Source organism: Meles meles, chromosome 12 (assembly GCF_922984935.1).
Source record: "Meles meles chromosome 12, mMelMel3.1 paternal haplotype, whole genome shotgun sequence".
Lineage (NCBI taxonomy): Eukaryota > Metazoa > Chordata > Mammalia > Carnivora > Mustelidae > Meles > Meles meles.
The window spans coordinates 20,563,447-20,693,307 of NC_060077.1; the positions used below are offsets into that span (position 1 = coordinate 20,563,447).

Consider the following 129,861-nt stretch of genomic DNA (forward strand, 5'->3'; position numbering starts at 1 on the left):
GCTCCAAACCACGGGCAGCCTTGTGTCACCCTTGACCTTTGGGATGTGATGGGGAAATGCCACATGGGCCTCAGGCCCAGAGCAACCCCCTTGTCCTTGGGGAGCCCCTCAACAGCCACCCCAGCCGCCCCAGCCACAGACGGTGAGCAGGCACGTGGCTGGGGCAGCTCCCTTCCTGGTCCCCGGCGAGAGGGCAGGGCCGGTGAGGTGGCTGCCGGGCCGACCAGCAAGCACTCGCCTCACGGTGTGCCACGCACTCATCTAAGGGCTTGTCGGGGGTTAAACTGCCCCCAAAACCATGTGGCCAAACACTAACCCCCAGTACCTGTGAACGTCACCGTTTTGGGAAGAAGTCTTTGCTGATGTAATCAAGTTAAAGTGAGGCCTTATGGCCACAGTAATCCCCAGAACCTATGAATATATTAGGTTTCACGGTGGGGGGGGATTAAGGCTGCAGATGGAATTAAAGCCGCTAATCAGCTGACCTTAAAACAGGATTATCCCGGATGATCGGGTGGGCCCGGTCTCCCCGAGAGCCTTGTCCTGGGGGAGGCAGAGGAGCCCAGAGACGTGGGAAAAGATACCCAAAGTGTGTCCAGATGTTGCCCGCTGTCCCCTGAGGGCAAAATCACCCCCAGAGAGACCCCTGCCCTGGTCTGACATGTTGACGGATGCCCACGCCGTCCAAAAGCACAGTGCCACACGGGGTTTTGTTGCAGGAACACAGAGGGGTGCACGGTGAGGCACCCTGAAGGCCCGGGGCTGCAGGAAGCACTCCTCCCCTCCCTCTGAGGGCCCCCGAAGGCAGGGGCCCCGGGAGAGCAGACCGTCGCGGAACGGGACACCACGCCTCCCCCAGGCCCCAAGACACTCTTAGGAAAAGCTGGGCGCTGGGAAACAGGGTCCCTGCAAAACCTCCTAGCAGTTCTTAGACCAGAAGTGGGTCTCGGCACCCAGAGCCCCAGTTCCAGGCCCCCCAGGATGCGGGTGCAGGCAGGAGCTCGCTCCAGCCTCCACAAAGGGCTGTCTGGTGTCACGTGGCTCCTGGCCAAAGGCGTTCCCTCGGGTGCAGGAACTCAGCGTCAATAACGCACCTGCTGTGTTTTCGGGTCCACACGATCCCAACAGTGGGGACGACACCAATCCTAAGGACAAGAACTGACGTTTCGAGCACGTACCGTGCGCTCACTCCATGCCCAGGGCTTCACGAGGCACGTGGGTTTTCTGTCCCGGCATGACAAGCCACCCCCAGGCTCAGTGGCTTAGTCCACCGCACACATTTCTTCTGCTTGCAAACTTGCCGCCACCATGCGCATCTCTGCTCCAGACACAGTCCCCGGGGCAGCTCGGCTAGGCTGAGGGTCCACTTTCAAGGTGAGTGGCTGGGGGCTGAGGGCCTTGGTTCCTCCGCCATCTCCCCGTGGCCTGTCCCCACGTGGGCTGCACGATGGTTGGCCCCGGTGTCACCGGCTGTGTTGACCGAGGCCAAAGCCTGTGGGTTCTGGGGAAGGGGCAGGCCCCATGTGGATGGGAGGAGCACACACGGGTGGGGCTCTCTGCTGGCATCCTAGAGTCACGCTGTGCCACGCCGGGAACTTCGTGCAGGGACCCTCACACCCCTCTGACACAGACTGTGCTCCGGGCAAGGAAACAGGGATGCGTCGAGGTCAGTCCCTCCTCTGAGGCCATGTGCAATATGGAGCCAGAATTGGCACCCAGACCACCTGCCCCGCACAGTGGGATGGCACACGGTTGGCCCTGCCCTTGGATCTCTCTCCTGGGACCCTCGTCCAGCTGCGTGATGCATGAAGTGGGGGGCCCGCGAGCTGGCGGCCACCCGTCCCTCAGCATCCGACTTCACCCGCTGTACTCACCCCAGAACACGTCAAAAGTGCCAAACACCCCGCTAGAACCCACAGGTTTCGGTGTCACTCAGGTGTGGTGGGCAGGACAGCCCCAAGGACGGTGGGTCTTGCTCACCAAGACCTGTGAAGACCCACAGTAAAAGGTGAGAAAGACTTTGAAGAGATTGTTTAATGAAGGCTCTTCAGTGGGGACTGTCCCCAACGACGGGGCGGGGGTTGTGTCCCTACGAGGGTCCTCACAAGAGGGCGGTGGGAGGGTCAGTCCGGGAAGGGGACGGAGCAGCAGAAGCAGAGGGTGGGGTGGGGGAGCAGAGCCCAGGACCAGGGCAGAGGCCAGAGCCAGGGGGCGGGGGTGTCTGTCCCCGGAGCCTCCAGAGGGAGCCAGCCCACACGTGGACTTCAGACATCCGACCCAGAACCGGGAGAAGCAGGGGTGCTGCTCTGACGTGAAGCTCGTGCTGATCCGCTAGCCAGCGGGGAACAGGCTATAGGGACTGCTTCCAATCCGGATGCCCTCGAGCATCATTTTAGGTGCCTGAGAACGTCACCCGAGGCCGTGTGTCCCAAAGGTCCGTGGGCTCCATGATCCGTGTCCTTGCAGAAGTGGGAGGTTGCCTTGGTCCTCCCTTTTCCTCTGGGTCCCCAGCTTCGTCTCCCTGCCGAGCCCTGGCAGCGCTGCTGGGGTGGGTGATGTGTGGACCCCCGGGGGGCCGGAGGCGCGCCCTTCCTGCCTCAGGGCACATAGGGCCGTGTCTGTTCAGAGGAGCTGGGAGCCAGGCTTGCATCTCCCCGCCTGAGGGGAGCAGCTGGGATGGGAAAAGCCCCCAAAAGAGGCGTCCGTCAGGGACATGGACCTTCTCCGGAAAAAGGGCCTTTGTGATGTAATTCTGTCGTGACCCTAGATCAGGGTGGGCCCCAAATCCAGGGACAGGTATCCTTACAGGAGACACACAGAGGGGACGGCACGGGCTGGCCAGGCAGACATGGGCCACAGCCACGTGCCGAGGACACCAGGGGCCGCCAGAGGCAACAATGGCCTGCAGCCCCCCATCTCAGACTTCTGGCCCCAGAACAGGGAGGACAGGCTTCCGGAGTCTTCAGCCCCTGGGACATGGGGACTGGTTTCGGGTTCCCGCCCCAGCTGCCCAGAGAGACAGGGAGGTGGGTGGGAGGCGCTGGCTGAGTCCTGGGCAGTGGGGACGCAGGTCTGCCCCGGATGGGATGGTCCTGCAACTTCTCTGTGTGTTTGAAAGTTTTGATCAAAAAATATTGTGGGGGGCACCTGGCGGGCTCAGTCGGTGAAGCCTCTGCCTTCAGCTCGGGTCATGATCTCGGGGTCCTGGGATCAAACCCGGCATTGGGCTCCTGCTCCTCAGGGAGCCTGCTTCTCCCTCTCCCTCTGCTGCTTCCCTTGTTCGTGCTCTCTCTCTCAGATAGATAAATAAATAAATCTTTTTTTAAATAAAATAAAAACAAAAAATAAACATGCTGGGGAAAACCTGAAATGTTAAAGGAAATGGAAATATCTCTCCCTACCCCCACTCACTGAACTCTGAATGGATGTTTAAAGTCTGAGGCAGAAGGGCCGCTGGGCTCAGGTCTGGCTGCACCCTCCCCCCCCCTCCACTCCGCCGGCCTGTCTCCCCCCCGCCTGTCCCCCTCACTCCCTAGGCAGAGGGCACCTCGCTGCTCCCCAGGTGGGGGCTGGGGACCCCTGCCTCCTGTCCACTCTCAGTGACGCCTTCCTCTCTTGCTCCCAGACCCCAGGGTGCCCAGGCCTAGGCTTGCTCCCCAGCCCCGCCTGGCCCCCACTGTGTCACTCCCAGAGGCTCCAGCGTCCCTGGGCTTTTGAGGCCTTCCCAGGAGGACTCCGTCTTCCTCCGGTGTGTCTGGTTCTTGGAGACAGGTGTCAGGGCCACTTCCTGTCCCAGAGGTGCCCCCAGGAAAGTCCCAAGTGGGGAGGGCTCTTGGCACCTTGGTCTCTGCTGCTGCCAGATCCCAGGACAGGGCCTGACCCTCAGCACGCCCTCCGTCCCACCTGGGGCGAGTGAGTGAGTGCCGACTCCGCCGTGGCCCACGTGGTCAGTCGTCCCCCCCCACCTCCCCCAGCCTTCCAGACCAGTCCCCACCTGGGGGAGGGGCGCAAATACACCCCCCAGGTCACAGCTGGTGCTATCCTGGCAAAAGGGATGTGACCAAGCCACAGCAGGAGGCTGGCCTCCCGCCGCCGCCCCCCACCCCCCACCCGGGGGCCCTGGGCCTCTGCCAAGGGCCTCTCTGTCTTCTGTTCTGTTTTCTCATAGGAGGTGCTGAGGCCACTGAGTGAGCTTGGCCTCTCCCCGCACTTCCACAGGGACGCCCGGCTCGGTGACCCCCAGCCACCACCGCAGGAGGGAGATAGTGGCTCACAGCCTGAGTTTCATTCACCCCTGCCCCCGGCCTCTCGCTGGGCTCATCCTGGCCCCCCTGCTGCGCTCTTGTTACTCTCGTGACCACCTGGTGTTACATGCTTCCTCCGGAGCAAAGTCCACCCCGGGCCTCGGGCGCCCCAGGGAGGTGGAGGGGCTGGGGACTGGGTGGCGCTGGGACCAGAACCTGCACGAGGCCGGAAGGACCTTCCCCAGACCCAGGGGGAGCCAGGCCCTGCAGACATCTTGATCTCAGACTGTGCCCCCCGCCCCCCATGGAGAGGGAATGGCTTCTGTTGTTCGAAGCCTCGGGGGTGTGGCACTTTGTTACTGCAGCCCCAGGAAACAAACACAGCACCCCAGTGGCCAATGCCAGCGGTTAGAGGCACTGGTCTCCACCCCGTGGAAGGATGTTGCTGGGGCAGATAATGACGCTGGCCACAGCCGCAGCGACCCCCCAGTCTGCTCCCCACTCAGACCAAGAGAGACGCCTGGGAAAGCAGGATGGCATTGTGGAGGGTGTTATGGAGGGTCCGCTCCCAAGCTGAGCCTGGCCTCTGCCGGCTCCTGGGAGGGATGCAGGCCCAGAACGCGCTGTCCAGCAGGAGTGCTAGCTGCCTGGACCCGGCCATTCAGAGTCTGTGTGCAGGTCACGCTGGGGCTTTGGGCCACACGGTGTCCACCCTGAGAGGAGCTGGACACCAGCAGCCCCCACAGCCCCGTAAAGACTGGGCACCAGGCTGGGGGCCCCTGGTTGGCAGGGTCCAGTGCGTGCTGTCACATGTCAGAGCTGGGGAGTCCGCTCTGTCCATGGCCCTACGGGGACCATCCCAGAGACGCGTGTTTGGGGACCCCCTGCTCCTGCCCCGTGCCCTTCCCCTGGCTGATGTTAACCTGTGTCCCTTCCCTGCAGTAAACCCCAGCAGTGAGCACAACAGCTCTCAGGGAGTTCAGGGGTCCTCCTAGGGGGTTGAGGGTTCTCAGGGACCTCAGATTAGCCGAGGGGGTCAGACGTCGGTGGGGGTCTCAGGGACCCCAGACTGGCCTGGGGTCAGAAGCAGGGGTCCTTGTGCACTGGGCTCCCTCAACATCACAGCTGGCTGCCTCTCACAGAACAACCAACACCAACCACCCCCAGACTCACCCCTGGGCACTCTCCCTGCGCAGTCTCTCTGCATTCCAACGGGGAGGATGGCACCCAGCCCAGAGCAGACGCGTGAATGAGCGGCCTGCATGGACGTGAAGGTAGGGGAGACGCTGGGGGTGCCTTCCAGATTCCAGGAGCACCGTCAGGCCACCGTGACAGACACAGGGCTGGGGGTCAGCTGAAGCCCCTCTGAACCAGCCTCCCTGCTGCCCCCCTGGAAAAGCTTTCATCGTGGGCTTGAGCCATAGGTCACCTCGGGTCACGTCTGTGCGGATGGCAGGTCTTCCCCAGGCTGCAGGCGCCTCCTGTCCCTGCTCTTTTGGGATCCCAGGTACCTGTCAGGGCCACCTCAGCCCAAAGGTCTGTCCTTGATTCACTCCCCAGATCACACGGGATGCTGGACCGCCCACACATACCCCCCACGTCCAGCCAAGGGCCTCCCATGCCACAGCGTCCCCACAGACTCTCCTCACCCCACACGGTCCCTTCCCTCACTTCCTGATGCTGTGCCTTGCACTCTGGACCTCTGCCTACTCCGGTCCAGCCTGCTCCCGCCCCCGTGCCCATCACCCGGTGGCCACTCCCACCGGCTCCTCTCTGCCTTGGCCCATGCTCTCGACCCCTGTCAGGGGGCCCTGGGCCCCTGTTTACACTGTAGCCTCAGCCTCTGAGCCCCAACGGTCAGATCTCTGACCCAGTATTCTGTCTGACACCATGTGAGGCCGTGCAGGGCTCCTTGGGCCCCTCCGAGGGCTGGCTGGCTGGAATGGACGCCCCCATCTCTCCCAGCTCAGCCTCCTCCGGCTCTGGCCACAGCAGCCCCCATGGAGCTCCCCGAAGAACACAGGGGACACACCCTACCCAGAAGCACCTGCACCCAGAGGAAACCCGGACGGCTTTGCTGCAGCCACTCCTGCTCCAACGACAACACACAGGCTGTCACCCGAATCCCCCTCTGACAGAGCCCCCAGGGGTACCCCCACAGCAGGAGTTGCCAGGAGCCAGCCCCGGAGTCCCGCAGACCCCAGCAAGGTCCGGAGCACCCGCCTGTGTTCCCATCACCGCAAAGCTGTCACGAGGGAAGGACTAGATTTCTCAGGTAAGTAACCCTGGTTATTAAATTCGGCAGGTGGGCTGTTTGATGAGGACCTGCCTCTGCCGAGGCTGTCACACCCCAGGGGCTAGACTCAGCGGCCAGAGCACCGCCTCCAAGGCCAAACCCCAGGACCCGCCTCACGGAGGCCACGGGCTGCGGGTTCCAGCCGCCCAGGACCAAGAGTCTGAAGGACGAAGGACGGGCGCGGGCCCCCATCTGGCTTCTCCCAGACTCCTGTCTGGTCATCAGCGCCTCTGGCCTCACCACCATCCTGCTCTGGCCCTGGAGGTGCCAGATCAAGGGCTTCCCACCCCGCCGCCAGCAGGAGAGAGGTCAAGGCATTCCTTCTGTGGCACCTCCGAGCCCTTGACTGGCCTCAGCTCCTGCCGCCCGCCCCCTCCCTGCATCTCTGCTCCCGCACCTGCCCTCCTCCACCCTGCAGGCCCCAGAGCTGCACCAGCTGTGGCTCCCACACCCCACAACCCTGTCTCTGCCCAGCGTATCAATGACACTTCTTGGGAAACCTGTTAGCGGGCACCCTAGTTTGCAGTGAGCATTTACAATGACTCCAGCTCTGCTCCCCGTAACCCTGGGGGGCTCCCCCGCAGGGCCACACCACATCACCAGCCCCTCCTCGCTCCCCATGGGACGCCGCCCCTGTTCTAGTTGCTTGCTCATTCCCAGACCCGCGTATCTGACCTCAGTCGTCCCTCTGCCCCACAGACATCCGCTGGCGCTTTCTCCTCCTCCCACCCCCAGGTGCCCCGTGCAGGAGGTCCGGTGGATTCCATGTCACTAACCCGTGACTGTCCCCAGCCGTAGGACATGCGCACGATTATTTGTGTCCTGCTGGTGAGGAAACTGAAACCCAGACTGTTAGTGTTTGAAGTCATTCAACCAGAAAACGTCAGGTCTGGCCTCAAAACTGCTCCGAGCCACCACACCTGTTGCCCTGGGGAACCCAAGCCCCGGCCCGGCCCTGCGTACCACTCCCTGGAGTCCCTTCCAGATGTCCCCCACCCCATGCCCATCCTCATCAGGACGCGGGGTGTGGCCTCACCATCCCACAGAGGCTCCCCAGTGGCTGCTGAGATGAGCAGGCAGCTGGTCCAGCTGTTGCCATGGAAAAGCTCGGTGCACACACGGGCTGCCTGGCAGGCTGACCACCCACTCCCCCAGGACCCCTGTCCAGGCTGCTGGCCTGGCACCCAGGCGGCAGGTGTGCAGGCGGCAGGGAGCTGCTCGCGGCCAGGAGGGCCAGACAGCATTACCCCCCACTCCCTGCGCTTGTGGGGGCCACCGTAGCCTCTTTGGGGGGTACAGGAGCTCTCTCTCTGTCTGCTGCCTCCCAGCCCTTTTGCTAATGGCACCTCGGCCAGCTTTAATGAGCATCTTACCCTATGAACACAGTCTCGGGGGCCCCAATCTCCCCTTGGCCAAACCCAGGCCTGGCCAGTCAGCGTGTGCCATTCCCCAGCACCCCCCTCCTCCCCAGAGAGGTTGGTCCAGGTACAGGCAGGTAAACTTAGTGAAACCAGTGATGCTCCTGGGTCCGGCCAGGAAATCAGGCCAATAATCAGGAAAGGTGATCGGGGTTGGCTTCTAGATTAAAGCACACCGAAGTCAGCCCCCGCAGCTCCATGTGCCGTGCCAACTCACACAGTCCCATGTTTACTCATGCTGGACTGGCTTGGGGTTTTCACTGACGGTCCTAACTAACGTCCTTTGGCTCCTAATGTCCCTGGATCCACTCAATCTACCTGGTGTGACTTCAGACAAGTCAGCCCCCTGGGCGCCTTGGTCTCTGTGTCCATGGCAACGAATGCCCAAGCTGCCCCCACTCTGAGTGTCCTCCATTTCTGTACCATTGGGACCCCCAAAGTCTTTCCTGGTAACATCAGCCTTTTTCCAGCTGTAGAAAAGTGTCGGGACACACAAGAGATCCCGGAGGGCAAAACATTGGCCTCTTTAGCAGAAGTCTGAGCCTTTGGCCCCACTGGGGCGGGGGCGGGGTTCTGTCTGTGTGCTCAGCCAGCCGAGAAGCACTCTGCATGTCCACCCTGGTGCTCCGTCTCGGGGCCAGCCGTGTGCCCCGGAACACATGCCTTGCCTCTTCCTGACCCCGCAGGGCTGCCTTCTACCAGCCGAGAAGCCTGAGGCAGGAGACTGGGCATCTGTCAGCCTGGCTGGGAGCTCTTCCCCACCTCAGTACTCCCACCCCTGTGTGGACATCCAGAGCGGGGCTACCCCACATCTAATTCTGCCTTCCTGGAGGAAAACTCAACAAATTCACCCCAACTGCCCTCATGTCTCCACACCATGCTCAGTGGTACTCTAGAGAAGGTGAGCCTGGAGCCAACATACTGATCCTGCAGCAAAGGCTTGTCCTAGCTCTGATGTTTCCAGTGCACTGCTCTGACTCTCTTCAGGCAGTGATTACTCTTGCCTGACATCTGCTCTGGAGACCCCGTGGCCAAGAAATCTTCCCTGCAAACTCACTCTTCAGCACCTTTCTCTCTTTCTCTCTGCTTTCTCTCTCAGGATGGCGATGATGGTGGTGATGGAGATGATGGAGGCGATGGTGATGCTGGTGGTGCTGGTGGTGATGGTGATGATGGTGGTGATGGTGGTGATGCCGGTGATGGGAATGATGGTGGTTATAGTGATGCTGGTGATGCTGGTGATGGTGATGATGGTGATGATGATGATGATGATGATGATGATGATGATGGTGATGATGATGATGATGGTGGTGGTGATCGTGGTGATGATGCTAATGGTTGTGGAGTTGATAGTGATGGTGACAGTGGTGACGTAGGAGCCATATGTCTAGGTTCAAATTTTGGTTTGTGAATAAAAGTTAGGTGACTGGCCAAGTTATTCAACTTCATGTACTTCAGTGCCCTCATTTATGAAAAGAGGATTAAAAAAGAATTGATGGGGATGCCTGGGTCATGGTCGCTGAAACGTCTGCCTTCAGCTCAGGTCATGATCCCAGGGTCCTGGGATTGAGTCCCATGTTGGGCTCTCTGTTCAGTGGGGAATCTGCTTCTCTTTCTCCCTCTGCTCCTCCCCACTGTTAATGTTCTCTCCCAAATAAATAAATAAAATCTTAAGAAAAATAAAAGTAAGAAAGAGTTGATGTCATTGGGTCGTTAGTGAATTGTCCAGATGGAAATCTAATACCTTTGCAGGCGACAAGCACCAGTAACTCCTCACTGTTCCTGTCGTTGTTATCCACCCTGGGTCAGTGTTTGATCAAGCATGGGCAAACAGCCCACGCACGTCCAGTGAGAGTGAGCCCTGGGATTTTGGAGGGACTGTCTTGCTGGGGTCACTGCCCTGGGAGAGTGTGGTCCTGGAGATTCAGTCAAGGGACATGTTGCCACCACAAGTATGACCCTGGCTAAGAACAAGGCCAACACAGAGGACGGCAGGATGGACGGAGGGAGACAGGGCCCTGGGTCAAGCTGTGTTCACCGTCCTCAGCTACACCAGTGATGTCATGTCCTGTTACCCAAGCCAAGTGAGTCGAGTTTGGATCCTTTACCATAGGAAGGGCCCTGCTCGACGGCCCAGAGCTGGTGATATATGAAAGATGCGCCAGGTGAGCTCTGAAGATGGTGAGTGGGGTGAGGAGGAAAAGGAAGACCTGGTTTCAGGGGCAGCTTGACCATCCTCACAGCACAGTGTCCCGCCAGCCCAGGGCCACCACATACACTCACACCAGGGTCCCCTGCAGGAGTCCAGCAGCACGAGCACTCGGGCTCTCCAGCCTGTTTGGAGTAACAGTTTTCAGCCTGAATCTCTACAGGTCATCTCGGATCAGGCTGTCACTGTTTGGGGAACTCTCTGGAAGTACCTGGAACAAGGACTAAAGGGCAACCCGAGCAGACAGACAGGGACATCCCGGGCAGCAGACGCCCGTGCGGATAGGCAGGAGACAGAGAGGGGAGCACACGGCGGCAAGAGATGAGGGAGGGTGGGGACCACGGCAGAGGAGAGGTCTTGTCTGCCTGCACGTGTCCCAGCAACCGGGCGTGTGACCCCCTCCAGCCAAACAAGAGAACAGCAGCCGAACTCAGATCGGGTTTGGAATCTGAAATAGAGACTCTGGAGCTTAGACAGGGATGGTGTCCTATGTCTCCCATGGAGGGCTCAGCACAGAGTGGGTGCTCGGGGTAACACTGACCTGAGTTAACCCGAGACTCAGCCCTGCGTGTTCTCCAAGGGGCCGGCAAACAGGGCTCCTGTGCAGGGGTCTGGAGAGTCACGTCCCGAGGACAGGAAGCCCGTGTGCGTCAGGTCCCGTCCACACACTGCTGTGGAGATATCCGCCGCTGACAAATACTCGTGTGCCCTCCCTTTCCAGCCCCGGTCTCGTACCTATGGGCCCCCTAACGCCACTCTACCACGTGTCACCTCGGGGAGTATGCATTACAAGTCGGGGTGTTCCCTCTGGGGCGCTATGTCTCAGCTGGGGCGATGAGAGACCCTCCACGTGCCAGGAACCCTAAGTGACTATGTGGGGAAGAGCCCCACTCTCTTCCCAGCATGTGGGCAAGAAATAAACCGTACTGAGGGGCTGGTGACCAGAGCAGGTCACCACAGCGTCCCCTGGTGCATTATGGCCGGGGTGTGAGTGAGCAGTGGAGCAGTAACGGCGACCAAGTGGGAATGGCACCTGGCCGCCAAGTCCCGCCCCTGCAGTGCGCTCGTACCTGCTTCCTTCAGCAGGTGCTCACCCCGCAACTTCCCAGGACACCCTCCTTTTGCCTTCACCCACCTGGAGGCTGAGTATCTGGGAAAGAAGCTGACAAGTACAGATGCTGTTCTGCTTCTCTCCAGGTTTCGCATAACCTTAGGTACTCTCTTGAAAGCTTATGCTCTCAGAAAGCTCAAAAGCCGGGTACACCAAGAGCCGCAGGATGTGCCTGACGGCTGCCAGGGCTGCACCCCCGGGGGCCACTGCCCTGGGCAGGTGGTTGGTGGCATCAGCCCTGACCGAGGGCAGCCAGGAGCCTGTGGAGGAGTACCAAGCCTCAATGCACACGTCCCATCCGGCTCTGGGCTCTGCATGGACTTTTCACCATAGTAGGGTCATCTCAAACAGCATTCTTTCAGGAAGATGTGCTTGTGGCAGAAAACTCAACAGACTGGCTTAAGCAAGAAGGGAATGTATTGAATCATGTGTCTGTAAAGTCCATGGGAAGCTCTGGCATCAGGTACAGTGGGATCCAGGAGTTAAATATGTCTTCAGGACACAGTTCCCCCTGCCTCCTTCCTCAGCTGCCCTCCACGTGGGATCCATTCCCTAGTAGGTACTCCCTCCCCTGTGATGGCGAGGGGCAGCCAGAAGTCCCCACCCCCAACACCTGCCTGTCCCCAAAACCTGAGGGAAAGAGTGACCTTCCCTTCCAAGCGTGACCACCCATCCCTGGACCAATCACTGGGGACAGGGAAATGGGATTTTTCCATTGGCAAAACTTAGGTGATGTGCTCACACCCGGAGCCAGAGATGGAGTCAACACCTCCCTAATTTTGCCTAATGAGTTTGGGAAAATCAGAGTCCCGTTACCAAAGTCAGCATGACAGCGCAGGGCTCACTGTCCAGCAAATAGCCACATACACCCTCCTCTCCTGCCCACAGAGCTGCATGCTGTTCCATATGCGGCAGAAAGCCCTTGACCCAGCAGACGGACCCACTTCCCCAGGCCTTATGATGAATCCCATCTGGTTTAAGGCAATCATAGTATACCCGGCCCCACCACCAGATTTTCATTTTCCCAGAGACCTTTACAACAATTAATGGCCGTGAGACTCTGTTCTGGTCAATGAGCACTCCCAGGACTGGCACCCAGTCTGCTGTCCTCCGTGTGGGCCTTCGGAGTGACCCCTGATGACCGGAGCTGCAGCAGCCACGTTGTGTCTCTGAAGTACCAGGTAAGAAGAGCAAAAGCCGACGCTGAGAGCCTGTTCTGTTTCTCGACTGTCGCATGGGTAGCACGCAAGTTTCCCTGCAGGGACAGCTCGGAGTAGCTCTTACGACCTGGTAACACCACTGCCTACCAATGAAGAGCCTCGTGAAGATTAGGTGAGTTTGCTTGGGGAAATGTTTGGAACCCTATGTGGTAACAATGAGCTCCCAACGACGGACAGCCGTTAGTGTCATCGCTGGCACACCACACCGCGCTTCCTCTGTAGGAAACTGCTCTTGGCCCCATGTTCCCCTCCAGCTACCGTCCACATCGTGTTCCCCTTCTTGGATGCACTCGCTGGCCTCACGTCCACAGCCCCTCAGCAGTGGCCTCGAACCCCTTCTATGCTGCGGAAACTGACAAATATGAGTGGGTGACCTGGAGGGCAATGACCTGCGAAGTACTCGCCCCCACTGGCCGACTGCAGGCCCTGGGGGGCCGGTCTGCGCCTCTGGAGATCACCACCCCCTTGCTGCACATCACAGATGTTCTGAAAGTCGCCAACGCCTTGTTCCTGCAGCCTGGCCCGGCAGAGCGGAAAGGTTTCAGTCCCTGTGGGGCAGGCTCCTCGCCGTCCATGCCTGAAGGCACCCAGCCCCCTCAGAGCCACGATGCGAGGTCCCTCCCTCTGCGTCACCCATGTCCCCACCTGCACCTGTCCACTAGTTCACAAAAGTGCTGAGTAACAAACAGCTGGGATCCTCGCAGCTTTGGACAAAATGTTTGTATGGTTCGCATGTCTGAAGGTCGCCCATTCGTCTCAGCCAGACTCACGCTGGGGTGGGTATGCCTGGGCACTGCAGCCACGGCACGGGTCTCTGGAGTCTGGGACCAGCAGGGTCACGCCCTCCTCGAGGCCACGGCAGAGACCCAGGACAGCAGGCAGAGACACACAGCATCTCTTGAGTCTGGGCTCAGAACGGGCACATGGCTGCTTCTGACCCTCTCACAGACCCCAGCACAGCAATACCAGGCCCAGGTCGGGGTGCCGAGTAGGGTATGGGCCTGGCGGTTACTTCTTGTGGCCACAGACTATGCAGCTTGAAACAACACACACCTATTCTCTCCCGGTCCTGCAGGCCACAGGTCCCGGATCTCAGTGTAGCCAGGCTGAGCTCCCTTGGGAGGCTCTCACGGTGTTCTTCCCGCTGCCCTTGACTGCGGCCAGCTGCCACTGCTGCTGCCCTCACCTCCCCTGATAAAGCCAGTCTCACGAGTCTAGTCCTACCCAAGGCCCCAATATACTTCTTCTTTTTTTTTTTTTTTAAGATTTTTCTTTATTTATTCAACAGACAGAGATCACAAGTAGGCAGAGAGGCAGGCAGAGAGAGGGGGAAGCAGGCTCGCTGCTGTGCAGAGAGCCCAATGCGGGGCTTGATCCCAGGACCCTGAGATCATGACCTGAGCCAAAGGCAGAGGTTTAACCCACTAAGCTACCCAGGCGCGCCCCCCCCCCCCCCCGCCCCGCCAATATACTTCTGAATTTCCAGGGGAGAGTAAGCAGGCTCAGGTTTGGGTTTCTGGCACCTTCAAGGAGAAGAGCCCTGTGAGTCCAGGCCTGTGCTTTGTCCAGAGGCCTCTCCTCCCTCCTGGAGGCCTGCCCTGCTGTCAGCACAGCTCAGACCAGGTCCCACATGGGGACCTCCCTGCCGTGAAAATGCCCAGCAGATCGGGCCTTCTCACAGGCCGCCCCCCTCCTCCCAGGATAGCCAGGAGGCTGGGATGCCCGCGGCCCACCCGGGAGGAGCCCTCAAACCACGTCTTGCTTACATACACCACTGCCCTGTGCCAGCCCTGAGTTGGGCCCAAGGCCACCCTTCTGGGGCTGGCAGATGTGCTCATGAACCAGAGCGTGCACCAAGATGGTGGGAGAGGGCGCCATGGTGGGGAGGCCCCAGGTCGCCGGGGCATCATTTGAGGGCTGGGGCCCCGGAGCTGGCCTTCCACCACAGAGGGACCGGGTGGTAGGGACAGCTCGCTGGGCGTGGGCACGTCTCTGGGGAGCAGAGCGGCAGCTGCGAACACGGTCGAGACAAACCCAGGCTCCTGAGCCAGCCTCTCACCCCCTCCACCCACACGGCACAGCTATCCTGCTTCATCGGGACCAAGTGGTGGAAGGAGAAGGGCAGGAGCCCCTGGGCTGCAGGCCTGGAGGTGCCCACGCTGGCATGGGGTCAGGGGACCATGTGTCCTAACTCCATGTGCAACAGCGGCAGAGCCGGGTGCCTTGCAGACCTTCCAGAGAAACCTGGTCCTGCACCCACTCCTGCCTGCCTGAGTACGCACCAGCCCCCACACGTGCACCCTCTCAGCGTGAGGCCACCAACCGGCCTCTGGGAAGACGTGACATCAGAGCCGGCGCTGATGAAGAGGGAGGGTGTGGACAGATGGGGGCAGGACGTGGGTAGCCCCCAGGGCAGGTGTAGGCTCAGGAACCGAGGAGCAGGAATCAGGGGAAGGGGCACATCTGGGATGGGAGCCCCCCGACTATCAATGTCACGGACACTGTCCCGAAGACAGATTGTAATTCTAGGAACAGGGTGTGCCCACTGGGAATATAGTCCGCAAATGCTCACTTCCTATCGGTCCAGAATCCCCCCCCTTCTCCTGCTGTGGGACCCGTAGGGCCAGCCCCCCCCACCCGCCCCAGGGTCAGGCATCAGCTTCCTACCCTACCTACAATGGTCTTGGCCACCTGACTTGCCTCACGCTGCATGTGAACAGACGAGATGCAAAGGCCTACAGCATAGACTACGAGCGTGCCCGTGTGGTTCGACTTGGCCCTCTGAGTCTTGTATGGAGAATGCCCCAGGGAGCTCACCTTTTGCCACCTGGGTCCCAGAAAGAGACCTGAACCTGACCCACAGTCTGGAGCAGAGCCCCTCAGGTCAACCTACAGCCCTGGGAGCCAGAAAAACAAAGTTGGCGTTGTAAGTCACAGAGATTCTGTGGAAGGCTGCTTAGGCAGCATTAGCCCAGCAGGAGCTGACATCCCTGCCTGTTCCTTGGCTGGGGTAGGGGGGTGTCCACAGAAGTAGTCTAAGTATCCAGAAGGCCCTGAACGCTCTTACTAGAAGGAGGTGGGATGGACGGCAGAGTGCACGGACGAGCTGACCTCTGGCTCCTAGATGCGGCCCCAGGGCTGGCCTGCTGGCCAGCACTCTTCTCCTGGCTTTCGCAAGCAAAAAGCAAGTCTGAATCCCAAAGGAGCAGCCGGCCCCGCTGATTTATAGGGCCTGAATTGGATCTGTGAGAACAAATTGAATTTTGAATAGAATTTCATGTCAATTAACTTTGCTCAGAGTCTTAGAGAAGAACAGTGACTCTCTAAAGGAAAACCAAGCGGTGAGGATTGATGGGGCCGACCGGCCATCCTGGAAGCGACTAATTATCGGCCAGGCAGGGGAAGGCCCTGTGCTGGGCAAGGCGACCAGGTGAGGGCCAGGCTTCCAGCCTCAGCGAGGGCCCAGGGTAGGCTGGGGGTGGAGAGAGGTTTTCTCTCTGGTGGGCTTCCCATCTGCAGGCAGGGACCCTCTGCCCTTACTGCACCTGGTGGTCCCACCTGGTGGGAAGGATGGTCCTCAGCGACGGGATGAAGGGGCAGGATAGACCTGGGCTGGCCACAGGCGCAGAGCCAAGTCTCAGGGGCCTGGGAGAGAGCTAGTGAGGCGCCCAGAACTAGGGCAACAAGAAGAGGGAGGATTTTATTGTCCACAAGAGGCAGGCCCTGAAGAGGGGAAAGCACATGGGGGAGGGACACTGGTGGCCACAGAGGGAGCACGCATCTCTAAGCCCTACTGTGTGCCATGTGCCGTCGTGGTTCCGAACACCGTGGTCCCCAAAGTGCAGTCCCCAGACCTGCAGCCCCTTCGTTGGACATGAAAATTTTCAGGCCCCAGATGAATGGGAAACTCTGGGGCAGGCCCAGAGATGCGCGCCAAGGAAACTCCCAGTCCCACGTGACCAACAGTTTCAGAGCTGGAGAACTCACCGAACCTTCAGACCACCCACTGTGGGGAGCAGAGACAGCCCTGTTTTGGAGCAGGGACCCCGAGGCAGAGAAGCGGGATCCATGGCCCTAATCTTGTGGGAGGAAGCTGGGGACGTACAGTCTGGCTCTGTGACTGCCCTGCCCAGCAGGCATTGTTCTAGGTGGTAGGGGGGAGGGGCGACAGGAAAGGGCCCATAGGAAGCCCCAGGCTGGGTGTAGGGTGGGTCTCTGCACCCTACAGAGCAGGTATGCAGCCTGGAAGCTGCCCTCAGAACAGGCCTTGGACCCAAGGGCCTGTACCCAAATGAAATCTTGAAATATTATCCTGGGACATCCTCCAATGTCCACATTTTCTGGCCTCCTGTCCTCAGGTGGGAACGAGGGTAGCGGGAATACAGAGGGACCAGTCAGGATCCGTTTTTGTCTTCCTAACGAGGTTCTTACAGCTCACAAGGGATGATGCTGAAGGAGTCAGTTTTCCTAACAAACCCTGGAATGGGAAGAGGCAGAGGGGAACACTGGCCCCACCCTGGGAAGGCTAGGAGAGGGTTGGGGAGGGCCGGAACAGAGGGAGCCTCATGGGGCCGGGATGGACTGAAGGCTAACAGTTCTGGGGCCTGAGAGCCCCAACCTTGTGTCTGAAAGCTTGTAGAGTTGTCTTTCCAATGACCATCAGCAGCAGCCCTGGCAACGGGCACCCAGACTAGCCACCTCCCCCGCCACACACACACTGGGGCCCTAGGCCCTCCAAGGGGCAGAGTGATACAAACTGAAAGCCCAAGTCCCTATATGGGGGGGTACTGTGGACCATTCTCCCAGCATTGCCCAGGGCAGCTCTTCCCAAGTGAGCAAGGGGGCACCTTCCAGAGCTCATCAATTGTGTTCCCTTCAGTTGCCACATAGTCCAGCAAATGTTACCCTGCCTCAGTGCCTTTGCATGGGCTGTGCTCTCTGCAGGGAAACATGGTTCCCCAGTCCTGTGCACTGCCAGCTCCTTCTCATCCTGCCGCTTTCAGCTCAGATCTGCACTCAGAGGCATTCTGGGACCCCTCCCTTCAGTTAGCTTTGTGTTATCGCTAGATACTATGTTATCTGGCTCCACGGTCACCATCACGTTCTCTCCCACTTCCAAAAGGGCTGTGTCTTCACTACAGCCTCACAAACAGTGCCTGGACCTAGTGCACTTGCTAAGTATGTGTTGAGGGAAGAAAACAGCTTCTCCCCACCTGAGTGTCCTTCCTTCCCCCAGGCGGTCCCCTGTTGACGAAAGAGAAAGTTCACCATTATACGGAGCTTCCCATCAGTTCCTGCTTGGGGAGTAACCCCTTCAGCAGAACCTGCTGTCTCAATGCGAACCAGGCAGCCCTGGGGGCAGTTCCTCCCACGTGAAGGAGGCCTCGGTGAGGGTGCATTCTGGGGTCTGGAGCTCTGGTCTCAGGAGGGCTGCCCTACTCTAAAATCTGAGCAACCTGATCTAGGAGAGGGACAGGGGAGCGCTGCGCCTGGAACTGCAGCGGGGAGCGGCAGCGGAGAGCTCCCGGAACTGAGAGCCTGCAGCCAAGCAGCTGCCAGAGAGGGGCAGGGGGCCACGCGGAGACAGTGGGTGCCCTGATGGTTTTGGGTAGTGGGAAGCCGGGAAACTTGCCCCGGCCTTCACTCGCTCCCTCTCGGGCAAGGGGCAGTCCGTCCCCCTTCTGCACACATCCCACGTGGGCAGGACTTGCAGTGCCTGGGAGAACTCCCCCAGTAAGCCCCCACCCCCTCCCCAGCCCCCAGCTCGGGTGGGACGGTGAGCTTGCCCCTCGGCCCACGTGTCGGGTTTGGCTGGAGCAGCCCACCACCACTTTTCCGTGGTGAGGCCGAGGTTGGAGAAGGGCAGAGATCCCCGTACCCTGTGCCTCCCACGTGAAGGAGTCCGGGATCAGGTGCGGGCAGAGAGGGGGGAAGAGGCGCGGTCTTCCAGTCCCTCCTTTGGGGGGCGGAGCCTGTAGGAATTGGGGCGGAGCTCGGCGGAGGACAGAGCTCACGGGGCGGGGCCCGAGGCGGGGTCTCGTCAGCCGGAGGCGGGGCGGGGCCGGCCGGGGCGGGGCCAGGGCGCGGTCGGGGCGGGGCATGGGCGGGGCTGGCGCCGGACTCGGCTGGAGGGCCCACTTCCTCTGGCGCTGGCTGCCGGGCGGAAGTACGTCAGTTGTTATCTGCTCCGAGCGCCGCCGCCGCCGCCTCAGCCTTAGCCTCAGCCTCAGCGTCAGCCTGAACCTCAGCCTCACGAGCCGCGGCGCCTCAGCCCGGGACCCGCCCCGCCCGCGCTCCGCCCGCCGCCGCCGCCCGCCGCGCATGAGGCGCGCCCCCGGGGCCGCGGCCCGGGGCCGCTAAGCGCCGGCCGCCCCGCCGATGCGCGCGGCCGCCCGCGCCGGGGCTCCCAGGCCGCGCCGGGCCCGGGGCTGAGGGACCCCACGCGGCATGCCCGGCCCGGCCTGCCGCCCGCCGCCGCCCAGGGCCCGAGCCCGAGCGGCCCGCACCGAACCCGGCGGCGCCGCGTAGCGAAGCGGCAGCGGCAGCGGCAGCGCGGGAGCCCGACGGCGCGGCCGCAAGGTCACCGCGCACCATGGAGGCCAAGGTCCGCCAGAGCCGGCGCTCGCGCGCGCAGCGGGACCGCGGTCGGCGCCGGGAGGCGGCCCGCGACGCCCGCGACCAGAGCGCGTCGTCGGGCGACGAGACCGAGCCCGGGCCTGGCAAGGAGAACGCGGGCCTGCCCCGCGCGCCCCCGCCCCGCGCCGCCGCCGTGCGCCCCCCGCGCCGCCGCCGCCGCGAGTCCAGCTCGCAGGAGGAGGAGGTCATCGACGGCTTCGCCATCGCCAGCTTCAGCACGCTCGAGGCCTTGGAGGTAGGTGGGGCGGCGGGCGGGGCGCTCCTGGGGCGGCGGCACACCCACCCCTTAGGGCTGCCGGGCCGCGTGGGCCCCGCGCGCGGCGCAGGTCGCTGCTGGGGGGCCGGGCAGGCTGCGGGCGGCGCCGGCGGGTGCGTCTGGAGCGGCTGGGGAGGAAAGGTTCGGAATGGCACTGTCCGGCAGAACGCCGCCGGGTCGCACGCGCGCCTCTTTTTCAGCTGTTTTCCTTTTTCAAAATACCACTTGGCTGGGCTCAGGACGTGCCGGGGAGTGAGCACTGCCGGTCCTGGTGACGGCGGTGGCGGAGGGGGTACTTTGAGATTCTCCCGTTCCTCTCCTGCTCGAGGTTTCTGTTCAGTCGGAGACGGGCAGGGAGACCGTCTGAGACCCCTCTCCTGATTGTTGCTTCACTGGCTGGTCAGTAGGACGGCAAAAAAACAAAAAACCCAAAAACGCTTGTCTGGCTGAGTTATCCGGGGTAATATTTGCTCAGCGAACAAATAAAAAAGAACAAATAAAAAAGAAAAGCGAATTTTTGTACGAACCCAGGTGAGTTGAGAAGGGAATGAGTACTGACTGTCAGATTTGGCCAGTGGGGTCTCCTAGAACTGGGTAGGAGTCGGACCCCACAGTCCTGGCAGCCTAGCCAGCCAGTCCCCCACCCCCGCACCCTCCAGAGGCCCCTTGCAGCACTTAGGGGCCACCGGCTTCCGCTGATTTGGGGGTCCCGGAGATTGCCCAGTTAACAGCCCCCCTTCCTTTTTCTGGGGCTCGGGAGCCAGTAGCCTGGGATCCCCAGTCAGAGGCTGAGCTTTGGGGAGAGGTCCCTGCAGTGAGCCCTCTCCCTGAGGTGGGCCAGGTCTGTGGAGAGCCTCAGTGTCAGGTGCTGGCAGTCAGGGGGACATGGCTCCGGGACAGGTGTGCTGCTTTCTGTCTGGGCACGTGGATCATGCATGGAGGTGGGGCACTTATGTCAACCACATAGCCCCCACCCCCACCCTGGTCCTCTTTGTGTACAGCTGGGGGGGCCCTAGATGGCTCCCGGATCAAGGGGTCCCCAGCTACGACACTCCGGCAGGGGTGGCACGTGCCACAGCTCTGAATGGGAAGGGGTGGCCAAGTTCAGCGCCGCAGCTTTGGAGAGTGGTTCCTCCAGTCACCTTCCAGGTGTGAGCCTGCCCTGCCAGGTGGGCACGAGACAGTGCTGACTGTGGTCTCCAGGGCCCTACATGTTGGCCTCTCACGCAGGCCCCTCGGAGGTTCTGCTACCTCGGGCCCTTTGGTCCCAGGTTGTTTGGACCCTCGAGTCTCAGCACAGACATTACTCACGCCCTCCCCAGTGACCCCACCGGCACCCTGCCCATCTCCCACTTTCTTTCCTGTCAGTAACACTCTGAAGCCATCTAGGGAGTGACTCTATTTTGACTCTCTCCCCACCCGAACTTGTAAGCTGGAAGAGAGCAGGCACCACGTCTGTCTAGTGTGTTCTCTGTGACGGTCCCCATGCCCCATACTTGTTTGTGGAGGGAACACGTGGGAGGAGGACGGCTGTTGAGGAAGGTTGTGCCAGAAGTCCATCTGCACCCCCGCTAAAATGAGCCCACAGCAGCCTTGACCGCACCCTCCGGCATCGGGGACCCTCAGTGCAGCCTTGGGCGTGGGGGCTTCTGCAGGTCTGGCCATAGACTGAGTTTGCCCGCTGCTTGGTGTTCACCCAGCCGCGGCACCCTTGTACCTTTTCCTGCCCCGCCGAGCCAGGGAGGACCCGCCTGCCTTGGAAAGTACGGGACTTCTGCACAAGTCATAACTTCCAGTTTGGTTCTCTTGTTCGGGCTCACTTCTTGCTGAAGCGTAATAGTTTTCCCCAGAGTTCAGATAATTCATCAGTACACTGAGCGGCAGCACACAGTGAACATGTACCTGACCAGGCACAGTTCTGAGTCTGCGTGTCCTCAAACTGCACCGTACAGATGGGGACACCGAGGCCCAGTGCTGCGAATGTCAAGCCCCCCACCCAGTGTTAGAGCTCTGCCAGGGCTGCGTGGCACAGGGATGTGCGCCGCTGTCACCCCCAGGGCATAAACACCCAAATGTCAGGTGTAGACTTGCTCAGGAGGTTTGAGAGTGAGGGTGTCTAAGAGTTCTTCTTATCTTTATCCTGAGGATGCAGCCTCCCCCGCCCCCCATGCCCCAGGCAGGTCCCTGACCCCACCCTTCCAGCACCTCTCTGTGCACCTGTGTTTGCCGGGAAGAGAGGGTGAGTCCCTGCCTTTGGTGTCTGAGAGGATCACAGGCCACTTATGTGAAATGCTGGGGACACACACATGTGACATGGTGGTGTCAGCTGAGGAGAGGGCTCCCGGTCTGGCTGGGCTCACAGTGTGTCCAAGGCCTGGGCGTGGAGGTGGATGGCGGGAGCTTGCCGTCTGAGCTGAGGGCGTGCAGAGGCTATGGGCTGGGCAGGGGTTGCCCATCTTGGCCCTGGTCCTCCGTCAGCATTCTGATTCTGTTCAGTAGGGTGGGAGCAGGTGGCAGCGGGGCAGGGGTCTTATGGTTTGGTGGGGACAGGGGCTGTCTTTCTCTCTATGACCAGGAATGTTGGGGACAGGTGGATCTTTCTTGCTGTCCTGGTTCCTGTGACATCTCTGCCTGCAGAGGTGATGAGAAGGCCCTTGGGGGACAGGCCAGGGCAGAACTGAGGTCCTCCCGACCCACCCTCCCTAATGGCAAAGGGAACCATTAGTCCACAGTGTGAGCCCCTGAGTCTCCTGGGATATCCAGGTAGACCTACTGTGTGCCCCCCAGCTTTTCCGTCAGGGCTGGCCGCACGCCTGGGCACAAGCGCTTCCCTTTCAGGCTCTGTCTGTGCACTCCCCAGTTCTTGCGAGCACGTGTGCTGCACATACCCGCTGGAAACCACCCTTCTGGTTTGGCATTTGTGTGGTTCTTCACTGATTTGTTTCAAAACAGCAAAATACCTTCAGCTGGTTCGAAGATCAACATCAGTGAACACGTATAGTCTGAAACAGTTTTCAGTTCCATCCGTGACCTCCTGCGGTAACTACCCTGGCCAGCTTCTGGCCTTTTCACAGTATGTTGTGCGGGTAGAACCACACGGGCCCTAGTGGCGTATCTCGCCCTTTTTTGCTAGCAAGAAAGGGTTACCCACCATGTCTGTACATGGGTCTAGGAGACATGTATCCAGGAGTAAAAAACGAAAAGGAAAAAACCCCAGGTTTTAGCTCTGGTAACCAGTGACTTCGTGTCTGTAATTCTGTTTCCCGTGCCGATCGCTACATGTTAACTTGGATAATCCATAAAATGGACACCTAAACCCCGACACGACCTGCTGCACACAGCTGTGCTTGAGACACCCGGCCGGGCCTCCCTGGGGCCACATCAGCAGGTGAATGGCTATGTGGGCTCGTGCTCTGGGCCTGCCTGCCCAGCTCCCCGCTTCCGGTGATGTCGGGGCCATGCTCTGCATCTCTGCTGGAAGTAACTCAGTTCTCCCCAGGCTTAGGAGGCTGGGGCTGGGGCTGTGCATCTCAAGGCAGGCGCTGGAGGCTGTTTGCATTCTGATGGGTGGTGGCCCTGCAGGGGGGCAGAACTCCCTTGGGCCTGTGCAGAGGGCTCAGTGGTAGTGGTTCTTTTTTTTTTTTTTTTTTTTTTTTAAGATTTTATTTATTTATTTGACAGACAGAGATCACAAGTAGGCAGAAGAGAGAGAGGAAGGGAAGCAGGCTCCCCGCTGAGCAGAGAGCCCAATGCGGGGCTGGATCCCAGTACCCTGGGATCATTACCTAAGCCGAAGGCAGAGGCTTTAACCCACTGAGCCACCCAGGCGCCCCAGTGGTAGTGGTTCTGAAGCTGGTGTTCAGTGTCCCCCCGGGCAAGGGGCACACGATCATGCTAGGTCTGCTTGCTAAGGGCCAGGAGTGGGGGGGCCCAGGATGTGGCTCCACCGTCCATTGCTGAAGCCTTCACCATGGGTCCCGCCTGTGGGGGCCTTGATCTGGGGGGCTGTATGCATGCCCGTCCCAGCCCTCCAAGGAGGGGGACAGGAGAGTCGGTGCTAAGAGGAGCTGTCAGCTGGGAGCGACCATGCCCACTGGCCAGAGCACCTCCAGGCTGCCCCCTACTCTCCACTTGGGATACTGAGGCCGGGAGAGCAGGAACACTTTGCCTGCAGTCATGGAACAGAGGTAGGTCACCGAAGCTGGAATCTGCCTAGGCCAGCATTAGTCTGCTCCCCTCTTCCTCCTCAGGGCTGCCATGGGGGAGGGGCTGCTCCCTCCAAGGGGGACCCCGTGTGCCGGCTGGTGAGCACAAGGCCATTGCATAGCCTCCCCCGCACGTGTGGATGTGGGCTCCCTGGCCTGTGCAGACAGGTGGGGGTGGGGTGGGAGCCTGGCCTGGGCTCTCCAGTTGTGTGGGTCAGTGTCTGCTGTGAGAAGGCATGTGGTGGGAGCAGTGGTGACATTGACAGCCGCTGAGGGCACCGTCCTCACGCACCCACTTGGTAGATGAGGAAACTGAAGGGGGGGCAAAGTTCTCATCTAGAATCTGCCCACCACGGTGCCAGACAACAGGAATCTGGTGAGTCTTCACCCAGACTTGGGTCGCATCTTTGGGAAATGTCTGATCTTGAGTAGAGTGGACAGCGGTCTCCCTAGCATCTAAATGGACGGCCTTTCCTGGGCGGCCCTGGGCCAGCTGCCTGACCTCTGGGGAAGGGCTGCCCCTCTGAGCCTGGCCGGCATCGCAGATGGTCTGCAGGGCCTGCGGCTATGCACAGGCTGCTCTGTCACTGCCCGCCTGTCACGGGCAGCGGGGCCATGGCGTGAAGGCTGACACACTATGGCACAGCGCAGTGGAGGTGGCCCTGGGCCTCCTGGCCAGCCTGTTGTCCCTACCCAGCCATGGGTACAGCTGAGGGTCTGGAGCCCCTGGCCAGTGCTGTTTCCTGGCCTCTGTCACCCCAGCCCACTGCCCTGCTCTCTGGCTGGGACTCACATACATAGCACTTGTAGGCCTCAGTTTCTCTGTCCTGCCCACATTGAGCCCCAGCATCTGTGAGCGTGGCATGGGACTGATGGCAGCAAAGGTGGGGGCCCCGTGTCTCCCTGCGTGCACCCTGCTAAGCCCATACAGGCTGCCTGCACCTCACTGTGGGTGCCGTGGGCCTCATCTGCCAGAGGGTTGGCTTTACCCAGAATGGGCAGCGGGGGTCATGGGGGCACCCCTGTGGCACGCCACAGCCCTCCGTCCCCCTGCCCCACTTGGAGTTTCTAGCCAGAGTCTCAGGTCCACTGCAAGTCCAGGTGTGTGTGCACATGGGTTCACATGTGTGTGCTGTGTCCTTGCTGGCGTATGTGTGTAACTGTGTCTGTGCTCCAGACCCCATCTGGGGCAGCAACTCTGTGACCTGGACAGAGCAGAGGACAGGCCTCCATGTGACCCCTTGGTCACATATGGTGAAACCGCATTCCTGGAGCTTGAGCATAGGGCCTCATGTCCTCTATCCGTTGTTCTGGGCCTGCTACAGGACAGTCACCCTGTCCCCCCACACACACCAGAGCAGACAGCAAACACTCATGAGTTCATAAGACCCGTCCCGTCGCCACCACCCCCTTAGCTCTTTGGGCCTGTCTCTGCCATAGTCCCCTTCATGCCCCACCACAGTCCCTCACTCCTGCGGCTCCTGCCACATTGAGCCCCCGAACTGTCCCCCTGCCGGAGAATCCTCAGACATACACGGGGCACACTTCTGGCCCTGGCTAACTGCTCTGTCCCCTGCCTGGAAGATCCTTTCCCCAAGTGTCAGGTGACTCAACTGTCTGGTCATAAACTCCCCCTTCCCCGGCAGGGAGCCTTCAGCCTTGTGTCTGAGCCACCTCTGACCCATTCCAGCTTATTTTCTGTTCCTTGTCCCTCCCACGAGGACTCAGGCGGTGTCGTTCCCTCATGGACGTCTCCCCACTAGAACCTCCTTGTGCACATGCTTGTTCCCAGGGAGCAGCTCCCAGACCTGGGGCTGGGGCAGGGGGTCTGCCGTGCTGCACTGCTCATTTGATACCTGGAGAGGCAGCTGTCCTCAGCTGTGACACCAGGTGGAGGATCTGCGCGGTTGTCTCACGTGCCTCGGTCACTCTGCTTTCTGATTGGCTGCCGCCGCGCTCCTACCTGGGCACCAGCAGGTTCCCTTGTCCGTTCCAACGCTTACCCAGTGGAGTGTCCAAGGTTTCCCCTTGGCCACTGTGGGGTCCGCTGGGAACATAGTACCATCGCCGCTCATCTCCTTTTCTGTCCTGTGGCCTCTCAGCACCTCCATGGCATCCTTTCCGGTGGGCTTCTCCTGCTTCCCCCGACTCAGCACGGCTGTGTGCCACCTTCCATGCGGCCATGGTGTCTTGCTTGGGAAGTGTCTGGACTAGCACAGAAGTGAGCAGTGGGCCTGACGCGCCGCGCCCTCTTTGATGGTTGTCATTGTTCTCTGGAGCCGGAGAGGTCAGGCTGTCCCTGAATGCCAGGCAATGGAGCCAGTCTGGTGTGAGCTTGTAGCTGGGTTTTTAGCACCATGTTCTCAGATACATTGGCCTGAGACTGTCTTGTATCTGCGGCATCTTCTCTTGCGTTCTGGAGCAGTCTGAACGGCTCGGGAATGAGCAGCTCCTCTCCACATTTGCAGCCCCAGTGTTCCAGCCGCATTTGCTGATGGCCAGTTAGAGACCCGAGTCAGCCCAGGGTGTGGTGGGCGGGGGGGGGGGGGCAGATACTGAGTAAAGGATCCAGGGACCCAGCTTGCTGGAAATGGGGTCAGCAGGGCGCCCCTCACCCCTTCCCCCCACCCCAGAGCAGGCCAGCCTGGGGCACTTGCTGCCGAGCAGGACTGCCTATGAGCTGGCAGGTGGTGAGGCCTTAGGCCCTGTCCCCCTGTGTTCTGTTCAGGTGGTCAGTGGCTGCTGTCTGGAGGAAGGACACTGGAGGCCGGACCTCACCCTCACTGTGGGCTTGGCTGTGTCATGTTCTCGGGGCAGCCCGAGTGCCAGCAATTGCACAGTGACCTGGCAGGGCGCCTGCTGGGAGCCACTGTCATCCTGGCCTTGACCCCTGTGGTTCACGTGCTCTGCGTGGAGCTTCCAGAGGTGGGGGCCATGGTCAGCCCCATTAGGGAAACTGGAGAGGCGGCCGAGGCACCAGGCTTTTGCTAATTGCCGAGCGTGGAAGAGTGGTTGGTCGGCCCGGCCACAGCCACACCACCCAGGCTGTAGTCACCCACCCATGCGCTCTGCCAAGAGCCCCTCAGTGCAGCCTCCATGAGGCCTCCCGGAAGTCTGGGAAGTCAGACCATGTCCCAGTCAGAGCTCTCCAACACTGGGTTAGATAAACTGAGCCATGGCTTTCTTCACTCAGCCCGCGGCAGCCCCCTATCACCTGGACCCTTGGTCCGGATGGTTTCTTATTATCTCTTGTTCACTGGGGCCCAGGCCGTGGTTGCCGCGGGCCAGGCCAGGCTCACATGTGGGGCTGTAGGCCTCTGGAGGGGACCACTGGCCAGCAGGGGGTGTTTGGATCCATTCTTCCCATCCTGATTCTCTGAGCCTTTATTGAGCACCTACTGTATGTCAGACTCTGTGCCAGCTACTGGGTCGGCTCCAGACAGGACCCAGATAGGTAACCAGAGTGGTGAGTGAGTGCCTGCAAAGAAATTGGGGGCTTGGGAGGAGGCTGCGTAGGCCTGGCAGGTGCTAGCAAGGCGCCCGGCAGGGCTGGGTGGGACATCCACTTGGGATGCCTGGAGAGGGTAGGTGAGGCGGCCAGGCTGGGGCCTCGAGGTCACCCGAGGTGCTTTCTCCCTTGGGAGCCAGAATCTGAAACCCACATGGAATTGAGTGCTTTTGGACAAATGTGGTGTCTGGTTCCAGTTCCATGTGGAGACTGTTCTGGTGCCCTGATTTGCCCGAGTTGCTAAAGAAAGAAAACTCGCCAACGAGTTACCAGCCTTATTCAGCTCCCCAGGACTGTGTGTACCAGGCTTCTGTTTGAAGCTGCGTGTGGGGGAGAGCTGATTCCGGAACCTGGTACCCAGCCCAGCATGTAGACCACCCCTGCCTGTCTTTCCAGTGGCAGTCAGTGTGTGTGCGCACGTGTGGGGTCGGAGGGGACCAGGCTGGCCTGGTAGGGCACGTCCATGACCTTCCCCCGCCCACCCCCCCACCTGTCTGCCCAGCTCATGCTCTGCTTAGCAAGGCATCTGCGTGCCTCCAGCTCTGCTTCTGCCTGGGAGCAGCTGTTTGGGTGGGTGCTGCTCCCTGGATGCCCCACAGGTGGCAGGCTGGGAGCCACGTACGTGCCTAGGCAATTGCAGGCGCCTCTGGGGCCCAGCCGAGGGAGGGTTCTTCGCTGAGAGCAGGGAGTGAGCAGCGGGTCCGGAGGGCCAAGCCCCCGTCCATGCCGGGCACATGAGTGGCTCTGCTAGAGGGCCACCACGCATACCCCTCTGCCAGGGATGAGCGAGAGGCCACAGCCCAGTCTAATGCGCAGCGATGCTGAAAGTCAGACTTAGAGCCCCCACGGGGACCTTCGGGATTGGCCATGACCCCCATCAGCTCTCTGACCTTACCTGTTGCAGCCGTCTCCTAATCGCTCGCCCCAGCCCCACTTGCTGGTCCTCAGACGTCGGCGGGCTGCTGGCTGGTCCTCAGCCCACACTGCCCCACATGCTGCCGGGCCCATGTCCAGTACCAGGAGCCCAGGGCGGATTTGTCAGGAATTCATGTAGACCTGTCTCCCGGGTAAAGCCGGGGCCCCTGTCTGTCACCCGTGGAATGAACCCACATTCTCCATGAGGCCTGGCCTGCCCACTCCCTCACCTGGGGTCCTGGGCACTCCTGTCTTGGGGCCTTTGCACCTGCTGTGCTGGTCCCATCTTCAGGAGCGAGTCTGGGATGCTTCCTCTGAGCCTCCCCTGCTCCCAGACAGCTGAGGTGGACAGTGAAGGGAGCGAGCTCAGTCCGAACACCTGGCCTAAAGTCCCTTCTCTTCCTCACTGCATGGCCCCAGCTAGCCCTCTACCCACTCTGGGCCTCGATTTCCTCATCTGGGAAGTGGGGGTGATGAGCTGAAAGTGCCTGCCACCACCCCACCCCACCCCCCGCTCCGGTCCCTGTCCCCTCTCCAGTGTTCCTCTCTGAGCTAAATCCTGAGGTTGGTTCTCACCTAGGACAAAATAGGCCCGGATGTTTCAGCAGCAGCGGCCCTGGCTTCTGACCTCCTGGGCAGCCCCTCTGAGTGTGACAGCTGAGCGGCAGCTGAGCAGGTCGCAGAGAGTGACGGGGGCTTGCACAGGAGTGCGGGCGGTGAGCTGGAGGCCAGCTCTGGCGGTCATGGGCGGGCACATGGTGCCGTCCGCACATGGAGGGGCCTTGGGCAGAGGCTGACCTCCACACCCAGCTGCCAGGACAGTGGCCATGAGCAGGAGGGTCCTAGTTGAGTGCGGATGAGAGCGCAGCCTGGCCGGTCAGCACGGGGTCACAGTGTGGGGTCGCAGTGGGGTGTGCGTGCACGAACGTGGGACGAGGGTGTGTCCACGGTGTGCAGGCCTGGGCAGGGGGCCCAGAGCAGGGCCTGCCCGCTTCTCACTCGCTGCCTCTTCACCTCAGGCTCTGCGCCCACTGTCCTCCTCCACCTTCGTGCTTTTGTCCAGAGCACCTGTCGCCATCATCATTTGTCTAGCTCGTCCTAGGCCATAGGGTGGGCGGGTCTCTTCCCGTTTCCAGGTGGCCTCCCCTGTCCCAGCAGCCGCTCAACACGTGGCAGCGGCTGGACAGCCATGGGAAGGAGTGAGTGTCTTCACAGAGCTTGGGGGTGGGTCCCCACTAGTGTGCTGAGCACTGGGTGCGGCAGAGGCTATGGTGGCACTTCTCCTGGCCCGGCTCCCCCACTCCCAGGTCTTTGGCCGTCTGCCCTCCAACCCTCCTGCTCAGCCAGTGTTCCAGTGCATGGAGCACACTGTGGGTGGGCGCCCGGGAGACTGACCTAGAGGGACCGAGGGGCACGAGCGAGGCAGGTTCCAGAGGGTTCTGCAACAGCTGGGGTGTCAGTGAGCCCTTCGGGGTCTGGTCCTTGAGGGCCGTGTTACCCTCAGGGACCCTGTTGTCATCCTGTGGGATTGAGGGACCTCTCCGGCAGGCTGCCTCACGTGGAGGGACAGCGGGTGGGCTGTGGGGGTGGGAAGGTGATGGGGAGCAGTACCCATCCAGTGTGCATGTGAGCTAAGGAGGGAACAGGTCAGGGAGGATGCCTGTCCTGGCATGGTAGCTGGAGGACGCGGCTGGATGTGCTCATGGCCAGGCTGGGGCAGCTGGGTGGGGGCTGCCTGCGGGCACTGTCCGGGCCAGCTCTCCGTCTGTCTGCGACTCCCAACCTCCTCAGCTGCGGGTGTCGGGGGGCCCCAGACCTTGCCGTACCTTGATGCACCTTGATGCGGCGGCCCAGGCTGGGAAGTTCGGCCTGGTGGAGGGACCCTGGCACCCCCACCCCACTGCTGTCCTGTCCTCCAGCTCTCTGTGACTCAGGTGCAGATGGTCTGTGGTAGGGCAGTGTTGCCGTTACGGTTCACCGGATGTCCTGTTTCCCACGTCCAGGAAACCTTCTCAGTCCCAAACATACAGGGACAGTCGGTCAACTCTGGGGGGCTGGTGGGTGTACCGGTTGCTGGTGGGTGGTGAACACACGGGCTGCCTCCTTCCTAGCGGCGGGGGGGGGGGGTTACTCCTCCTGGGGAGAGACCCCTTGACCACCTGGAAGAAGATGCCTGTATACGTGGTCTCTGTGCCTGGGGGCCGGAGGGGGTAGGTCACAACACAGAAGGTAGGTGGGGTGTGGGCTGGGCCTATACTTGGCGTGGGTGTAGGGGGCGAAGTTTGCGTTAAGAACTTGCAGGTGAAGGAGAGTGAGCTGCACAGATAGCAGGGTGGGGGCAGCTATGCCGAGGGCCCGGGGCAGGTGTGCGCTGGAGGGCTTCTGGGTTGGGGAGGACAGCCTGCCGGGTGAGCAGTGGCTGTTGCCTGATCCGTGAGCCCGCGAGGTCTTCTGGGGGCCCCTGAGTCCTGGAGGTTTTGGGAGATGGGCAGCCTCAGCCAAGCAGGGTGGGAAAGTGGGGAGGTGGGCTGGTTGGGGGTAAGGTCGGGTGGGTCAGGCCACCAGGAGCGTGCCAGTGCTTGGCAGTGAGGGGTGGGTTCTGTGTGACCCTGGGGGTGAGGCTGTTCTGCAGCCCCAGGAGCAGAGGGTGCACCCACCTGGCTGGAGGGGTGTGGCCGTGCCTTTGCCCGCAGGATCTGGGAGCCGGGAAAGGCCGGTGCACATCAGCGCTAGCAGCCTCAGCCCTCAGTGAGAGAATCTGGGTCTGGGTCTGCCAATTCTAACTCCTCCTATCTCTGCACAGTTGGCTTACTGAAGTGTGGTTAGAGAGCTTCTTGGTACTGCATAGTAATGACGTTTAGGGGAGCTAAAAATAGCCCCATAAAATTGCTATAGGAAAATGTAATCATCGATTTCACGGTGGGACTGTTGCCTCGGGCCTCAAGGTTTGTGGGCCTCAGCGCTTGGCCATGCCCCTTTTTTAGGGTCCCTCTGTGTGTGGGTGCTGGGGTGCGCCGGGGCGCATCTGCTGCCCGGTCTCTGGGCTCACAGATGAGTCTGTGGGCAGACGGCAGCTCAGGGGTACAGGCCGGTCCTGGATTCACCCCAGCCCGTCGCTGCAGCCTTGGCAGGACCTGCTTCCTAGTTGGCACGCCCCGGTTCTGTAGGCTCCTAGCATGGATCCCTCAGCAGCCCACCGAGCGTCCCCCCAGTCCGACGCCAGCCCACCGCTGCCCCCCTCCATGGGGGTCTGCTCCAAGTCTCTCTACTTGCTGTCCTGCCCTGGCCTGCGGGGGGGCAGGCACTGCTCTTGCGGTCCTGTCGCACCCAGAGCGTCCAGCTCGGTCTGGGCATGGCTGCTGCCCCAGTCTACAGATGAGACCACGCCTACCCAGAGGCCCCCTGGTCCAGGCAGAGCTGTGCCTGGGACCCGGGGCCAGCGCCCCACCTTGCCGGCTCAGTGGGGGCGGAGCTGGGGCAGAGTGTGCCTGAGCTAGGGTGAGCCCCCAGAACGGGCCTGGGCTCCCACGGGGTCAGCATCACAAGGGAAGGCCAGCCCCAGCCTTGGCGTGCTGGGAGAGGGCCAGCCAGCAACGTCCCAGCGATGCCCCTATGGCAGGAACTGTTGAATCCTGTGACCAAGAGCCCCTTAGGGGCCCAGCCTTGGGGCTGCTCCATGAAGCCCCCGTCATTCTCAGGGCAGTGGCTGGGCGGAGGCGGCTGCCTCTGGGTCCCGATGCACAAGGCCTTTTGCCCACCTGAGCCAGGAGAGAGCCCGTGGAGGTGGCCGTGCACACAGGGCCCAGGCCTCTCACCTGCTGGCTCATGCTGTGCTGGGCTGGGGGCAACTGGCTTCCCAGCTCCCCCACTCTTCCAGATGCGGGAGCTCTTGCCCTGGGGCCAGGATGCCGCTGGGCTGAGTCCAGGGCAGGAGACAGCCCAATCACTGGTATTTCAAGGGTTCAAACAGTCTAGGTTTTTTGTTTGTTTAAAAAAAAAAACACAAAAAACAGATATAACAGGTTTACAGAAAATGTGCTGCCTTGGACGATTTGTGGTTGACTCATGCATACTTTGCGTGAAAGATGTGACTGGAGGTGTCTGGAAAAGTGGCCTGGGGCTGCCCAGAGGCCCTTCCAGAACCCTCAAAGGGGCTGGGGCAGGGCCTAGAGGGAGGCCTTTGTGGAGCCCAGTGCCTGGCCTGGCCTGGTCTGCCACTGGAGGTTCACCATGCTTGCTGTGCGGCGTGTCTGGCCTGCTGTCTGTCCCCTCTGTTCTGTCTGTCATGATTACAAGCGCTCCTTAGAAAGATCGCTCTGGCTCAGCCAGGTGTCCCGAGGGCCGGGCTATTCCCACGGTTCCTGGTTAGTACCTGCTGGCGCTTCTGATCACATACACCACCGGCCAAGCCTGTTCTCGCTCCAGGGCTCAACACGTGGGACTTCAGAGCCTGTCCCCCAGGCTAGAAACCATTTCTGTGATTTCTGGAGGGCCTCAGAGCCAGTGGCTCTCTCTCAGAGAGTGGGGCTCACCCCGCAGTGAGTCAGGAGGTCTGTGTTGTGGAATCCTGGAGTGCAGGATGCTCGCTCATTGCAGAGGGAGGGGGCCTGTGGCCATCTGGGGAGAGGACAGGCAGCCTTCTGTGGCAGTATGTGGGTCTAGGTGTCCCTGGCTGGGTACTTGGTGTGTATGCCCCAGGGCATGGAGAAGCTGCTGTTAGGGCTGGGGTGGCCTGGGGCCTGGGAGTCCATACAGTGTGGCGGCAGCACTGAGATGCCAGTCCTGCTCTGGGACTCTAACCCTGCCTCCTACCCAGGATGCCGAGGGTAGGGTTGGTGCACGCTGGGGTGGGGGGTGGGGTTGCGCATGTGTATGTCCGTGCTCGGCAGGGTACCTCAGCCTCCCACCTCCTGACCACGCCCACGTGGCAGGGCCAGTGTCCCCCAGGGGCCCATATGGGTACCCATGAGCATGTTTCTGGAGGACGTTAGCATGTAAGTCTGTGAAGTGAGGGAGGCCGGTGGGGGGCCTTCTCTGGTCCCCTGGAGGCCTGAGTAGAAGGAAAAGCCACACCCTCCCCAGGGCAGAGAGCGCTCCTCCTGCTGGCCCCTGGAGCAGGTACCGGGTTTTGTCCAGCCCCCAGAAGAACTGTACCCACAGCAGGTCGGGGGCCTCCGGGCTCCACACTTGGCAACTGCTTCCTCGGAGGGAGGCTCTCTGTGTGTGGGCGTCCTCCTGGGTTGTCTGTGCAAACCCCTGGCTGGCCTGCCCTTGACAGCGTGTCGCTCTGGTTCGTCTTTGCAGGCTGCTGACCACCTTCTGCCCGGACGACCCTGTGTGCCGTGGGGGGCTGGGCTGCACCCTGCAGTCGGGTGGCAGCTTCCTGGCGGAGAGCTAGGGACCGTGGGGGGCCTATGTGGGAGGGAACAGCCTGTGAGCAGCCAGCCCTGCCCTATAGGCAGGGCAGGGAACCTGAAAGCCGAGACTGACTGTGTGAGGGGCGGGGCCCTCATGTATCCTGTGGAGTGCCCGCATGTGCAGAGTGAGCTGCGGTCCTGGGGACTTGCTCGTCACTGGAGGGACTGCCTCGTCTTTCTGCCCTGGGGAGGCCTGTGGCCATGTGCTGACCAGTGGAGCCCGGGAGGCAGGTGCAAGAGAGGGAGGGAGCGGGAGCTCCTCCCCGTCTCAGGGCATTTGCACTTGCTGCTCCTCCGAGGTTCCAGCCCTGCCCAGGAGTCCTCCCTGAGACGTTCAGCATCTCAGCTGGGGCTGCCCTGCTGTCCAGCTGAGTTTATGCAGGGGGTGGGGGGTGCACCCCAGAGTGTGGAATCAACCTGATGCCCATAGGCAGGGCAGGAGCTGGGAGGTCTAGTGAGCAGGGTTTCCATTGTCAGGGTGGGGGGAGAGCGGCCCCTTTGGGCTGAGACGAGCTGGGGCTCTGAGGAGTTCAGCAGGGGCATGAAGGCCTCTGACTGGGACTACAGGAGAGGACGAAGAAATGCCACAGCTGGATGTCCCTGGGGTCTGCTGTCCCAGACAGCGGGTATGGGAAAGGGTCTCTCCCAGGTCTGAGGAGTCAGGAGCCACTTGCTGCCCTGGCACAAGCCTGTGGAGCTTTGGGCAGAGCCACATGGCACCAGCCAAGCTGGTCACCAGACTTAAGGAGGGCTCCCAGCCTTGCAGATGCCCCAGGACAGGCGCCACTACCAGCCCCGCTCCCTTCCCCCTGCTCCTCAGTGCGCTGTGGGAGGGGGTGGGGATGCAGGTTGAACCCCTCCTCGTGTACCCCGTCCCACTTTACTGTTCCCTCAGAGGGGAGAGGCTCTGATGGGGCCGGCCTGCATCTGTGTGACTGGGGCTGTGGGCCCCTCGGGAGAACCTGGGGGTGTGGAACGTCCCACGCTAAGCATGGCGTCCGCTGCTGCCTCTGCCCCCAGTGCAGCCTGCAGCCGCACCTGCTTGCTCCCAGCCCAGGCTGTGGGGTCACACACAGCAGGACAGTCCCGGGGGCTGCCAAGCATGGAAGGGCAGCTCTAGTCCGGCCAGCTGGGCTGGTGCCCCTCACTAGTTCTGGGGAATGTGGGCCCCTCTCACCAACCAGGAGGCGGCGTGTGGTTCGAAGTTGGAGGACCTCCCCTGCCACGCACAGCATGTCCCCGTCTAGACTGGAGCTTTGATTCTCCCCGCCACCCGCCCAGGTGGCATGAGGCCTGGCTAGGGCCACATACCCACCTGAGCACAGAGGCCAGCCTTGAAGAGGCTGCCACAGTCACCCCGCAGGTTCTCAGGAAGCACTGCCTGTGGGGCCGTGAGGATATCACCTGGGATATGGAGGGAGCATGTCAGCCAGGGGCATCACCTTCATTCAGGCCTTCCTCCCCTCCTCGGGTGAATGCTTTCAGAATCTTCTGGGTCCCTTCCAGTGAGTTCTTGCCTCTTCCTCGGCAGCCAGGTGGAGATGGCAGCTCTTACCGACCCCATGGACCCAGATGTGAGGCTGGTGGGTGACACTGCGCCTGCTCAGCACCGTGAAAGCAGGCTGTCCTGGGCCTTGGGCTCGCTGGCAGGACCAGCTCTGTGCTCGGGGCGGTGGGGAACCCACTGCTGCGGTTGGCATCGGCACAGCAGCCCCTGCTCAGTAAATCCCCGCTGAGTGTCATTCCCTGTTCTAGGGCAGGGCTCCAGGGTCCCTGAGCTCTGTGTATCTGGCCGAGTCAGGGGCTGGTTTCCCAGCACAGGCTTCCACAGTATCAGCATGCCTGGCTGCATGCAGTTGGGCAGATAGACCCCTGGGAGGCTCCGGACCCAGGGACCGTGGTCAACTGCTGTGGTAGCAGCCATCAGCTCAGGAGTCCAAGCAGCACCCCTAGGAGGGCCAGTGCAGCACCTGTTCCATTTTGGGCCACAGATTGGGGGCCCTTTGGAAGCTTAACCCCTGGTCTAGCTTTGTTTCTACGTCACCCTCTGAGACTCCCAGTCCTGACAGTCCACTGGCGGGGTGAGCACCTCAGGTAGACGCTGTCACATGCCTAGGGACCCGCCATCGGAGCACAGCAGTCTTGCATGGTGTCACCGAGGTCACTGCCAGTTAACCAGCTTTGTCCTTCTTCCCTCACAGAAGGACATGGCCCTGAAGCCACATGAGCGGAAGGAGAAATGGGAACGTCGCCTTGCCAAGAAGCCCCGTGAGTCCGAAAACTGCCCGTCTGCAGAACCAAGCGAGAATGGGCGTCCCCTGGAGATTGGCAGCCCCGAGCAGGACCTGGAACCTGCCTGTGACCATGGGAAGAAGAAGGTCCCACTGCAGCCCACCAAGCAGGTGAGCGCTGGGCCCTGCCCCACTCAGAACCACGGGCTCTGTGCCCTCTTCCCTGGGTGCCCTCGGGGCCACACCAACACCTGGACACCACCGTCGGCATCTGGGCCTGCCTGGCAACATGCTCCTTCGTTGTTGGGCATGGGGTATGCGGCCCACGTGGACTGGGGCCCGAGGTAGCCGCTCGCCGTGAGCCCAGATCCTGAGCAGACAGAAGACCTTCCCCCGGTGGGTCACACAGCCAGAGAGGCCAGGCTGGGAGCCCAAGGATGGGGGTGGGGGTGTGTGTGCTTGGAGCAGGAGGGTGCACCTGCTGGTAGGCCGGCCCCGTTGCCCCGTTGCGTCTGTCAGGCTCCGCCGACCACGGGGTGTCCAGGGTGTCAGTAACGCGTGGGGGCTGGGCTCTGCACCAGATGTTTTCCATCTGCTAACCTTCTGTAGAATGCAGCACATCTTTTGGGGTGGGGTCACGTGACTGGTGGTCAGGGGTCCCGGTACAGGGTGCAGCCCACCCCAGGGGCCTCCCTCCACAGCGGCCGGGAGCCGAGTCCTTGGTGGTGGGTGGCGGCGGGGGGGTGGGGTGGGAGGAGACTGGGACCGGGGGAATCTCTCCCAGAGCGTGGGGCTCTTTCCCAGGTGCCGGCTCAGCCCTACAGCTACTTTCTACCTCAGGGACTTGCTGGTTTGCGCCTTCTTTTCAGAGAGGGGTTCTTCTTGGTGTTTCACACTCCACTTTCAGCTCCCTTGGGGATGGGGCTGCTGGAGAGGGGGCAGCATGTCTCAGGGGCCCGGGCTGGTTGGGGGGTCTGCAGGCACACCTGCCCAGGTGGACACGTGCTCTTTCTTCCATGCAGGTGTGCTCCCCAGAAGGGGGGCCGCTCCCAGCCAACCACTGGGACCAGAACGGCCCGGCCCAGCACCAGCAGCAGCTCCAGCCCAGCCAGCCCCAGGGGTCACTCCCAGCCCCGTGTCAGCGCTGCCAGCCCCGTCGGGCTCTCCCGGACCCCGGGCAGCCCTGCCAGCCCCAGCGGCCACTCCCGGGTCAGCGCAGCTGGCCCCAGCGGTCACTTCTGGGCCCAAGACAGCCCTGCCAGCCCCGGCGGTCACTTCTGGGCCCAGGTCAGCCCTGCCGGCCCCAGCGGCTGCTTCCAGCCCCAGATCAGCACTGCCGGCCCCAGCAGTCACTCCTGGCTCAGCCTTGCCGGCCACGATGGGCGCTCCTAGGCCCTAGGCACCGCTGCCGGCGTCTGCGCTCCCTGCTGGCCCCGTGGCAACGCTGCCGGCCCCTGCGCTCCCTGCTGGCCCCGTGTCCCCTCTGCCGGCCCCTGCGCTCCCTCCTGGCCCTCTGGCACCGCTGCTGGCCCGTGCGGTCGTGGGTGGCCCCCTGTCTCCGTGGCCAGCCCAGCAGGGCATCCTCAGGACAGCGGTGCCGACCCCCACAGTCACTCCTCCTGCTGCGTCCACGCCGCCGGCCCACCAGCTCACTCTCAGGCCAGTGCTGCTGCCCCCGGCGTGCTCTCTTAGCCCCTTGCCAGCCCCGGAGGTCCCTCCTAGGCCAGCCCAGCCACCCCCAGGGGTCCCTGCTGGGCCTCAGTCAGCCCCAGCAATTAGTTGAAGCCCCAGAGCACCCTGGCCCCGCAAAACCTTCACTGCTGGGCCCTGGACAGCCGTGCCAACAAAAGCGGCCACTCATGGGCCCGGAACAGCCTCACCCGCCCAAGCGGCCACTCCTGGGCCCAGAACAGCCCTGCCGACGAAAGCGGCCCCTCCTGGGCCCAAAACAGCCCTGCCAGCCCTTGCAGTCCCTTCTGGGCCCCAGCCAGCCCTGCAAACCCCAGCCGCTACTCCCCATCCCTGAGCGCCCTTCACTCCTGGGCCGGCCAGCCCCACCCCGTCGGCCCCTCCTGGGGCCCCCGAGCCAGCCGCGGCGGTCGCTGCTGGACCTGGTTCGGGCCCGTCAACCGCAGCTCTCACTCCTGGCACTGGGCCGTCCCTGCAGGCCCCTGAGGTCACGACGGACTCGATCCTCCACCCCTGCGGTGGCCCGCCAGGCCCCGTCTGTGAGTCCTGGAGCCTGATGCCCATTTCCTAGGCCAACCTGGGTGTGGCTGTGCTGGGCGGATATGCTGCCGCACTGGCCAGAGGCCTTCTCCAGGCAGGCCGGGCTATTTGCGGTTGGAAACTGAGGCTCAGCAGAGGCAGCCCCCGGCAGGGCGGCTACCAGGCAGAGGCCCACCTACACCAGGAAGAGAGGAGAGGACCCCCAGCATCTTCCCACCTCCCTGTCATGCCTGCCCCCGTCGTGCCCGCTACTTTGGGACATGCACGCTCCTAGGAGAGTGGACTCGGCTGCCCCCAAGGGCTTGGGGTTATCGGAGGGGTTCCTTAGTGTCTCGCTGTGCCTCACGAGTGCCCGTGTGTCCTTGTACGTCAGAGTCTGTGCACACCTCCCCCCCGCCCCGTGTGCTAGGCTACAAGTGTGTGTGTGTGAGTGTGTGCGTGCATGTATGTGGTGTGTACGTGCTGTGGGCGTGTGCCAGCTGCAGGCCTTGTGCCCTGGGGCCCTGACCCATGTGGCCAGCGTGCATTCCGTGCCCCTAGGCAGAATGTGGGACCCGCTGGAGCCAGGCGGAAGGTCCCGCTCACCTCCCCTCTGGCAAAGGGCAGGGATGCATGTCCATCTCCAGTGTTCTGTGAATGCAGGGAGGGGACATGGGGGGCACTCAGGGCTGTCTGTGGCCACGTAGGAGCTGCTGGTGACAGGAGGGTGTCCCCCCCCCACTCCCCCAACTCTGCCTCCACCCCAGTGGCTAGCCACTGAAGCAGAGGCAGAGTCTCCCGTCCCCGTCCCCCAGCTCTGGACCAGGAAGGTCGGGGCCATTCTCGGAATGCCTCCTCCTGGCCTCCCACTCAGCCCATGCAGCTTCCTAGCTGTTGGCCCCCCAGGACGTTCCCCGTCGGGACGGACCTCACACTACAGGGCTTTCTCTGCCCTCCACCCATCCCACACCTGAGCTCGGGGGTCGCCCATTCCTCACCCCAGACCTCTGGCTCAGGGCAGTCCCACACTGGTGCTCCTGGAGTCCTGGGCATGAGGCAAGGAGCTCACTTCTGACCCTCCAGAGTAGGAGGGTCTCTGGGGGCGGGAGAAGCAGCTCCTGGGGATTGCCCTGGCCAGGCTCCCGGATGCCCTTTGTGTGCCTAGTCTCACTGAGCCGCGACGGCCACTCCAGTGCTGATCCCGTTCATGGAGGCTGGGAGGCACAACCCCCCCCCCCATCCCATTTGCTCATGAGGACACTGGCTCTCCGGGGTCCCCACCGGCTGGGTGTGGGGGCCGCCCAGTACCCAGAGCAAGGCTTACGGGCATCTGGTCCTCACCCAGGGTCTCCCAGAAACGCGGGGCTTATTTTTCTGATTAAAGAAAATAAAAAGTGCCGTGCCATTATTTTTATGACCGCATCAGTGAGTGTGTGTCATACGTGAAGTGATTTATTCCGACAAGTGGTTTTCTGCGCGTCTGGACCTGCCTCCTGATCGCTGCATTCCCACTGAGCAGCAGGAAAGCAGCCTAGGGATGGGGCTGCCCAGGGAGGGGTGCACAGCCTGGGCACGGCTCACTGTGCTATGTGCTGTGCGTTTGGGGAGGCCGTGCTCACCACAGTCCCCCAGCAGACCGTCTCAGCAAGCCCCCACATCCCTGCCATGTCCCTCGGAGCCGCTGCTCAGGACGGGGTCTCTTTCTAGGTGTCGCAGAAGGTGCCTCTGAGATTTGTCCTGGATTCCTGGTACTCCCAGCGTCCCCTCCCTCCTGTTGACCTGAGGGGGGCAGTGTTGGGATCTCTGTCTTCTGGGTCCTGTGCAGGCTCGTGGGTGGGCCAGGCAGGTGCCAATGGGCACAGCTGTGCCTTTTTAGGCCCTTCTGCTCTGGGAATGTGGCCCTGGCACGTGAGTGTCTAAGTGGGGGAAGCAGAACTAATAGAATGCTGATCTGCGGGAGGGTGGGAGACTAAGTCCCCTGGGCTGGGCCCACCCCCTCCAATCTGGAACGGCCCTACCATGAGTGAGCCCCACGGTCTTCCTTGCTGTTTACTTGGGCCCCTGCTCTTCCTTGCTGCTTACTTGCTGAACCATCTGAACCCAGAGGGGTCCCCAGGGGCTCCTGCTAGCCTTGGGTTCAAAGTGACAGGACCCTGAAGGGGAGGGCACTTTGGGGAGATACCCGCTTACCGTCGGGAGACTAGACCAGGTGTGCCACGTCCGGAGTGGGGGGTGGGGACGGGAGGGGGCTGTTGCCACCTTCTGCAGTAAGGAGATGAGGGTTTTGTGTGGCCAGATCTTGGAGGTTTCTGAGAGCATCTGGTGATACAGGTTTTTCTGTGTTTTTGGAGATTTTTGAAATGATGGTGGCTCCTTCCAATGTCATGAGCCACCTTACCGGCTAAAGGACACGGCTGTATGGGACCTGCCTAGCCTGTGGTAGAGGCTTGGGCCCTGGCAGCTCACGTGGCCCCGAGACCAGAGGTGTGGGGTATGGTCCGCCCTGGTGTGGGTAGACTGGGGGAAGCTTGGCCTGAAAGTTGATGTAGGTTGAGTCCTTGGGGGCACCGTGAGTCTGAGGGAGGCTCAGGGTTGCTCTAGGTGACTCCCTGAATGGAGACAAGAGCCTGAGTGCAGTGCTCTGCAGGGGTCTCCCTCAGCCCTACAGCCCACCCCACGTAAGCCCCCTGCCTCCACCTCTGCGGATGGGGCCTTGAGGAGGAGACCATACCTGGTCCCTGCCAGGCCAATGAGGAGCAAGGACAGTGCTGGTGGGTGTGGTTGTTCACTGGGAGAAAGGAGACTCCTCCAGGTGCACCTGGTGGAAGGTAGGATAGCCCTGGGCGGGCAGGGGCCCAGGCACGGGGACAGACCTGGTGGGCCTCACCCAGCCTCTGCAGACACAGCCGGTCCAGGATTCCTCGGAGGAGCTTGTCCGCGCCACCCACACATCTGCACATGTGCGCCTCTGCCGAGCAGTGGTGCTCCACAAGCAGGCTCCGAGCTCGGATGACTGCCAGGGTGACTGTCCTGACAAGTCCTGCCCTCTCACGTGGAGGGCCCAGCGAGGAGGAGCCCCTGGATTGCCCCCTCACTCGCTGACCGAGGATAACACGAGCACCTACGTGAACGGGCTGCTCTTGGCATGGAAGAGGCGTCCTGGAGCTCTGTTCTCGCAGACACTTAGCGTGTCAGAGAGGCCGGGGTGCATCTGGGCGATACCGCTGCCTGGCCCTCCCGGCCTGGCCCGAGACTGCAGTGACCATACGGCCACGCAGCCTGCGCACACCAGGGGGCTTTCAGGGAGGTGGTGTCCATGTCCCACCGTCTGCTCTGCCTGGGGGGGTTTGGCAAGAACCCCGCCCCAGGGCCAGGGTTGGGGGACCACCAGCCTCCCAGAGGGGCTGCGGGACCCCATGCAAACACTTGTCTGAGCCTGCAGATGCAGCTGAACAGCGGTGCTGTCTGGGGGGGGGGGTCATGGTAAGAGCCACACACAGCTGGGAACACTCGTGGCCGTGCTGAAATTCAAGAGCAGGAGACAAAGTTGACATCTAACGTTCCATGTGCAAAGTGCTGTTGGTGGGACATTTCTCCTGTGTGCAGAGCACGTCTTAGGAAGGTGCATCTCTTGCTCTGCTCGGTTCAGACCCACCCATTCACGGGCCACGGAACGACGTGGCTTCTAGCCTGTGGCGTGTGGACAGTCCACAGTGACCTGTCTCCACGAGTCTCTCCTCGTGGCTCTTGCTGGCCAGCTTGTGGCTCACGCTCAGCCAGCCTATGGTTTGAATCCCCACCAGCCCACAGAGCTGAGCAGGCCAGCCCAGAAGCTCCCCTCGGATGCCACAGCCCCGGCACCGAGCACGAATGGGCCGGAAGACATCCGCGCTGAGCCTCCGCCGGCCTCAGGAAAGCTGGCATCTGCCCAGATGATGGGCCGGAGACAGGCCGCCGCCTTTCCCTGCTCCCCGCCGCCACACGAGGCCGGCCCTTGGCTTCCACCTTCTAAATGTCTCTCTGAATGAGATCTCATTAGAAAATAATTCCGAGGAAATGGCCATCAAAATTCATCGTCTGTGCTCACAGTCACACCCTGGTGCCCGTGCTGGAGGAGGACACGGGTCTGAGGCCGGTGACCGCCAGAAACTGGAGATGATGGACCAGAAGGAAGGAATGATGCCGACAAGAGTGGGCATTCACGGACCGGGAAACTGTGGTGGACACAGGCAAGGCTGGAAGTTGTTTCTTTGAAGGCACCAACAACACAGAGCCCTGGCTGGACGGATGAAGATTAAAGGTCCCCAGCAACCAGGATCATGCTGCAGGTGTCTGGACAGGCCCGGGCCGTCGCCGTCTGAGGGGGCAAGCTGCTGGGCGAATACAGTCTGAGCCCGCAGACTGAAATGAAGCAGATGGCCTGGTTGGTCCCTTATCTGTGGAGGAAGTGAGCTCCGCAACGCGGTCATGTCCGCACCCGCCACCACCTCGGTCTGTCTCACCGTGCCTGCCAGAAGGCTGACCTCCTGCCACAGGCCCCAGGGGCTGGCCACACCCAGGATGTTTTCTGACCACAAGGAGGTGGCAGCTAGGTCGCCCTGCGCTCACACCCAGGCAGCTCCGTTCCATGGCCTATGCCCTTGCCCTTGAGCCTCCCCTGGAAGGCCATGGTGGTGGCAGCCACTGGCCTCCCGGGCTCTGTCCCCTGCCATCTGCGCATGGCGAGGTTCCTCTGCAGAGCCCGTTTGAGCATACCCTCCCCCTCTGCCCTCAGTAAAGTCCGATTCTTGGTGCCCTGAGCCCCTCCTGTCCTGACATGCCTGTCTTCTGGCTGACTGACAACCCTTGAGGCTCGGCGTCCGGCTCCTCCAGGTGCTTCGCGCCATGGGCAGCTGTGTTTGCTCACAGCCAGGCCGCACGACCCTGGGCCTGGCAGAGGCCGGTGCTGGGGGAGGCAGCAGGGGAGGCTGCCGTCTGTGCTGCTCACCACATGGGTGTCCCATCAGCATTGGCCTCCCTGCGGGAGCCTCTGGCTCTGCCTGCAGTGTGGCCTCTGTGCACAGCGTGTCGCTACTCCCGCAGGGTTGTGGCATTGGAGCAGTCACTAGGTTCCCCCTCCGGACTCCTTCCCAGGCCTGGGGTTCTGCTCCGTGCAGGGGGAAGGGGGCGCCTGGGGCTTCCAGCATCGCTCTACCCCTCCTTTCCCCTCCTCCCTCCCCCTCGCTGGGCCAGGCTGAGCCACGCATACTGGGCACCTAGACCCCTCCTCTTCCCTTCGGTCCGTTCCTCGTCCATCAGGTGGGGCGTCCACAGTGTCTCCCATGCAGGCCCAGGCCCTGTGCGTGCGGGGTTCATCCTTGGGACTGCCCTAGTTCTCTTGCTCGTAGAACAGACATCTCTAGCTTCCATGCTGGACCCTCTCGAGTCCCCTCCCAGGCAGCCTCCCCAGCAGCAGGCTGGGTCTCAGGTGCTGGGGTGGGGCTGCCGGAAGCCCCTGAGCTCCCACCCCAGACCCGGCGCTCACAGGAACTGAGCAGCGTGCCCTGCATGGCGTGGGGGCGCTTCAGTGCAGGCGCTGTTACAAGGGTGGAGGAGAGATGGGATGCAGGGTGGCAGGCCCGCCGCCCCCTAGGCCCCACCTGCCAGGTCATCCCAGCCCTGCCCCGGAGGGAAGCGCTCAGTGTCCAGTATGAGCTTCGGGTCACTGCCCGTCTGGGCCCGGGATGCAGCAGGGTACAAGACAGAGAAAGTCCCTGCCTTCACGAAGTTTAGATTCCAGTAGGGAAGACAGGTCTGCAACGGGTGGAGGGATTTTGAGGTACCCACGGGCGTGCCTACAATGGGAGAAGCTCCTGTAGATGAGGGCTCAGGGAGCCTCTCCCAGCATGCCCAGGGGCAGCAGAGCGCCTGGCACTCCAGAGGGGGCACGGTGGCCAAACCCCTGGCACTCTGTTGGGGGGGGCAAACGCCTGACATTCCTGGGGGTGGCAGCCGAGAACCTGGCACTCCGGTGAGGGACGAGCACTTGGCACTCCAGTGGGGGGAACGGCCGAATGCCTGGCACTCTGAGGGCAAGCACCTAGCATTCCCAAGGGTGGGGGCACTGTACAGGCGCCACTGGGGGTCTTCAGCAGTGCAGGGCGTGAGCTGGTGGATGTTTTTAAGAACTTGTGCTGGCGGCCAACAGACAGGCCAGCCACTCAGTGCGGGCAGCCGCCGAGCGGGAGGCTTCTGCTGTGCAAGAGGCTTCTTGGTGGCCTGAATCAGGTCATTAGCTTCTAGAAAGATGGGGACATCTCCCGAACAGGTGATGGAGGCCGGATGGAGCCCAGAGGGCCCCGCACCAGCCCACTCTGATAGAGTTCTGGGGGCTGGACAAGGCGGCTCATCTTGTTCCTCTAGCAAGGGGGGTCACACCCAAGTACAGACAGGGACTTCCCAGAGCTTGTGTCCCCTGGAGCCTTCTGGCCACGCATCTGCTCGGGTAGTGGCCTCAATGGCATCCCCTACCAGCTGCGGTGCATCATGTGCATCTGGCCGTCATCCGCCCGGCCATCATCCGCCCAGCGACCCAGCCGAGTCTCCTGGAAGAGCAGGGAGCAGTGGAAGGGACAGCCAGCCTTGGAGGGCTGTGGTCTGCGCCTGGGTGCTGGGCTGTTGTGGGAACTCTCGCACTGCCTGAGCCCCCTTCACGGCGCCAGACTGCAGTCAGGGACCGACTTTTCACATAATGCTGGAGACAGACACACTGACCAGTGATCCTGTGTCACGTTCAGAGGGGCATTCGGGGCCCCGGGATCCTGGTTGATGTAGGAGTGGACAGAGGGTTGGGAAGGATTATCTGGAAGAAGTGGGGTCAAGCTTATAACTGGAGTAGGTGTTAGCCAGCCCAGGGGAGTGGGAGCACCAGGCTCCCCTCTCAGCGGGTTGCACTGGGGCGCTCCCCTGGGATCTCAGCAGCGCCACCCCGCTTCACCAACGGACACCTAGTCAGGGGACACCGGCCTGAGAACACCCAAGCTTAGCCGTGACCCATTTCTCACATTCTAGGAGGGGTGTTGAGCTCACAAAACAGAGCGCAGAGGCTGTGCATGCAGCCTCATATGTTGGGGGGGCCTTTGTCCCACACTCCAGTGCTCACTTGCTCCTGCCTGCCCGAGTGGGTTTGCACTGTCTGCGTGAAGGGCCCCTCCCTGAGCCAGCCTTGCTCTGTGGCCTTGCCCCAAGCACTGGTGCTCCCGGCCGCAGCCTCTGCCAGGTTCACTGTAGAACCAGGACCTAGAGCACAGGCCTCCGCCAGCCGTGGGGCGCTGGGGCTTAGAGGGCGGACTCACTGAGCAGAACACAGCAATCATACGACATGCTCTCTGCAGTTATGTGCCATGGGGAGGGCGGCCATCACACATGCCGGCTGGGATGGGGTGCAGGTTCTGCAGGGTCAGGAGGCCCCACTGAGCCCCCGGGAACTGGGCAGCTGTTGCTGGTGGAAGGAGCAAGTGGTAGGGGACCACCAGGCCTGGAGGTACACGAGCAGGCTTCCTGGCAGAGCTATAGATTGACAGCCCTGGCCTGGGATGCCCAGGAGTGAGGGGCATCCCAGGCATGGGCCATCCTGTCTGCCCCGGGGCACTGCTGTCTCCCACCTCCCAGGCCCACCCTTAGCAGCATCCTCCGGACTGTCCACCCAGTCCCCTCAGCCCCAACACCCCCCACCCCTGTGGCCTGATTGCCAAGTGGAAGCACACATTGCCCGTCTGGGCTGGTGTGCTGGGCGGCTAGCCCAGGAAGTAGATGCTTTCTTCTGGGATGTGCAGTGTGGCCTGGGCTGGAGGGCCCTGCTGTGAGGAGGTCAGGGAAGGATGGCTGTCGGGGGAGTTGTCTTGAGAGGGGGCTCTTCTTGGTGAGTTGCCATGGCCTCAGTGTTCCTACCAGAGAGCTCAGAGCCCCAGAGTGCTCCTGGTAGGCCCCAGTCTGAGAGTAGCGTCCCTAATCCCATAGTCTGATGGCAATGCCCTGTCATGCTAGTCTAAGGGAATTGTTCTCTCCCCACCTTTCTGAGAGCCATGACCTGGCCTGCCAGATGGAGGCAGTGCCATATTTCTCCATATCCCTCAGTCGGAAGGTGAAGTCCCAGCAACCCCCTCCCCCCGCCCCAAGTCTGAGAGCATGCTCTGCTGGCATGCCGCCTTGTAGGAGCTGACTTTGACAAGAATTTACAAGCCAGCGTTCACACTTTTGGTCGCCGAGCCCAGCTGTGGTGTGTTTACACCGCAGAAGCCATACGTGCTCCATTTGAGGGCTCCCACTCCCGCATCTTTCTCCGTGGGGCCATTCTCCACTCTTCCTGCTGGCCTTCTGACTTGCCTCCCCACCTTTCTCCCTGAAGCGCTCCCTGACAGCCCTGTCTTTTTTCCTCTGCTGTTGTTTTGGTACTTGTGGCTGTCTGCCAACCACGTGCCTGTCTCTTCTTTGTAGGCTTCAGGGGGATGGGAATGTGTGTCTGTTGTGTTTGCTGCCCAGAACAGAGCCAGTTCATAGGATCGGGGTGGGTGGGCATGGGGTGGGTGGGCCAGCGGGCAGGTGGTTGGGTAGATGGGTAGACGGATGGACAGGTGGATGGATGGGTGGATGGACGTGTGGGTGGGTAGATAGATGGGTGGATGGATGGATGGATGCGTTGGTGGGTGGGTAGGTGGTAGGTGGGTGATGGGTAGATGGATGGATAGATGGGTGGGTGTGTGGGTGAATGGATGGGTGAGTGGTGGGTAGTGGATGGTTGGATGAGTGGACGGACAGGTGAGTGAGTAGATAAGTGGGTGGATGGATGTGTAGATGGATGGGAAGGTGGGTGGGTGTGTGGTGAATGGATGGGTGTGTGGGTGGAGATGGATGAGTGGATGGACTACGAGGCCCAGTGGTGGGCACAGGCACAGGGGCTCCCGCCTAGCCTCCCAGGGCAATCAGGGCACCCTCTGGCCCTGGACATGGACTTGAAGGCCCCAGCGACTCTGATCTCATCTCTCCAGCTCCAGCTGGCAGCAACGGTGTGCCGTCTCTGACCCCACTCCGGCGTAGCTGGCCAGCAACATTTCTGAGCAGCTAGGGGAGCAGATGAGGCTACCAGACAGACAAACCCCAGCTTGAGCTGTTCGGGGTCGTGGCCTGGGGACAGAAGTCGGTGACCAGCCAGCCCATTATGTCTGGAATTGGCGTGGTGCCCAAGATGCCGGACTCAGTTTTATAGGACTTTCTGGGAAATGGGGCTTCAGAGCTAAAACTGGCCCCATGAGAAAGGGTGACAGACCCCAGCTTGCCCCACCTGCAGGGTACTGTGGAGGAGACAGGCTGAGGCTTCCTTTCTGGGGCCCAGCTCAGAGAGGAGACAGGCTGCTTATGCGCGTGCAGTGGAATGTGCGCCCTCCTCCTTCCAGTTCCAGCCGTGTGAGGTCGTAGTGTAGTCCCTCCGTCTCCTCTCCTCTTACTGGGTAAACTTGTGCAGTCAACAGTCTTCCCCACGGTGCATGGTGTCCTGTACTGGTCCTTCCCTGGGCCTGTGGTTTCTCTGGGTCTAGTTTTTCTCTCCTGGGGCAGGGACCCTGCCCTGGGCTCAGGCTGAGCTTCTGTCCCCCAGCAGTGACTGTGTGGAGCTCGTGAAGGTGAGGGCTAATGGTCACAGCCATGTTCTCCACTGGAGCCACAGTAGAATCTCCCAGAGGGCCTGCTGACACAGGGCTTGAGTTTCAAATTCAGTACGCCTGGGGCGGATTCATGTTCCAAACAAGTTCCCGGGTGCTGTTGGTGCAGCTGGCCCAACCACCCTGCTTTGAGAAGCACTGCACTGTAGCTCTCGGTTTCTTAGGCTTCCCCCAGCGAGGCAGCAAGGAAGGTCCCCCATGCCCCAGTTTTCTCCACTTGGGGAAGGGCTGTTGTGGGGTCCAGAGCAGTGGGAGCCTGCAGGTGACAACAGTGACACCTGGTGGCTTCTTGGGCCTGGCCCAGGGCTCAGGCAAACAGAACCATATCACACACACACACACACACACACATCGCCACACGCACACACATACACACACTGCATCACACGCACACACACGTGTGCGTACACTGCATCACACACAGTGTGCACACATGCACACACAGCACCACACGCATATGCACACACTGCATCACACGCACCCATGTGCGTGCACATACACACTGCAGCACACTCGCACACACGCACGTGCACGCTGCGTCACACACGCACACGCTGCAGCACACCTGTGTGCATCCCATCACATGTGAGGGACTTGGTGGCATCCCATTTCACAGGTGAGGAAGCTGAGACTTGGTGAGTCATGAGAGGCCGCACTGGTCAGGGTCTGTACATGGACCGCTCAGCCAAGTAAGAAGGAGCACAGGAGGCAGGGGTCCCCCAGGCCCAGGATGTGGGGCCAGGACCCTGCCCTTGGCCTGCCTCGGAGAAGGAGGGTGGTGCTGAGGCCTGGGCTTCCCTGGGGCCCTAGCACCCGCGGCCTTGGGCTGGGCATTGTGGGCACTGGTTCTGTCTTGTCATTTATACTCTGCTGGCCGACAACCCAGGGCCCATGGCTTTGGGGGCTGTACCCCCATCTTGGGACCTGGGGTGGCGCTGGGGAGCAGGGGCTCTGAGGGCTGCCTTGAGAGAGGCTTCTGGCTGAGCCTGCGGTGACATGCACAGGAGCAGGGACCCAGGTCCAGAGGGTGTTTCCCAGGACTCAGGAATATTCTAGATCATAGCCATTGTGCCTTGCAGACCCATCTTGACCTTTGGCCTGGTCAGGATCTCCAGGCTGGAGGGTGTTTGAGACAAAAGGACTGGACATGGAGGACTGGCCAGAGGTTCCGGACCCAGTCAGACCTCACGGACCCTGGTCATGGGGCTCATTCGGCATGCTCCTGCACTCGTGGGCACTGCGCTGAGCTAGGAGGCTTGGGGGCAAAGAGGAGGGCAGGACACCCATACCCCTCGCGGTGTCCCCATGCTGGTGAGGGGTCAGAAGCCACCTGGGTCTGCTCCACAGAAGATGCCAGGCACACAGATGGGGTGTGGATGGTCCGTGGGTGTCCCACACGCTGACAGAGAGAACACAGCTGCGGGATCTGTGGGAAGTGCGGGAATGGGGAAGCTGGGCAGTCGAGAGGTGGTGGAATCCCGGACAGAGAGTGGGGGAGCCCAGGACACCTGGGCCATGTGGTTGGGGGTGGTGACTGCAGTCTACAGCGGTCTGAAGTTATTTCCCAGTGAACAGGAAAAAAGGAGCAGGAATTTTGGGTTCATTTAACTTTCTGGGCTTGGTTTGGCTGCCTGTAAAGTGGGCACAAGCATCCGATCTCTTACGGGCTTCTGCGTGAGAGGGAGTGGGGAAATGGCCAGCATACACCGAAGCAGCAGCCGTGCTTCTAAACGCAGAGCCAAGGCACAGAGAGGTCTAGCGGTGGCCCGGGGTCACACAGTGGGGAGTGGCCAGTCCACACTTGTCTGCGCACACCTGGGACCATGGTGGTGTGGGTGCTGCAGGGGTGGGTGAGTGGCCACTGGCCTGTCCTGGAAGCCTGGTGCAGTGAGACGGGGCGGGGCGGCCCACCGGCTCCGGCTCCAGGAAACCAGGGCAGAGCTCACAGCGGCATTATGTCATTGTGTGTCGTCTGCTCTTCTGGGTGTTTCTGCTCCGAGTGGTAAATGGTCAGCTCCGCAGAGCCTTGCCCCCACTGCCCTCTCTCTGGGTCGTGGCCTGGGGCTCAGTGTGGGTGAGCAGGGCAGGGCATGGGTGAGGAGCCTGACCCTGGCCGGGCCCCCGCCCTGCCCCCACAGGCAGAGGGCTTGGGTCTGTGTTTGCTGAGCCTGCCTCTCCCTGTCCCCAGATGAAGGTCACTGCGTCCAGAGGGGGCGACCGCCACAGTGGGGACGACAGCCTCCACGAAGCCACCAGCTCCCGGACGAGCAGTTCTCGGGACCAGCTCAGTGACGTGAGTGCCCCAGCTGCTTTGCTCAGCCAAACGCTCCTGCGTCCCTCGGGTGCCCGCAGCCGGCCCCCCCACCCCCGCAGACACCGCGGGCCCCACACTTAGCACCTGAGACTCACTGGGGGCTTTGCCTTTGCAATTAGCATTTTGCCTTCATTAAAACATGATTTTTCGGTAATTAGGACTTGCGCACTAGGAGGGGCTTAAATGGGGAACCCAGAAGAGGCCCCAGCAGGAGCCATGGGGAGGCCCTTGTCCAGCGGGGGGCCTGCCCTCACCCATGGGTGCTCCTGGTAGGGCAGTGGGCGGGGAGCCGGGGCTGTGGTGGGAACAGCGGTGGGCAGTGCTTCTGGCCTGGTGGGCGGGCCTGCTGAGGCCTCTGGGAGCAAGGGCGTTCTGGTCTGGGGACAGACAGTGCCCCAGAGGACAGGACCCTGAGCCTCGATGACCCAGGCAGCACGGGACGGGGAGGATTGCACTTGGGACATGGCCCGCCCCTGTAGGCGTGTTGGGTGCCCTCCAGGGCCCCTGGCTTTCCCTGGCCACAGCCACTCTGAGGTGGGGGTAGGTGGGCACAGCGGGAGATTAGGACGGAGACTGGGGTGAGGGGTCCCAGGAGGGAGTGCCTGGGGTGGTGGGGGGCCCAAGAGGCTTTTGTCTTCCTAACCCTGGGGGCTGGGTTTCTGGATGATTGAATGGAGGGAGCGTCTCTCATTATCATCTCAATAGGGGCCTGGGGGCGCGGCCGGTGGGCCCCGCCCCCCCCCCCCCCCCCGGAGGAGGGCTAATTGCCTGGCCCGAGCTTGCTGCCACAAGATGGGAAAATAGGCTGGTAATTGTCTGGGGCTGTGGGGCTGCCCTACTTCGGACGCTAATTGCCGGTGGGACGCATGAAGAAGGATTCTGAGCACATCAGGGACAGCCCTGAGGGCGCACGCTTGGAGAGCAGTTACAGCACCCCCCCCCCGTGCCCCGCCCCCGCGAGCAGGGCTTAGCATTGGTCTTCCCAGCCCCGCCAGCCAGCCCCACCAGCATCTGCCTGGGGAAGGAAGGGTCCCAGAGCCCAGGGCCGAGGCTGGATGGGGTACCGTGTGCAGAGCAGAGAAGTCCAGGCGACAGTGGGGGACCCTCCCCTATACACACCCCGTGGTCACCCACCGTCCTGGAGGAATCTGCAGCCAGACCTCCATTGCCCCCAGCAGGCTCTGGACCCTGGTCTGGGGGACCTGGACGAGCCTGCGCTGGCCCGCTGAGCACCTGCTCATCACTCACCCTACACCGCCCCCCGCATCTACCTGCCCCCGCCCCCCCAACCCCCGCAGCAGAATGCCCTTCCTCACACTGCCTCCCGCAGTGCCCAGCTCCTGTTTCTCTTGGCACCAGAGAGCGCTCTGCCAAGTGCTGTTGGGTCTCCCTCAAGGGACCTCCGGTGGCCACAGTGTGCCCTGCCATCTTATTTCCAGGGCCCCGAGGTTACCCGTCTAGCTCCCCTTCCAAGAAGCCTGCCCTCCATCCCTGTACCCCCACAACCCTGGGAGGCTGGGAGGCTGGAGGCTGCAGGGTACTCAGGGGTAGGCCCACCTGGGCACAGAGGAGTGGACCTGCCTCCCCTGTGTTCCCGTGGCTGGTGGAACCATGTGTGGAAAAGTGGGACCTGGCTCCGCGAGGGGCCGAGGTGGACCTGGGGGCTGAGCCCATCTCTGAGGGAACGTGGCCACTTCGCCCTCCTCTCGGTTGGGCTCGCTCTGCTGGGCTGGGCCGTGTCTCCAGAGTTTCCTGGGGGAGGTTCCAAACGTGGGTCCCCAGGCACAGGTATGAGGTTGCTGGGGCTCTGGGCCGCTGTGCTGTACCCTCCCCTGCGGCTTCCGTCCCAGGTCCCAGCCTCGTGCCCTCCACTCCAGTGACCCAGCAGCACCCCGGCGCCTGGGCCAAGGGGGTGGTCTTCAGAGGAGGGGCTGCCCCGGGGGAGCTGTGACCGTCCTGACTGTGCTTCCTTCCCCCGCAGAGCTCCGCGCAGGCGGTGTCGGGCAGAGGCTACTCGGTAAGTCTGCCCCCCTCCACTGTGGGCTGGATCCACACATGCCCCTTGCCGCCGCAGCCCCCAGCTGTCCTCAGCGTGTGGTCCCTGCCCCAGCAGCGGGGCTGGGGCGGAGGGCTGAGACCGGCTGGGAGCATCACTCAGGGACTCGCCCCAGGAGAGAACAGTCAGCCCTCGTTGCCTGACTTCCTGAGGACCAGGGGTGGGGAGATGCCCTACCCCAGGTCCTGCCAGGAGGCACTTGGAGTGAAGGGTCCCGAGCACTGAGCAGCACCCGCCCCCCGCAAGGGACTTGACGCACCCCCCCCCCCCATGCCGCACTCCATGCTCTGTGCTTGGTCTGGGCTCAGGTGTGAGGCCCCCGGGCCCTGTGGCAGGAGGTGCTGGCTTGCTGGGCCTGACCAGGCCAGCTCTGTGGGGCTACCTCCCTAGCCCTGCCTCCCGCCTCCCTGCTTCCTGCCCTTCCCCTCCTCCCACCCCAGCAGCCCCTACCCTTTCCTCGTGACTTCATTTCGTTGCCCCTTAAGTATCAGGAGGGACATTAATGACGCCATAAAACCCAGAGCTCCATAAAAGCCATTTTTGCAGATTTACAGCCTTTTTTTTGGCTCATTGGAGGGTGGGGCCTGGGCTCTGCCTGCCTCATCCTCCCCTCCTGCCTCTGCCCCCAGCCCCTGATTTACTGTGAGCCCCAGAGTTCCAGGCCTGCTGGGAGGCTTCTCTAAATCACATCAGCTTTTTATAGGGTGTGTAATTAACCTACTGACTTTCTGTGTGACTCGACACTCTGCACCCTGGGCCTCCCCTGACCCCCAGCCACCCTGACCTCAGGGTTGGGTGGGTCAGGTGCCGGGTTTTCAGCGTTGCACCTGTAGGCTTCTGGTTGGTGGTCACATCCTGACGCCGGAGGGGTGTCTCCCTGGGGGGACCCTGCCCTCCTCCGGTCTGGCCACAGCCATGGGTGGCAGCCTGCACTGCCCCTTCCCCCCGTGGGCCAGGTCGTCTCAGCATATCCTCTGCTCCTGGATGGAGTGGCAGTCTGGCTGGGAGTGGTGCCAGCGCTGGGCTCCAGCTGGGGGCAGAGTGCTAGTGTGGGAAGTGGCTGGTGATAACACGCGGTGTGATGCACGTCGGGACAGGGAGAGTGAGGGGAAAATCAGGGGTGTGTGCCAGCCTGAGGGTCCCAGACGGGCCAGGCCCAGGGACGCCCCGATTGGAGCCTCATTCCATGTCTGAGAATCCCTGGGCAACTGGGGTCTCCCTGCCCCGAGCCTCCTTGCCAGAGGCCCTGGGCAGCCCTTCTGCTTCCAGATTGCATGTGTTATTCATGGTCTTATCCCCCAAGAGCTCCTTTGAATGTTTCCTAGAGAAAAACCGGTAATTAATGGGCCAGCTGCTTGCAACTTAACCCCCCATGGCCACTGCACGGGAGTGACAGGTGGTGGCAGGGACATACTCAGCCTGCTGCTGGGCCATGGCGGTTCCTGTGTGTGCATGCCAGGTGCTGGCAGGAACAGGTGTGTGCTGGTCCCTAGCATGAGCAGGTGTGTGATAGTCCCTGGAATGAGCAGGCGTGTGCGTTAGGTTCTGGCACAAGCACGTGTGTGGATTAGGTCCTGGTACAAGCAGGTGTGTGTGTATCAGGTCCTGGCATGAGCATGTGTATGCATTAGGTCCCTGGCACGAGCAGGTGAGTGTGCTGGTCCCTGACATGAGCAGGTGAGTGGATTAGGTCCTGGCATGAGCAGGTGGGGGCATCAGTTCCTGGTACAAGCAGATGTGTGTGCTGGTCCCTGGCACAAACAGGTGAGCGTACTGGACCCTGGCACAAGCAGGTGTGTGTGCTGATCCCCAGCATGAGCAGGTGTGTGCATTAGGCCCTGGCCCCGGCATGAGCAGATGTGTGTATTAGGCCCTGGCATGAGCACGTGTGTGCATTAGGTCCTGGCAACAAGCAGATGAGTGTGCTGGTCCCTGGCACGAGCAGGTGTGTGTGCTGGCCCCTGGAGTGAGCAGATGTGTGCATCAGGCCCTGGCATGAGCAGATATATGCTGATCTCCGGCATGAGCAGGTGTGTGCTGATCCCTGGCATGAGCATGTGTGTGCATTAGGCCCTGGTGTGAGCAGGTGTGTGCTGATCCCCAGCATGAGCAGGTATGCGCCTTAGGCCCTGGTGTGAGCAGATGTGTTCTGATCTCCAGCATGAGCAGGTGTGTGCATTAGGCCCTGGTGTGAGCAGGTGTGTCCTGATCCCTGGCATGAGCAGGTGTGTGTTGATCCCTGGCATGAGCAGGTGTGTGCATGAGGTCCTGGCATGAGCAGGTGTTTGTGCTAGTCCCTGGTGTATGCTGGTGGGTGGGCGCTACAAGGTTCAGGTGGTTGGCCTGTCCCTTCCAGAAGCAGAGGTGCCTCTGGCACTGGAGGAGCCGAAACCAACCCCTGTGACCCTCAGCCAGTAGGAACAGACAGGGTGGGGGCAGGTGGGTGGCCAGGCCCAGGCCTGGGAAGTTCTGTGAGCTCAGCGCCCAGATCTCTGTGTGCACTGGGCCCCCAGGGCTGTCTGTGGCACCAGGGGCGTGAGGGCTGGGTCAGCTGGACTGGGCAGAGGGGCTATGACCCTGCCTCTAAATCCAGGCTTCACTATGGGCGCCCCAGACACTTGAGTGTGCACACTGAGGTCGAGGCCCACGTGCGTGTGCGTGCATGCACGTGCAGGCGTGTGCATGCATGTTCACTGGGTGGTGCGTGTGGCTTCTGCCAGCACCTGACCCATGTACAGCTCGTGGATGGCTCTCTGTGAGAGGAGAGTGTGTGCCGTGTCCCCTGTGTCTCTGTGTGGCTGTGGAGGGCTGCGCACGCCTGTAAGTCCCAGTGTGCTATTTCTTTCTGGACCATCTGCATGTCCGTCTGGAAGGGTGTGTGCGTGCCCCTGTGTGTCTGTGCTTAAGTGGCAGTCATGGTGCGGGTGCCTGGATGTGAGCCGCGGCTTCGCGTGCGGGTGTGCGCCTGTGCCCCGGTGCCTTGCTTGTGTGTGTCTGTAGGTGGGACCTCAGGCTCGGCAGGGCTCACGTCTGTCCCCAACAGCGTCCCTGCACTAGTGACCCAGGGCAGCTGTCATCTGACCTGCTTTATAGACCGGACTTAAAGGGCTTTAATTCTGTGAGCTTCATCCCCAGCAAATCCCCAATTATCGCTCATCCTCGACAGCTTGTCCCGGAAGCTTGGTGTGGCCTCCCCGGCACACATCAGATGTTTCTTAGTGCCGCGAGATGAGTTGGAAAGTAATTTTCTCCGTTCAGCTGCTGGGAACTGGGGACATGACGACCCATCTCCCTCCAAAGCAGGGCTTGGGAGTTCTTTCATTAGAGGGAAATGAGGATCTGGATGCCTGCTGGGGCCGGGAGGCTGGCCGAGTGCATCGCATGGAGTGTTCTGGAAGCGGCCTGTGCTCACAGGGGTTCTGGGGCTGCAGACAGGAGCAGAGGCAGAATGGCAGTGATGCCACCAGCCACCACCCGTGATGAGCCCGGGAGGTCTCAGGCCCTCCATGTGGATGTGATCACCATAGCAGTGACCCCCCCCCACACACACCTCTAGGTAAGGACAGAAGTGCAGGGCTCAGAGACCCCCCTGCAGGTGCCGGCCAAAGGGCTGAGCTGAGACCCAGAGCAGGCAGGCCCGTCCGCAGGTCCCCTCTGTTCCCGGGCCCATCATGGGTTCTCAGACCTCTCCCGGGCACCCTCCTCCCTTCCACAAGTGTTTGCTGACCCGAGTGGCCGATGTCCCCGCCCCACGGGCCTCACCATGCCATGGAGAAGATGCTGAATACAGCCAGTCAGAATGCTCCTAGGTGAACGCGACGAGTGCAGCGGTGACTGGGCGGCAGGGAGGGACAAGGCCAGGCTATAGGGGGACACAAGTGTGAGTGTACATGCTGGGGCAGGGGGAGGGACCCCAGGAACAGCCGGTGCAAAGGCCGTGGAGGGGGAGGGCTCCACCTGCTGGCGTGAAGAGCAGCAAGAGGCAGGGGGCTGCCATGGGCAGGGCGGTGGGGTTTGTGTGAGGCTCTCCCTTGGACGCAGGTGGAGTTCTCAGCAGAGCAGGGCTGGATGGGGAGGAAGGGGCCTCTGCCTCCTCCCCAGGCCAGGCAGCCGAGAGGCCGCAGGGGTGAGTGTGGGAGAGCCGGCCGCAAGCCAGGCGCAGAAGGGCACAGGATGCCCACCAGCTCATCTGGGTCAGGCAGGCCCCCGTCTATACCTGCCACGGCAGAGGCCCCTCACGCAGGTGTAATTAGCTAGTTGACTTGATTGCCTTTGAGGGATTTCTGGAAATTGATTTTCAGGTTTCGGTTGGGCTATAGACAGCTAATTTCCTAGCACCTCCGGCCCCAGCACCATCCTCCCACCCTGTAGCCCAGCTGGCACGGGCCACAGGGCCGTGGAGGGAGGCTGCTGTGGCCGGCAGTGTGGTGTGCTGTGGCCCGGACTGTGGTTATAGAAGGTTCCTTCACGCCCACGTCTGAGCCTCCATTCACCTGATGTGGGCTGCCCTGGATGGTTCCCACACGGGCTGCTTGGGCCTCCTCACAGCCCTGGGGCTGTAACCGGCATTCCCAGGGCAAGAGCCAGGAGAAAGCATTGGTGGTGTGGCTCCCACACAGAGTAGTCATCAGACCCACCTGGACGCCAGTGGCCAGGCCGAGGCCCCTTTCCTCAGCAGGAGGAAGGAGGCTCCCCACCACGGAGCCCCTTACCCAGGGGAGAAGGGGCACAGCGGGCTCAACACCCGTTTGCACGTGATCCCACCGGGACCGTAGCTCCTGGCTCAGAACCTGCTTTCCCACCCTGGGTCCCTGGATCCCCCACTTCTGGTGGGATGGGTGCCTGTGGGCCGCTTGTCGGTTTGTCGCTGGAGCTGCGCCCTCTGTGGTTGAAGTTGGGGGTGCAGCACGAGTGGGGGTGGGCCCGGGTCCCCCCAAGGCGTTAGTGGCAGGAGGGTTGGAGGGCGGGTGCAGGGAAGCCCTGGCCAGCTGTCCTCCTTGGGGTGGCAGGGAGGTGCCTGGGGCACCCCTAGCCATCCTGAGACCTGGCTTTCCAGGAGTGGCCCAGCATCCCCTGTCCCCAGCCACTCCCCTGAACAACACTGGGTACTGGCAGGCCCCAAAGCTGGCTCTGTCTTTACGAGGCAGGTTTATGAATCCATTACCCTGCTCCTTGGGCCACTTCCGAGCGGCCGTAATTTGTACAAAAGCAATAAAACCCAGTCAGCCTCTCCCTGGTGCAGGCAGCTGCATTCTCCTCATGACCTCTGAGTGCGGGGGCAGTCCTAAAGCCAGCTGCTGGGGACGGGGATGTGCCGCTCGGGGGACGGCAGGAACGGGTGCGGTGTGTCCCAAGCATGGTGTCCTGACCTGTGATGCAGCCCTGGCCAGCCTGGCTCGTTGTCAGAAGGTCCCCTGCTCACCCACCCTTCACTCAGACCACCTCCTAGGGCCCTGGGGTGCAGCCGTGGCCCACCTCCGTCCCGCTGGTAGGACATGGAAGTCCTTCCCTGTGTCCCTGTCCCCAGGCACTTCGGCTGGGGTGTCAGCCCCAGCCTGCCTGCGCCGTCTCCTCTGGCTCGTAAGGCTGTGAACCTAGCCCTCGGATGCATCCAGGGGTGTGATCGCAGGGAAGCTGCCCCCGGTGTGCAGACAGACCAGCAGACCAGCTGGGTGGGCCCTTTGTTGCTCAGTCTGGAGATGTGGCATGGGGCAGGGCGGGGGGGGGGGTGCTGCGTGACCTCAAAGGCCCCAAGCTACAGCCCCTTCCCCACCCAGCAGCTGGGTTGCAGGTTCTTCCAGAAAGCCGGCAGGGCCGTGGATTGTTGTGTGTGCCTAGATAGAGCAAGACAGGACAGAGGATGAAAAGATAAATAGGTGACCTGACCTGCCCAGTGCTTTAGCTGGTGGCAAGTGCTGAGGAGAAAGATACACCAGGCAGAGAGGGTGCTGGTGTCCAGGGGGCTGCTGATGTAGAGGGGTGTTGAAGGGGAGGGGTGCTGATGTGGAGGGGGAGGGTGATGGTGTGGAGGGGAGGGGTGCTGTGGAGGGGTGCTGGTATGGAGGGGGTGCTGGTGTGGAGGGGGAGAGGGGAGGGCCCCCTGCTATGGAGGGCAGGGGTGCCCCTTCTCTGGTGGACTGTCTATGTCAGCAGGCTCTGCAGGCAGCTGTGTGTGCCTGCAGTTTGGACCCGTCACGTGGGCACATTTCTGAACTCCATCTTTCTGCGGCTGTTCTCTGCAGGTGGCCTGGTCCTTGTCCCCTTGCTCCGCTGTCCCGGGTAGAGGTCAGCCTGCCCAGGGTGGCCGTGCACCAGGCACAGCAGGGTTGCTTGACCCCCCCCAGCCCGGGTGCTGGGGACTCACCCTGCTGGCCAGAAGAGCTTCCCACATCCACCCCTTTGCCCTGCCAGGTGCTGGAGGTACCGGCGCCCTTGGAAGGAGGCCCAGCTGTTGTCTTGCCCCACCCCCTGGCGGCCTGCACCCCACCCCTACTCGTGGGGCAGTGCCATGTGTGTGCTGGGGCGGCAGGCATCCCGCAGCCCCCACAGGTCCCAGTCAGGTCGGGGCAGCACAGACCAGGACAGCCACGGGCCCCTTCCAGCCCTGGGCCCTGGGACCTCGGGCAGGGAAGGGTCCACATTTGATCCAGCAGGACTGCTGGGACCACACCCTGCTGCTGTCTGCAGAGGTGGAGCTCTGAGGCCCCCGGGATAGGGGATAGGGTTGGGGAGCCAGAGGCCGCTTGCCTGCCTCTCCCAGCTCACAGTCCTCCCTTTGGAGAGGGACAGCTGGGCAAGGTCGGGCAAGGGTCTCAGTTGTACGAGAGGAGTGTGAGGCTGCCATGGGGCTGGTGGCCTCTGTTTTCTCCGCCAGATGGCTGGATCCCATAGAGAGGGGAGGACCGTCCCCCGTGTTTGCTGTTCCTGCACCACCGGCGTCATGGTACCCCCCACCCACAGAGTGCACATCGCTGTGGAGCGCCGTGTGTCTGTGACAGTGACAGCCTCAGTCTATGACTATGACAGCCTCAGCACCACCAGCCCCAGGAGGGCCCCATCCACTGTGGGTGGGAGCAGAGCAAATCTCTGGGTCCTTGCCTAGCGGGCAGGCAGTGGAAAAAAATAGAACCCATGGCAGCTGCTTTCTGAGTGTTGGCTGACAGGATGCGGGTTGCTGGGCATGAGTGTGCCCTGTGGTCAGACAGGAGCTGGCTGGGGACATCAGGCCAAGGGCAAATTGGAGGTCAGGACTGAGTGGAAGAAGGAAGGGCCACATGGAGGGTGAGGGGCCCAGCCAGCTCCCAGGGCCGAAAGGGAGGCAGGCTTCAGGTAAGGCTGATCCCAGCAGTCCAGGCACATCCAGCTCATCGGTACTTCTCTGGGCAGGCCATTCGATGGGAGTTTTGGGGCACTGCCAGCAAGAGGGGGTCTGGGTTCTGGGAGGCATCCGACATGTCGGGGCACCATCCTCCAGCTGGGAGCCTGGAGCCTTGGACTAGTTATCCAGTGCCATGGGGGTCACACAGGTGTGTCCCCATGTCTTGTGCTGCCTGCCATCTCAGCAGGGCTTTCATTTAGTGGCGGGAGAGCATAGGTCCAGGACAAACCAGCTCGTCTCCATGGCATTGTCCACCCATCTCTAAAGTCTCCCTCCCCGCATTATTTTATTTCAGACTGGCCACAGGCATATAACAGAGTTCAGCACAGTGCCACTGAGGGCGGGCACCAGCCCCCTGCCAGTCCCGAGCAGCTGGCAGGAGAACGCCCCCAGCCAGGCAGGCATGGGGGTAGGCCACGGATTTGGGTCCGCCTGGGTCACTTTGCAGGAACTGCCAGGAGAAGCCACCCAGATGCGCCCCCCGTCCCGCGCTCCTGTCCCTAGGCACAGGGCCCGTCCCCTTGCCCGCTCTGCAGGGAAGACCACTGAGCCAGCTGCAGGCTGGTTGTCTCGTCCCGTCTCACCGCCCTGTTGGACTCAGCTGTGGGGAACTGTGTCTCAGCGGCATCCCCTGGGATCACTTGGGAATGTCTGACTGGGGCAGCGTGAGCTGAGCCTCGGACAGCATGGTCGCCCCACAGTGTCCTCCTGGCTGGGCCCGCACGCTGCGTGAACTCCAGGAGGGGCTGTGGGGGCCCCCATAGCCTCCTCACCTTGCTGGGTCCTCCCCTGGAGCCTCCGGACAGGAGCCAGCCTGCAGCCCTGCTCCCCCCAGTGCTGCCCCCACCACAGGGGACGCCTCCAAGGGGGCAGGGCAGGTGGCGCCCTCCCTCCCGGCCTGGCCTGAGGTGTGGGCAGCCCCTGCTGTCCCTTTAGCGGGGTGGGGGGCAGGGGTCACTGGGGTCTCCTGCCTCTGCCAGCCCCCGGCCTGCCTTTCTCCGTTCCGAATGCAGGCCTCCAGTCGAGGTCCCCAGCAGGCTCAGCCTTCTCGCCGGGACCCTGTGTTGCTCTGCAGCGCCCAGGCCCCAACCACTGGGAACGGCCCAGGGCGACTTAGTTCCGAGCCCAGGACTCCCATCCCACCAGGTGACCCAGCCATAGCCCTGGCCCCAAAGGCCGGATGCAGCCTCTCTGGACAGGCCCACAAGGAGCCCTCATGGCGGTGGCCACATGTGCCAGGAGCCAGAGCTGGAGGGAGGGCAGGCAGGGTGCGAGAGTGGGTGGCAGGCCGGGATTCAATTATGCAGAACACGCAGGGCTGCGGGGCACAGGAGGTTAGGAATTAATGTTAACATTGTTCTGGTTAAGACTGTTTGTGTTCATAAATAATTCATAAGGCAGTTAGTGCGTTGGGTCTGACAACAGGAGAATATATTAATACAGTCAACTCTGCGAAAGGTCAGCCGCGGCGGCGGGGCTGCGGCCGTCTTTGATTCATTTGCTGCCACAGGCTTGTTAATTACTCCGGCCCAGAGAGGGCTGTGGGGGAGCCGCTGATGAGAAGAAGGGAGCCCGCCATCCGTGGGCGTGGAGGAAGGTACGGACCAGGATCCCCGTAAGGCCCGAGGCGGGAGCAGAGGGCCCCCACCTGCCCCCCTGAGGCTCAGGTAGGGCGGGGCTGGTTCCAAAGAAGCTCTCAGGGCCTCCTGGCTCAGGAGTGTCCCGGAGTGGCCGTCCGAGGTCTCTGAGTACTTACGGAGCACCTGCCACAGGTGAGGGGTGACTCCAGGCCCGGCGGTCCAAGGGTTGAAGAGAACCCGGAAATCCCCTCTCTCATGGGAGCCGTGGAAGGCAGGGCTGGGGGGGAAGCAGGACAGTCGCAGCGAACATGCATAGATAGAGCGGAGGGAGCCGGAGGGGGAGAACGCGGAGCGGCCATCAGGCTAGGGCCCGGGGTGTCCCTGAGTGCCCCTGGGGGGATAGCGCTCAGACAGGCCCAGGAGCGTGACCGTGCGGTGGGGGGAGGGAGTCTGAGCGTGCGTCCGCATGTATGTGCAGGCGTGTGCACGTGAGGGCTTCATGCAGCAGGTTGTGGCCTTCTGTGTGGCCAGGAGCTGCTGGTGGGAACAGAGGGGCGCAGGGGCTGCCCCCGCTCAGTGGGGGTTGGCGTCTAAGCACAGCCAGCACCCAGGGCATCAGGCGTCCATCTCTCCAGGCGTGTCCTCCATGCCTGTTGTTGCATGGTGCTCCCCAAGTTCCTCCTCCCTGACAGGTGAACCCACAAAGCAGTGCCCAGTTCTCCTTGATATCTTTGGTAATTGCAGCCAGAGAATAGGAAAAGTCATTTTGTGTTTTGCACAGTGGTGCTGTGGGATGGCCATCACTGTGAAACCCAGAACGCCCTTGGAAGTACCACCCCCTGGAGACCCTGCAGCGGGAGCAGGAGGACAGTTCAGACCTCAGTGGTCAGAATCCATGTTGTCTCTCCATCCATCCGTCCATCCGTCCATGTGTTCATTCCCTGCGAGCTCCATCTGGGCACTGTGTGCACCATGCTAAGTCTTTCATCCATCAGTCCATCAGTCCATCTGTCCATGCGTTCATTCCCTGCCAGCTCCGTCTGGGTACCGTGTATAGCATGCTAAGTCTTTCATCCATCCATCCGTCCATCCTTCCATCCATGCATTCATTCTCTGCCAGCCCTGTCTGGGTACTGTGTGCACCATACTAAGTCTTTCATCCATCCATCTGTCCTTCTGTCCATGCATTCATTCTCTGCCAGCTCCGTCTGGGTACTATGTGCACCATGCTAAGTCTTTCATCTATCCATCCATCCACCCATCTGTCCGTCCATGTGTTCATTCCCTGCCAGCTCATCTGGGTACTGTGCGCACCATGCAAAGTCTTGTCTTTCATCCATCCATCTGTCCGTCCGTCCATGCATTCATCCCCTGCCATCTCCGTCTGAGTACTGTGTGCACCATGCTAAGTCTCATCCATCCATCCGTCCGTCCATCCATCCATGCATTCATCCCCTGCCATCTCCATCTGGGTACTGTGTGCACCATGCTAAGTCTTGTCTTTCATCCATCCATCTGTCCATCTCTCTATCCATGCATTCATCCCCTGCCATCTCCATCTGAGTACTGTGTGCACCATGCTAACTAAGTCTCATCCATCCATCCATCCATCCATGCGCTTATCCCCTGCCAGCTCCGTCTGGGTACTGTGTGCACCATGCTATGTCATCCATCTGTCCGTCCATCTGTCCATCCGTGCGTTCTGTCCAGGGGCAGCAAGGCAGGTCCCATGGGCTAAGAAGTGGAAGGACCAGCATTCTATTGCAGTCGTCTTGAGATTTGGAGAGTGAGAGGGAGGGATGGCTCCCTTCCTCCTGGCTTTCCCCCAATCAGTCACCGGACCTGTGCAGCACTCTGTGCCCCAGACTCTCCCCTCTGATGTAGCATCATGCCACTGGCCGCTCCTAAGCTGCAGTGTTTCCAGCCCCGGTGCAGACTTGGTGTCTCAGGAGCACCAGACCCCACGCCGTGTCTCCATGCGCTTCCCTCAGACACCACTCTCCACCCAAGTGCGGGAGGAGGCCTGGAGCAGGGGGCAGGTACGCCAACCCACTCATTTCTCAGGGCCCCAAAGAGCCCACTGGCCAGCTGTGGGACCGTCCTTGTCTCTCTGAGGCGGCCCATTCAGGGCTCTCAGAGCTCTAAACCATGGCCCACCACTGCCCAGGTCTCGGGGGCCACCCCGAGCTGCCCCTGTCCCCGAGATGCAGACATCTGGGGCGGGGGGAACACGAGGGGGCGTGGGACGGAGCAGGCAAGTCGTACGGTTCTCTGGGCTGCTCTGGGGGACGCACGCCGTTGAGGGCATGTACCAGCCCTGTCTGTCCTTGCTGCCCCCACCTGGGACAGGTAAGGACGCCACCTCCCTCCTCCCAAGTGCACCTGTACGGTTCCAGCTGTGCTTCTCTGCTAAGTGGGTCTCACTCACCATCAGCCCGTGGAGGCCTTGCGCGCTTGGGCTATTAGGGCTGCAGTAACTTAATTGCTCGTTAATTGGGTAATTAGTGCTTTGTTTTGCTTTAAAGCCTAAACACTCATAAAAAGTGAATTAGCTGAGTAAACAAGTGTGGGATTTTCAGGGTCCTCATCTAGCTATCGTGCATAATTAATCAGGCTCACTGTGACTTTCTGAGCCAGCACGGCCTAGGGCCCTTTGCAGGGTGATCCTGGAGCCCCAGCCCTGTCCCAGCTGCCCTGAGGGAGTCCGGGGCATGGGGTCCTGATCAGAAGGGCCAGATTGAGACTGTGGGTTTCAGACCCCATGCACCCATCCACCTGGGTGGGTTCCCAACTACTCTGCCTCAGGTTCCCTGTCCATAAGCAGATGGGTCGCTGGTGGGTCCTGAGTTGTATAGAAGTGGCCCCAGTGAGCAAATGCGCCATCAGCCCCACACCCCACAGCGTGCCAAGCCTCCCGCCAGCGGGATGTGGGGCTCCCCTCTCCTGCCTGCCCTATGGTGTCAGGACTGCCGTCCAGCACAACCAAACCCCAGCTTCTACCCTGTTGCTGCCAGCAAATCCCTTCACCTGCTGCGCCCCCACTTCTTGTCTGTGGAGTCGGCAAATGCCCAGGTGAGTGCTGGTGGGCCCGGCTCGCCCGTGCAGTGCGCCCCATCCTTGCGTCCTAGCCTGGTGCTTCAGACACGATCACCCAGCTGATCCCATGGCCACCCAAGCCACAGACCAGACCGCAGCCCCCACCCCACTCCTGGCACCCCTGCCTGTGAGGTCCCGCATCACTGCCCAGCATCTGAGGGTGGGGTGCTCCGACCAACAAGGGTGAAAAATGGCCTTTTCAGCCTGACTCCAAACAGTGGGTGATGGGAGGCAGCTCCGGGCCTGGGGCTTCCTGGAGTCTGTTCACAGCTCCTTTTTTAGCTGAATTGCTTACCGGGGCACGTGTTACATATCCCGGGGGAGCGTTTACAGCACGATGGAAGGCGAGCACCTTGGGCCCTTCTCTGTGGGGGGGACGGATGCCCACGCGGGCAGGCAGGGCAGCCACTCTCCTCCCCGAAGCTCTTCCGAGGCAGCAGCGATGGGTAGAATGTTCATGAAGCTGGAGCTGATGGGGCCATGGGAACTGTGAGCATGGCCAGTGCTGCTGGGCCACATGCCTAGGGACAGGTGACCCTGTGTAAGGTCACCTGGGTGCACACATGCCCTGCACACACTGGGACACTGGGCAGGACGCCCTGGGGCAGAGCATGCATTGGGCAGGACGCCCAGGCGCTTCTGTGAGCCAGGCCTCAGAGTACACCTTGACATGTCTCATAACATGCACATCCGTGACAGGCCAGCTGGGCCCGCACGCACATGCACGAGCTGTGACAACAGGCCCAGCGAAAACAGCCCACATCAACAGTTTGTGCCCTTGAAACTCCCCGGGTGTCCCCAGGACACACAGCCCAGAGTGTGGCCTCAGCACTGACTGTCCAGCAGCTCAGACCTTTCTGCTCCCATGCTCAGGTGGGCTGCCTAGAATGTTCCATGGCCTTCCAGCCCACACTGAGCAGGGACCCCGCTGATTGGGTCTGCAGCTGCTCAGGGCTTTGCGGGTGGCAGTGCTCCTCGAGAGTGAGCGTCACGCCGGCAAGGTGTCAGGTCCTCCCCAGTCCCCGGGCAGCACTGTGAGCAGGGCCTCCGCAGGAGACATCCCAGACTGTACACCGCAGCGGGAGCAGAAACCTGGTCTGGGTCCAGAGCACCAGGCCGTGTGCTGACCCTCAGCCCTCTCTGACCCTGGATCAAGTGGGGTCACCTGAGTAGGAAGCTAGGGGGAGGCAGAAGCAGAGCTGGGGTGGCTCGTAGTATCTTTCTCTACGGCAGGGCCCAGGGTAGCCTCCAGGCCCTCTCTTTTCTCCATGGCCTGAGGGGGCCCGCAATGGGCAGGACGGACCCTGCCCCTGTTCCCTGCCTCTCTCTTCCCCACTCCCCGGGGACACCTCTGGCCCAGGCCCAGGCCCAGATGCTAGAGCATCGGATGGGAGAAGTGGGCTCAGAGTTGAGGTCTCCCTGCCCATGAATTTTTCATGCCTTTGTTTGAGAAATGGGAGATAGGCAACCTCCACTAAGTACCACTGTGAAGCAGTAATTAATGTTCACACTGAGAGAAGAAAAAGGTACATTTCTGTTGCAGCTCAATGACCGTGTTGATTTGTGTCTCCTAATCCCGGAGGGTGACAGGCAACCCCCACCCAAGCAAGTGGCTGCCCAGGTTTCTAGAAGAGGCCCGGGAATGGAGGCCGAATTCCCCAGACCTCCTGTGTAGGTGCTCCTGGACCGGGCAGGGCACTGTCAGTGAGAGGCGTCTGTGTCCAGACCCTGTGGGAGGCTGGACGCCTCCAAGAGCCGTTAGGTGATCTGAGGGAAGAGGCTGAGGCAGAGGTAGTGATGCTGAAGATGATGCTGGTGTTGATAGTGGTGGTGCTGGTGATGGCGGTGAGGATGGTGATAGTGAAGACCGTGATGGCGATGGCGGTGAGGATGATGGTGGTGATGAGAGTGACGGAAGTGAGGATGGCGATGGTGGTGATGATCGTGGTGATGGTTGATGACGGTGATGCAGGTGATGATGAAGATGGTGGTGGTGGTAGTGGTAAGGATGATGGTGATGATGGTGAAGAGGATGATGGTGATGATGGTGGTGAGGATGATGTGGGTAGCAGCGACAGTGAAGAAGTGATCGTCATACTAACGATCATTCCAAGTATGTACCCAGCACTGTCCTGGTGCTTTGCCTGTATTCACTCATTGAAGTTGCACGACATCCTGTGGCCGGGCTGTTGTCTGTGTTACAGAAGCATAAACTGAGGCATGGAGAGGTCAAGGGGCCTGCCCAAGGCTGCCTGGTGTGGGTGGCAGCAGGTACCCAGAGGATGTCTGCTCCTTTGCCCACGTTTTGGCCTCCCCACCGTAGCCAGCACACGCACTTGGGGCCTCGAGTCTGTCCTCTGCTCCGTGGGCTCCCTGCTTGGACCCGCACACACACCCCAGGGTTGCCCCCCCGGGACCACCCAGCCCTGCTGGATCCCGTGAAGGTCACCTCTCTCAGGCAGCTCTTGTAAGACAGATGTGGCTCCTTTTCTCTCCTTGCCCTGATTAATTGCCTCATTCAGTTCTGACTCTATTGCAGTTAAACATTAATTCAGTAGGACTTAATGACGGGAACTCGTTTATGACGTGGCTTGTGCTGGCTGACAAGGGGGTGCTGTTTGGTTCGTGACAGGGCCATGCATGCACTCGCTGGGAAGCACCCAGACCCCTTCTTGATCGTCGGGTCATTAAGCTCTCCCTGTGGCACAGAAAGCTGCGGGGAGAGGTGTGAAACAGCCAGCCTGGGGGTTCCGGGTGCCCGGTCCTGCCTGGCATACAAGGCCCCACCCTCCCGGCGGTTTGATGGGACTGTGGTTTCCAGCACAAGGCCTAGGGCCGCTCACCACGCAGGAAGAGGCCCTGCTGGGGGCCTCCGGCGGCTCCGCCAGCAGCTTGACTGCTCTGTGCCCGCTGCAGTGAGCGGGGCTCCTGGCATCCACCCCAGCCCTCTCCCATGCCAGGGCTCCCGTGACAGAGTTGGGTCCCAGTTCCTCAGGACAGGATCATGGGCTGCCCATGTTCTGGTGTGTCCAGCCCCTCACCTCTCCGGTCCCGTCTTGCATGCTCCCCTCATCACCCTGGGGTATGCCTCCTCTTGGATTTCAGCCACTCTGCCCTCTCCCAGCTCCCCGGACCTGCTCATGAGGGACTGGCCTGGCCTCTTGCCATTGCGTGGCAGGGATGTGGTGGGTGTGAGGACACCCCTCCCCACCAGGTCTCTGTCCAGGTCCTGCAGGGGGTCTGTGGGGCTGTGAGGGTGGGACACCTGTTAGCCTCAGAAGACCCCCCCACAGCCTGCCCATCCCCCAGGGCCACTCCCAGCTGCAGTGGGTGGCTGGTAAAGCGCGGGGCCATCTGTACTGCTCTGAACGTGCCATCGAGTGCACCCCGGCCCTCACCCTGGGGCGCCAAGGGCAGAGCACCCCCTCCCTGCACTCAGCAACTGGAGGACAGCAAGGCGCATGGCTGACAGGGACCTGTCACCCTCACTTGTGGCCTGGGAGATGTATTTTCAACGATAGCATTCATCTGACACAACGTGCTGTAATTGCGGTTGCTAGGATGGGATTATTTTTCTTTATGTTCTTTTAGGGGGAAAATTGCTGTGGTTCTAGAAGAGCAGTCTTTCTTTTTAAAGCTCTGCCTGCTGAAAATGGAAAACAAAGATTTGTTTGCACGGTCGCCGACCTTTCTTTCATTAACTGAGCTAACACGCCCAGTGGTTTCTAGCCAGGCCACAGGGGCACGGGAGGCACGGGTGCCTTCAGGAGCCCTCCCTGCAGGCGGTGCCTGTGGCCGCAGGCCTGGCCTGACCCCCTTGTCTGTCCGAGGGATCCAAGCCCCCCTCTGCCCCTTCAGGAGAGCCCAGCTTGGGCTGGGCTGCCGTGGCCCTGCCCAGAGAGCACCCTTGATCCCACCCGCGGGCTTCCATCTGTGCCCACCACCCTGGAGGGCAAGCTCCTCACCTCTGCCTGGCCCACCCCTCAGAGCCCTTCACCGAGGGCCTCGCTAGCACTCCGACCCCCAGATCCTTCCCAGGCCCTCCAAGGCCCAATCACCCCACGAGGCTCCACCCACAACCCCTGCCCTGCGACGGGGTGCTGACTCTCTGTCTCTCTCCCCCCGCAGTGTGACAGCGAGAGCGAAGGGGACGACAAGGTAAGCCCCCCATACCTCCTCCCAAGACCTCCACCCACAGGAGTGCGGGACAAGTGGCCTCCTCACACGTCCCGGCCCCATCTCTGCCAGGGATACCTGGGGGCGGGGGCACCGTGGGCGGGGCGGGGGGGGCATGCTGTGGGTAAGTGCCACCCCCCACCTTCCAGGCTGGGGTCCGGAAACATCACCAGAAAACAGATTTCCGCTAATAGCAGCGGCGCCTTAGCACCTAATTACCCTCCTTTTCAGGAACAATGAAGTTCCCATTAACGCAGGATTTATGCACTTGGAGTGTTTAGCTCAGGAAAAACCACAGCAGCAGGCCTGCTGGGGTGGGGGGGCCTTGGTTCTGGTCATTTGCCGGCCCTCTTGTGTCCCGTGGGGAGCAGGGAGGAGGCCATCCCCAAGTTCTCAGCCCAGCAGCCGTCTGTGGGGCCCCTGCTGTGTGCTGAGCGCTGTGGAGGCGGGACGCGGCCCTGGCATTCACTCTCTGCCGGTCCTGAGACCCTGGGGGGTGGGAACTGGAACCCCAAGGCATAGAGAGGGTCAGAAGCCTGCCCGAGGTCACACAGCTGGCCCCTGCAGTCCTCCAGAATATGGGGATGGCACAGCTCCAAAGAGTGGTAGCTGCTGATGAGGCCGCCGGCAACGGCCACGCCGAGGGCAGGTGCCAACTGGGCAAGGAGGACCGGTGTCCAGGCGGGGGGCCAGGGTGTTCCCCCCTGGGGTCTGCTGCGCACTGGCTCCCAGGCCGGTTTTGTGAAGAGGAGCGAAGTCCCGTGGGGAGGTCTGTGCAGTGCGCGACCGTGCTGCACGCCCAGCTACTATGTCCCAACCTGTCCTGGCCTGCGCTGGGCCGGCTCTGTCCGAGGCCCGGCCGGCCGGATGGCCACCCTTGGCAGACATATGTGAGCAAGTGTGGGAAGGACTGGGACGCTGCCTGGCAGGACAGGCCTGCAGAGGATGCCGGGGTGGGGGTGGGGTCAGGGTGACCAGCCTCAGAGCCTGATGGAGGGGAGGATGGGAAGGGCTGGGGGGCTCATCCGTGGCAGGGGGAGGGGCAGTGTGGATGGGTGAGGCCTGAGACCCGCCATGCAAGGCAAGCCAGCCTAAAAGTCCTGCATGGGGTCCTTACCAGGGTCTGGACCATTTGGGGAAGGTGGCCGGAGGGTGGGCAGCTGGGAGTGAGCGCTGCTGTCTGGGTTCTGAGGCGACGAAGCTCAGCTGGCCACCCCCCACCCCCACTCCCGCCAGCCCCTCTGCAGAGCGGTTGCTCCCCAGACTCTCTGAGGAGTGAGACGAGGGGCCTCAGGAAGCCTCCGAGCTGACCCCTCGCCTCCGGCCCCGCCTTTCCCTAAAACCACGTTGAGGGACGTGCTCTCTGAAGCCAGAGGTGCTGGGAGGGGGTTCAGAGGAAGGGGTTGCTGAGCCCCTGAGACGCTGGCTGTCCCCGCCCAGGCCCCCTGGCCTGCCTTCCACAAAAGAAACCAAACTGCTGCGCCCCAAGTAGGTTCCTTCCAGGCGTCACTGTCCTGACTCGGCCGCCAGGTTGCACCGCGCCCAGAAGCACGGCCTGCTCCTCTCAACCAGGAGCATTGATCCCAGCCCTCCAAGGACCTCTGGGGCCCCGTGCAGCCTGGCCTCTTGGTCACTGTTGGCCCTGGCCTGCTTCTCCCTCTACCTCTAAGCCCACCCCTGCTACGAGAGTGGGGACTCTGGGCGGCGGAGACCGGAGGCGGAGAGGGCAGGCACCAGGGCACAGCTCAGACTGTGCCCCAGGAATGAGCAGTCACTTTGGACGTAGCCATCGATGTCCTGGACCAGGTGGCAGGCCACCACCAAGGGCTACCAGGGGCTGTCGCCGTGGCCTCCGCTGCACTCACCCTGAGCGGGGAGCCCGCAGGCCAGTCCTAAGCAACACTTGGGGACCAGCCTGGCTCAGCCTAGCAGAGGGACAAGGGGGACAGGTGTGCTCTGGAGGAGCTGACTCTGGGTGGGTGCAGTTTGGAGTCTGGGACTCAGGATTCTTGTGTTTCTGGCAATTCCTTGTGCGCCCCGAGGGAAGAAGCCCTGCCCTGGAGAGTCAGGAGGGCTAGAGTCTGAGTCCCAGAGCCCCCTGCCCGGAGGGTCTGGCTGGGTTCTCTGCTGGGGCTCCCTTCTCTGCTGCGCCACGCATAGCCACTTGGTCCAGACTCCCTTCCAGGCTGCCGCTGAGGCTCGTGGCTGTGGGTCCTGGAAGGAAGGCTGTGGCCAGAGTCAGCCTTCTACAGACCCGTGTGCTGGGGCGTGGCCACCGTGAGTGGTCTGCACGGGTGATACAGTGGCCCAGCCCGGTGTGGGACAGCCCTTGGCTGTGGGTCTCCAGAGGCACAGGCCTCCTCCTTGGTCACCCAGGTTTGCCTCTCCCAGGAGTACCTGGGTCTTCTGCGACACTGGGGTGTGTCCCTGGGCAGCTTGGGATGGAGGCCAGAGGCCAGGCTAAGACCCCACACAACTGACCATGGGGCAGCATAGGCTGGGCAGGTGGGCTTGGGCTGAGCCCCGAAGTTTGTGTGAATGTGGGGAGGTCTCAGGGCTTCCCGAAGAGGCTGCCTGGAGCAAGGGTTCCCTGAGGGGTAATTGGCCAGCCACCACGGACGGGTTGTGCCTGGTCAGCACTGGCTGGGCCGTGGTGCCTCACCAGGCTCTGCGTGGCTACCTGGGCTGAGGCTCTGGATGCTGTGACTGCCTCCCTCCCTGCCCTCCCCCTGCCCCCAGTGCCTCTCATCTGGGCACACACAACCTCTCCCCTCATCTGCTTACAAATCTGTCCCTGTCATATGCAGAGACCCATACTGCCTGCAGAGTCGACTCCCAGCCCTCAGACCTGGCTTCCAAGGTATAGAAGCCCGCTCTCTCCCACACGGCCCCACACTGGTTAGGCCTGCATTTGGCTGCTGTGGTGGAAAATGGAATGAACTGGCTAAATAGAGGGGTTTGTATTTGTCACTGAGAAGTCCATATGCGGGTCCCCCAGGCTGGCATGGCCTGTCCATGGTCATCAGGTTCCTGTCTTTCTGCTTGGCCATCCTTGGTATATGGCTTCCTTCCTTACCTCCTTAGCCCATGAAGGCACCTGTAGCACCAGCCACCTCATCTGCATCTCACCTCCCCACACCACTGATCATACAGAATGACTGATTCCCTGCATGGTGAGCCAGGGAGAGTGTTGGTGCAAAATGTCCAGTGGGGGCCAGAGCAGAGGGAGAGAGGGAGGGAGAAAGCATGAGTTCAGAGGGGCCATATTATGTAAATCATAGCAGGAAGCTCAGGTTTGTTCCAAGTGCAGTGGGGAACCGCTATCTTAAGAGGTCCCTGTCCCTCCAGGCTGCATGGGGTCACTACACACTGTGTCAGTTTGGACGGCAAGAGAGACCGTAGTTCCGTCTGCCTCCCTTCAGCCGGCCTGAGTTCCAGGGTGGCAGGTAACTTCCTCCCAGCCCGTCAGGAAGCAGATGCAGCTCAGAGGAGCGGTCCCCGCCCACCCAGAGCTGCCGCCCTCCCTGTCCTCCCCCACCCCAGTCCAACTGACCTGCCACAGGGCAGGACCCCTCCCAGGAGCCTCTGCCCTCTGCAGCCCCCACCTCCCAGTGGCACAGCCAAGCAAGGTCTTCCGTTCCTTCTGGGAGGAGCTGATCAGGCGAGGAAGGCCACGTATCTCCACAGTATTTGCAGGATGGCAAAAGCCCTGATTTTAGAGCTGTGAGAACGGGAACGCAAGTAAGAGGCATCCCCCCACAGTGTGCCTTCCCCTGGGGCCCGGCCACGGTGTGCCTCCCAGACCCTCCGCCCCGGGGCACTTGTGTGCTACACAGAGTAGAGCTCCCCTTGTACCCCTTGCTTGCTGCGTGGCGGGCTGGAGACAGCGGGGCTGCTCGGGGCCCGTGGGGAGGCAGCTGGCCGTGCAGGTTGGGCAGCTCAGGGCCCGGGTCTGGGCGCTGGGGAGAGCTTGGCAGGCAGGCCGTCCCCTCCCGGATGGGGCAGCGGGAAGACCCAGGCTCTGTCTCTTGCAGTCTGCGTGCGCCTCCTAGACCAGCTTCTAGAGACTGCTGCCAGCCCTCCGTCCCTGCTCCCCCGGGCTCCTGCCGGCCCACCCGCCCTCACCCACTGGCCTGGGGCTCTGCCCCTAGCTGTAGGTGCAGACACGCTGGGGACAGTCCACATCCAAGACATGGAAGCACAGAGCCCAGCAGAGCTTGTTTACCCTGCAGCGGCCCCGGAGGCCAGGGTTCAGACAGGCAGATAGGAAGAGCTCTCTGTCGCCGCCCCTCATGAAAGAGCGGTCCCCGCCCCGTGGGCACCCCGCCAGGCTCCTAAGGCCCCCCAAGCCAGGCCCGCGCCCACCCCACTCCCCCACGCTTGGGGCGCTGGCTGCTGGCGGGGAAGGCGGCCTGTGCTGCCAGAAGGCTGGGGAGCCAGGCAGCCAGATGGCCCCTCCGCAAGGCTGCGGTTGGTGTCTAACTGCTTCTTTATTGGAAAAATATGGGGTGAAAAATTGCGTGGGGCTCATTAGGCAGCCTCCTGGGCCTGCGCTGGCTGCCGTCTGCCCCAGTGGCCTGGCCAGGTGGCCGCTTGGCTAGTGCTCCTCGCTGCCCGTGGCCGCAGCGCTCCCTCAAGGGACGTCTGTCTGGCCAGCCTGTCTGTCAGGGTCTCTGCCACCTCCGAGCTGCCAGCCAGGAGGGGCCGCGGTCCCCTGGGGCACCAGCACACTCCCACGGCTGGCCCACGGCTGGCCCACGGCCTCTGGGCTTCACTTTGCTGTCTGCTAACTGCAGGCCCGAGGGGTGCCCGTGGCCTGGGGTGAGCCCCTAGGAAGCAGGTGGGGGGCCGCCTGAAATGAGGCGGGCGGCAGTCACCCCTCCCCTTGGCGCTCTTGCCCCGTCTGTGCCCTGTGTCTACACTGAACCCAGTCTGTGCCTGACTGGGGGCCTCCCTGCACCTCTGTTTTCTCTCTGAAATGAGGCTCATGAGGTCCTCCTCCTAGATCCCTGTGACCTGTGAGGAGGGGACACAGTGGACCACACTCCCGGCCCTCTGGCCGGTAACCCGTTGCTGGACCGTGCTTGACCCCTCCTGGGTCAAGGAGGGCTGATGCCAGGGCAGCACCCACTGTGTGTCCTAGGGGGGCTGGGGCCTTGCCCCTCTGGCCAGGCACCCCACCCCTGCAGGAAGTCCTGCTGGCCGCGCAACTCCGTGCTCACAGAGGACTTCCCCACAGGTCTCTCCTGGACCCACTCCTGGGAACACCTGCCCGGAAGTCTGCAGGAGGTGCTCCTGTCCCCTCACCTGACATCCTGTCTCTGCAGGTCAGGTGCTGTGGGGACAGCGGTGCAGGGAGCTCCTTAGAGGAGCACAGAGCAGGCGCAGGGAAAGCCCTGTGGGCGTGTAGGGGCAGTGCAGCTGGGCAGCCCTCTGAGCCATGCCCTTTGGGGATGCTGAACCCAGAGCATGCCTTCCCATGGGCCTGTCCGAAGCAGGGCCCGGGTTCTTTGCACACCATGGGCCCAGACAGGCACCGGGTGTGGCCAGTGGTCCCAGCGAGGACCACCAGCTCACCTGGCTCCAGATGACCCTCCAGAGGGGTCTCTGTCCTGCAGCCTGTTCTGAGCAAGGCCCCCCATGATAGGCCCCCCAGGACTGGAGGCCCCAGGGAGGGCCAGGCTGTGGCGGCCCTGCAGAGAGGGTACAGCCAGCCACAGGTGCAGGGGCGGGGAGGCTTCAGACACCCGAGTTCTACAGTTCTGGAGGTCGCGAGTCCGAGACAGGTGTCCCGGGGCCCAAACCAAGGTGTCAGCCTCGCTGCTTCCTTCGGGAGGCTGCAGGGAGAACACAGCTGCCGACCTTGGCAGCTTCTGGGGCTCTGGGGCCTCTCCTCACGGCGTCTCTGACCCTCACCCTCCTCCTCCCTCTTGTAAGGACCCTTGTGGTCACATTGGACCTACCAGGGCCCTCCAGGCTCACTCCCTCCTGGTGAGCTCCGTCTCTGTGTCTGTAAATCCCTGGGCCCCTTGGGTGACAGACATATTCTCAGGTTCTGAGGGTTAGGACATGGATGCCGCGGGGACCGCCATTCCCCCACCGTAGCGGAGGGCTGATGCCCGGGTCTCAGGCCATGGCACACGGCGGACAGCGCTTTCTAGGACCGGGGGCCCAGGAGAAGCAGGTCAGGGGAAGGGGTGAGGGAGGCCAGAGTGCTCTGGGCTGCAGGTGACCTCCACTCGCCTCACCGGAGCCTGACTGAGACCAAGCCTGGGGACCGTGGATTTCCCCTGTGCAGGGGTCCTGCAGCTGTAGGGTGCTCAGACTCCACTGAGCCAGGCCCGCCCCCCTCCACTCGAGGGCATGTTCCCATGGCCTTGCCTCAATGGGTGCACACAGAGCCCCAGCTATGGCTGGCGGGGCAGATGGAGATGCTCCCCAGGAACAGGAAGCTGGGGGCTGCTGTATTCAGTAGAAAGCAGAGGTGCTGGGGCCACTCGGCCTGCGTGTCCCTTTCCAGCCCCGTGACACCCCAGATGTCGGGACTGCCTGTCCTTCCTGTCCCCCAGCTTCTGGCCCTTCCAGAACTAGCTGAGCAGGACATGGGGGTCGGGGTTTGGGGAAGCCCCCATGCCCACCCCCTGAAGGTTGTACCAGGCCTGACTGGGGTGAGGGCTTACAGAGAGGCTGCCTTTCTGGTGGACTGCTCCCCCCTGTGCCCGGAGGGGGTCACAGCCCCTCAGACCCCACCTGCCCAGCTGAGCTCACAGACTTTGCTGGGCTGGGGGCCCCCAGGGCAGGTGGGAGCAGGCGGGCACCCCAGGGTCATTCAGGGCCAGGCAGAGGCTGAGCACACATAAGCAAGCAGATGCAGGGAGAGCCTGGAGACAAGCGGGGTGGCGGGAGGACAGGGTACGCCCAGGTACCAAGCTTCTCTCCCCACTCCACCAAAACTCAGTGCCTGCACACCCAGCTGGCCCCTTGGAGGTCCCCCCAGCAGGACCCGGGGGACTGTCCCACTCGGTCCCACCCCAACCCCCGAGGGGCGAGCTGAAGAGCCAGGCCTGCTGCCACCTCCATTAGAGTACCCACCTTAGGGGCACACACCTTCCCGCCCCACACACGTGTGTTCACGCCCCACAGTGCTGTTATGTGTACATCTGCTCTGTTGCACACACATCCTTGAGAGAGGAAGAAGAGGTGTGGGGAGAGAGGGAAAGAGAATCCCAGACAGGCTCCACACCCAGCACAGAGCTGGATGCAGGGCTTGAGCTCACGACCCTGAGACCAGAAATCAGGAGTCACCACCCAGGCAACCTTAGGTCCTTATCTTCGTCAGTGCTGCAGAGACCCTAATCCCAGTATGGTCACATTCTGGGGTTCCAGGGGGCATATCTCCTGGGGCCACCACTCACCCAGTGTGGCACGCTGCCCCGACCTGCTGGTGTCCACCTCCTGGACGTCACGAGCCACACGGCGGCCACGGCCACGGTGCTGAGGTGGCCTGGGGCTGTCTCCCCGGGGGCCAGCAGCATCCCGGAGCTGCTGCTGACCCAGCGCCATCAGACCCTCCCTTGCAGGCTCGCAGCAGGGTTTTCTTGATTCTGTGAAATCCATGTCTTGGGCAGCATCTCTACTCCCTCCTCACCCTGCTTTGCCCTAAATCTGCATTTCTCGGTTGGGGAGGAGGCCGCACGAGCTGTTGGAGAAGGGTCTGACTTCACCCTCTGTCAGCTCGTGAATGGGCCTTGGGGGTCTTTCTGGCTTCGCTTCCCTCCCAGCACCGTGTGCCGGTTAGCAAGGACCCTTCCTGGGCCTGCCCCCATGCCCCGGCCTCAGTGGAGCCCGCCAGTCCACCCCCATGGGGACCTTCCATGCTAGGCCAGGAGAACAGGGGCCGGTCCCGGGCTGGGCAGTGAGGGACAGGAGGGCACTCAGGCCCGACACCCTGGCCCTCTCCTCTCCCCGAGACCCCTGAGATCCCCAGCCACACTGCCTTCCCCCACAGGGCTCTGTCCTTGGTCTCAGCAGGTGTTCCGGTCCTTCCTCATCTGCAGACTCTGCCTCCACTTACCCCAGAGAGGCAGCCTGTGCAGGGGGGCACCTCTCCCGGTGTTCCCTGGGGTGACAGACGGAGCTACCACGTTGAGTGTGTGTCCCCCGGGAAGCCCCTGTGCTCCCCGGTCACTGCCTGTTTGGCTCCGGATTTTGCACCTTGTCAGTCTTTCATGTCACAGCTGCTGGCCTCTTTGTAAACAAAGACAGCCATGCCCTGGGCTCCCCCAGCTGGAGGGGGACGCAGCGCCTGCTGGCAGCCTTGAGAACCATGTTTGACACAAAAACAGACTTTCCCTGGGGACTGGGGCTGCGGTGGGCGGGCCACATGGGTAATGGGGCTGGGCTGGGGCCGCTCCCCCCGGACGACGCGTCTCCAGGTGCCTGCTGCCCACGCTTGGACTGGCCCAGAAGCAGCATGTGGCCCCACCCCCGCTGGCTGTGCCAGGGGTAGGGTCTCCAGCCCGCTGGGGGAGAGTGGGTACAGCCTGGCCACCAGTCGGGCTCTCTCCTCTGGAAGAGGCACAGCAGCAGAAGGCACCCCTGGGGGGGCCTGGAGGATGCAGAGCTCAGTTAGTGAGGAGCACCCGACCTAGTGTACATCTGCCCCCGAGAGGGCGGGACCTGCCCAGGGTCATGAGAAAAGGAGCTGGGATTCCAACCGGACCTGTGTCCACCGTCGTCCCCTCCCCCTTCTTCCCTGAGGGCCCCTCTAGGCCTCAGCTTCGAGCCCATGGCAGGCAAGAGTGAGAGCAGGACCCCACATAGGCCCCTGGTCAACCTCCCTCTACAGAGCTCCTGGCTCCTTTCACCACTGCCGCCTGCCACTCTCCTGGAACAGCCCCATTTCCTCCACAGAACAGGCCCCACCACCATGCTGGCTTGTTCCAGCAGCTCCCAGCTAGCCCACTGCTCCCCACCCCCTACCCCAGCCTTATGGTGGGTCAGACAGAGAGGGTCTTCAAGAGTCTCTCTCTTTCCTGCCTAAACCTGGACCCACTTCCTCCTGCTCAACAAAACACCCAAGCTCCCTCGAGGCCCTGCCAGGTTGCTCCTTCCTCAGGACCTTTGCACTGGCAGTTAGCCGTCCAGGAAAAGCTCTTCCCCAGAGTTCCCCTCACCTTGGTCCTGCCTAGAGGCCCCGGGTTGGAAGGGCTTCCCTGCTACCGCTCAGAGCAGCACACCATGCCCATCCCCACTGCTGTTCCCCCCACCCCGTTTGCACTTGTCTCGCCCGTTTCCCTATGTTTGTCGGCGGCTCCCACGAGGCCATAAGCACAACCCAGGCCCGCTGATGGGCATTTGTAAGCTGACGTGCTGGGAGCAGCCTGCTGTGCCCCATGGGCCCCAAGTTCTGCACTCCATCCCCTTGTTGGAGTCCTGGATACAGACATGGGGTGTTCTTAGGGCTGCTTTGGCCACTGCCACGAACCTGGAGGCCACAGACAACACAGACTGGTTATCTCATAGTCCTCCTTTCCACTGGCTTGAGTCAGGGTGGGGCCAAGCTGTCCCTCCCGGGCTCCAGGGGAGAATCAGTTCCTTGCTTCTTCCAGCTCCCAAAGACGCCCACATTCCTAGCGCTTGGCCTTTTCCGTGTCCAGAGCCAGCCGGGTGGTGGCTTCCCATCTCCTTCCACTGGTAAGGACCCTGGGATTACACTGCCCCCTCCCCCAATCACCTGCCCATCACCAGCTCAGCTGGTTAGCAACCTGAATTCCACTCTGCCATGGAGGGTGATCACTCACAGACTCCTGGGATTGGAGCATGACATCGTTCCGGGCTCTTTGGCTGCTGAACAGAGAGAACCAGGTTGGGACACCCCACTGCATGGACCCCTTTCCCCTTTGCTGCCCGAGGCCTTGGAGCCAGGGCTGTGTGCGGGAGCTCATAACCCTGTGGGGTGAGGTGTGGTGGGTGAGGGGGCCCGTAGACACTCGCCTGTGAGGCAGAGACTACTCCCCAGCCCAATTTTCCCCAGCAGGTCTGGCCTCTGCTGCCTTCTCTGAGGAAGAGCATGTCCTGGCCGAGCCCATAGAAACCTGTCGTACTGCTGGGGTTCAAATCCGAGCTCTGCCGCAGAGCAGCTGCATGGCCCCGGGTGGGTCACTTCTTGTCTCTGCTTCCACTTTCTCATCAACACAGTGGGGGGGATGGGGTGTCCTCAAAGGACGGAGGCGTGAGGGCCCGACGATTTCAGTTACAGGGCATACTGTGGCGTTCGACAGCAGTTAGTGTCTGCTGTCTGCGGCAGGAGACAGCAGAACTTGGGGGAATGGCATTCATTTGCCAGGAGAAGGGAGTACAGAGATTTGAAAAATAATTCGAGCAGGACAAAAGGACTTAAGGTCCCCACCGTGAGTGGCACTGTTAGCCGTTTCTTCTGGGCCCTTGGAGATTACCGTGTCCTCTGCAAATGTGTCCATTCGTGCATGGGAATCCTGGGGCTGGTCAGCTCGGCTCTCTTGGGATAGCTACGCAGCAGGCTCTCCCAGTGTGGACCCGGCCACTGATTCTCACAGCCTGGAGCAGGTGTTTGCAGGTTCTGACCTGGGCTTCTAAGCCGGGGGTCCCTGGACGCCCCCACCAGAGCTCACCTCCTGGTGCCCCGGAGGTGTGTTCTGCGTGGATTGTCCCACAGCTCGTTTCATGATGGGAAGCTGTACTGCTGGTGTCCTGGGACCCCTGCCTGTGCGCTCTGGAACGGAGAGGCCAGCCGCTGCCGCTGTGCCTGGCTCAGTGTCCGCACGTGCGGGCGTCTGCAAGCGGCGATGGTTCTCCTGGATCTGCAGTGGTCTTCCTCCCGCCGAACAGCCTGGAGGCTCCGGCGGCGCGTGCCCGGCAGTAGCCATTTCCGCTTCCAGTGACTGAGAGGACCGTTCCCCACTGTGCGTTCCCGTTTCGCAGAGGGCGAAACCGAGCCCCGGGGGGCGGAGCTTACACCGTACGGACGTACGAGCGCTGTCGCTCTTTCCTCGCCGCTCAGTGACTCAGTTTCCCCCTCTGTAAACCGGACTTAGGAGCCGTGCATAGCTTGTTGCGAATCGGAGGGGGTCGGGCCCACAATGCTGCGGCCGCTGGTCTCGCGGCGGACAGGGAACGTCCAGGATCCAACCGGCACGCGGCCCGGCGCGGGCAGATCCGCGCCTCGGGGCTGGATTAGTCGGGCCTGCCCGCGCCCCGCCCCCGCCCCGCCCGCCCGCGCTCTCGCCGCCGCCTGCGCGCCCGCCAGCACTGCGCCCGCCGCCGCCGCCGCCGCCCTCTCCGGCCCTCGCCGCGCCCGACGGCGCCGGGGGCCCCGCGCACCGCCAGAGCCGCCCAGAGCTCTCCGAGCCGGTGCGCCCGGCATGCGCGTTCCCGGCCCGGGCTCCGGCTAGGCAGGGCGCGCCGGGAGAAGGGCCACCTCGACGGCCGGAGGTGGCGGGGGCCCCTGCTCCGCCGCCGGCGTCCATGCCGCCCGGCCCCGGCCCGAGGACGAGCGGCACTTGCCTGCAGAGCGCGTCAGACCCGGGGCGCCCGCGCGGTGAGTGCGCGCTGGTGGCTCCGGGGAGGGATTCGGGACTTCGGGGACCGGGGACAAGACAGCAACCGTCCCCTCCAGAGGAGCGGGGCTCAGGAGAGGCCCCCGGCGCTCTGCCCACCCAGTCTCTCCTGGGAGCCAGGCGCGCGGAGACCCCGTGTCTCCGGTTGCGTCCGCGCGGCCCACGTGGCGGCCGGCGGGCGGGGGTGCATCTCTGCGGAGGGTCCCGGGCCTTGGCGGGGGCACTGGGGGGCCCGCGGCAGAGGCGGGGCCGGGCGTCGTGGGGGACGCGCGCTTTTGTTTGTGCCCCGGCGGGGGCTCGGCCACCGCGGTTCCCGGCGCCCTCCGCGCTCACCTGCCGGGAGTTGGAGTTCTTTGTCTGGGGCGGGGCGCGGCGGCGGAGGCTGTGCCGCGTGTCTGAGCGGAGGCTACCCCGCGGGTCGGATCCTCGAAGACAAAGCGCGCCGTGACCCCCGCCAGCGGCCGAGATTGTGCACCCCAGAGGAGTTGGGGCCGGTCGTGATACACTCCCTACCGGGCGTGCCCTCTCCATCGAGACCGTGAACCTGCAGCCCCGGCCCCTCCCACCTGTATTTTCGCCCGGAGTGACCCCTTTCTTCCGTTCCCACGCTGGCTCAGTGCCAGGTTTAGAGACGCTGTGACTGCCTGGGTCACATCCCAGTAGCTGGTCTTCGGGAAGTTATTTGCACAGGTCTGGTGACTGCCCTGGAGCTGCCCACCCGCCCTGGTCAGCTGGCCAGCTCCGGACCCCTCCCCCTGGAAGAGAAGGAGCGGAGGGACTGTACTGGGCCACCTCCAGAAGGAGCGCCTCTTCCTGTGCCCTGGGAAAGGGGCTGGCACGCGGTCGCTGCCCCGCAGCCGCCAGAAGCAGTCCGAGGGTGCCTGCCCCGTCTGTTCAGAACCTTACCAGATGGGCATGGCTGCGCCTGGCCAGATGTCCAGGCCTCTCACTGTGGTCCAGGAACCTGCTGGGCCCCTTCCCAGGACCCCTGCAGGGACTCAGATCCCTCAACCTCCCCAAGCAAACTTTAACTTGGGCCCTCTTTGGCACCGGGGGTGGTGGGGACCGCATGGACCTGGGAAACTGCCTTCCCTCCTGCCTTTGCCAGGGGGGCATCCAGGGTGGGGGGTAGTGGTGAAGACACTTCCCCCTATCCCCTCCACTGTTCCCCTTGAATTTCCAAGTGCCTGGGGCGCCCCCTCCTGGCCCCTGCTCAAGCCCCCCAGCTTTGAACTAAACCAGCCCAGCCTTGGGTGAACTTGCCCCCATCCCCCAGGCTGGGACCAGGAGAAGTTGTGCCGGATGGAACACATGAATTTTCTCAGTGCTGCTTCTCCACTTTCCTTTCTGATACCACCTTGTTCAGCTGGGAATGTCTCTGCCAGAACGGGGCTCGAACGTGGTTGGTGATGGCAGCTGGGGTTTTGAGCTCCGTTGGTTTGCTCTGCCTAGAGATAAAGGAGCCCTCTGGCAGTGGCTCTGAGCTGGGGACCCCCGAGGCTGCTCGCGCAGTTAGCACCATCCCTGCGGCACAGAGGGCCTGTCAGCACAGCTGATGATGAAGACCTCAGGGGGCTGCCTCGTTAGAGGAGGCTGCGGGGCACACAGCTCCTCTCATCTGTGGCAGCACCCACACGCGTCCAGCTGATCAAGAAAAGACCTTCAGACCAGGCACCAGGGCCCTGGTACGGGGGTGGGCGAGGGGGTCAGGGTTAGGAGCCACGTGGGCCTCACGCAGCTTTGCATGATGGGGGGGAAGACTGCAGCTGGGGGCGCTGTGAAGACGCCGGAGCACTTGAGTCGGGGGGTGACCTGTTCTGATTTGGATCTTAAGAGACTTTGGGCTTCGTGGGGAGTTCATCCGTGGCCATGTTAATGAGCCCAGGTGATGACGATCATAACAGAGCTATCAGGGGCGCCGCCCTGTGGTCCTGGGGTCATGGTGAGGGTCCAATCCAGGAAGGACTGGGGTCCCTGGACAGGCCCTCGGGGGGGGGGGGTGACCCATACGCCATCAGGCGTGGGGGTGCAGTGGCCGTCACTTCGGGCAGATTCAGGGCTGTGCTGCTGTAGAGAGGATGGGCATGAGCTGTCCTCCTCGTGGTCCTAGGGCATCGTCACTTTGCAGACAGACCGGGGGCCTGGTCAGGTCTGGAACCAGAGGCTGGGCTGCAGCGCCCCCTCCCCCTCCGGGGCTGACAGCCCACCCCACCCTGCCCCTACAGACCCCCAGCTCAGGCGTGAGGTGGTGGATTCAGGGACTCTGACAAGCACTAACCACGTAGGATGTACCAGGAAGAACAAACTGGCAAGGAAACAAACTTGGGAGAGAAGAGGTCACGGCCGTGGCGGCCCTGTGTGGGGGTGCAGCGTGTCCCACCCAGCTGGCAGTGAGTGAGGAGGTGACACACAGCCTCTGTGGTCTGGCAGGCCAGGTAGGAAGGGCCCCTCCGTGCACCACTGGCCACGCTCCGTCAGACACGGGGGAGAGCGGAGTCTGTGCAACCCTCTTCCCCGCCCGGAACCTCCCACGTCTGAGGCCCGCTGTGGCTCTTGCTCACCTGTCAGGGCTCCTTCCCCCACCTCCACGAGTGCTCTGTGCTCACTCAGCGTGAAGAGCCTCCCTTCTGGGGCGGGCCCCTGGGGCACTGGGCTGTGGTTTGGGGGCTGTGTTACCTCCCTCTTTTTTTTCCCAGTCCCGGCTTTGGGGACATGAGTAGAAAGGACTGACCCCATTCCAGTGTGATTGTGAAGTTGCCCAGCAATAGGCCTGCCTCTGTGGCTCTGTTTTTGACATCCCGGGTTGGTCTGGAATCACTCAACAGAGCAGATCCCCGTTCCTGGCCGCTGGCTCCCATCACACACCGTTCACTTCCCCACCGAAGAGCAGGGTCCAGCCTGGGACACGCGCGGGCCCGTGTCTGCCCCTAGGTGGGGAGCACATCTTGTAACCGACTCCCCTGCCCGGTAACTGCCCCATTCAGTGAGACGCTCGTGTTTCAAGTGTGTGGCGTGGGGCACTGTGACCAACGTGTAGGACTGCATCTGCCCCCACGGTCCGAGAACGCTTTCATCGCCCGTGTTTTCTTTTGAGTTGGTATTTATTGTGTAAGATCCACATAACAGAGCTCAGCATCTGAACCGTCTCTGCATGCACGTGAAGAGCCATTAAGCACGCTCACCCTGCTGTGCGGCTGCCACCTCCAGGACTCTTCCCTGCAAAAGCGACGCCATCCCTGCCAAACCCAGCTCCCGTGCCCCAGCCCCGGTGCCCCATCTCCTCTGTCTTCTCTGATAAGTGGGATCCCCCAGTGTTTGTCCTTCTGCTTCTGGCCTCGTGCTGCACACTGCATCCTCAAGGTCCTTCCAGGTAGCAGCAGTCAGGATTTCTTTCCTCCCTGAGGCTGGACAGCATGCATGGTCCGTCTGGACTGTTCTGTTCCTCCTACACCTGCCGATGGACACAGGCCCCTCCCCCTGCCTGGCTGCTGGGAATAGCGCCGCTGGGTCTGCCGGCACAGATACTGGCTGCAGACTCAGCTTCCAGTCTGGGGGAGCGTGTGCCCAGGAATGAGATTGCTGTTGGATGTATTTCCACACAGCCCTGTGAGGACCCCCGGGACCCCTGCCCACAGCGGCTGCACCTCTTACCTTGCGGCCAGTGGTGCTTGAGGGCCCCGGCTTCTCTGCGTCCTTGCCGGCACCTGCTGCTCTCTGGCTTCGGTGGCGGTTGAGTCCTTGCGCTGTTTGCTGCACACCCCCCGCCCCACCGCCCCATGCCAGCCACTGGCCACTCTCTCCACCAAGAAGTCCAGCAGTAGGGCCTCTGCACACATGAGAGGCGGTGGTCCCAGGGCCAGGGGACGTGATAGCTGAAGAACTCATGGTTTCGTTTTGGGGTGATGAAAATGTCCTAAGCCTGGCCAAGGTGACAGTTGCTTACAGCTGCAAAGACCCTAAAACCACAGAATCTTACACTTTCGACAGGTGAATTGTGCAGCATATGAGTTCGAGCTCAGGGAAGCTGGGTTTTTTTTATTTATTTGTCAGAGAGACAGAGCATGCGCACAAGCAGGCAGATAGACAGGCAGAGGCAGAGGGAGAAGCAGGCTCCTTGCTGAGCAAGGAGGCCGATGTGGGACTCAATCCCAGGACCCTGGGATCATGACCTGAGCTGAAGGCAGCCGCTTAAGCGACTGAGCGCCCCAGATGTCCCAGGAAGCTGTTTTTTAAAAAGTCAATTAATGGGGCTCCCAGCTGACTCAGTTGGTGGAGTGTAGGATGTTGATTTGGGGGTTGTGAGTTTGGGCCTCACGTTGGGTGTAGAGATTACTTAAACATAAAATCTTGGGGAAAAAATCAACTAGCAAAAAAAAAAGGTCTACTCAGGGAGTTTCAGGGAGCTCCTTCCCATGAGCTGTGGCAGGGTCCTCCGTGTGGGGCCACATCCTCACCCTGACATCCCACCATCTTGTGTGCATGTGGGCGTCTCCCCAGGAGGGAGGCTGGTGAGGGGGAGGGTCCATGAGGAACCACCTAGAGCAGAACGCTTTGCTGTGGACACTACCTCGTCCTAGCCGTGGTCCCCAGATGTGACTTGGACCAAACTTGGAGGGTGCTGTCCTACCACCTGTTCAGTCCCAAGCTCTGCTCTATCTTCCAGCACCGGGCCCAGTGGGGTCCTTGGGTTCCTGGGGCTGGTCCTGCCGAGGTGCCCCTGAGTTCCCAAGTCCCAGCCCCCACTGGCAGGGTCACACTAAACAGCCATGTCTCTGTTGAACATCCTCGATTCCAATTTTGGGTTGAGGGACCTGTGTGCCCACCCGTGTGGCAGCTGTGGGCACAGGAGGACATATTTGCCAGGCCAGGCAGCCCTGGCATGCACAAAACCCATCCATACCTATGTCCGGGGGGCAGGGTAAGAGCCAAGTTCACCCCTGAACCCTTCGTCCCCTCTGGTTTCTGACCCTCCTCTCTGTCTTCCAGGCATCTGTGGGCTCCGAGAAGCTCTTTGCCCCAGCAGCCGATAAAGGTAAGCATGTTCCTTGGCCTCACCTCCTAGTCTCTAGGAAAGGATAGGACTCATTTCAAAAACCATCCTGAGAAGGGACAGCAAGCCTTTTGGGGCAAGAGATTGGGCTCAATCATGGGTCGGCTTCTGGATGCAAAGCCTGAGGCAGGAGTTATGTGCTATGATTTTCAGCCCCTCACCAAAAGCTACAAGGAAAGCAGAAATTAGGAGCAGGGCCAGCACTGGAGCAGTGGTTCCCAAAGTGGGGTTCCTGCCCCTTCACTGGGACTGGTAGCAAGGCATGTTCCCAGACCCTCCCCAGGCTCATGGGGTCAGGCGCTCTGGGAACAACTGGCAGCTTGTGGTTTGGCACCTGCTACACCCATGGTGTAGGCTGGCTGCCACGGCCACCACTACATACATGGCTAATGGTGCCATGAAAGGACTAGATCCCTGCACAGCAGCCCCACCCCCTGGCCGATGGCTCCCACATGGGTGGGGTAGCACAGGCACAGAGTGCCAGGAAGCTCTCCTAGCCAGCACTGCTCTGGACAGTGAGTTTCCCAACATTCAGCCTGCCTATCAGTGTCCCTGGACCCAGCACAGAGAAGCGGCCCTTTCGCTTGGAAGGCTCCGTCCAGATGGGTCTGGATGCAACAGGCTTTGCAGTACAGAAACGTGGGGGCCCGCAGTGGCTTGGGAACAGGGCATGGTCTCCCCATGATTCAGGTGGGGAAGCCTCATCCTCAGATCAAAGCATTTCAGCAAAGCGTGCACATGCCAGACAGAATCAGGGTAGGGGAGACCAGACAGGTCCTGGGAGGAAGGCACACTCTGCCGGCATTGACCCAGAGTGAAACACAGAACTGGGTGTTTTCAACTAATAATCACAAACTGGGCAGCTAAAAATGGACGGACACTTACCCCCTCAGCAGTCCGGAGAACAGAAGTCTGAGCTGAAGGCGTTGGCAAGGCCACACTCCAAAAACTCCTGGGGAGGTTCCTTCCTTCCTCTTCCACTCCTGAGTGTCCCTGGACTCAGAGCCATGTCCCTCCTACCTCCCCTGGCCTTTTGTCTTAGAAGGATGCCTGTCACTGGGTTTAGGGCCCACCCTGTTCCAGACTGGTGTCATCTCAAAATTCTTAGCTTGATGACATTTGCAAAAACCCTTTTTCCAAATTAGGTGACATTCACAGGTCCTAGGGATTACTGTTCAGACATGGCTTCTTGGCACAGTTCAGCCCACTGCCCGGTCCACTCATGTGCGCAGGCAGAGCTCAGGAAACCAGTCAGGGCTCTGCAGTGCCCAGGGAGGGTCACAGCAGGGATGATCACTGGTAGTGCTCCTGCTTCCCCAGTGAGGGAGAGGCTGCAAGTGGGCTGGGGCACTGGCGGCACCCAGCTCTGCCCAGCCCACACCTGCCTCTTTCTGTCCTCGGGGCTGTGCTTCCTTCAAGAGGGGCCAGCACAAAGATGGAAGAGAGGCAGGAAGGAGGTCGGAGTGCCAGGCCAGCTCCCCTCGGCAGCTGTGAGCAAGTGGATAGAGATGGTGCTGTGGTCCGGCAGGCCCGGTTCTCATGGTGGTCCTGGCGGCCTCCTCCCTAGCTCCGTCCCTGAGCAAACAGACGCAGGCTGGTGGCAGTGGGAAATGTCACCCTAGAGGAGGCAGAAGGAGCTATTTCCTGCCACCACCTGTTTCTGCCGGCAGAGGAGACTTCCTAGAGGTTCCGTGGAGTCCTCTGGGTCTCACCGGCCCCATCCCACAGCCATGCAGCTGCAGGCTTTCTGCTCCACTCAGCATGGCAAGTGCCTGCATGTGCCCCAGGAGGAAGTGAAATCCACCAGCAGCCCAAACAGGGTGACCGCAATCAGGAACCTGGATTCCCACTCTTGGGAAACTCCAGACAGAGCTTCCTCTGGCCTGGACGTGTGCCCGCTGCCTAGACACTGCTTGGACAGGAGGGTTTGGAATGAGTAGGCAGAAGGTCAGGGAGTGAGCACACACAGCTCCAAGGGGACCAGTGTCAGCTGGATCTGCCTGGACAGTGGGTTTTGGCGGGGTGGGGGAGCAGCCACTTCCTCCCACCACGTCCCAGCGAGGCCAGTCCTCTGGAGAGTTTCCCCCCAGGTCGTGGGTCACCTGGGTAGCTTCAGAAAGAAAGCAGGCCACCAGCGCGCGTGTTGCTCAATGGCAAGGGCGACAGGTGAAGGTGTGGCCAAGGCAGGACCCAGTGGCTGGAAGGGCCTGTCCACGCAGACCATGGGTTCCGACCACTGCCCTTGGCCTCCCTCCAGAAAGTGGAGTTGCTGCAGGCTCTCTGGGCCCCAGCCCTGGCTCCTCTGGACTGGGCGGTGGTGGTGGTGGGGGCTCCATCCTGGCCGCCACCTCGCTGCTACTGTCCCTGAGTCAGGCCCAGCTCACTCCGGCCCTCTCTCCGCAGGCCCCACGCTGGGCGAGGAGGCTGAGGCCAAGGCCGGGGCGCCGCCCAAAGTCTCGGGCCTGGAGCGCAGCCGCGAGCTGAGCGCGGAGCCGCCCTTCCTGCCCACCGTGCGCAGCCCCGCGCCCTCTGCCGGCCCCGCGCCGGGCTCCCCGGCCAGCCCGCCGGTCAAGAAGGAAGCCCCCGCCCTGCCCCGCCTCACCCCGCAGCCGCCGCCCGCGCCCCCGCAGCCCCGCGCCCCGCTCCCGACGCACGTGCCTCTGCCGCTGGGCGCCTTCGCCGGCCACAGCCAGGCTGCGCACAACGGCCTGCACAGCCTCAGGTGGGAGGGGAGGTTGGGGGGCCTGCGAGCCGCCGGGGGGCGGGGGGGCGGGGCTGCGCGGACGCCCCGCCCCCGGGCGCTGAACCTTGGTCCCCGCAGCAGGAGCAGCAGCGCCAGCAGCAGCGCCAGCCTCGGGCTCGCGAAGCACGCGTCCCTGTCGCCTCTCGGGCCGGGCCCCCACCTGTCTACCTCACACTTGGCGCTCCGCTCGCAGGCCCAGCACCAGCACCACGCGGCGGCCATGTTCGCTGCCCCCCCGACACTGCCCCCGCCCCCGGCGCTGCCGGCCAACAGCCTGGTCCTCCCAGGACACCCTGCCGGTAGGTACTGGCTGGGGCTGGGGTCACTGCCCCTCCACTCTGTGGTCCTCCCCTCTGGGCAGGTGGGAGGGACGTGGTCTATCCGGGGAAGGGGTGTGGGCACTTGAGGCAAAGCCTCCCCACCTGCTCCCAGACCCCAGGGACTGATGGCAACCCCGCCTCCCAGCACCCCCCTCCGCAGGCTTCTGTTTCCCAGGTGGGAGGTCCCACTGCCAGGTGCAGAGGAGGCTCCCTGCCTCTGTCTGGGTTGTGCATGTGTGTGCTGGCGCATGGGTGCCCTGTATGTGCCCACGGAAATGCAGACATGTTCCCTGCTCTTTCCTGAGCCCTTGCTAGGCCTTGTCAAGGGGAGGGGGACTTGGAGCGTCTCGGTTGCTGCACCAACAAAGGCTTCCAGGGCCTGCTGTGATCCTTGCAGCCTCTCATCCCTAGTGTGTCTGGGACGAGGGCCCCAGGCCCTTTGTGGGGGCGTGCAGAGCTGAGTCCTGGAGCAGGGGGTTTCCGGGCGAACGGCAGCAGCCTGGCTTCTCCCTTCCTGCTTGGTTCTGGCAGATGCCCTTTCAAGGCAAAGTGTGGGGTCATTGAAGATATCTCCCAGGGGTCTTGTCTCCAAGTTCTTTGTAAAATCCTGAGCAGCCCAACGCAGGTGCGGGCAGCCCTGTGCCCTGGGATGGGACCAGGACGCTGGGCTGGGGGGACAGGGGGCACCGGGGGCTCACGGTGTTCTCTCTTGCCTTTAGATGCCAGCCTGTTGATCTCATTCAGCCAGCCAATCATGTATTGCCAGCCTCATTCGGGGATTCTGATTGGTACTTGGTCACAGGCTCCTCTCTTACCTCCACCCTGGGGCCCGCACGTAGCGAGCGGCCACCACGGCTTGGCCTGCCGAAACCAGTGCCAGGTGACTATCCGCCTCGCCCCGCCCGGAGCCCGCGGCCGACGTGCCTCTCCGTCTCTCTCTCTTTTTCTCTTGTAGATCACGAGCTGCTCAGGCAAGAGCTGAACGCGCGTTTTCTGGTCCAGAGCGCTGAGCGGCCCGGCGCCCCCCTGGGCCCGGGGGCTCTGCTGCGGGCGGAGTTCCACCAGCACCAACACACACACCAGCACACACACCAGCACCAACACACATTTGCCCCCTTCCCCGCGGGGCTGCCCCCGACGCCGCTCCTGCCACCCGCCGCACCCCCGCCGGTGCGTAGGCCCCCCATGTGGGCGGGCGGGCGGGCGGGACACACAGCAGGCACACGCAGACGCTCTCCACACGCACGCCGGCCAACGCTGTCCCTCTCTGTCCGTCTGTCCGCCTGGCCCCTCCTTCTGGTCCTTCTGTGGGTCCCGTTGTGAGGTTCTCTGTCCTGGGCTTGGGTGGGTGCCCCACGCCTGCACACGGGTGACACGGCCTTGGGGCCAGTCTTAGCCACACAGGATTTTCAGCATCTCGGTCAGCAGCAGGACAGCAGGTCTGGAGACTGAGACAGGACTGAGGGGGGCGGGAAGCCAGGACTCCCTCCCATGGGCCCTAGGTCGTGGGCCCCCATCTCTTGAGCCATCTACCGTGTGGGGCGGAGTCTTTCGCCAGGGCTTTGCTCTGTGAAGGGCCAGGCTGCTGGGGGCCTGGGTGCATGTGACCGCCTGACTGCCAGCCCTGGGCTCCATGCCCTCTGTGATGACAGCAGCATTCCCTCCCAGGCATCAGCCAGGACACTTGGATGGCACAGACGGGCCCCTTTGCACCTCCCGCCGTGGGTCCATTAGACCAGGGAGGGGACCCACCCAGTCTGCGAGCTGGGCCCTAAGGGGCCAGTTCAGGGCATTGGGCCAGTGTCCTCAGGGACCCCAGGGATCAGCTGGCTGCAGGTTACCAGCCACAGGAAGCAGGACAGCTTTCCAGGCCTCTGCCTGGCCCAACAGGGTGTGGGTGCTGGGCCCAGTGGAGGGTGTGGGATGGCTCAGGGAGGCCTCACTCTCCGCTTTTTTCTTTTCCAGTTTGATAAGTACGCACCCAAGCTGGACAGCCCCTACTTCCGACATTCCAATGTGAGTGTCCCTCTGTGGTCAGTGGGCTAGAGGTCATGGTTAAAGGGTGGGGCCATGCCTGCCCAGAGGCCTTGTCAGGTTCCCTTCCACATAGCGCAGGGGCCAGGCCCAGCGTCCACACCCAGGATGTCCCTGCTCCCAGCCGGGGCCCTGGAACGCTCCCCCTCTTTTTCTTGCAGTTTTTCCCGTCCTTCTCTTCTGCCGTCCCCGGACTGCCCACCCTGCTCCCACACCCAGGCCCCTTTGGGTCCCTACAGGGTGCTTTTCAGCCCAAGGTACCAGCTACACCTGGGGTGGGATGGGGTTCAGGGCACCTGGGAGCCCCGCTGTGCAGTTGTGTGTGTTGTGATCCTGGTGTTGGTGTGAGCCAGCCATCCCAGGGGGATGTGGCTGTGCAGCCTCGTGGCCGGAGAGGGCTGGGGGCTCCCATACTCCCTGAGGGACCTCAGCCGGACCCCCAGCCTAGGCAGTGGCCGGGGTTGGGAGGACACAAGGGAGCAACGGTAGTCAGGTTTCGTGTGTCCTTGTTCCTGAGCTGGGCGTGCTGGAAGCTGGCATGGGGGGCATCGGGGCAAAGGGGAGGTCTTTGTGGGGTGGTCAGTGTGGGGCCATCTGCGTCACAGGAGGCCCCAGAGAGGAATGGGCCTGCTCCTCTCATCCTCCCCAGAGCAGGGCTGCCTCAGCCTCCTAACCTGGGCATGTCCTTATCCGGAGCGCCTTCCCACCATTGCGACACCCTTGGGCAGAGGGTGTGGGAAGTCAGCCCCCCCCCCCCGGGTGGCAGGGTGCAGGGCCCCCTGGGGTCCTCTGCCTGGGCCCGAGCTCTGCAGCTCTGTCATACCCTGTTCTCTCCCTTCAGACTTCAAACCCAATCGAGGTAACGGGCCGGGCCAGTGCTGTTCACACTCTCCTCCAGAAAGCCCCTGGGGTAGGTGGCCTCCCTGCCCACCCTTCCCTCCCTGGGGTCACCCAGCCAGCCCCTCACGGAGGGTGGTGGCAGCAGCAGGCCCGCCCACAGAGCCGGGACCTCACCCTTCCCTCTTCATCGCCGACAGGTGTCCGACCCCTACCGGACTGCAGTCAGGGTAAGTGTGCAGCACACGCCCGCACATGTGCGCCTGTGTCCTTGGGAGGGAGGCTCATGGCTGGGGAGGATGGCGGGGACCTCACGGATGGCCCAGGGGTGCCCAGGACAGCAGGAGCCTGGGGAGGCAGCAGGAAGAGGCCCCCGTGTGGCTGAGTGTGTGGCCCGCCTGTCACAGAAACCTGGGAGGTGGTGTGCGGTGCACGTGCAGATCGCCTGGCAGATCTACCACCATCAGCAGAAGGTCAAGGTGAGCCCATCCCACGTCCTGCCGGCCGGCAGGTGTCTCCGTGCGCTGCTTGTGTTGGCACGTGGGGCAGGGCTGGGGGGGAGTCCAGAGGGTGGGGGTTGCCCAGGAGGCCCCCAGGCAGGGGTTTGGGAGGAGCTGACCCTGTTTTGGTCCCACCAACATCATTTGAGGCGTCCCCGTGACCTTTCCTGCAGGCGTTTAGTGAGTACCCGTGGTGTGTGTCTGGGAGAGGCAGGTGGGCCCCCAGGCCATAACCCAGACAACACGGGGAGGAGGCAGCCACTGGCCCTCTGGGGACACGCTGCAGGCTAGGGATGCCAGGGAAGGGCAGGCAGAGGCAGGCAGAGGCAGGAGAGGCCCTTACCCACACCAGAACAGGGGCAGCCGGGGCTCCAGCTCCTAATCCCCATCCCCAAAGGGTCCTGACCCCTCTGTTGTACTCTGGGTCACACGCACCTCTGTGCCTCGCTTTCAGAAGTCATCACGCCAACATGTACTATGAGAGGTCCACAGGGTCTTAGGACAAAACACTGTGTGTTTCGCTCTGCGAATGTCTGAATGTTCGGGTATAGCCCCAGGGGCGGCCCCCACGTGGGCTGGAGCACCCCAGTGCGAGGACAGGGAGCCCCAGAGGGTCTGCGTGCCCCCTTAGCCTCGTACAGCTATGAGAGAACCACAGGCATGTTTGTTTTATGTAACAAACTTAAATGCTAACAGTGAGGCCAGATCCAGTCACCGGAAGCTTGGAGCGTATTCAAAAAACAACAGTACCTGAATCTGCTTTTTCAGTCCCGTTCTGCGAAATTGTAGCACAGGGAAAGCTTTACCGATGGAAGCGTGGCGTCTGTCTGAACCGAGGGGCTCCGGTGTAGACGCGCGGCTCTCAGAGGCCGCAGGAGGCGCGAGCTGCCCCCTCTACGCGTCACACATTGCCCTGACAGCACCAGGCTCTCCTGCGTCGGGTCGAGGGTCTGGTTCCGCCCCAGCAGGAAGGAGGATGTCGCACGCTGGTGGGCAGGACAGGCGGGCCCTGGACGTGCTCCATCCCTCTCAGCAGGTGCAGCTGGACCCCCACAAGCTGGAGGTGGGCACCAAGCTGGACCTGTCCGGCAGACCCCCAGCCCCAGGCATGTTCGCCGGATTCCACTACCCGCAGGACCTGGCCCGGCCCCTCTTCTCTGGCTCGGGTAAGGCGCCCTGCCCAGAGCACAAGGATGGGGGAGGTCCTGCCTGTTCCCTGGGCTGGTGCTCCGACAGGACAGTTCAGACACATCCGTGGGTTTGTTTCCCCCACGATGCTGCTGGGTCAGTCCCAGCACCCGCCACCTCTGTGCCAGCACAGATGATACCCCCAAGCCCGGGCTCCCTCTCCACCCCAGAGCTCCCGCCTCGGCTGTCTCCCCGCCCCCACCCAAGGTAGGGCAGGAGTCCTCCTCCGGGTCTGGCCTGCGCCTCTCCCACTCTAGCCTCCCTCCCGGGACTCCTGGGAAGGGTTTAGGCACAGCTCCCCAAGAATCCACATGTCTGTCTGGCACCGGCTTGCCATGCTGGGGCTCTGGGACACCGCCAGGTTCAAGGATCACGGGGAGCCCTTCTAGGACTCAGCATAGGTTACCCCGAGGGCTAAGATGCATCTCAGGGAAGGGACATAGCAGAATGGGCGAAAGGGAAAGTCTTGCGGCAGGAGATCAGCAGGAGGCCAGGCGCAGGACTGCTGAGAGCTGGCCTGGGGAGGCCCAGGGTGCACCCCATTTCCTCGGCAAGGAACTGAGACAGCCCACACCCTGTGCTGTGCTGCTGGGACACTCGCAGACCCAGCACGCAGGGTTCCAGCCGGGGGCGGTCACGCGGCTCCTCTGTCCACACACACCCAAACCAGACTCCCAGAAGGAAAGCAGTCACCCGGCACGAACCGGTGTCTGTGCAAATGAGTAAGGTTTGTGGGACGCTGCTGCACAAGGAGCCGAGAGCCTAAGCCCCACGTCCCCAGCCTCGCCTGCAGGTACCCCCGAGGCCAGCCACCCAGGCCCGCGAGATGAGCAGCGCCCCCATCTCTGGAGGGGCCCGCTCCTCCCCTCCCCAGCTGTCAGGACCGGGCGTCACCTTCTCAGCCCTTCCTGACTGCCGTCCTCCATGTGCACACATGCTCCCCTCCCCCTGCAGCCTCCTTCGACCTGGCCGTGCACCCTGTAAGGGTGGGCCCTGTTAGTGGGCTGGGGTGCTGCGTATGGACAAGACCACCCGGCTGGCCTCCAGCAGCGTGACTTGGCCAGTCCCTGGCTTCAGCTCCTTGTCGGCCTCCAGATGAGGGTGTGCCTCAGAGTGCACAAGTCCCCCCGTCTGGGCTCCAGTCCATGGAGTCGGCAGGACGTGTTTTCGCTGTGGAGCCCGGGGAGCTGTGGCTTCCTCCGCTGTTCGGAGCCTGGAATCCCCGCCCTGCGGGGATGGCACATCCTCTCGCCCGCACCAGGCCCCGCGGTCACGGATGCAGGTGGCCTGCCCTGCCTGCCGGGCATCTCGTCCCGCGGCCGGGCTCAGCCCTGCTCTAGCATGGCTGTTTCTCTCCACATCTGCGCCACTGCCCTTCCCGATTCCTTGAGCCGGAAGCCTGCCTGTCGGCTCTTTCTTGTGTGTGCTCATAAAGCAGCGTGGCCCCCTTGCACACACGGGGGCACATTTCCATTAGCTGGCACTAATTCTTACTTCCGAAGTTTCCATTTGATGATTTTGGCCTCTGAGTTCTTCGGGAGAGCCACTGGTTGTGTGCTGGGGAGATGGGAAACCCCGTGGCAGCGGTGGTGGGGCTGGCCACAGAGGCCCCGTACAAGCAAACTCTCCACTGCGGTGTCCCCCAAGCCGGGGACATTGGCGAGATGAACGCGGCCGCGTCACTGGTCTGCACCGGGAATGCTCCCTCTACAGCGGCCGGCGTGTGTGGCCACTGGGCTGGACCCTGACCCCACAGCCCCTGCTTGGGGCCCAAATCGGCCACCCTGGGGGTGCCGTCGAGCCAGGCTTCAGCCCAGCAAGGGCTGGACTGTGTGATGACACCTGTGGGCTGTGGCTGGGGGACGCCGCGGGAGAAGACACGTTCTCTTCAGCAACGCTTCGGTTGCCAAGATTGCTTCTTAGCTTCCAGCTGGACGTCCTGGGGCCAGTGTCTTCGGCACAGCCTTGAGGGCTGCCTTTACACCTTGTCCTCTGGGGACCCCTGTGCCTTCATCCCTTCATCCCTCCCTTCTCCCCTCGTGAGCTTCCAGCGGGAGATGTAGACAGGCCCCTGGAGGAAGCTGGGGTGTCCCCACTCTAAGAATGACCCACAAATAGGAGGCCCCAGGTCTATTATCAGGCTCCTGTTAACCTGCCCTCATAGGTGCTGCCCATCCCACTGCCAACCCGTTCGGACCCTCCGCCCATCCCAGCGGCTTCCTAACCACCGGTCACCTGACAGGTAGGTGCGCTCTCCGGTCTCTGAAGTCTGACGGGGGGGAGGATGCCAGTGAGCGGGGAGGGGATCTTGAGAAATAGGACAGCCCTCAGACTGTAGAGGGGCACCTGCCTTGGTTTGGGATCACAGGAGAGGCTCTGGTGTTCAAGTGAAGTCAGGAGGGAGCCCTGACGGGAGCCGCGCAAAACCCTGAGCCCCGGTTGTCCCCACAGACCCTTTCAGCAGGCCAGGGACCTTCGGGGGCCTGGGGAGCCTGGGCAGCAGCGCCTTCGGAGGCCTGGGGAGCCACACACTGAGTGAGTGACCACCAAGCTTGCTCTCTGCTCTCCCACTGGCACGCATGGGCTCTTACTGTGGGTTTGGTCTGCACCCTGACCCTTGGCTGACTGTTACTCTCTGGCCACCTCCGTGGTGTTGCAGGGATGGTGTGCTTCTCCCCAGCAGCCCTGCAGTTCCACGGGGCACCCTCACTTGGGGTGGGGATGCTATCCTGGCCTCACATTCCCGCCCTTCTCTAGCTCAGGGCAGCGGCATCTTTGCCCCCAAGGAGAGCTCCGCACTGCATGGCCTGCCCAGCCCCCATGAGGCCTGGAACCGACTGCACCGAGCGCCACCCTCTTTTCCCACACCACCCCCGTGGCCTAAGCCTGTGGACCCTGATCGGGTCTCAGCCCTGACCAATCACGACCGAGAGCCGGACAAGGGCAGGGAGGAGCGGTGAGTGGCACCGGCCTCAGCTCCGTGTAGAGAGCCCCCTTGCTGTACCCTCGGGGCTGGGGAAGGCCAGTAGAGAGGGGGCCCCATGGAGAACCCCAGGATTGGGACAGGGGCCACGGAGAGGGCGGATCCAGCCCTGGAGGTGGCCGCAGGAAAGGTCAGCTCGGCTCGGCGACCCCAGCGGGGCGTCTGCAGGGAGCCATCTGCATCTTCAAGGTGGGATCTGGCTCTGGGAGGGGCACCTGTGGGAGAGTCCCTGGCTGGGAGGACGGGGCTGAGGCTGGCTGCGCCTGGGCAGCAGGATCAGGTTGGCAGGGCAGGTGGGAGTCCTGTTCCAGAGTCAGCAGCAGAGTCTGGAACCTGAGGTGGTTCCATTGTGGCTGACCGATGGAGTGGACAGGAGCAGGAAGCTCCCCGCCTTGCCCCTCCTCCTTTTGGGGATTCCCAGCCAAGGCCCTGGCGGCCATGCCCTCTTCCTTGTTCTGGACTCGGGGCAAAGGGCTCAGAGGCACACTGCGGTGGGGCCTCCCCAGCGTGAACTTGCCTCTATCCTGCCTCGGGCTTAGCGGCTTGGGTCTGGGGAGAGCTTTGCGGTCCTGCTGCAAAGCTGGTTTCCAAGTTTATCAAGGGGAGAAAAGACATGGGGTGTTGTGGGCCCTGTGAGGATGTGGGCTTGTACCCCTGTGTTGACAGGATGCTTCAGGGACCCCCACAGACATCCCAAGGATCTGGAGGTCATGGAGGGGGAGCTTGGTATAGCAGCACCCTGTTACGTGAAGCCCCTCTTGCCCCTGGACTGAGTGAAGGTGTCTGTCTTGTCGCTCCCAGGGACCTCCTGGAGAAGACACGCATGCTGAGCCGGGCCTCGCCCGCAGCCCCTCTGGGCCCCCCAGTCAGCAGCTTCCTGCTCCGTGGCCAGACTGAACCTGGGCGGCCCGGCGGCCCTGCCGAGCGCGAGGCCGAGCCCCGCGTCAAGGAGAGCCGCTCTCCGGCCAAGGAGGATGGCGCCAAGCTGGCCGCGCGCCCACTGTCTCCCTACAGCAAGGCGGCCCTGGGCGACAGCCTGCGCCTGGCCGGCCTCCTGGGCCGAGAGCCCGGGAAGCCGCCCGAGGCACCCACCGAGCGGCCCCAGGGTGACATCAAGGTCAAGGAGGAGCGCAGGGAAGACAGTGAAGCTCCCGAGCCCCCAGGGGCTGCCCTGCACCCAGCGCCCGAGCGGCCACGAGCGCCCCCTGCACCCCTGCAGCTCGGGCCCAGCCCAGTGGCCCGTGAGCGCCTCGGCTTCACGTGGGAGCCCCTGCGCGACGCCTACCGTGGCCTGGAGCTGCCCCGGCGCGCCCTGCCCGCCGCCGCCCCCGCCCCGGGCCCCGCCGCCCTCTTTGAGCCCCCTGAGCGCCCCTACCGCGACCGCGAGCCCCACGACTACAGCCCAGAGCGCCTGCGGGAGGCACGCCGCGAGGAGCTGGAGCGCGTGCGGGCCGCACACCTGGGTGCCGCCGCGCACCTGGACAGCGCCGCGCTCCTGCCCGCGCTGGGCTCCCTGCACTACCCGCGCCTCGGGCCCGCGGCCGCCGCGCTACACAACGGGCTCCTGGCGCGGACCCCGCCTGCCGCCGCTGCTGCGCTGGGCGCGCCGCCCCCACTGGTGGCCTCGGGCGGGCCCCCCACGCCCCCCGGGCCGCCGCCGCGCAGCAGGACTACGCCGCTTGGGGGCCACGGGCCCGAGGCGCGTGACTATTCCCCATCCCGCAACCCCCAGGAGGTGGAGGCACGGTAGTCCCCGCGGGACCCCGCGCCCCGTGTACAGACCCTTCCACAAATGCACTGCTGTAAACTTTTCTACGCGGACGTTTCTAGAACCTAAGCACAGCGCCGTCAGCCCTGGGGTGACACTTGCTTAACACCCGAAGTCTGCACAGTCTTTGCTGGGGGTGAGCTTTTGTTTTCTGAGCTTGGAATTAGGCTACTGGAGGAGAATTCAAGTTTGTACATCTTTTCCCACAGGTGAGAAGCGTTTTTAATAGATTTGTATTTTTTTCAACTTTGTGCTGTTTAGACATTTAAAAAGAAACAAAACAGAAACTTTGCTTTTTTATCTTCAGTTCAGATTTGCAATGTAAAGGCCTCAGATCCCGCTCTAGAACCCCAGGATCTTTTGTCTTATTTATGGAGAAAAAAAAAAAACGGTCATTTTGTCCAGCGCACTGTGAGGCCCCCACTCAGGGCCCGCCTGGCCCTCCCTTGGTACTTGGAACCGAAGTTACAGATATATATTAAAATAATAATAATACTGTACAAAACTCTTTTTGCCTTATGTGGAAGCATAAGATTTCTTTTTTGGTTTGTTTTTAAAAAAAAAACAAATGAAATATGTAAATAGTCTGTTAATATAAATATATGACATTATTAAATTCTTAACCTAGGTAGACTTTATAAAAGGCAGTTTCTAGAAACCTCTCTGGTTCTTTGTGTAACCTGGCCCCAAGCCTGCTCTCTGTCCGCTGGACGCGCTAGAAGCTTCACTGCTGCAGATCTTCAACTATGCAAGCGCTCCGAGGTGGGACGGGGCGGCGGCAGGTGGGGCGGGGGGGGGGGGGGGGTCCCTTCCCGCCGCCCCGGGCGAGCTGGGCCCCGCCCTTCTCGGACCCGTGGCTCTGGCCGCAAGGACAGTCCTGTGAACCCCCGTGCCTGTTGCGTCCTCAGACTCTGTAGCAGAGTGTTAGGAGTGGAGAGTCTGGAGATTCGTTGCAAACAGGAATAGTAGCTTCTGTCCACTCTCTCTCCGTGCGAAGGCCGTCAGCAGAGGTCCCTGCGCACTCCTCCACCCATGGAGGCCTTGGCATGATCTCCTTTTGGTTTCGGTTTTGCTTTCATAACCACCCGAACGTCCCTTTGTCCCGTCCTCCACGTCCCTCTCTGTTCCCTGGCATCCGCGCCTGTGTCTGCTGCGCTCTCGGGCCTCGTTGGTTGGACCGTCTGCGGCCATTTGCTTTGTTCTGTATTTTCGACCCGTGTGTCCCCTGTGGACTCTGGTGGTTTTAAACATTGAGTTCTCGTGTCAATCAATGAAGATAAATACAGCCTTGATTTTGGATCACAAGGTGGTCGGGTGTTCTGTGTGACGTGATAGAAGGTGGGGTTCTCCACCCCCTGCGGGACAGCCGTGACGCGGGCTGGAGCTGGGCGGTCGGTACCCACCCCCCCACTCCCCGCCCCGGTCGAGGAGCAGAGCACCTTTGTGGGCTCGTCCTTGCACCTCCCGCACCACCTGGACCGGCACCCCCAGAGCTGTTCCTGTTGCCGGAATGCCCTCTCACCCTTTGCCTGCCGCCCCCACCTTGGCCCATCCCTCCACCCCATCGGACTGCCGAGCCTCGTCCTCTCCGTGTGCTGGGTGGAGGCTCAACATCCGTGCAAGGCCGGTTTCCCACCACCACCCCTTGCTGCTCTGGCCTCACACAGAGCCAGGTGAGCCTTTCGTGGAGAAATGGGGACTCAGGGCTGGAGGGCACAGGGACAGAACTGGCCACCTCCGTGCTCTGGAGGAGAAGGGCAAAGGGCCGTTCGTTATGCTTGCGCTGTGTGCGCGTCAGAAACGGGGGACCTAAATGGACTCACCGTGTTGGGTGAGCAGCCAGGCCCAGAACTGCCCTGAGCCCAAGAAGGCCTCCCCACCCCTATGGAGGGATGGGATGCGCCACACAGAGCCCACTGTGCCCAGTGGCCCACACTAAGCCCCACCCAGCTGCCAGGGCAGGCCTGGCTGGCCAACCCTTCCCCGGGGCTCTGGGGACCTGCCCTTAGGCGTCGTGGGCCGCTGGATGCCAGTTGGGCCCTCCCCTTGACTGAAACCACCTGGGAGCCCAGGGGCATCATGTAAGGAATGAAATACTCGGGCTAAAGCCAGAGCACCCAGTCTGCATTGAACCACAAGGTGGAGGGGAGCCGGCAAATTTCTCACTCCCTTCCCAGCCAAGGCCCCCTGCGGGGACGTCACCCATGGTGGCAAGTGTTGGTGTCTGCCCTGGGATGCTGTCCCGTCCCTGAAGGATATCATTTTCTTTCTTTTATTTTATTTTATTTATTTCACAGAGAGAGAGATCACAAGTAGGCAGAGAGGTAGGCAGAGAGAGGAGGAAGCAGGTTCCCTGCGGAGCAGAGAGCCCGACACGGGGCTCGATCCCAGGACCCTGAGATCATGACCTGAGCCAAAGGCAGCGGCTTAATCCACTGAGCCACCCAGGCGCCCCAAGGATATCATTTTCAAGAGGTCACTTTCCCTAATGGAATGCTATCCTTGGGGAGGAGGACTCATGAGGGAGCAAAATCCACAGTGAAATTGTGGCCCCTGAGGGGCGCTCTGGTGGGCCGTCCTCCCCGGAGCACCGCTGGGACAGTCCCCACTAAAGGCCCTAGTCTCCAGGAGTGGCCTATAAGGGCCTGTGATCTCTAGTGCAGCACCAGGGCCCACACTGGTACATCACTCCGTAGGAAGTGTCTGTAAAGTCAGAATAAATGGTTGTCAAATAAAGATTTTCTATGAAAGGATTAGAAGATAAGAATTCATAAAATTTGTAAAATTTCCTAGAAGGTAGAACAGACAGTGAGTTGAGAAATTGAGGAAAAATAAAATACATCGAGGGCCTTCCCAGGACACCCAGCATCTGCCTCAGAGAATTTTCAAGAAAAAAGATCTAACGAACAGGGGAGGGGTATTTAAAGGAAGTGACACGAAAAACACCCAGCAGGACAAGGAAAGACATTTTCAGACGCGCGTTTATTCCCACGTCCTCTCTTCGGAGGCCGCTAGGGGAGAAACTCATGGGAACCACGGTCGTAAACCAACAACAAGACCCCGCAAAGGCGGGCCTGGAGGGAGGCGCAGGGTGGGGTCCCCACGGCAGGCCCGCGAGCCTGCCCTGAGCTCCGACGCACCAGGAGCCCCACTCTGCACGGGACCTTCAGGATTAGCTCGTCGGCTATTTGTAAATCTTCCTTCCTGACCTTCGTGTCGGGACAGCCCCGGACTCCTAGGTTGATCTGGGGGAAGAACTGAGGCCTTTACAGAGTCCTTTCTCCTGGAACCGCCCGGCGACCGTCCATTCGTGGGGGCATCCTTTCAGGTTGTTGGGCAGAGCTCTGAGCTCCTCGTGAGGGTTCCCAGCCTCTCAAGCCCTGGGTCGTGTGTTCCACGGTGAGGTTGCGTGTGGGCTGGGAGCAGCCCAGGCTGGACAGATTTGGCGCACCTGGAGCTGGGGCGGGCGTGTGCACCAGGGATGACCTGCCTGCACCTCCGGAGGGCATGGGAGGCGGCCTCCTGGCCCTTCATGGCCAAGGGCGGGACCTGCTCTGGTCAATACATCATGTTGCTTCCCAGCTGGGGTGCATTTAAGTGCCCATGGGGAAGCACACCCACCAAACCGCCAGCAGCCGGGACTGTTCCCCAGGGCGGCTGCCCTATTGGCCTGGCTTGGGGAGGAGAGTGCCGCAGGGCGAGCCGCGTGGGGCTCGCCCTGTGGCCAGGAAGTGAGCCCCTGAGATCGGGCTACCATCCGTCCCCTTCCTGGTTCCACCAGTTTTCCGGGCATTTCCTTATTTCTCAGGAGGGGGGCCTGTTTGCACCATCCACCTGTCCCTCCCTTGCGGTGCTCACTTGTGTCACTGCAGGGCTGGCCACGGGGCTGGCCGTGGGCCGTGAACCTGCCCTTTCTCCTGCCCGTGCTGGGTCCATCAGGGCCTCACAGCTCCGGACATTTGCAGGACGGGGACTGTGGTACCAGGTTCCAGGTCTTCCGTAATTTTCGCTTCCTTCGAAACTGTCAGAGCAGACACGGGTGTTGGTGTACAGCATTTCAGTATCCATCGTGTGTCTTTGTCCCCGTGAGCGTGCTGGTGGCACAGACCCCCCCAGGAAGGCGAGGTCCTGGCTGGCCCTCTGCGGATTCTTCCATCCACGTGTTTGCGTCATTACCTGCCGCGGCCACAGTGACCTTCGGGGCACCTGGCCACCGCGGTCACTGCCTTGATTCACACGCCCTCACTTGAGAAGTGATTTTTAGCGATTGTGCACTTGCCGGCTTCTGGTAAACAGGGTCACTGCACGACTTCGAACCCTTGGGGGGGGAAACGGACTCTGTTCTCCCGCGTACACGTGGCTACTGACTCCACGCCCGACTCTGCTAATCTTCCGGAAGGTTTTATGTGTTTGCCTGCAGCATTGGCGGGCAGCACCTCTGGGCTGGCTTCCCCTGGTCTGGCCTCCACACGCGGGGACGCCAGCCTCACGGGGGGCCCTGTGGCCTCCCTCCCTCCGCCGGGGGCCCAGGACACCTGCAAGCCCGAGCACAAGGTGAGCGCAGGCCTGGCCATGGGATTGGGGTTCCACAGGCAATCAGCCTCGCGGCCACATCACTCCCTAACTCTAGGGTTGATTCGGGCAATTTAGATGTTTCTGGAAAATTTGACCGCGTGGGCTCGGGAGGCACGCTCCAGGGCGCTGCCTGGACTATAGGGCACTGCCGGGTGTGACACCGCCGGCACCCGGGACGCCTGCGGGCATGCCTGCCGCCGGTCAGACCCTCACAGGGTGGTCCACGCCATTCCATGTTTCTCGGGTTTCCACCTCTCCCCGCCCTTCCCCGACCGAGCGTCCCTCCGGCTCTGGCTCCGGGCGCTCCCTCGCTGCCTCGCCCGCCTCTCCTGTGGAGGGGCCCCCCAGGGCCCGGCGGGGATCCCACAGGAGGTTCGCTGGAGCACTGCTTCCCTCTTGGACTGTCCCCAGCAACAACACCCGTGTGCAGCGTGCCCGCCTCCTGCCGCCACCGCATGGTCGAAGCCAGAAAGCTCCGTCCGTCTGCGGGGCTGCCTGAGCTGCCAGCACCCCGGGAGGGGCCGCGCGCAGGGACGGCTGCGTCGGGACAGTTCTAACTGGGGCTGTCAACAGCTTGACTCTCGGGTTGATTCTGGGGGGACAGAGCAGAGGGACCAGGTTCCTGCAGGCGGCCGGGCCCCCGCTGCTCATCCTGCGCTTGCATACAGGAAGGCACAACGAGCGCCAGCTCCCTGCGCAGCACACCTTCCCCAACGCGGCCCCCCGTCCTCCCCTGACGACAGTCCCTTCCCTCTTGGCCTCACATCCTGGAGAATCCACTTAGGGTCAGGACCCACTCGGCTTCACGGGAGCTGATTAGCACAGGAACAGGAATGTGCGGCCGCGACCTCCGACGGGAACATTGTGTGCAGAGGGCAGTGGCTCTACCCTTCCCGCCGTGTGACTGTCACAGGGCACAGGAGACCGGCGCTGGCTGGGGCCCGCCCTCGGGACCACGGCCCTTGGCTTCTCTGGGCCCAGGAAGCCCTCTGTGTTGTGAAGAACTTGATGGGGAGGTGGCGTCCGTTTGGGGAAGTGAAGAACATTCGGAAGGTGGTGGCAGCCACACAGGGTGTCATTTAATGCCCCAAGCCACACCCACAAAGTGGCTCAGGGACGCTACGTTCTACCGTATCACAATGATTCAATCGCTTGCCGTGACTACAGAGTATAATACAGATTCGCAGAAAAAAAGTCCAGGGAAAGGACAGCTCCCTTCCCCCCCGCATTGCTGGGGTCTTGGGGTCCCCCGGCACTTGGGGTTGCCTCAGCGCACACTGATTATCCGCAGGAAAGGGGCGGCCCTCTCTCCTGTGACTCCAGGATGTGTTCCAGACAAAGAAATGTGGACGGCATCGACCCAAGGTGCTTCTGAGAAGACATGTCCAAGGCCGGCATTGGGCAGCCTCCCCCCATCCCTGTTGGGACCGTGGTGCTGTCCCCGTGGGACCCCCATCAGCCGGGGCCTCAGTGACACGGAGCAGAGTCACGTTTGACATGTGACACACGAGAGGGGTTCTTAGCCACTCATCAGTGCCAAGCGCCCGGCTCAGGCTGACGGCCAAGGCTCCTGCTCACGGGGGCCTGGCCACACCCCTCACACTCACACTCACTTCCCATCCAGCGCCACCTCCTCCCGCTCGCAGGGCCCACGCGGACACGAATCCTGGAGGGTCCCCTCCTCCGAGGGGCTCTCAGTCTGTAACCAAATACGGCGGCCAGGCTGGGCGAGAGGACAGCGTGGGGTGTGGGGGCGGTGGGAGGCGGCCTCGAGCTGGCCCCTCGAGGGGCGAAGGAGAACCACACGCTGGGCTCCCCGGGAGCGGCCCCTCTGCCTCCCCGTGGGCCCGGGTCCAACGGCTCCTCATGCCTGTCTCGGGGCTTCCAGAACTGCCTGGACGGCGGGTGGTGGGCTCAACCCACACGTCGAAGCCCCGCCCCTAGGACCACAGAAGTTGCTCTGTGCGGACATGGGGTCTTCACGGAGGTGCCGGAGGGGAAACGAGGTCGCTAAGGTGGGTCTAACCCAGTCAGCCGGTGTCTTTCTTAGAAGGGGAGAGCCTGACGCCAACATGCACGGGGGCAACCCGCCAGCACCAGCGTGAAGCCAGCATCTGCACACCAAGGGGAGAGGCCCCAGATCGTGAGGAGGGGTTTAGGGCGCCCCCATGGAGGCTGGGTGGCCCCAGTGCGTCCTGCTATGCATCGTTCCTGGTGACTGCTCTGTTAGGGCCCTCCAGAGAGACCGAACCACGTGCCACCTGCTCACATGGCCTCCGTTCACACAGCCTCACCTGCATGCTCAACACGGGTCACCCACATGTGTGGCCTTAGCCCGTGTGGCCTTGGGTCATGGGACCCCCAGCTCAGGTGGTGGCGTTGGTCCATGTGGGGGCCACGCACATGGTCTTGGTCCACATGGCTCCAGCTCACGTGGCCTCGGTTGACATGGCCACCCTCACGTGTGGAGAACACATCACTTCTGAGTTCTGTGCGTGGGGGACACATTTGTCCTTCTCCGGGTTCAGCCATGGGGACCACGTCTTTGGCCCTGGATTGCCAGGCCTAGGGACTGAGTACCTCCCCCTGGCGTCCAGGTGTGGGGGCTGAGCTCCTCCTCCCCCGGGTCCAGGCACGGGGATGGGCTGGGCCTGGTGCCGCACAGTCTCCATCGCCATGTTCTGCCGTCTTCCTGGGACCTGGGGCCTCACCGCTCTGACAAGGCTCATCTGTTTGTCCGTGCTGATGGAACAGGCTGGCTCTCTCCTAGTCAGCACCCTGAGTCCCTGCAGCTGGGGAGGGTGGTGGGGCCTGAGGACAGGGCCAGGCACCAGGGAGGGCCAGCATCGCTAACACAGAGGACTGCTGTCCCAGGTTTTTGCCAACTCTGGGGGGCCTCCTGGGCTCTGTCGTAGGGATGATGGGCCCAGAAAGTGATGGACTCTGCAATCAGGAGGGGATCTGCCTGTGAGAGCTTTGAAGCTCTCTTCTGGGTGTGCTCATGCTGGGGGGAGTCCCTAAGGCCTGAGACTGAGGTTGAGGAAAGGCCCTGTCTCCACAGACTACATTGCCCCCTGCAGCCTGAGACTGGCTCCCAGGGTGTGGACTGTACAAGGGCAGATGCAGGTCAGAGGAGCCCGGGATCTGGAGTAGGGCAGGGTCGGCCAACAAGGGTGGGCAACAGGAGGGGGTTTCAGGGGTACTCAGCGTCCACTTTAACCCGCATATCAGGTCTGTTCTGCCCAGGGCAGCAGGCTTGGGATCGCCCTGCCAGGTCAGGGCACACACCAATGTGGGGAGCAGTGGGCACGAAAGCCTGGCAGCCCCTGGGGCCGCCTGCAGGAATGCTGTGTGACCCAGGCAGGTGAAGGCTCCTCCTCAGAAAGACTGTGGGCAGGGGCTCCCTCCTCCCTGGGCCCCCCGTGTAGGCGGGTGTGGCCAGCCCTGGACAGACCCTCGGGGAGGAAGCTGGCCTGCAGAGATGGGTGACCTGGGGCCCCACCAGGCATGGCGGGAGGTGGGAACCCCAACAGGGAGTGCGCAGGGAGAGCCCAGGACCTTGAGCAGGGGAGTCCATGGCCGGGGAAGCCCGGGAAGCATCAGGACCCCCCGCTCAGAGACGCGCTGCCCCTGAGCAAGTGCACAGGGCCACATTTGAAAGGATTTCAAGAGGGAGGCCATCATCCCTGGGGGTGCCCCTGTGCGGGAGCGTGAGCCCCAGGCCAGAGAGAACTGTCCAGAAGAGGCGAGTGACAGACGGGCGGGGAGCACCCACAGGCAGCCAAGGCCCTGAGGAGGGAGGGGGACAGGGAAGCGGGGTCTGAGGGCCCAGCTGACCCCACACCGACCTCCCAGAGTCCCAGTTATTCCAGACCCCTGTGCCCACCAGCATCCCTACGGAAAAGGCACTGCCTGGCGCCAGCTTCGAGTGGCTGCCCTCGGATGTGGGGGCGTGAGTCCTCCACAGCCTCGGGGTTCACTCTGGGGAGCAGTCTGAGCCCCAGAAGCCATGAGGGAGGACGAGTGGAGCCCCGGCCCTTCAGCAGGCAGCTGATCACAGTGGACTCACTGTCCCCTCGGAAACCTGTGTGGGAGGCGCTCCCAGGAGGGTGTCGGCTGCGTCTGGATGGCCCGAGGCCCACGCGCGGACACATGCCCGCTTCCCCGCACAGGTGAGCGCGTGCCTAGCGCGCATGCGTGAGCCGCGCAGGTGCGGGGAGCCCGGGACTCTGAAGAGGGCGAGGGCGCAGGGCGGCTGGGGGAGGCGAGCGGCCGCCGGGTCCAGTACTCCGCCTGATTCCCAGCCCCAGGCGACACTCCTGTGCCTGCTTGTCCCCTGGAGGTAAGTCTGGAGGAGCAGGGTCTGCCTTGGTCGCCGGGGCGGGGTCGGGGGGAGGCTGGCGGGGTGTTTCCCAGCAGCGGACACCTGGGAGCCTGGATGCCTGGTCGCCCTGGAGCCCTCCGGTCAGGCAGCTGGTTGCAGGGGTGTGGACTGCGCCTTCGTGAGCTGTCCCCTAACCAAGGGCTGGGGGAGCATGTTTTATCCCGGAGGTTGCTGGGGTGAGCCCGGCGACCCCGAATCCCCACGGGCTCCCAGGCCCTCCGCTGGCTGGCGCGGGGCTCCCTGGGTGAGCTCCCGCTGCACAGGTGCCTTGAGCCCAGGATCTGGTGTGGGCTGGGGGTGGGGGGGGGCTGCCTCGTGGGAGTGGCCTGGGGTGGTCCGTGGCATGGGCCTGTTCCCGAGCGCAAGTGCACACAAACGCGTGTGTTTCTGCTGCAGGCAGAGTGGACGAGTCTGGAAGCGTCGCGAGGACGGACTCCGCAGCGACCTCGGCGGCTGCATGAGAGGCACCTGGAGTCATGTTTGCAGCAGAAGCCCGGGCCTTGCACACAGTGAGTGCACCTGCGGCAGGACTTGCCCGTGGTCGGGGCTGCCTCCATGGTGGACACAAGGCAGAGGGGCTCGAGACGGGCCCGGGCTCCTGGGACAGTGACAGGGTGAGCGCCAGGCAGGGTTCCAGGTCAGGGGAGCACCAGGGCCTGGAACAGGGGCAGTGGGCGAGGTCGGGACCAGGAGCAGACCCGTGTTGCCCCCGCGTCTGCCCAAGTCCAAGCCCAAACCCGCACAGATGCACGCATGCCCCCCGAGGTCTGTGGGGTTTCGGGGCCAGGAACGCTCCCACGATGGTCTGTGTCATCCTGGCTTTTGTGGCTGCCGCCGTGTGCCTGATCCGCTTTTTTAGGATCGGATTCCAGAGTGGCCGCCCCGCAGCATGGTGCCGGTTTCGGTGCCGGGACTCACCCTTTTCCACGCAGGGCTCTGTGCTCCTCATGGGAGGTGCTCGCCTCATCCCCTGGCCCTGGTTCCCTCCCCACCCTCCACCCCTGCTGAGCACCCCTTCTCTCTAGCTGAGTCTGTTCTTGGTCGTCTCTCTTCTTCCTTCGCGTGTCTGTCCTGCAGCTCTGCACGCGCGGGAAGGCCTGTGGCGTTCGTCTTTCTCTGACCAACCTCACTCAGCGCAACACCCCCTAGGTCCATCCATGTCGTCGCCGATGCCAAGACGCCCTCCTCTCTGGGGCTGGCAACGTCCCGTCGTTCGTGCACACGGCGCCTCCGTCCCCTCATCCGTCTGCGGGTACACGGCCGCGTCCCTGTCCTGGCTGTTGCCGATAATGCGGCTGTAGCAGGGCTGCGTGTGTCCCTTCGAGTGACCGATTCGTATCTTTGGGTCAATACCCAGCAGTGCGGTTGCCGGGTGGTAGGGTAGCTCTAAGTTCAGCTTTTGGAGGAACCTCCATGCTGGTTTCCAGAGTGGCCGCACCAGCAATGCAGGAGGCGCCCCTTTCTCCACGTCCTCGCCAGCGTCCATCGTTCCCTGTGTTGCTGGTTGTAGCCACACTGACCGGCATGCAGTGGGATCTCTCTGCGGCTCTGATTTGTATTTCCTGATGGTGAGCGATGTTGAGATCCTCTCGTGAGTCTGGTGGCCAGCTGGAGGTCTTCTCTGCGGAAGTGTCTGTTCATGTCTTCCACCCATTTTTATACTAGATTATTTGGGGGTGTGTCAGCGCTTTATATGTTTTAGACGCTGAGCGTTTGTCAGATCCGTCACTTGCAAATATCTTCTCTCATGCCGTAGGTTGCCTTTTAGCTTTGCTGACTGGTTCTTTTGCTGTCCAGAAGTTTTTATTTTCATGGAATCCCAGTAGTTCATTTTGCTTTTGTTTCCCTTGCCTCGGGAGACTTATCTAGAAAGAAGTTGCTGCGGCCAGTGTGAAAGAAAATACTGCCCGTGTTTTCTTCTGGGATTTGGATGGATTCCTGTCTCACACTGAGGTCTTTCATGCATCTTGAGTCTATTTTTGTGTGTGGTGTAAGGACATGGTCCAGCTTCATTCTTCTGCATGTGGCTGTCCCAACACCATTTTCCCAGCACCATTTGTGGAAGAGACTGTCCCTTTTCCACTGGACATTCTTTCCTGCTTCATGGGAGATTAGTTGACCACAGAATTGAGGGTCCATTTCTGGGCTCTCTGTTCTGTTCCATGGATCTATGTGTCTGTGTTTGTGCCAGTACCATGCTGTCTTGTTGATGACAGCTTTGTAATGGAGCTAGACATCTGGAATTGTGATGCTGCCCGGTTTGGTTTTCTTTTTCAACATTCCTTTGCCTATTCAAGGTCTTTCGTGGTTCCATACAAATATTAGGATTGCGCGTTCTGGCTCTGGAAAATGTTGCTGGTATTTTGATAGCGTTTGCATTAAATGTATAGACAGTCTTGGGTACTACTGACATTTGCCCCATCTTTGTTCTTCCAACTCAACATGGAAGGCCTTTCCGCTTGGTTGTGTTCTTTTGAATTTCTTTCATCAGTGTTTTATGGTTTTCACAGTACAGGTCTTTCAACTCTTTGGTTTAACTTATTCTTGGATGTTTTATTGTTTTTTGTGTGATTGTAAATGGTGGTGTTTCTTAATTTATTTTCTGCTGCTTCATTATTGGTCTGTAGGAAAGCAACAGGTTTCTCCATATTGATTTGTATCCTGCAGCTTCTCTGAACTCCTGTGTCAGTTCTAGTCACTTTTTGGTGGAGTCTAAGGTGTCCCCTTTTGTCAAAGTCTGGACATAGTGTCCATGATCGATGGTTAATGATCTAATCAGTGGCTGTTGGCGGCAAGCTCCTTGGGAGCCTCCCAGAGGTGATGCGAACCTCCCAGAGGGGATGCAAACCTGGCTGCTGCTCTGAGGACAGGGAGAGACCAAGGAAAGGGACAGGCCACGGCACATCGGTGGGTGGCAGTTTGAGAAGCAGAGGAACTCCCATCCGTGGCTTGTCCTGGGCGGCAGCGAGAGGAGAAGATCCCCACACCCACCAGCCCCCTCCTAGAGGCTTGTACCAAGGTCGTACCTGGGCTCACTCGCGAGACTCTCCAGACAGTCTCAACGCCACATCGCTGTCTCATGGCCACATCCTGGGAGCAGCCTCTGGGAGCGGGGATGGCAGGGGAAACCCACATTCCAAGGACAGGGCAGGGGTGGGGAGCCTCTGCCTGGGTCCGGGTCACGGCCTCTCCTTGACCTTTCCCGGCACCCACCCCTCGTGCCGGCTCTTACAACCTCCCATGAACCTCTGTTCTGCCTGTGTCCTGAGGGGTCAGGAAGGGGTTTCCCGAGCCCGGAGGTGGCCCTGTGGCAGCTGTCCCGCTGTGCTGGAGGCAGAGGCCACGGCAACGACACAGGTGCAGACGAGACAAAGCACAGATTAAGACAACCGTTCCCCAAATGAGCAGCAACGTTCCCCACCAGGAGGCCCATGATCCCAACCACTGATTTCTGAAGTCCCCGAGGCCGGGGTCGGATCGCTCAGGGCGCTTTCCGCGTCCACGTGAGACCCGAGAAACGTGACGCAGCAGCGGGCGCGTCAGGGACGAACACACCACACTCTGCCTAGATCATGACACAGGCGCCTCCTTGCAAGGGAGCAGGTGTCCGAGGCCACCGTGGTCTGGGGGACAGCTGTTCTCACTGAAGACACACGGGTGTTCAGTAGGACAGACCGTTGGGCCATCGCTCAAGGCTCACGGGGTGAGTCCAGTCAGGGCTGCGAGGTCTGCAAACCGATGGGGGGAGCAGAGTCCGCAGCCAGATGACCACGCCGTCACAGCCGAGCGTGTCTGCTCGGCCTTCAGGAGAGGGAGCTTGTCAGCTGCCGCTCTCACGGGGCTGGTCCTCTTCTGGGGCCCAGGGGAACCCCAGGGCACAGAGGCCCAACCACCCAGGTGGGAGCCACGACCAAAGGTTTGTGTCACAAAACCTGGATTCCCATGGGGGCCACCCACTAAAGACCCGGGTGGTAGGACCAGTCCCTGCCAACCTGTGACTCTCCCTGCATGTGACAGGACGGCTACAGTCCCCATGGTGTCCGTCCCAGGTTGCTGGTTTAACAGGGCTGGTTTTGTTTAGAGTGACCTTTCTGTTCCCAGCATAGGGGTGACTGGGTGTGCAAATGTCCTTAACCCAGAGTAAGCCTCATAAACCGTTCCAATGCTGAGCATAGCCACCATGACTCTGATGGAGTTCTTTCTAGAACATTCCAGTGAACGATTTGAGGGGCTGCCTTTATACTGTGTTTGACATAAAAACAATACCCATGGCCGGTGTTAGGGACAGGCTGTTGGTCCTATCAGATGAACAGGGAGCTGTCCTCACTGAATGCCTTCCCCCTTCCCCCTGGGGGGCGAGACCCTCCATCACCATCCTGAGCGGCTAGAGGGCAGCTGCCCACATACCCGGCAGTAAGACTGGTTTCCTCGCCGGGCACGGGATGCGGCCCCAGTGGGAATGTACGACCTCCGGGTGCCCGTGCTGTGACTGGACACCACAGGATCGGCAGAGGCTCAGGTCAGGCGGACAGACAGGAGGAGGAACTCGCATGGGGAGGTTGTCCCCTCCTACGGGAATGACCCTCGAGACATGAACTCTAGAAGGAAATGTGGCCGCATCTTTAGGAATCTGACCGCGCTGTGCACACCAACCATGTTGGCCTGGGAGGCAGCCCCGTCAGGCATGAGGAGGGGACCATGGTGGGAGATGGTGGGTTGGGACCCCCACCCGTTCCCCTCTTTCCACGGTGTGTGTCCTGTGCGGGTGTGGTGTGTTTCACTGGTCCGAGGGCCGCAGGACGGTGGGATCCCAGCGCAGACTGTGTAGTTTTCCGTCACTTGGGGCTGGGAAGTGACTTGTGTACCCCGGCGGGACACACCAGTGCCAATTCCAGTCCCTTGCTCCTGTCCCGGGTGTGCTGGGGCTTGCTGTCCTCAGCAGCAGAGCACGGTGACCCTCGGTGGGAGTCAGGGCATCAACTGTGTCCTGCAACTTCCATGGGTTACAGACCCAGGCGCCTATGGGGTGTTCCCATGTGGCTTACAGGCCCAGGGCCCCATGGCTGAGCTTTCAGATGCATCAAAACCCAGACAGGACTGCAGTCACCCAGCCGGCACGGACTACACCCATTTACAGGCACCAGGCAGGGTGTTCCTGTGCCCCGTCCACAGGCTGATGGGATGTCCCCAGAGAGGGGTTCGGACCCTTCTCAGAGTCTCCAGGCTCTACTGGGCCCAGCAGCGCCCACGTTTCCTGAGACGGTGGCTGGGGACAGGGCACCTCTCTGCTGTCAGTGCGTGTGAGCCTTGTCCCCGCGGGGGTTTCAGGCCTGGTGCAGGTGGGTCGGTGGTTCACACGGTCGCCCCACGTGCTGACGGGCCGGGCAGTTCTCACGCCGTGGCTGTGCCTGAACGAGAGTCTGCTTGGAGGAGCTCTGTGTGCCTGGCTGGGAGCGGCTCATCGGGGGAGGGAGGCCAGCTTTCCCCTCCGTGCAGCTCTGAGACCGAAGTCCGAGGGGACTCTCTGCTTTTCCTGTTTCTGCCGCGTGGCCTGCCCGTGTCATCGGGAGTCACAGCCGTGCCCAGCCCCGACGTGACCCTGTGTGGGAAACGCCCAAAGCCACGACAGCCGGACAGTAGTCTTCTTTTCGAAGAGGCTGCCCGGCCCTCAGGCCCACACATGCCGTTTCTCTCCTGGGGGCTTGAGGGACTGAGCACTGTGCCAGTGAGGAACAGAAGTCCGTCAAGGTCCCCAGATCCCTACAGCACCCCGGGCCCTGTCCATGCCTCGCTCCTCTTCAGTCACACCCTTCAGGACAGCAAAAGCTCACCTGGCCAGGCCGCTCCAGCAGCTGCGGCCACGTCGGCGTTCGCAGGGCTCCCCGCCTTTCCTCTCCCCTGCAGAGGCCCACAAGGCTCCCAGGCTGTCCTGCAGCCGAGGAGGCTGGGACTCTCGTCACGGTGATGGGCAGGCAGGCAGACACAGGGGAAGATCTCGGACTGACAGCGTGTGACTGGGCCGTCACCTGGGGAAGCCCTCGAAAGGTCCATGGGTGTCCCCCCCACGTAAAGCAGAAGGGGCCATGTGACTCCGTGGCCAGCAATACAGAAGGCAGCAGAGCACGGTACACTGCTCGGACCAAGGGCAAGGTGTGCAAGATGGTGGCACTGTGGGCCAGAGCCTCGCGGCGGGGGCAAGGCCTCATCCACCATCCTCTGCCCCGAGCCCAGCAGCTTCCTCGCGGCCACACCGGGCTCCGGAAACTACCGCAGGCAGGGCGTTTGGAAGCCGCTTGACACAGTCCGGAGATGGCTCCTCCCATCTACCCAGGACCCCCAGGCGACTTCTGCTGAGGGATGGGTCCCGTGTCCCCTCCGTCACGGCTCTGATCAGGGTAACTTGGAGGCGGGAGCCGCACACGGGTTTGCAGAGTTTGGCCCCGGACGAGATCATTGCCCACAAGGTCTCTGGTCTCAGAAGAACCTGTGTCCTTAGGGTTGGTGGGGACCGCCACATTGCAGCGTCAGAGGACCTTCCCGACAGTAACCACTCGCCCTCCATTGCCATTGGTGGCACTGAGGTTCACGAGATGAGAGCACCATCATTCAGCCTCAGTGCGCACCAGAGCGGTCCCCGCTGCTGACTTCTGGGGTCCGGTGAACAGCGAGTGAGCCCACCTGTCACGGCCCTGGGGCTCTCACCCAGAGGCAGTCTTGGGCTGCGTCCCACACGAGGGAAGGGAGGCTCCCACCCTGCATAGCCCTGCATCCCTGAGGCCTTCCTGGAGGAGGTGAGGCATCAGAGATGGCAGGGGCAGGTGGGGCAAATCTGAACCGTAGGTTTTTAAGGGTTTCCATAGGCTGACCAGCCGTGTCGAGTGTCAGTCTGTCTGTCCTGCAGGGGAGGGTCCCTGAAGTGATGCAGTCAAGCCACGCTTACCTCCAGGATTCTCTACCAGCTGCTTACAACCACCTGGACAGACTTCCGGCTTTTGGAGCCTTGTCCATGTCCGGCCTTCGCCGCGGCGTGTAACCCTTCCCGGGACTCGTCCATCCCTCCAGGTTGGCAGTGTGTGGCCCACTGCACTCACCGTCCTGTCCCGCCGCCGGCGCGGCATGGATGTCCGCACCCCCGGCAGGTCCCGCGGGCGGACGGCGCCATGTGGGCTCTCATTCCTGCAGCGAGCGCGGCCCGGTCAGGACCGGCAGAGACCGGAGTGGAGGACATCTGTGTCCTCCCACCCCTACAGAGTTGGCTGGACCTCCTGTGTAGTGTCCAGCTTCCAGCTGCCCGCGGAGGTCCTCCTGCAGGCCAGGGCGATGCCCAGAAGGAGCTGAGTCCCTCAGTCTTCAGCACCACGCGGGAGCGGCCAGGCTGGGGGAAGGGTGCTGGTGCTCATTCTCCAAGCCTCCCCGCCGGTCAGGGAAATGCCCCTCGCCCTCCCTGTGTCCCACAGCTGCACACGCTGCACCTGGACAGTCCCGGCCTGTTGCTGGAACGCGGCAGCTGTCCCTGCAAGCTGAATGGTGGTGTGCTCCATCCTCACGCACGCCCTGGGGGGGGGGGGTGGTTCCTGTCGTGCATCCTCTCTCTCCTATGCTCAGGTCGGACGGCGTGGGGCCGCACTGTAAGCCGCAGCCCTTTTATTTTCCTGACGTTGGTTTATTTCGGTCCCCCATGGTGTTATTTCTGACGGGGGCTGTGGTTCCCAGGCGTGTGTATGGATTGTAACTGATGGTGAATTCACACGTTCTGTGGAATTAGATGGTGGCGTCTTGCCGGTTGCTCCATCTGGGGCGCCCGCTGGACTGTGTGGTGCTCGTCTGGCCATCCTTTCGGTGTTCATGTGCAGAGATGTTGCCGCTGCCTGGCGGGCTGGCCCAACTCAGATATCCGAATGGTTAGTAAGCAGCCTGGACGGGTGCTGGGCCCCGCGCCCCCCTGCTCCCCCGGAGGCAGGTGGGCTGTTGGGGAGGGGAAGCTGTGCGTTCCCACTCCGTCCGCAGCCCAGCCTTGTGTTGCTGCCCCGTGAGGTGGACACGCTGCCCTGACTCGGTGGGGTTGGGGTGCCGCAGCAAACCAGCCAGATTTCCCAGCTCTGAGGGTGGTGGGTGGGATCCCTTTCTGGCTCGGGCAGGGGAAGCCAGTCCCTGGCCAGGTGTCCTCAACGCTCCGTGCATACGGTCCACACGCTCCTGGAGGCAGGGGCCCCATGGCCTGTGGTGTAACTTGGGGGCATCTGTGAGCTTTGACCTCGTCTGGGGTGTTCTTTAGCGACCTCTGAGCTTTAACTCTGTTCTCGTGCGTCTGTTTCTGAGAGCAAAGGTGTTTGCTGGGGTACCCACGTCCCCGATCTCTCCCCACGTTCTCCTGCTGGGCCTCCCGCATGACCTGTGGGGAAGGCGCCCCACGCGCTCCCAGTCACCCTCCTGACATGCAGGGACATGGGTGACGAAGGTGGGGCTGTCACTCCGAGCCACGTTCTGCCGCACGTCCTTCCCCAGGTTGTGTGGTCATCCCCCCACCGTGCCCCATCCCAAGGGGCTGTGTCACCAGCTCTAGTCCGTGAGTCTGAGCATGGACATAGCCCGCTCTGGGTTCCCGTAGTGGACTGTGCCCGCACCACTTCTGTGGCCAGCGCTGCTGCTCATGATTCCGAGGCTGTTGGGCTGAGACCGCCACCAGTTCTCAGGGCCGTGACCGGGCCCTCACTGTGGTGGTGTCCCCAGAGGTCAATCTGTCTGGGACACGTGTGCTGTGGTCCGTGCACTGGGGTGGTCCCCAGACGGATGCTTGAGCGTGGACAGGCCCCTGAGGGCGACTTCCTGCACCCCACTCTCGGCACAGCGGGGACTCCCCCCGCGGATGCAGAGGGCTGACCCCCCATCTCTGTGTCCTGCTCGGACATGTGCCATTTTCCGGCAGGACGTCTGTGGGGAGGTCGTTCCCCTCCGTCTGTCGGGGCTCTGCTCTGCTCACTCCAGACGGGGCCCTGGAGTGCACGATCCGGGGCTGATTTTCCGCCTGTGACCCCGCTGTCTGTCGGGCCTCAGAGTGCCCAGCCGAGCCTTCCAGGCCTCTGGGATCTGTTCTCAGACACGGGAACGTCTCGGTCCAAAACCCACTCAGGCGAAACGTGGGCCCTGCAGTGTTTTTAGTCCCCGGTGACCCTGTTGCAAACCCTTATGAGTGAGAAAGCTCTCGTGCGAGTTTGGAGCCCACAGTCGCCGGTGCCCACGGACCGCAGGTTCTGATGCCATTTTCCCGACAGGTCAGGGCTGCGCCTTGACGCTCCGTCCTCGTGGAGTCCCCGCTCTTCCTTGTCGTTCCACAGACGCGTGTTCCTGGGATCCCACGTGTGGTGTGTGCGGGTTTCCGACATTCTTGCTCTGTGGTCGGGGTCTCTGCGCACGTTCTGTGGTCCGGGAGGCTGGTGGTGTTTCCCGCCTTCAGACTGTGAGGGAACCTGGACTAGATCCTGACGGAAGAACCAAGTGGCCCTCGGAGGCCTTGGCGGATCGGAGGTCTGTTTCACGCCGGGGGTCAGAGGAGAGTGGTCTCCCGAGGTCTGAGCCGTGAGCACAAACAAGGGGGAAGTTTACACACTTCTAATTCCGAATCTGCCACGTTTGTGTCCAAGGCCAGTGGGGCAGGAGGGAAGACCCGGAATGGCCCTGAAGCGGGACTCAATCCCCTGCCGGCACCATAGAACACAGATTTTCTTTATCGCTCCCTACTTTGGTGCCCCTTTAAACACCTGATTTAGGGGACATCGTTTTTGTTTTCCTGGAGCAGCAGTGAGTAAGGAGCAGCCAGAGTTTGATCTTGGCGTTCGGCGCGGCGATAAACCTCGTGACGGCATCAAGACCACAGGGACCAAATGCTACTGTGAGGAGTAGTAAGGTGGGGCCGCTGAGCAGGGCAAGCCAGGGGGACCACTGTGAGAGGCAATCCCACGAGGTCGCCCGCTGGACCGCCTCCCACCGGCGATGTACTCGTTGCTGTGGGTCACAGTGTCTGGGATCACCCCCGACCCACTAGCATAGAACCTCCTGTAAGGAGAGGCAGAGTCCCCCTTGCGTGGTTGAGAGCAGGCCGAGCCCGCACCGGTGTTGGAGGACGGCCGAAGCCAGCAGACCGAGCTGGAGCTGCAGGGTGAGAGCTGCCTGTGTGAGGGCAGGAAAACCCGCGGTGCGTTGCTGAGTTAGCCTCTGGTTCGGAGCCTGTGACCTCCCCGTGCTGCTGGCACTGAGGGCAGCTCCGGACGCGGCCAGCAGGTTCGTGAGTGGGGAATGTCCACAGGGGAGTGTCGGGGGAAGCTAGGGGTCCCCAGCTGAGTGCAGCGTCGCTCCAGGGGAGGACTGAGTGATCAGAGAAGAGACTGACAGGCGTGCAGGACGGATGGTGCAGGGCGTCTGCCCCCCTTCTGGGTCGGGCAAGCTACAGGCAGTGAGGAGGAACAACACACCAGGTAGCAGAAGACCGGGACCGGCCGAGGTCAGGAAACCATAGTGAAATGTGCTTAAGTGTGGACAGCAGGGACCAACAAAAGCGGGGTCCACGGCCTTGGTCAGAGGGCACCGTCGGGGCTCAGCCGACAGCAGATAAAACCTGCGGACAAGCAGGGGCAATAAAACACCCTAGGGTCGCCCAATAAATGACAGCAATGGCAAGACTCTGGGGAAAGTCCCACCAGAAGGGGCAGCAGTGTAGGGTCCAACCCCTGGGAGGAGGGATACCGTGCCGGCGAGAACTTGGGACCAGAGCACGCAGGTGTCCCTCCGTCAGTGGGGGGCTCGTCAGAGGCAAAGCCGGAGCGGCCTGTGGGGTTTGGCTGGACGTTCTCTGGTGTGGCTTCTTGTCTGGGTGATGGACTTGGTTCATTCTGGAGTGGTGGACCCATTGGGCAACACCAGAGACCAAGGGCAGGACGGGTGGTTAGAACAACACTGTGAGGTCCTGTCCACTGTAGTCTGAGGGGGTCTCTTTTCCAATCTTTTTTTTTTTTTTTTAAGATTTTATTTATTTATTTGACAGAGATCACAAGTAGGCAGAGAGGCAGGGGGTGAGGGAAGCAGGCTCCCCGCGGAGCAGAGAGCCCGATGTGGGGCTCAATCCCAGGACCCTGAGATCATGACCTGAGCCAAAGGCAGAGGCTTAACACACTGAGCCACCCAGGCGCCCTTCTTTTCCAGTCTTTAACCCAGACTGAGTCTCCTGCCGGCGGCAGTGTGCCGGGACCCTGGGGGGCTTGGGGCCTCTCAGTGCTGGTCCTTTGTCATTTATTAGGGTGGCCTCTGGGCCTGAAGTTGTCTGTCTCTCTGTCCCTAATCTGACGTGAGTGTCCCGGAAGTCTCTCCATACACTATTTGAAAGGGGAGAGATCTAGCGTCCCGGGGTGCAGTGGGCCCGCAGGAGGGCCAGGGGTAGCCGATTTGGCCGTGGGAGGTTGGTCTCCCGACACAACTTGGCCAGAATCCATTTGTGGGGGCGACTCCTTCGCTCTGCTTTCCCTCAGCATCAGGGCCGGTGGGCGGTGGGACCTCCAGGTGATGCCGAGAGACTCGGTCAAGACGGCACAGTGTCTGCTGCGAGTGCGGGCCATCGTCACTACAGACGGTCAGTGGCAGGCCGACCCTGGGCACGACCTCCCATGAGAGGACATTGGCTACTTCCCGGCTTTGCCGTCCTGGTTGGGAAGACCTGGACCCACCCAGAGGATGTGCACATTGTCCCCAGGAGCCATCGGAGCCCCGGCTTGGTGGCAGGTCTGTGTCTGTTTCTAGACCTTCGAGAGGGGCTGCTCCCCCTCCGGACACGTGGCGCTTAGCACCCGTGTTTGCTCGCTGGCTGGGCGCGCTCCTCTAGGAGGCTCTGCCCCCGTTTCCCCAGCCGGGTGAACTGGTGGTGTTCCTTGACTAGATGCCCTCCTGCTGCCGTTGGAACGAAGACGCGCCCATCTGGCATCGTCCATCATCCCCGTAGAGTTAGGGAGGCCCCTTGGCCATGGCCCATTCTCTTTCCTTCTCAGTGCAGCCGGCTGGAGGGACTTCTTCCGGGGCTGTCAGGGCCGTGGTGAGGGAAGGGGCTCTGTCCTGTCCTTACTGGCTGCGGTCTTGGCCGCCTCATCTGCCAGACGTTTTCCCGCATGGTGGGGTTGTCTCCTCTTTGGTGTCCCGTACGGTGCAGGACTGCTCCTTCCTTTGGAAGCCAGACGGCTTCGAGGAGTGTCAGTGTCTCGTCCTTGTCTGGTAGCTGTTCCTGCGGCAGTGGGGAGGCCCCCCTCCTTGCGGACGGCCCCCTGCATGTGCCCGGCAGCAAAGGCGAACCAGCAGTCCGTGTGGGTGTCGACTCACCTGCCTTCACTGAGGCTGAGGGCTTGGACCAGGGCGTGTGGTTCGGCCCGCTGTGCTGCCGTCCAGCTGGTAATGCCGTAGCCTCCAGGACCTCAGTGGTTGTGCTCACTGCGTGACCCACTTTCCGGGCACCCTCTGGTGGGTAACTGCTGCCATCGCCGAGCAGTGTGAGCTCTGGGTTCTTTATGGCTTGATCCCCAATCGGGACGGCTCGCGTAGATATCATTGGTTACCTCGGAGCAGTCAAGGTCTGGCTCCCCCTCTTCCATGGGGAGAAAGGTTGCTGGGTTCAGTGTCCTTACCCTTTCGAGGGTGACCCATGGGTTTTCACAGAGGAGCCCTTGGTGGTGTGCTGGCCGGGAGGTGGGAAGGAAGCGGTGTCCCGTGTGTTCATGAGGGACACGACCGCATGAGGGACCCTGACGTTGAGTTCTTGTCCCAGGGTGAGCTTGGCTGCCTCCTCGATGAGCAGGACTATGGCTGGCAGTGCCCTGAGGTGGCCGTGCTGCTGCCACAGGGTCCAGCTTCTTTGACAGATAAGCGACTGGCAGTTGCCAGGGCTTAGCAGTCTGGGTGAGCACCCCAGGTGAGCACCCCGAGTGCTATCTTTTCTTTTTCAGGTAAGGGCCCAATTTGGGTTGTCTTTAGCCTATCTTGAAGGGAAGGCGAGCCTGAGCTCCAGCAGGCTGTTCGGCGGGGCCTGGACACAGAACGGCCTCCATTCTTCCTCGGCCTGGTCATTGCTAGGAGCACAGACCCGTCTCCTCTTGCCCTGGGTTCAGTCGGAGGCTGGTGGGCCCCGTGGGCTCAAAAGTTATTGGATCCCCAGGCTTGGGGAGTATGTCTGGGCCCAGGAGGGGACAGGGCGATTAGGTAGACAGAGGAAATCATGTCGGACCTGGTGGCCCCTGAGGTTACATCAACAAGCCTGGCAATGGGGCTGTTCTGTTACCCAAGGATGGTCACAGTCCTTCTGTTGCAAGGGGCACTGGAGAGCTGACAACAGAGGGCTCGGCCCCTCTGTCTACCATGAAAGTCCCTGGTTGGCCCCTACTTCCATTCTGACCGTGGGCTCCTGGGGGGCAAGGAGAAGAGAGCCTCGTCCCCCTCAGTCCTCGAGGCCTCTGAGGCCCCCCTTTCTCTATGTCAAACAGGGTGCGGAGTAACTGTTGCCCATCTTTCCAGGTGGGCTGATGAGTCTGGAAGAGAGATTCTATGGGGTCTATGAGAGCCTGGTGGTTTCTCGGGTAGGATGGGCTGTTACGAGTCCGGTTGAGAAAGGCTGATACCACCTCACGGGCCGGCCAGGTTGGACTGGCCCATCCTTACTGCACCACCCAGGTTCTTGCATCTCTTGCACCGGCATTGGGCGGGGTGCTTGGTCCGGCCTGGGGCACAGCCTGGTTGCTGGTCCCGGAGAACATGGGTCCCCTGGGCCTGGGGTGCTGGGGAGACGGATGACGGTGTGCTGCCTGGAACTGGGGGACCAGGTGTAGACGGCCGCGGGGGGTATGCGGAGGGGGCAGGATCGGTTTATCCTCGGGATCTCCAGCGGGGATCCGTGGGGGCTTCTGTCGGCCTTTGTTGGGCCACTTGGAGGAGGCGATTAAGACCCTGGCCTTTCCCTGCCTGTTGTGAGCGAATCGCACCCGGGGGCGGGCGTTCTGGACAATTCCTAGCCAGGAGCCAAGGTAAGGAAACTGGTTGGGATGTCGGCTCTCCTGTTACGATGTGCCACACCCGACGAACCGTTGGGACACCCACTGTCCCTTCTGAAGCTCGCCTGACATTAAAGGGGCCCATATTGACTCATATGGGATTTTCAGTGTGCCGGGATGCATCTTAACTCCATGGTCTTCTGAAAACCCCTGCTTGAAAGTTCCAATCCTCGAGCCCAAGACCATGGGTTTGGAGCGCTCCCACCATGAGCAGGGGCTCCTTGTGACCCCCGTGTTCCCTCCCTGCCTCGGTGGCTCGAGGACAAGTGAAGGGTGCATGTCCCTCCCGAGGAGAGACTGCTCAGAGGCCTGCCTGTCCGCCCTCACGGAGGAGACTGGGGCCTCTTAGCCGTAGCGAGTCCGTATAAATCCCAGACTGGTGCCCTGAAGGGCTCGCCATGGACCCTATGAGGTCACCACGGGAGCAGGTTGGGGCACCCTCGGACTCCGCAGTCTCAAGGCTGCGGAGCCGCAAACACAAACCGGCCGGCCATTTGCTGATGCATGTGTTCACGCCAAAGTTGACAGCTCCTCCGCCCGCAGGCCCTGACCTGGGGAATTCCTTTCCTTTGGAAATTCCTTCCTGTCCCCCCTTTCCGGGTTTCTTACCTGAGGAACCCCCACCCCCCCAACACCACTACCACCGGGAAACCTTACCTGTAAGACCCCCTAAGAGGTCTCGGAGGAGGTCAGGGTCCCTTCCACCCTGATGGGGGCCTGACAGGGTCCCGGGGCCCCAGGCCCTACCGGAATCCAACATGGGGACGAGGTCCTCACCTGCCGAGTCCCTGTGAGTCCAGGGGGAACAGCGGGGCGGGGCGGGGCCGGTCTGGGGCAACCGGGTGGGAGATGCCACAGATAAGGCAGGGCACGCCCTGTTACGACCCCTCGTTCCGTCACCCCCGCCATCGCCCCCAAACCAGTGACAAGCATGGGCCAGCATGGCTGCGGGTCCCAGTCAAGGAACCAGATGTTTGGGAACCTGGACCGGATCCTGACGGAGGAACCGAGCGGCCCATGGAGACCTTAGAGGAGACATGTTTCCCCTCCGCAGGCCCAGAGGGGAGGAATCGCCCAAGGCTGGAGCTGGAGCACAAAGGGGGAGTTTACACATTTTTACTTTGGATCTATGGAAGTCTTGCCCCCGCAGCCCACAGGGCAGGAGGGATGACCCGGAACGGCCCTGGGGCTGGGACTGGGATCCCCTGCGGCATCGATCGGCAGCCTTAGGACTAAGATTTCCTTATCAAGACGATGACATCCTGCCTAGAAATGTGACCGTCTGTGCAGTTCGTGGCCCTTACATGGGTCGGGGGTCCGTCCCCTGAATGGCAGGAATGCCGTGAACTCTCTGTGGACGTTAGTCCATCCTCCAAGTGGTCAGCAGAGATACGGTGTCATCAGCGTACAGAATGCCGGTGCGTGTGTGTCCGTGCCAGGTCCGGACATCTCGGGCTAGAAGGCCATGGGCTTGCTCCGGGCTGCTAAGGAGTCTCTGGTTCCCAGTGAGCAGACCCTCTCCGCCTTCCCATGAGAATGCGGTCGTGGCTGCTGTCCGCGTCTGTGGGGCGAGCAGGGAACCACCAGGTGGTGCGGCCAGCGTGCGCTGAGGGTCGGAGCGGTGATGGTGTGGTTGATGAGAGCGCTTGTATCTGGGAGTGTCCCCTCAGTGTCTGCTACGCTAGTTTAAATTCCTGTAACTCTCACACATCTACAGAACTTGCGTCACTTTTAACCCACCAGAGTGGTCTGAGATGGGAAGGAGTACACACAGTCATTTGTTCTAGGAGCTTATAAATATTTTCCCTAATTTGAATGTGTCATTTCATCCATTCCAAGAATGGTGTCCCGGTGGGGACATTGAAGCACTTACCCCGGATGCTGGTCTGTCCCAGTCCTTAGGAACCCAGTTACCCATGGCCCAGGGCTTGATTTCCTCATAATCCTTCAAGTAGCTGCCCAGTCAGAGAGGCTCGGGTGGGCTTCCTCTGCCCCGGGGATGACGCCGGCTGCCGGGGCCTGGCCGCAGCACTCCAGCCCTGGAGGCAGCATGGTTCACAGGCAGCCGCCGGTCTGCATACTGTGGGCGTGGGGCTCTGCCAGCCAAGGAAGCCAGGGACCAGACCTACGTGTGTCTGAGAGTCCACATGCCAGTGCGAGACCTCGGGGGTCCACACACCTGCCTAAATGTGTCCCGTCCCACACAGATGTACTCACTCCTCCGGGTCAGAGAGCTCGAGGAGCCTGCATGTCTGTCCAGGGTGAGTTTCACTAAGTGACGCCGAGGAGACTTGACCCCTGGTTCAGGGGAGGAAAACATTTTCTCTTTCAAGATTCTGCTATCTGCATTAAGAAATAACTTGAGAATCTTTTCAAGGTTTTATTTATTTGTCAGAGAGAGAGATGGAACACGCATGAGCACAAGCTGGGCAGGAGCAGGCCCTGCTGAGTGAGTAGCCGGACGCGGGGCTCGTTCCCCTGAGATCATGACCTCAGCTGGAGACAGATGCGCAACCGAGAGAGCCCCCGCCTCCCAGCTTGATATGATCGATAGGAGGGAAGACACGAAGTTTGATTGCACGTGCATGGAGCCTCATGACGAAATGGAGACACAGAGAATGACCTAGGCAGCAGCTTTTGTACGTTTTAGGCAAAGAAGCATAAATCGGAGGAATTTGTAGCACAATTCATCATGTGACCAGGCATTAAATATGAGGTATTTCTATGGAAACAAAGAAAAACAGTGACGCAAACGATACACTGGCTTCTGAGCTCTGAGGGCGGCCATGGAGAGGATTTCTAGCCATCGGGGTCGGAGCGTCTGTCTGCAGGTGGAGGGGAGCCAGGTGGTGGCAGTTGGGAGGGTTTTCTGGGTTTGCAGCTAGAACGTCTCCGGTGATCCCTGTGAGCGGCCCACACGGCAACAGGCTTGGAGATGGTCTGCGTGTGAGCTATGAAGTGGGTTTTCTGAAGTTTCCATCGAGCCGTTCGTAGTCCATTGGCGAGACTTCAGGAAAAGGGGCCGTTTCTGTGTCCCATGATTTCAAGTCAAAAAGATGGAAGAATGGGGCGCCTCGGTGGCTCAGTGGGTTAAGCCTCTGCCTTTGGCTCAGCTCATGATCCCTGGGTCCTGGGATCTCTGCTCAGCAGGGAGCCTGCTTCCCCCTCTCTCTCTGCCTGCCTCTCTGCCTACTTGTGATCTCTCTGTCAAATAAATAAATAAAACCTTTTTTAAAATTTTTAAAACAAAACAAAACAACAACAAAAAAGATGGGAGAAAACTGGAACTGTGAGTTGGAGAGTTGGAGTCTGACGTGGGAGGAACCTGGAAGGATTCAGATCCAGAGCCGCTCACAGGTAGAAATCAAAACCTCGAAGCAATGAACAGAACTAGAATCGGACACCCGAAAGTACATATTGTAGTTGCAGTAGAGTCCTGCTTCTCTCAACCGTTACTGCCATTTCCAGCCACAGTGGCCACAGTGAGATGGACTCGTGTGCAGATCAGATCTGGTTTCAGTCCGTGGGCGTCGCTGCGGCAGAGCCGCAGGAGCAGTGCGTGATCACACGGGTCCCGGCAAGCCTGCTTTGCCAGATCTTCGCAGGGAATCACGGGTCGAAGTGGCTGAAAATGTTACTGTTGAAGCACAGCGGACGCACAGGATCTTTACATGACATTCGTGTCGCAGTACAGCGATTTGACAGGTGCACGCCACACGCAGTCCTCACCACGCAGTGTCCCCATCTGTCCCCACACACTGTTCAGCGTCCCTGACTATACTGTCTATGCGGTACCCTTCCTCCCCACGACGCGCTTGTTTTATAGCTAGAACCTTGGACCTCCCGATCCCCCTCCCCTATTAGGCACAGCCCCCCGCCCCTGTCACTCGGCATGCAGGACTCCACTCTCTTTGTGAGTCTGGTTGTGCTTTGGGTTTGTTTTTGTTCTTTTGTGTGTGTGTTTTTTTAAGATTTTGTTTATTTATTTGACAGACAGAGATCACAAGTAGATAGAGAGGCAGGCAGAGAGAGAGGGGGAAGCAGGCTCACTGCTGAGCAGGAAGCCTGATGTGGGGCTCAATCCCAGGACCCTGAGATTATGACCTGAACGGAAGGCAGAGGCTTTAACCCACTGAGCCACCCAGGTGCCCTCTTTTGTGTTTTAGATACCAGACAGGTAAATTTGTATGATTTTGTCCTCCTCTATCCACGTCCGTCACTTAGCATAAAGCCCTGTAGGCATCTCTGTGCTGTCACAGACGTTCTTTCTTGCAGCAGAGTAGGAGTTCGCTGTGTACCTTGTATCCACCTGTCATCTGTCGTTGGGCAGGCAGGTCGCTTCTCTAGCTTGGCTGCTGTGAACAGTGGTGCGTAAAGCTTTCTGAACAGTGTTTTCTTTCCCTTTGGGTGAATTCCCTGGTAGAAACGCCACAGACCCAGTAGCTTCGTGTTTAACTCTCAGAGGAGCCTGCGTCCCGAGCTCCCCCGAGCCCGCACAGGTCTGATTCCCACCAGCGGCACACGAGGGCGCCCATCTCCATATCTTCGCCGACACTTGTCATTCCCTGTCTGTCCCACAGGAGCTGTGCTGAGGGGTGGGCACACCTCCTTGGGCTTCGTCAGGTTCCCTGATAAGGATGAGTGGTGCTGAGGGTGTGTTCACGTGGCTGTCGGCCTCCTTTCTGTGTCTCCTTTGGAAAAAATGTCTACTTGGGGCCTCTGCCTTTTTTAAAAATTGGACTGTTTGGTGGGATTCCCGTGTGAGTTCTCATGCACGCGGATACTGAGCCTTCACCGGCCACGCCATCTGCGGAGATCTCCCGTCCATTTCCGCATCGCTGGTGGTCCCCTTGCTGAGCGAGCCTTTCCGGTCTGGTGCCCCCGCTCCAGTCTGGTTTGCTTTTGCTGCTTTAACACACGAGAAAGACGTTGCCAGGGTGGATGTGCAAGGTTAGACCTCTTTTCCCCTAGGAGCTGTCCGGTTTCAGGGCTCGCCTCCTTATCTTCCGTCAGTTATGAGTGCATGTCTGGGGATGGATGGAGCGTGTCCCATCTCAGTCCTCCGCACCGTGCGCCGGAAGGATGGCCTTCTGCCTGTGGCATTTTCTGGTCTCCGTCATCAGAGCCAAACCGACTGTAGGAGCGCGGGAGGGTTTCTGGGTGGTCTGCTCTGCCCCGTTGCCAAGGCCTGTTCTGAGCCAGCCCCATGCTGCGACGATCGCCACGGCTCAGTGGGGTGTGTTGAGATCTGGGACGGCGACACCCCTGGCTTCTGTTCCTTCTCAAGATCGCGTTGGCTGGATGGGGTCTCTGTGGTGCTGTGCACGCTTTCGGATCGCTTGTTCTCGTTCTGCGAAAAATGCTATAGGCGTTTTCAGGGGATCGCCTGGACTGCGGAGACTTCGGGCCGCGTGGATATCTGTTCGGTGTTAGTTCCATTCCGTGGAGCTTCCGTTCCCTCGTGTCCTCACCAGCGTCTCTCACCGTATCTCATCGTTTTCTGAGTACAAGTGCTTCATATCCGTGGTTAATTTATTCCGCAATATTTTTCATTTTTTTTTATTTTTTCAGCGTAACAGTATTCATTGTTTTTGCACAACACCCAGTGCTCCATGCAAAACGTGCCCTCCCTATTACCCACCACCTGTTCCCCCAACCTCCCACCCCTGACCCTTCAAAACCCTCAGGTTGTTTTTCAGAGTCCATAGTCTCTTATGGTTCGCTATTCCGCAATATTTTATTCCTTTCGGTGCAACTGGGCTGGCTCCCTTACTTTCTCTCTGCCACTTTGACATCAGGGGAAGGAAACAGCACATTTCTGCGTAGTAACTTGTATCCTAAGATTTTACTGAATTTCTCTCTTGGTTGTCGTAGCTTCTGGGTGGGGGTCTTCAGAGTTTCCAACTGGAGAATCATGCCCTCAGCAAACAGGGATGGTTCTGCCTCTCCCTTACCTCTCTCTGCACTGGTGGTCGGACTAGGTCTCCCAGCACCATGCAGAACGGAAGCAGCTCCGGGGGCGGCACCGGGTCTTGCGCCGGCTCTTGCGCCGGCTCTCGGAGGAACAGCCCTCCCCTTCCACACTGACTTGGACGTGTGCTCGCAGTTCGCTCTGCCCGGCTTTGTCATCAGTCTGTGTTTCCTCTAGGACCCTCTAAGACCACTTTGTTGAGGGTTTTATCATGAACAGATGTTTTCCTTTTTTCTTAAGATTTTATTTATTCACTTGAGAGCGCAAGCGTGCGCACCGGTAGCAGAGCCCAAGGGAGGGCAGCAGCTCCTTGCCAAGCCCATGTGGGGCTTGATCCTGGGACTTGAGGCCCCTCACCTGAGCAGAAAGCAGACGCTTAACCAACCAAGGTCCCTGGTGCCCCCGAACGGCGGTTTCCAAATGCCTTTTCTGTATGTGTTGAGATGAACACGTAGTTTTTTTTTTTTTTTTAAGATTTTATTTATTTATTTGACAGATCACAAGTAGGCAGAGAGGGAGGCAGAGAGAGAGGAGGAAGCAGGCTCCCCGCGGAGCAGAGAGCCCGATGTGGGGCTCGATCCCAGGACCCTGAGATCATGACCTGAGCCGAAGGCAGCAGCTTAATCCACTGAGCCACCCAGGTGCCCCTGAACACGTAGTTTTATCCCCCATTTTGCTAATGGGACATGTCACCATGATTCCAGTATCGAACCCTGATTCCACTGGCGGAGTGAGTCCTGCTTTACTCCAGCAAGGACCCTCACGGGCTGTCAAACGTGATTCGCAGATGGTCTGCTGGGCAGCATTTTCGCATCTGTGTTCATCAGGGACACGGACCTGGGTTTTCCCTCTCTTGTGGGGTCTTTGCCTGGTTCGGGTGAAACGGGAATGCTGGCCTCATGGAATGACTCTGAAAGGTTTCCTTCTTCTTCTGATTTTGAATTGGCTTGAGGAGAATAATCATTAGCGCTTGCTGAAATGTTTGGTAGAAACGATCTGGTCCTGGACTTTGATGTGTTGGGAGGTTTTTTGATTACTGATTTTTATCACTGGTAATTCTTCCTGATTCCGTCTTGGAAGACCAATGTTCGCAGGAGTGTACCTGCTCCTTCAGGGTTGTACAGTGCCGGGTGGGGAACGTGTCGTTGTGGTCTCCTAATCCTTTGTCTCCTAATCCTTTGTGCGTCTCTGCTGGCCAGTACTTTTCCCTCTCATTTCCAGTCTTGTGTATTTAAGTTGCTGGTTTTTATAATGAGTCCAGCTAAATGTTAATCAGTTTTGTTTCTTTTCAAAGAATAGGCTCTCCACTTTATTGATCTTTTGGTTTTCTAGTCTCTGTTTCCTTCCTTTCCACGCTGACCTTCAGCATTTCCTTCCTTCTGCCAACTCAACCTTTCTTTGTTCTTCTTCGAGTTCCTTGAGGCGCGACGTCGCGTTGAGGATTTTCTTGTCTCGAGGGAGGCTGGCGTCATGACAGACTTCCCTCCGAGAACGTCTGTCCTTCCGGAAGATGGACAGCGCGGTGTTTGTACTCCCAGCGCTCTCCTGGGGTTCATGTCCAGGTTCCTGGATGGCACGTGTGTTGCTTGGTGGCACGTCGTTCAGCCCCATGATTTTTCCACTTGTTTCCTGGTCAGGGATTCCCGGTTTCGTGAGGTCTGAGGAGACGGTTGATGAGATTCTGGTCTTCGATGTGCCAAGACTTGTCTCCCGGCCCAGCCCGGGATCTGCCGCGGAGAACGCCCGCACCCTTGGCACAAGCGTGTGTCCTGCGGTTGGGGAGGCGCGGCTCCGTGTGTGTGTATGTCCCTCTGACTCACGTGTCGTCAAGGCCACGTGTCGGTGTTCTGTCTGGATGAAGTGCGCAGAGGTTGGTGGCGCGTTACAGCCTCTCCTGTCCCCGGGCCACTTGCTCTCTGGCACTTGGTGTTTCTGCGCCGGGGCCGCAGAACCGTCCTGCTCTCCGGTTGGACTGGTCCCTTCCTCACTAGCTGGTGCCCTCCTGGGTCTCTGCTTACAGCCCGCACGTCTGTGTTCCCGACAGAACGACGGACACGCGGACTTTTGGCTTCGTTTGCCGAGACCTCTGTTTGTTCCTCACCGCCGTGCGCGCGTCTGTCGGGCTGAAGCGAGTCTCCCCTGAGCCGCGGGCGGTGGGTATCCTGCTTTTGTCGCCCCCGCTCTGGGACTTGAGGCCGCTCGCACTTAAGGCCCAAGCGCTCCGGACGCACCTGCTGCTGCGGTTCCTGCCCCAGGCGCTGCTCTTGCCCGCGCGGCCTCCACAGCTGCCCACCCGGAAGTGCTGCGTCCGGGGCTTCCCTGCGCCTGCGCGGCCCGCGGGTCTGGGCGGGGCCAGGCGGTTCCCACGCAAGCCCTTGGCACAGGGGGCTGACTCCCAGCCCGCGCCGACGGCCTCGTGCGGACCCCTTCCCCGTCGCGTGTCCTGGGGTCGGTCACGACGCTGATACTGTGGGTTCCTCACCTGGGACCGGCTTCACTGCTGCTACTTCCAGCCTCACCCTGACCTCGAAGGACGGACTCACTGCCTTTGGGGATGTTTGATTTCCTGACAAATGTCCTTCCGTCATTTCCTCCCAGTCACAGCCTCTCCCGGGCGGCGGCAGGTCCGGCGACCGTCTCCTGCAAGGCCGGCTCGGGCCCATGCGCTCCGCCAGCCGCATCGGGTCCGGGACGCGCCTTCTCGTGGCCTCGGCTCTGAGCGGTGCGGAGCCCTGGGCCGCGCGGGGCACTTTGGGCAGAGTCTGCGGCTACCTCTGACCTGCACAGCTTCTGCTGAGAAGGCTGGTGGCATTGGGGGTTTCCTCTGAGGGCAACTAGTTGACTTTCTCCTGCTTTTTCATTTTTAAAGATTTTCATTTACTCTTTTGGGAGAGGGAGTGAGTGAGAGGCCAGAAGCAGGCGCCACAGGGAGGGAGGGAGCCGCAGCTCCGATCAGCACTGAAACCCCTGAGGCGCCACTTGGACTCAGACACGGCCTTTGGGCCCCAGGCAGCGGCATAGCCAAGCCAGCGGGTGCCCCTCCTGCTGCCCACACGAGTCCCCTCACCTCCCCGCTCGGCTTCAGGACTATTGTCCATCCGGGGGAGCCCTCCTAGGGGTCATCTTCTTCGGGTTCTCTGTGCTGCCCAATCCTGGATCTCAGTCTCCTTCTCCGGGTCAGGGACGTTTGGGGACAGTATTTCCTGAAGGAAACTGTTCCGCACGTGTTACCTCCTCTCCTGGGATCCCTGCGGCGAGAATGTGGATGGACGTGATGTTGTCCCAGATCTCGTCAGACCCACACTCCTCTCCTGTCCTCACGTGTCCCTGCCGCCCCGACCTTGTCGTCCAGATCGCGGGTCCATCCTCCCGCGTCCTCTGAGCCGCCGATGCCCTTTCGTGCAGCCGCCGGGTTTTCCGAAGCTCCATCTCATTCAACTCTCGGAGTGTGTCGCATCTCCGTTTTGTCAGACGCTCCGTGTTCTGTGAAGCGGCCGGAAGCGCTGTATCTCTGAATCTGGAGGGAACGGCCTCATTCGGGAGCGGCCCCGTCCGGCCACACGTGCCGGTGGCTTTGGCTGGCAGGCAGGCTGGGACTGTGGGGAGAGGCCACGGGTCCCGGTGCGCACCAGGCCAGGGCCACCCTGCTGGGATGGCTGGAGCTGAC

General features: G+C 61.6%; 1 protein-coding gene across 11 annotated transcripts; it reads left to right on the plus strand.

Annotated features, from left to right (window-relative positions):
• Positions 1-18,926: 18,926 nt before the first annotated feature.
• On the plus strand, positions 18,927-97,687 carry FBRSL1 (fibrosin like 1). 11 transcript variants are annotated; one of them, XM_046024304.1, is made up of 20 exons: positions 18,928-19,369; positions 35,637-35,837; positions 49,758-49,862; positions 51,865-51,900; positions 68,122-68,151; positions 84,753-84,798; positions 87,220-87,538; positions 87,638-87,858; positions 88,599-88,667; positions 88,835-89,049; positions 89,845-89,901; positions 90,075-90,170; positions 90,755-90,823; positions 90,951-90,980; positions 91,158-91,229; positions 92,284-92,416; positions 94,603-94,680; positions 94,890-94,973; positions 95,196-95,394; positions 96,223-97,687. In XM_046024304.1, the coding sequence occupies exons 1-20, from the start codon at positions 19,091-19,093 to the stop codon at positions 97,169-97,171; spliced, it is 3,288 nt and encodes a 1,095-aa protein (XP_045880260.1). In that variant the 5' UTR covers positions 18,928-19,090; the 3' UTR covers positions 97,172-97,687. The 11 variants fall into 11 exon arrangements, with proteins under 11 accessions (XP_045880271.1, XP_045880260.1, XP_045880262.1 ...); XM_046024306.1 differs by having other exon boundaries at positions 92,287-92,416; XM_046024308.1 differs by having other exon boundaries at positions 89,845-89,895.
• The last annotated feature ends 32,174 nt before the right edge of the window (positions 97,688-129,861 follow it).

Excerpts from the sequence above, each read along its gene's own strand:
- FBRSL1 (XM_046024304.1), top strand. The coding sequence starts at position 19,091 with ATGGAGGCCAAGGTCCGCCAGAGCCGGCGCTCGCGCGCGCAGCGGGAC. Across the intron at positions 51,901-68,121 it reads TGTCGGGCAGAGGCTACTCG|TGTGACAGCGAGAGCGAAGG; the intron begins GTAAGTCTGCCC and ends CTCCCCCCGCAG. Across the intron at positions 68,152-84,752 it reads AGAGCGAAGGGGACGACAAG|GCATCTGTGGGCTCCGAGAA; the intron begins GTAAGCCCCCCA and ends TCTGTCTTCCAG.